Raw genomic sequence first — 132177 nt, 5'->3', positions numbered from 1 at the left:
GCTGGCTCCTCGGGAGACGCAGCCACGGCAGCTGGACACAGAGGACAGGCGTGCGAGTCGGGCCGGGCGGACACGGCTCGCTCTGTTCTTCCCCAGCGGGCTGGACGCGCTCGCAGAACCCCCGAGGTCGCCGCCCTTTGATGCTTTAGACCTTTTACGTTGCAGTGATTTTAAATGTCCCATCATGTTTGACTGGTTAAATTGTATGCGGATCGCACTTGGGGGTCTGCTGTGGAGGAGGAAACGTTACCTGGGCTTCTGGAGCCGCAGCTTGACCACCTCGCGCTGTCTGGAACAGGGTCGCTGGGTTGCTGGGCTGCTCCGGCCACTGCCCCCACCCCGTGCCCCCCGCTGGCCAGTGGCAGAACTGTACTGAGCTGATGCATGTCAGACTGACAAGACTGCTACCACTTTTCCCGAGTTCATTAAGTGAAAAGCAAATAGATTTTCTTTTGGAAACTATTTATTGAACGGCAGTTATTTTAAGGAGTCTCTGTGGTTTCCTGCGCCCGTGCTTGGTTTTGTTATATGTACACCACAAACACTGTTCATTTTGTCTCCCACAAGGGAAGGAACACAGATGTTCCCCTTTTCCCTGAGGTTCTGGATAAGAGTCTATATCCTCACCCCAGGGGGCACCGATGAAACACACTAGTCCTCCTCTGGCACCAGCAGTGGGAAGTGTTTTTTTATACCACAGTATTAAGAACCGGAACCCTCTTGCTAAGTTACTAAGTTATTGCTGGTCATTGATTTATCTTGTTGCCAAGAAGAAAAGTTATATTTCTTACCATGCCTTTCTTAAGTTCAGCAAATGTGAATATTTTTAAAGACAAAAAAGAGGCTTTATTCTGAGATTTGTGTGCTCTTCATCATTTTAGGAGTTGTCAACTGCTTAAACAGCTGCTGGAGTGTATTTTTCTACCCAAGTCTATACTTTTGTCATTTTCTTCTTTAAAAGAACAAAACCAAAATATGTCATATCACATATTAAAGTTTTCTTGGTTTTATATATTAAAGGAATAAAAACTTTTGCTTACAATAATTGCTTTACTTGTGTTCTCATATAAAGAGTGCCTAGCTGCTATGCAGAGCCTTCTGCTCCTCATTGAGCCCCTGTGGGCTATGCTACTTAGGCCTACACACTTCCCAGGGGTTCAGGGTCATTCCTGTCTGATGGCTACTGACTGACACATTTTAGGCCTACTCATTGTAGAGGTATTTCCATAGGAGCACTCAGGCTTTTCTCATGCACACAACATGAGGTGTGTGCCTGGGTGCACTATGCACCCCAAGCCAGTCCACAATCTGGCTTAAAGCTATTCCTCACTGCTCCTTGGGTTCTTAAGGCATCTCCAGGTGCTGGCAGAGAGCAACACTGAGCAAAGGAGTGCTTTACAGACATGAACTGCCTCAGCCCCCCACCCCATACATCCCTGCATGCCAGGATACCAGCCCATCCATGGAACCATGCTGGGCACACTGGCCACCCTAATAGAACCCCTCAGTGTCATTACCCTCATTACACCAACTGAGCAATGTCCTGAAACCACAGCTTTCTCCACTTCAAGGCACCAAGCCCTTACAATAAGGACGATCCAATGACATACTCAGCATATCTGCATGTCTTCACATATGCTCCTTGGTCATGCTGGGCCCTGGATCCTGCATGCTCTGGTTCCGTCAACCATCACCAAACAGCAAATCAGGCCTAAGAAGACACTCCCAAACACCACTGCAAGAGACTTAGGAGCATTCACCACTGCCCCCTCAACTGTCCTCCATTCACCGCTGCCCCCTCAATCGTCTCCTCCACCTGAACCTACCCTTCATCTGACCCTCTCTGTCCCCTCCAGCTGAATCGTCACCCCTGCACCCACTATTGGGCCCTGGCATCACTGCATCAGTGATGAGGATGTGGAGGATGTGGCAAGAGCCAGGTAGGTCTGAGCCAAGCAGGTCTCAGCCTCATGCCCTCAGGGTAACTTTAGTGAAAATAATCCCTACTGATCAGTCAGAAGCACCTTCCTAGAGTCTTTCTAACACTGTCCTTCTCCCCACCACTGCCTCATTCTCAAACATTAATCCTCATGCTGAAACTGTTCATTATGTCCTAAGACTTAACCTCATAAAAACAAATTATCTTAACAAACCTATAAAAACTCGCAAAATAGCCATATATTTTCCAACTACTATGCACCCCACATACTCCTTCATCAGCCTTCAACAATATTACTGTTACTAATTAAACTAGAAAATGTTTTTGCAAAATCTGATTTCCAAGTCTAGATAAAAATCTCCATGCTAATTTCTGACCAAAAAAGATGCAATGAAGTTCCCTCTAACTACATTCAACTTCAGCCTACCTGCATCAAACTCCACACGCCGCCATGACCAGTCACTCTGAGCATGACCTCTTGAGTGTGGCCACCCTGGATCACCCAAGCCCTCCAGCCCATTCAACCTCAATGCAGGCTTCAGTTCCTTTTCCCTTCAGCCACATGAAACCACTATGACCTGAAAGGACGCCAGGTTCTGTTTCTTAAGGAGACTAAAGAGGGAATGTCAGTACTTAACCCCTGGCAGTGGTGACCAGCACCCTGGCTCACAAACTCTGTTTGCCATTATGGGAAGATTCACTCATGCTGCTTCTTCCTTCCACATCACAAACTCTTCTCGGCCTGAAGAAAAACCCACTTTATTGTGTGTGAGGGTGCAGGAATGCCCCAGGCTCTGGGGTTCCCAGCTGTGCCACCATGGGACATCTGTCTCAACAGCAGCAAACATAGCTTTCACAGTTAGATAGCATCTGCACCCAAATGAGGCATATCAGTGTCCCTCATCTCCAGGGGCTCTCCGGGTTTCCCCACAGCATCCCATGTTCAAAGAGCCTGACAACAGCCTCATGGAAGGGGAGAAACTGAGCCTCCTCACAATGGTTCTGGCTACCTGTTGTATAGTCCTGTATCTTCAAGGGAGATGGGAGAAAAGCATGGCACTGCCTTAAATAAATTATAGGTCAAACTTTCACTTTTTGGAAGGCATACATAGCCAATCAGACTTAAAGGCTACGTCACTTGTATTTTCATTACTGTATGTTGATAATCGTGTTCTTAGTTTTCAGACCTCTATGTCATTATATTAGCATCTAACATAACTCATACAAGCACCAGAAGTGGGAGGAAATCGAACAGTTCTACTTCTATTACCCAAATTTTCATTTCTCCCACACAATTAATTTTTAATAGGCAAAATAATCCTTCTCAGGGAACTGAAAGGTAGTTCTATGGATTGAACACGTGCTTTGCATGCAGAAAGTCCCAGGTTTGATCTCTAGCACTATACATTCCCCTGAGCACTTGTCAGGAGCAACACGCACGAAGCTGGAACTAGCATCTTGCTAGGTATGGCCAAACATAAACAGAAATAATATAGGCCAGATGTTATCTGTTATTTGTACAGAGATTAAGGCAGTTGCCTTATACACAACTGAGTTTTGACCCTGGCATCCCATATGGTCCCTTGAGCAACAGGACTCATTCCTGACCACAGAACATCCTGAGCATCGCTAGGTGTGGCAGCCAAACTTGTTCCCCCCCAAGAATTAATCATCCTTCTCTAACCATAAAAGTTATCAGCCATTGGGCCTGGGAGATGACTCAATGGCTACAGTGTATTATTTCTGTATCCCTAGTACCATATAGGCCACAAATACTATGTGAGCACTGCACCAGGAGTCACCTCAGTACTGCTGGGTCTGGCCAAAAAATCATCAATGCCACTGAAGCAATGGATAAACAGAAGCACAAGCCTTTGGGGCTTGAGAGGGAGTACAACATTGGCCTTGCATGTGGCCAGCCCGTGTATAATCCCCAGCATCCCATATGTGCCCCGAACCTCACCAGAAGTGATCCCTGAGTACAGGGCCAGGGCTAAGGCCTGAGCACTGCCAAGTATGGCCCAAAAACAAACAACAACAAACAACAAAAGTCACACTAGCTGTCAGTGTCCATTCCTATATACTTCTGACAACAGACCAAAAGCCTTAACTATTAAGCAGCTAACAATGGAGCTACTGGACCTATAGAAATAACTACCTCAATATTCATTTCATCTAGAGACTTGATACACTTAGAAGATATTCCCTCTCAAGACTTAAAACATCTTCTGAGCCAGAAAGAGTAAAAGGCTAAGATTTGCCTAGCATGATTTGAATCCTAGCACCACAAATGTTCCCCTGGAGCACTGCCAGTGTGACCATTGAGCACAGAGCCAGGTACAGACTTTTTTTTTCAAAAACAGACAGTTATTCCACGCAGGGGATCTGGAGCCAAGGGGTATGGCGCAAGAGATAAAGCACATAATATGGACTGTGGTTGGGGTGACCCTAGCACCACCAAGTGTGACCCCTATGATTGATAGAGAAATAGACGGGCAGATAGAGGGATAGAAATTAGACAATACAGATGAATGAATAAATGATATCGATAGACAGAGACATGGATGGGTGGGATGGATAGATGGAATGATGGTGGGTGGGTGGATGGCAGACAACGAGTAGACAGCACTACTGCATGACCCCTAATAGATGATATAGGTTCTCAGGGGGCCTTGTGGTGCCAGGGATTGAACCCAGGGTTGCTGCATGCAGGGCATGTGGCCCAACCCTTTGTGTTCATCTCCCCAACCCAACGCATGCACATTTAGAATGGGAATCTAGTGTCAGAAATTATTTGCTCAGAGTCCTAAGGAGTCAGCAGCATCATTCTCTGAAGATGCTGAAAAAAGTGTTCAAGTTCTCCAGGCTATGCCACAACAGGACACAATGACAGAGCTGTTGTCCATATTTCAAATCTTCAACCCTGGGACAAAAGTGAGTGCCAAAATTCCACAACTTGATATAGAGGGGCAGGACTTCTTTTCTAACTCTAAGGTTTTCAGCACAATGCAAAGTTTCAATTCTCTTAGTAGAAAAAAGAAGATTCTTCCAATTGAAAAAATTAGAGTGGAATGAATAGACCTATTACAGGATTCTAGGACAAAGAATGTCCTTTTGGGGAGGTGGAGTTTGGCCAGGGGGATCATGTGATGCTGGAGTTGGGCCCAGGCCTCCCAGAGGAAACCATGCTCTTGGGCCCCAAGGGATGACCTCTTTTTGAAACATCCCCAAAGTCTCTAGGAGACAAGAGAGTTGTATAAAATTTGTTTTCTGTTTTGCTTGGGGGCCATACCCAGAGGTGCTCAGGCTCACTCCTGGCTCTGCACTCACCAGGATCATTCCTGGTAGGCTCAGGGAATCACATTGGTGTGCCAGGGATCAAATCCAGGCTGGTACATGCAAGACAAGTGCCCTACTCACCGTACTATCTCTCTGGCCCCAGATAGCTTAATTTGCTTTCTCACCTAATTATAATAGTAACTAATCCTAACTCTGGAATTATTTTAAATGACAAGTGCAGCGCCAGGGAGATGGCACTGGAGTCACATGTCTGCATGCACAGAAGCCAGTTTGTCTCAGATGCAGAGACCCCCTACTCTGACCTCAAGGTGTGGCCCTGGTAGTTCCCAGTATCGTCACAGTGACTGAGCAGTGCCTCATCCTTGGGCCCTATCAAGCCATCCTACTCAACTAGCCCGATACACCAGGAGTAATCCCTGGGCTTGCTGAGTACTGCTAAGGTGGTCCCACCTAAGGGGCAGGGGTGGGAATACACGTGTATAAAGAAAAACATCACGATGATCCCACTAAATACCCCTTTAGAAGTCAGCAGATATGGGCCAGAGAAACACTTAGGCAGCTGATCTGAGTTTTATCCCAGGTACCACATAGAGTCCCCTGAAACCCACCTGGTGTGACTCCTGAGCACTAACCTGATATGGCCATAAAGCCAAAGAAAAAGTCAGGTAATGTGAGAGGTACGTAAAGTTATTGCCATTATGCTTTTCACTCGTCATTTAACAACCTCCACAGGCAACAAGGGCTGGAGTGATAGCACAGCGGTAGGGCGTTTGCCTTGCACGCAGCCAACATGGCCGACCCGAGTTCGATTCCTCCGCCCCTCTCGGAGAGCCCGGCAAGCTACCGAGAGTATTCGAGATGCCAGACACAGTAACAACAAAGTCTCCAATGGAGACGTTACTGGGCCCGCTCGAGCAAATCGACGATCAACGGGAGGGCCTTTACCTTTACCTTTACCACAGGCAACAAAACTTCCCAAACAGTATTTTTGATAGCTGTAGAGATGTACATAAATTGTTTGCTATTTTCCTTCTGATAGGGTTTTTACAGGATTATATTACAAAAAGTACCAAAGCTTTATAAAGTGTATCTTGGCTTAGATTTCTGGTTATTTCCAATAGCAACTAAATCAAAGGGCATCAACATTTTTTAAGTTCCTTTCTCTTCTGAAACAATATTGCGAAAAAGTCAGGAGGGCTGGGGCATTCGGTGGCTCCTCCCTGCCAGCCGCTCCCAACCCTCCTTTCCCCAGCCACTGACTGCTCAGCAGCCCCTCAGTCTCTACCCAAGAGAACAACTGCTCAGCATCATTCCTGGACATCTCGTGCCCCGGACACGCCTGCAGGTCAGCTATCTGGGACCGACATGCAAACACTGACCACACATTCAGACATACAGAACACGCACATGTTCTGTATGAGGGAGGCATGGCTTTGAGCCCCAGCCCCACCAGAAGGAACCCCGAGAAACAAGCTGGGAGCAGGTAGCCTCAGCATTGACTGGGTCTGGCCCAGGAAACAATGGCAGGCCCTGGTCAGCACTACTCAGCAACTCAGAACCTTAGCTGGTTTTCCAGGAAGGCCATGCCAGCTCTTTCCATGTGCAAGAGCCCCATCATCTTTGGCACACGCCTGCTCTCTCACCCAAGGTCTGGACCAGAGCAATCCATTTTAAGGCCGTGTTAAAACAGGTCTCAAGGGCACTCATGACCATATCCGCATCTCCACCAGGATCAGAAATTTCTGGACGTGGTACCAGACATGCTGAGTTCTGAGAATCCCGAAGAGCTAGTAAAGAGCTAGTTTAGGGGCTGCTGGGTCACGTTGGGACGGTGGGGTGCTGAAGTCTAAGATCAGACATGCAGAGAAATGCAGTGTCTGCTTCCAACTGAGGAGCAGGCCCACCTCCCAGCAAGGCCAGGGCTGCCAGGTATCCAGAACAGACTCACTGGCGAGGGCTCAGCTGGACATCAGAATTTACCGTGGCAGAGCAACCAGGGTCTTGCACCCCCCAGGTTGGTGCCATGCTCACTCAAGGCAGGGAGGGGGAGGGATATACGGCTCGCTGTGGCTCTGCAGGCCACTGCTCCCAGCTGCCCACTGTGCAGATGGTCCTGTTGGCACAGGGTTAGGGTTAGCTTCTGCCTTCCCAACTGCAGTCTGCACCAGCAGAGTGGTGGGGCTGGGAGACCACCGGCTCTGGGGCATGACTCCCAACCTTCAATGTCAAACCCTCTCACAGCCAGCACACGTGCAAGGACCACAATGAAAGGAGCGCAAACTGAGCAAACAGGAAAAGCCTCACCAGTCCATCTGCATCTGCCTGGCCCTGCCATCCCACTTGTCTGGATGGAATCCAGGTGCTATTGCTCAGCACCTACCAGTGTCTGCCACTCCCTCGCAGCCGGGCCCCTGCAGCCACCTCCCATCTCAAGGGGGCCACTGTTACCATGTGCTTTATTAGGTCATTACGGCAATGGCTCCCACTGAGATCTGTTCTACCAACTAACATGCCATGGGCCTGAGGCCTCTCCCTGGTGAGAAGACACTCTGCTTCCTCCAGTGCCAGACCCCGGTTGAGAGGACCAGGAACTAGACAAAAGAGATCTGGTTGCAACATGATAAAGGGCACAACCATTTCTCCCCAGAACTTGCTTGCATGCTTCCCAGGGCTGAAACACATTGTGACATGTGGGGTCCTAACTCGATTGCTGGCACCGAGAGCCCCCTCGTGGGCACCATCAGAGGACCCCAGGGATCCCTGAGCACTGCTTGGGAGGCCCCAAACACCAAACCAAAAACTCATTTACCACCAAACACCTTCTGATGTGTAAGTAGAAGATATGCTCCTCCCACCCCCATCGTGAAGTCACCAAAGAGAGGAAGACAGGAAGCAAAGTCTCTCACCTAGGAGGCAGGAAGACAACTGGGAAGCATCCCGAGCTCAGTGTGTGTGCCCGTGGGCTGCCAGCACCGGGCAGATGAACACGCGAATGAAGAGGCAGGAAGGCTGGGTCCTCTACATGGGCCCCCAGCCACGTGGCAAGCCCTGTGCTGTTGGCTGCAACACAGGCGCCCAAGCACAGTGTTCCAGTGTGCCACCACTCCTGTCAGGCCTGCAGTGATGTTAATGGCAGTAGCAAACTAGAGAGGGGTCTGTCCAAATGAACAAATGCCTACAAAATTTAAAATGCATTATCCCTACAGCAAAATACTAATGAAGGAATAGTCACACAAACAGATGAATAGTACTCTGGGAAGAACAAAAATTATCAAGTATAGGTAGCTGCTTAATTTTTAAAGCACACTTTCAGTCCAGAGAGAAAGGGTCCCTAGTGGCAATGCCCCTCAGCCTCTCATGCGCACCCCTCACACCACAGGCACAGGGACTCCACACTGAGGGTTCAGAAAGGTGTAAGACTTTTAGTTTAAGGGATCTGGATTGTGGTCACGTCTAAATTAGAGGCAGATAAGCTTCTGTTACCTTGGGAACAGGACACGCTGACACTTAACCTGCCCGTCTGACCTTTGCAGCCAAGACAGCCCAGTGGGAGATGAAGTGACACCTTCTAATTATGACCTCTCCAGAAGCAGCAAAGACCACTCTCTGTGTCACTGCATGTAAACACGACATCCAGTCACACGGAGACCAGCTCTTGTGAAATCTCAGGAACCGCCAGGTCACTGTTATGTGAATGGGAAGTTGGGAGCTAGGGGAGGCAATGACCAGGTCTTGGATCTCAAATGTCCTAGCACTGTGACTGTAGCATTGTCTTCCTGTTGTTCATCGATTTGCTTGAGCGGGCACCAGTAAAGTCTCCATTGTGAGACTTGTTGTTACTGTTTTTGGCATATCGAATATGCCACAGGGAGCTTGCCAGGCTTTGCCGTGTGGGCAGATACTCTTGGTAGCTTGCCGGGCTCTCCAGAGGGACGGAGGAATCAAACCCGGGTCGGCCACCTGCAAGGCAAACCCACTGTGCTATCGCTCCAGCCCTAAATGTCCTAGGAAGAGGTGAAAATAGTTCCTATTCAGAACCTCAGATCTATGAAATTAGAGGCTACTGTCTAACATATACCAAGTCTCTCAAACATCAATAGGAAGTGATTGACCCCAGAAAAAAGATACTTCCTCTGGACAAGGTGCAGCTCTTAAATATTTACATACAGATTTATTTCTAAGTGGGACTCCAGCAGGTAAGTATTCCTACAGGGCAGGAAATGTGTCTGAGAAGGTTGGGGTACACACCTCTGATGAGATGTGTAGACCCAAGAGCCATACCAGCTGGCCAAGGCAGAGGCCCTTCAGGTGCACACAGCCAGGCAGTACCACCAGGAGTGGGCCCAAGAGCCATAAGAACAGCCTGGGAGCATCCTCTGACGTAAAATGAACTTAAAGAAATCTTCCTGGATAATCCTCTACTGAAAAGATCTCATACTGGATATACTAAATTTTAGTTTCTTTAGCACTGTCTCATTGCCATGTTAAGCATTTCAGTAACAAGACATCAGGAGACTTAAAAAAAAATATTTATTTTGGGGTTTCTGGCCATACATGCAGTGCTCAGGAGCTACTCCTGGCTCCATGCTTGGGGGTCAACCCTGGAAGTGCTCAAATATTCAGTGATAGAGATCAAACCTGGGCATCTTGCAAACAAGGCATATGCTTCAGCCCACTGAGCTCACTCATCAGAACCCACACGTTTTTAGTGTGTTGACTCTTACCTTCAATTAGCATAGATAGAATGACCCCAAACTGACAACATCAATAATGAGAATACAGAACTTTTTTAGTCCAGGTGCGACAAGCAGTACTTTTGCTTCCAATTAATAACCAACTGGACAGATGGTCACTAGTACACCTGGGAATAAAAGCAGTCAACAGTGAAACAGATGGTCCCACAGAAGGAGCACACAGCAGGAGGCTGGAGGAGCTGACTCCCCTAGGAAGCTGAGAGGAGAGCAACTGAACGAACCTGAAGGCCCGTGTCCTGCGCGCTGGGTCACTGCCAAGGAGGCAGTGGAGACAGCTGAGGCGGCTTCCCCAGGGCCTCTGGGAACCCAGCAGCAATCACTACATGCTCCTTTGGTATCACTGCCTCACTCATGTACATACTCACTGTTTAGCTACTTGAAAGCACATAAGAAAATGTAGACAAAATTAGCTTTTAAAAGCAACAAAAATTACCTTCCTATTAAACGTGTCATTTCTTTAAGGGTTTGGAGAGTACAGCTGGTAAGGTGCTTGTCTTGCATGCAGCTGACCCAGGTTTGGTCCCCGGCATTCCACACAGAATCCCCAAAACCCTCCAGGAGTAATCTCTGAGCACAGGTACTAGAAAATACTTCGTGTTCACAGGTTGGAATAATTAATGTTGTAAAAAGGACCGTCCTAGCTAAAGCAGAGTTTCAATGTAATCCATAAAAAAATTCTGATGACACTCTTCAAGGACTTAGAACAAACTACTAAAATTTGTATGGGATCATAAAATTCCCCAAATAGCCTAAACAATTTTGGGGGGAAAATGGAAGGTATTACATCTCCTGACTTTAAATTATACTATAATTTATAGCAAAAACCATATGGTACCAAAATAAAGACAAACTCTCAGACCAAAGGAACAGAATTAAGCCAGAAATCCTCAGATTTATGCACAGTTAAACTATGACAAAGAAACTGGATGCATGATGTAGAGTAAGGAGAGCAGCTTCAACAAAAGGTGGTAGGAAAACTGTAGAGCCAAGAAAATGGAACTTCTCACACCAGTCCGAAAAGTTCGTTTCAAGTGCATTAAACATCTCGAGATTAGACCAGAAACCATAAAATCATTGAGGAATACATAGGCAGAACTCTCCAAGATAGAGACTTCAAAGGTATCATCAATGACTGAACTTCAGTGGCAAAGATAACAAAAATAAACAAATGGGACTACATCAAAATTTTTTCATGACAAAAGAAACCCAATGGGGAAAAAATATTTGCACACAGTACGTCAGATAAAGGGCTCGTATGCAAGATATGTAAAGCACTCACAAAAGGTCAACAACAATAAGTAACAATCCACCAAAACCAAAAATGGGAAGAGGGCCAGAAAGATAGTACAGTGGGTGCTTGCCTGGCACATGACCAACCAGGGTTTCACTCCTGGTACCACATATGATCCGCTACAGCACTTCCACGCGTGGGAGTAAGCCCCGAGTACCTCCAAAAATACCCAAAACCCACAAACTACAACACTATTGTAACCATGTTGCCTAAACTATAATGTTTAAGTTCCACAGTCACAGTTTTGAGTGGCCTAAGTGGTTAAGAACTGCTCAGTAAGACCAGCTACTAGTCACTAGCATATCCACTATGACCGACATTCTTTGTTTTTGGCCTGTCAGCCTGAGTAGACTGAAGAGTCAAGATAGAACATCTGGTTGTAATCTGCAATATAAGAAGGTGTACACACACACTTTGGTTTGTTTTCAGGCAGATAATCATAGGAAATCATGGTGATGCCTCACAGCTCACCCCACCTTCATTAGGGTGACTTTTGTACTAAACCCAGATCATTAAAAAAAAAAAAAAAGAGCGATGTACTCCCCAGGGACAACGTGGTTTTTCCTCTTTTTGCATTTTCAGCCTTGGGAGCTTGGATGAACAGCATGGACAGACCATTCTCTCTGCCTTGGTTTTCATCTTTTTTCTTAAAAGATTACCAGGAATTCAGATGAGGCTGAAATCAGATTTTTCAGGCCACATGTATGAAGTCCTGGGTTCAGTCTACACACAGGGGAGGAAAAAATTTCCCCCCTTCCCACTCCCACTCCCCTTCACCCCCGAAACGTAATTAGACTTGGTAAGATCTGAAGGTACAGTTGTTGGGGTTTTTCTGTTCCACACCCAACTGTGCTCAGGAATCAATCCTGGCAAGACTTAACACTCGGGGGACCATACGGGATTCCTGGGATAAAACCAGGTCAGCCACAAGCAAGTGCCCTCCTCACTGTTGTTTATGGTTCTGGCCCCTGAAGGCATAGTTGCTATGAAAGCAGCAAGCTGAGGAGATAACAGATCAATAGAAAACCTTAACTCAAGTGACTGGGAAAGATGCTTTGTTATTTTGTGAATGAAAAAGCTTCCCAGGTCCTTTAGAATTATGAAGTGATTTTCATTTACTAATCATCTTTTATTACACTTGTAAGTATTCCCATATGTATTTTGTGAAACTCAGTTTGTATCGCATTTTATTCTGTAAGCCTAAAAACACGTTTTTTAAATAACCAGTAACTATCACAAAACATGCAGCATCAAAAACTGAACTAGTGTTTTGACTAGGCTAGGGGTGGAAGGTGGAGCAGGTGCCTTGAATGTATGACACCCCAAGTGCCATCCCTGGCACTGCACAGCTGCAAGTACCAGCAGGTGTAGTCCTGGTGGTACTCAGCAAGGCCAGATCCAGGCAGCACAAATCCTGGGACTGAGTATCACTCCAAGTGGCCCAGGGGTCCTAAACACTAAACTATAGCTAGAACAATACGAAATCTGAATTCTGAACCTATACACAAACTGGACTACTGAAAATACTATAAGCAAAATGGAAAAATTCCTGTAAACAAAGCCTTACCAGGGACCTATCACAAATCCACAATCAAAATAAGACTGAATCAATAATCACAGATTAGTCAACAGAGAAAGCCCAGGATCAGATGGTCACACCTTCAAGAATGGGTTATCCTTCTAAAACTCCTCCCAAAAATGTGAGGAGGGAACTCCCCAGGCTTATTTTACAGAGGCAGCATTATCCAGAAAAGACACTGTAAGAGGACTACAGAGACTTTGCATGTGGAAGGTCTGGCCTCGATCCCCAGGGCCTCCAGACACCACCAGGAGCAACCCCCCAACACAGCACCAGGAGGATCTCCTGTGTACCAAACAAATCTATAGCTCAGAGTTCCTGCTGAAAAGAGACATGAAAGATCTCAAAGTTCTAGTAAATGGAATTTAATAGAACGTTAAAAGGATGCCTTACCACAACCAGGAGATTTACCTCTGGGATGAGAAGAAGGTTCAACATATGCCAAACAGTGTCATATATCACATTAACAGATAGGCACAAATTACATGATCATCTACACACAGAAAGCACTTTCTAAAAAAATCCACATCCATTTATGATTTTTAAGAAGTCTCTTGAAAAGGTAGGAATAAACAGAACATGCTTAACTCAATAAAGACCATGTCTGACAAGCCCGTGGCTAATGTCACATCAGCCATGAATGGTTGAAACCTCTTTAAGATGAGGGACAAGACAAAGAAGGATGCCAGCTATCACCATCTGCAGTCAATACTGTACTGGAAGTCCTTACCAAAGCAATCAGACAAGAGGAAAAATAGTAAATGGTATTGGAAAGTAAAATTGTCTATTTGTAGACAAGCTCTCTTTATAGTTAAAATTCCTAAAGAATCAACAAAATACTTATTCAATTCAGTAAAGCTGCATAATATGAAGTCAACAAATGATCCCATTTACAATAACATTAAATACTTGGGGGAAAATTAATTAAGGAGGTCAAGTCCTCTATTCTGAAAACTGCAAACACTGATGAAACTCAAGCTGATTCAAATAAATGGAAAACTATGTTCAACGATTAGAAGAGTAATGCTAAAACACCAGTATAACCACAGACCGTCTAGAGACGCAATGCAATCCCTACTAAAACTCCACGTTTTTTAGAGTCGAAAAAATAGTCCTGAAACTTAAATGAAACCACAACAGTAAAAAAATCCTGAGATAAAAGAAAGCTAATGGCATCATAATGATTTCAAGCTACGCTACAGTGATGAAAACGACATAGTACTGGCAAAACAAACACACACACACACACACACACACACACACACACACACACACACACAAAGAGTTCAGACAGAAAGCCAAGCATATTTACTTAATACCGAATACAGGTGACAGGAATACTTAACGGTGCTAGATTAGCCACATGTAAGAGAATAGAACTGGACCTTATCTGACTCCACTCTCACACACAAATAATCACCTTGAAATGGATCAAGACAATGACTGGTTAAAGAAACTTTGGTACATCTACACAATGGAGTACTATGTAGCTGTTAGAAAAGATTAAGTCATGAAATTTACATACAAGTGGCACTACATGGAAAGTATCATGCTAAGCGGAAACGAGTCAGAAAGAGAGGAATAGACATAAAAAGATTGCATTCATCTGGGGGACATAAAGTAACAAAATAGGAGATTAATACCCAAGAATAGCCGAGATCAGTACCAGGAGGTTTACCCCATGGCTTAGAGGCCAGCCGGGCATTCTAGGGGAAAGGGCAGCTCAGATAGACAAGGAAGCACCAAATAAAGGGTGTTCGGAGGATCCTCCCAGGATGGGAGATGCATGTTGAAAGTAGACTATGGACCGAACAGGATTGCAACTCAATGCCTCTTTTGCAGACCACAACACCCAAAAGGAGAGAGAGAACAAAAGGGAATGCAGGGTGGGATGGGGGGGATGGGGGTGGGAGGGATACTGGGATCCATGGTGGTAGAGGGTGGGCACTGGTGGAGCGATGGGTATTTGATCACTGTATAATCAAAACCCAAGTGCAAAGATTTGTAAGTCTACAACTGTACCTCATGGTGTTTCACTAATAAAAACTAATAAAAAAAAAAAGAAAAAAAGAAAAAAGAAATGGATCAAGACAGAGAAGACAGAAAACTCCACGATGAGGAATAAATCTTGTTAACACCTGTCTTCAAGATTTCTGGGTGATACCAAAAGCACAAGCAACAACAACAACCACCCTACTGGCTACCTGGAAAGTTTCTGCTCAGCAAAAACAAACAAGCAAAATATAAATACATAAAACAATGTGAAAAGAAAACCAACTGGAAGGGAAAATATTTACAAGCCATCAATCTGGTAAAATTAACATTCAAAACCCAAAGAACTCATACAATTCATTGAGGAATAAGACAGTAATAATTAGGAAAAGGATGTGAATACGTTTCTCGATAAACAAAGGACAAGTACATAAAGAGAAGCTCAACATCACTCCCCATCAGGGAAATGCCTATTACTGGGCCTGAGAGATGACACAAAGGACTAGTTCACATGTTTTGCACACCGAAGCTCCAGGTTTGATCTCCAGCACCTCATTATCCCCGAAGTACTGCTTGGAGTGATCCCTGAGTCAGAAAGAAGCCAGCACTGATAGGTATGGCCCCCAAACTAAAAAAAGTGTCCCCCCGCCTCCCAAATAAAGTCACCAGGAAAATAGGTGGTTGGCAGGAAGTAGAAAGGAAACCTGAGATACCATTGGCAGGAGGGAAACCCTGGACGGTCACTATGGACACCAGTATGAAGCCTCCCCACACCTCACACAGGGAAGGAACTGCGCTTTGACCCAGCACTTCCTACAGGAAACAAAACCACCAACTCCAAAGTCTCAGCCTCCTGTTCAGTGCAGCACCCTATACAGAGAGACTTGGAGCAGCCTCAGTGTCTGCGGGTGGAACCGAGAAAGCAGTGGAGGCACCTACAGGCTCGGGAATGGAAGCCAACAGGGAATCCTGCCACTTGCCATCTGGGACTCACTGGGACCCTGAAGGCATTGTGCTGAGTAAGTGGACAGGTGAGATGACAAGACAATCCAGACCACCTCACATATTTGGGGATCTAAATTCATGAAAAAGAAACCAGACTTCAGGTCAGCAGAAGGGATTGGGGGCCCAGAAGAAGGTGGTCAAAAGAAAGGTGGTACCAGGTAGTACCAGAAAAGTAACAGGATAAATAAGGAATTGGCTTTCAAGGTATAACCTGATTGCTACAGCTAATGTCACTGTAAAGTTAACTGTAAATGACAGCAAAGTTAACTGAGCAGGACCAATGCTTCAGACATCAGAAAGTAGATGCCTCCATGATGCCATTCTTGCAACTGACGGTACCCATGGCAGGATTCCGGCAAGCTACCATGCCTTGAGGCTGTCTGAATCTATTACACTTGAATATCAATCAAGAAATGTTGGAGTCCAGCCAGGAATAGTCCCTTCAGAAACTGAGTAGCCTGAGGACTACAAAGCTACAATTTGGAATCTTTCTCAAAGCAATGCCAAGAGTCAAAAGTATAGGTTCCAACAAGCACTGACAGGGGAAGAGCAGAACCTCACCACGATGGGTGTTGCTGAAATACTGATGACCTGGTGCAGAATCTTGGGACTTTCCTCCATTAACCTATGAGCAGTTCAGAACTCTGAGGATACAAGTATCAATTAGCATCTACTCTTTAAAGAAATATGTGGTTGTCTCCAGAAGAATGAAGGGATCAAGGCTGTGGGTCCATGGTGGAGTACTTGCCTTTCATGTGCAAGGCCTACTTTCAAACACCACGCACTGCCAGAGGGATAGCGCAAGGGTCTAGAAAGTGTATGCTCTGAAGACAGGAGAGTCATGACCCACCAGGCATGGCCGAAACAAAGTCAATCCTGGGTCGGAGTGATAATACAGGAGATAGGGCACTTGCCCTACACATGGCCAACCAACACGCAGTCCCCAGCACCGAATACAGTGCCCTGAGCACTACCAAGAACGATCTGTGAGGACACAGGATTAAGACCCTAACACTTCCAGGTGAGGTTCCGAAACAAAATAAAAACAAAAAAGTCAATCTTGAGAATTCTCATCACAGGAAGAACAATTTTTTGCATTTATGGGAGAAAATAGATGCTAGATTATGGTGATTTCACAATATATTAAATCAGACCATCATACAGAAGAGATGTGTCAATAATTTCTCGTGTTCAACAAAGATTTCCTTTCTCGTGGGATGATCCGCCTCCTCCCACCCCACCTCTTCCCCATACACCCACACAAACGCACGCACACACACGTCACCTCCCCAATCCTTGGTATTTCTGATTGTCACACTGAGAAGGGGAGGGGTCGAGGTACACCTGAACTGGAACAGGCATAAGTGAGGGATGCAGAGATGCTGTCCCACTCCTCCCAGGGACAAGAAGTCATCTCAGAAAGGAGTCACCAAGCTGCTTGCAAGTGCCAAATAAAGCCAACCCCTTTTTATAGACTAGAGAAAAGTGAGTTCTGCCACAGCAGTGCACACTGTCCCTCACCAGCACCTCCACACCTGGCCTCAGCACAAGCCAAGCACTGCACCACCAAGTTCCCTACACTCCCCTTGGCACCCTGGCGGACATCAGTGCAGTTACACATCTCTAGGCAGAATACAACAGGTTGGGGCCTTGCACAGGACTGGCCCAGAATGGATCCCTGGCACCCCATATGATCACACGAGCCCCTCCAGGAGAGATCCCCGAGTACAGAGCCAGGAATAAGTTCTGAGCACCACCAACTGTGCCCAGAGACAGCAACAAAAAAGAATCTCTAAGCCACCTCTATCTTGTGATCCTAGTAATTAATTAGCCCTTTGGGGTGATGCAAATTCACTTTTTACAATGACAACATTTCTTAGAAAATATATGTGGCATCTATTTCAACCCTATGACTCATTCTAACATTTAACTGTTGAAATAATTAAACAATCCTATTTGCAGTGTTATAACAAATTTAATTCAAAATAGACACTCTGAAAACAATAGGTAAAAAAAAAATAAAACTTCAACAAGCTCTTTTTTTACAACAGAGTACACCAACATCACTGAACAGTTTCACAACTGCTTCGAAAATGCACAGGAGAGCAATGACATGCAAATAGGATCTTTTTAAAACTCTGACAGTAACATTCCATTTCCCAGAGCCTGTCACATCATTTGGTGTGTCAAGACAGGTGCCTCTGCTTGTACCACAACTCCAGGACTAATGGTCTATACTGGAAGGTCCCTAACAGATTCAGATCTTTAAGTCCTTTTATATTGTGTGGAAAAAACAAGCTTTAACTAACCAAGGGACAGGGATATGGCAGAGGTTTTTGCAACGTCCTGTCCACTTAATGCTGAAAACTGGGCTATACAAATTCTCATCTCCTCAAAAAAAAACACATTATGTGTAGGAAACTTTGCCAAAGATTTAACACAAATGTGGAGACTTTGCTCTGGGTCTCTTTTCTTCACCCTGTCCCCTGCAAACTTAGGTTCAAACTTCAGTTAGCATCTAGACTCAGGGATAAAATTTTGTTCCTGAGTAATATGGTCCTTTTCTTTCACCTAGTTTATGAGCAGTTAGGTTAGGAGATTTTGTGTCTTTTCAGTGTTTATTCTGAAGGCACTAAAAGATGTAATTTCCTTCCTTTGAATGAATAAATGACCATATCAAAAAGTGGGGAGCATGTATGCTGAAATGTTATTTTTGCAGCTATGGAAATACTTTTATTTGCAAAATAACTTGATTTATGAAGTTTCAGGTTCAGATTATTTTTAACAAACGAAACACCTGGCTTTCTGAGTTATAATCAATAATAACCAGGGGGGAAAGGAAAATTATAAACTAATAAGCAAATATCTCGTATCAGCATAAGTTAATGAGTGCGCCCTTAAGGGACCAGATACATAATGGAGTTTGTACTCACATCTCTAAACATTACTGTATGTTATCAGCTGCTACATATGAAGCTAACTGAGAGAGATCAATGCTTTACTCCTCAAGTATTCTGACACAAGCTGAAATTTCCTTAAAATGAAAGAAAAAGTAGGTTTCAGTTTTTTAATCGTACAATACTGACACTACTGGGAAAACAAGGCGTGCATAAAATATCAAAAGATTTAATTTACACAACAGAAAAAAAACTAAAAATTGTTACAAAATCAAACTGCATAAAACAATAAATTTGAAGGAACTAGTCACTTCTCATACAGAAGTCTTTCTGAGCACCTGAAATAAATCTAAAGAGCAGCATAAAGACCACTGAAATTGATTAGTTCAACATACAGTGAAGAAAATAACATTTTTAAAATCTCAATTGAAAATAACTAAATTATCTAGACTTTAGAGTTCCTAATTTCTTTTCATGAGTTCTGCGGTTCATACTCAAATTTCAATCTGTGTTTGACATTTTTCAGTTCAGACATATCAAAGCCCAACAGTACAGAAGGCTTCTGATTTTTTATTGCTTTCATGCAAATATATCTTCTTTTTCCAAAAAAGGAAGCCACGTCGATTTTCCACACCCACAAGAGTGAGGATAGTAGTTCTATTTCCTTTTTACTTGGGTATGGTCTCTTGTGGAAATAATCTCTAAGAAACTGCTTTTTATCTTCGTAAGTACGGTCTTCATACTTCTTAGGGTTTAATGCTAGAATCTGAAGAGGGTCGTCACCGCCGAGGGAACCCTCTGTCCTGCTCTCGTTCCTCTGCCTCTTACAAGGCACTGCACCCCCCAGCTTCTCCAGCACAGGAAAGGCCTCGGTGTTCACGGAGAGAGGTCGCTCCTCCCCAGATGCCTGGCCATCGGGTAGCTTTCTCTTCGCGGACAGGCTGGGGTCCTGGACCACTTCACCGTTGACTAAAAGCAGCTCACTGTTGTCAATGAAGCTGGGCTGAATCTGTAGGTCTGAGCTGCTATCCTTCGGGGCGCTCCTGCAGCGCACCAGGTGTATGGCAATGGCGGCCAAGGTCATGTTGCCAGTGTAGACTCCACAGCAGTGGATGCACTTGAAAGCTGGAGACTTCAAAATTGTGTGGACTGTGGGGGTGATATGGTGCCTCTCCTTCAAATGTAGCTCATAGGCCTCCGAGGTCACAAAGGTGCCAAAACAAAATGGGCAGGTCAGCGCTTGCTTGCTGGGGACCCCAGACGCACCCTCAGCCTGGGGCCTTACTTTAATATACACAGGCACAAGTGACTTGGAGTGGATCCCAGCCAACACTGCCAAGTATACTTCCCGGTCCCCCAGAGCTTCCTTGGGCAATATGGTGATGAAGTCGAGATGGGGAAACAGCAGGTTGCCATTGGCATCGATGTCCAACTGAAACCCTTTATTACTATAATTCACAGGCAACTTCTTCTTCCCCAAGTGCATAGTCCGACTATGCTCAGAAAGACCTTTAATATCATGGAAAGTGCAGGGACAGAACAAGCACCCCAGGCCGTGCATCAGCAGGTGATGGATCAGCTCTTCCTCAGACACCAAGCATTTACAAGACAGACAGCGAACAGTCTTCTCTCTCATCCACTTCAGGAAGGGGGCGCATGCTGCCAACTTCTCAGGCTCCAGCTTCTCGGCACATTTGGATTCACTGTGCTTATGAGCCACCTCCATGTGGACCTGGTAGACATTGGAAGGGAAGAGTTCATTGCAAACAGGGCACGTTTTCCATTGCTTTGCCTGTTTGAGCACCTGATTTGCCTCTGTCACAGAGGAAGAGGTCTGCGGGAAGAGATTCTGGGTGGCATTCACCACCAGAGGAGAAGGCATGCCCACCACTGGACTGGCCATCTGGGCAGTTGCACCAGAGTGCAGGAGCTGGATGGGCATCTGGGGAGGAGCAACAGTCGCAACACCTCCAGCTGGCACAGGCAGTGTGACAGACACCGGGGCCAGTGTGTAGGTGGGAATGCCATTCACCTGCTTCCCAGTCGGTATCAGCTGTCTGAGGATAGAGCCTGACGTGAGGAAAGTGGTGTTCTGTGAAGCACCAGGCCGCACTGGCTGATTTGCGGGCAGAATGTTGGTATTCACAGACTGACTGAGTTGCAGGACTCCAGGTCTCACCGGCTGGCCCACAGGAAGAACTCCTGATACAACAGGCTGACTAAGCTGAAGAACTCCAGAAGTCAGACCCTGGTTCACAGGAAGAACACCTGACGACACTGCCTGGTTGGGAGGAAGGAGTCCAGACGGTACCACCTGGCCAGGGGGGAGGACCCTCAGTGGAACTGTCTGGCCAGGGGGGAGTACTCGTGTTGGGACAGTCAGCCCGCCGGGGAGAACCCCTGAAGGGGCAGTCTGGCCAATGGGCAGAACCCCTGACTGAACCATCTGGCCAGCAGGGAGAACCCCAGAAGTTGCTGTCTGTCCTGAGGGGATAACCCCAGCAGGAGTCATCTGACCTGTAGGAAGGACCCCAGATGGGACAGTCCGGCTCACTGAAATCACCCCTGGAGAGACTGCCTGAAGAACCCCAGGGGTGACGGAGGGGCTGACAGGAAGGACACGAGACCCAACCGGTCTGTTTACTGAGAGAACTCCAGGACCCACAGGCTGGTTGAGGGGTAAATTCCCTGGGCGAATGGTCTGATTTATGGGGAGGACACCAGGGCCAACAGACTTATTTACTGGGCCAACTGGCTGATTCAAGGGCAACACAGGCGGATTTGCTGATGGATTCAGTGGGACTCCATGAGAGAGAAAGACTGGCTGAGGAGCAGAAGGCTGCAGAGTGAGGCTGCTCTGGCCCACTGGCAGAGGATTGGAGACCAGAGTGACCCGGGGCGGGGCAATGGCAGGCGGAGAGTGCGTGAGGCTTCCAGAGGCACCAGAGGCCACAGTCACTGGCTGAACTGAGCCCTGAACGGGTTGCACCACAGTCTGGTTTTGAGTATTCTGTGGCACCGCAAGATGAAAGCAAGGAGATGTGGCCGGCAGGCCCGGGGCACTGCTGTTGGCAGAGACGGCTGAATGTGCAGCTGGTTTTGGAGCAATGTTCATTTGCTTCAAAATTCCAGTCTTCTTAATATGTTCTGAAATCACAGACCTAAGCTTGTTCTCCAAATCCCTGTGTATATCTGATGTCAAAATATGATACATCAAAGCATCCTGGCTGCTGGCACTGGCATTACATTTTTTACAGTAATACTTGTCAGACGGTGGTTGCTTCTCGGTGGAACAGGAATCTTCAGGTTTTGGCTGCTCAGCCATCTCCTCAGTTCGCAGGCCAAAGTAGGAGTTAATTAAGTAATGAAAATGGGCTACGAGCACATGCTTCTTCATACTATAGTACAAAGTATTGGAGAAGTTACATTTTAAACATGTAAAACTTATAACATCACTCCTCGATGACTTAGTTTCACCTAAAATATTCACTGTGTAGTTCTGGACCTTCCGAATAGGTGCATGGAACATTCTAAAGTGCTTTCCCACAACTTTGGGTTGAGAGGAAAATACACAGTTTGGGCAAGGAATCACCAGCTCCTGGTCAATTTCATCTTCATGGTATCGATGCAAATGATTTTTGAATGAAGTAAGCACTTTTGTAGAGTATTTACAGAGGCTGCAACAGTATGGCTTTGTTCGGTATCTCTGTTAAAAGAAAGTGAAGCACAGTTTAATGAAAGAATCTGATGGTACGCCTTCTATATCCACAAGCATATGACTCGTTTTCTTCTAACGTGCTCTATAATCTGACATGTCACTCCTCTGGTAAGAGTGTTTTTTCTAAGCCAAAATAAGTGTTTTCTAAGACAGAAGAATATAGATAATTTAGACTCACTGGGTAGCAATAACACAGCCTCCAGGGCAACTGCTCAGCGTGCCCACAAAAGCACACAAAGGTAAGATATGAGTCTTTGGGCACAGCCTTGTCAAAAAGAACTTGATTTACAGACACTGATTAAAATTTTCTATAATTTTCAAATCATAAAACAGTACTATTCAGGGTCAGTGATAGTATAGTAAGTAGGGTGTTTGCCTTGCATGTGGCCAAGTCAAGTTTAATCAAATCCCAGGCACTAAATATGGTCCCTCAAGCCTGCCAGGAGTGATACCTGAGCACAGAGCCAGCAATTCCTGAGCTCGGAGCACCATCAGGTTGACCCCCACAAAAAAAAAAAAAAAAAAAAACTTCAATTTTTTTCTTCCTTCAAAACATTTAAAAATATACCACAGGGTCCAGAGACAAAGTATAGCAGGTAAACTGTGCACAGCCAATCTGTGCTCTATCCAGGTACTATTCCAGGCACCACATAAGGTCCCATGAGCACCACCAGACATGATCCTTGAGCACAAAGCCAGGAATAAACCCTGAGCATAACTGGGTGTGTCACCCTCACTATAAAAGAAATCTCACTACAGTATAACCTGAAGTTCAGAATTTTATACTATGTGGTGGAGTAAATAAGGTACTCAGTCAAATACTGGCATCCTAACCCTTCTTCCCTACACTTAACAAGACTAGAATGGGAGACAAGAGACCCTATGGTATATATAGGGGGTGAAGTCACTCCAAGGCACTATCTTGGTGACCTGTCTCAACCTTGCTGACAAGGACAGGAGTCACTATACTGGGTCTCTCTTTCCACAGTAACAGATCTGGAGGGCAAATCCTCAAAAGCTCCATGCACCCCTGGGAAAGTGTGGAGTTAGCTAGGGGCAGAAACAGGATTGTTTTATCAGGACTGCTAATGCCTATCAGACAGACACATCCAGCCCCTGCCAGTCAGTATCTGATGCCAGCAAGCAAGCAGTCCCATTATAGGTAGAAATCACCCCACAGACATCCCAAGGTGTGGATCGTTACCAAAGGTGGCCTAAAGCATAGCCAAGTGTGGCCCAAACAAACAAAATAACAATAAATTATCATTTTATATGAAAGTTTTAATATCAATGCATAAAAACAAAAGTTGGTATTTTACTGATCAGAGAGTTTATCATATACTGCTATTCATTAAACAATTTTATCAACTGCCTTTTCATCATCTAGCCAGATATTCATTGTTTAATGCCAATTTAAAAAAATTCTGACAGTCAATAACACATTGTAAAAAATGTAACCAAGGGCCAGAGTGACAGTACAGTGGAGAGGGTGTTTGCTTTACACATGGCCAACCAGGTTTAATTCCCAGCACTCCATATGGTCCCCTGTACAGAGCCAAGAGAGATTCCTGAGCGCAGAGCCAGGAGTGAGAAGCCCTGAGTGTCATCAGGTGTGACCAAAAACAAAAACAAAAAAATTAAAGATAAAAATGTATCCAGATGGGGCTGGAGCAATAGCACAGCGGGTAGGGCGTTTGCCTTGCACACGGCCGACCCGGGTTCGATTCCCAGCATCCCTGAGCACCCCCAGGAGTAATTCCTGAGCGCAGAGCCAGGAGTGACCCCTGTGCATTGCCGGGTGTGACCCAAAAAGGCAAAAAAAAATGTATACAGATACCAAATAAGTAAAGGAAAAGATGCTCAACACCATTAGGACATAGCATCATTATGAAAGTACAAATCAAAGATGCTGTCACACCCTTAGCAAGATGATAAAAATGAACTCAGTATAAATGGATTGGCATGGAGAATATCATGCTGAGGAAAATGAGTCAGAGGGGGAGGGACAGACATAACATGACTGGACTCATCTGCAGGGAAAAAAAAAAACATAGTATGAGACTAATACTCAAGGACAGCAGAAACAAGGCCCGGGAGAACTGGTCCACAGTTGGAAGCCTCTCACATGTGGTGAGGCTGGAGGGCAGTTAGGACAGTTAGGATAGAGAAGGAATCACTATGACAAAGATAGCTGGAAATGATCACTCTGACCAAGAATTGAGTGTTGAAAGTAAAGGGACAAACATAACCTTTCAGTACCTGTACTGCAAGCCATAATACCCAAAGGAGAGAGAAAGAGAGCAAGAGAGAGAGAAAGAAGAAAATGCCTGCCATAGACAGGCTGGGGCCAGAGGTGGTAAGGGTAGGGGACAGGGGCGGAGGACAGGGGCAGAGCAGGGTGGTGGGGAGGGAAACTGGGGCACTGGTGGTGGGAAATGTACACTGAAGGGATGGGTATTGAACACTGTATGACTGAACCCTAATCATGAACAACTTTGTAACTATGTAATCCACAGTGACTCCATAAAAAAAATAAATAAAAATAAATGCAAAAAAAATAAAATGAGGACCTCAGGTCAAATCATTGAGACAAAAGCATAGCATGCAGCCATGGTGGAAATCAGCCGCAGTTTGTGAGGAAAAGACTTGTCACTGACAATGCAGAAATTCCACCCCAATATCCAAGAGAAATGAGTGCATGGGCTCCCACGAAGCCTGTACTTCCCTGTATCAGGACAGTGGCCAATTAGAAACAGCCCAAGTCTGCCACCTGAGGTGAGAGGAAGAAAACCACTATGGAGAGCAGCAGGAAAGGTGTGGTGCCTTCAGGAGCTCTGGGTGCAGGGAGAGCGCCTGCCCTGGAACAGCCTGCCTTCTCCCAGCCTTCTCCCGTGGTCTGCAGCTGCTTCCTGAATCCCACAGTGGCTAAGCCCCCCACAGGAGACAAGTCTCTAACAATCTCTTTTCTTAGTCACTAAAGGTCTCACACACTATGAGCCACAAAATGGAAATGACATTGCAACAGTGTCTAGTCATAAACCCTTTTCCTCAGAGACATATGAAAGCAGGAGGACTTCCTTCAGAATGAAAAGCAAAATACTGAAACAAGCAAACAACTTAGCCTCCAGACCACCAAGTAACAATGGGGTTTCTTCTGGATATGGTTTCTACTGTCTCAGATTAACACTATGTCTTTCTGTTCATTAAACACTTCAACTTCTTCAGGAAAAGAACCCTAACTCTTGCCTCAGGCACTCACAAGTGTTTGGCCTGCTCTGTAGCAGATATTCAATGTTTCTTGATTATATATGTGACATGATAGGTTATTTTACAAATTCAAAGATGTGCCAAGTCTTCAAAAATAAATAAATAAAAGGTTGTTAACTTAAAGTCTTCAAAGTATGGCATAAAAATACTGGAGCTTTTACAAGAATAAGCAAATCAAAGCAGTTTCAAGGGATCCTGTGTCTGGCAGTGAAGAGGGAACAGTAGATCAAGGAAAACAAATAACCAAAAGGTGAAACAAAGGCAGGAAAGTGGAGCTCAAGAAGACTGACAATAAAAGTGTTTTTAAAGGAAATGTCTACCGTGACTGGCTAGTTAATGAATTTTAAGCAGATTCAAGTTCCCAAGTCCAACAGAACTTAAAGACCCTACAGTGGAGGCAAATCAGTGGAATCTCTGACATGCTGAGTGAGTGTTGATCAAAGCACCAACTGGAAGACTGGGTGGTGGGAAAGACTTTCCAGAAGAAAACACTTTAATAAGGAAAACAGCAGCATGACACACATTTTAGCCTGAACCTGCTTATATTTGAGGCTTTAAATTATTGTAAATTTGTTTCCTGATTCAAAGATCCACATTTTAGTTTCTAAAACTAGTGTGTACCTAACAGTGCAGCCTTTCTTTTTACTTAGAACATCACAAATCAAACACCCATATTTCATAAGCAGTATCTTATAATCAAGGACAAGAAACAGTTTCACTTCATCAACCTAACTACAAAAACTCAAAATGTCAATAACAACGTATTAAAAAATTTTACACTGCTCTTTCTTTACCAATGAATATGCATACTACACCTTCATACCACTCCATTCATTCATCTCAACCATAAACATGTGCTAGTTCTAATACTTACCACCTACTTTTATTTTAAGCAAGAATGAAATTCAAGCACAAAAATACATACCACTTTCTTTGCAGAAGGTTCCCAGAGAGAAATATCGCCCCATGATGTGTTATAGAAATACGTCTCTCCTGGATCAAAGCCCTTAAGGTCCTTTTAAAAAGGAAAAAAAATAAATAAAAGAGATTACGCAATCTAAAAATATAGAGAAATATTTCATTAGAATCCAACAGGATTACTTGCCACCTACATGAAGCTTTCCAAAAGGTAAATAAAAATGTGGCCCATTCGGGCCAGAACAATAGTGCAGCAGGTAGTGCTTGCCTTGCATGCAGCTGACCCAGGATTAAATCCCCAGCACCACATATGGCTCACTGAGCCCTGCCCGGAGTGACCTCTCAATACCACCAGTGTGGCCCAAAAATAACCAAAACATGGCCCATCAAAGCACTGTGACCAAGTGCATATTCAACACACAAACTGAGGAAAATGTTGAATGAACCAGTTACAATCACAATTTTACAGGAACTAAACAGATGAGATTTCCCAACAACTTCTAAAAAGAGAGAAATTACATGAGTGGTGAAAACTACTGAAAGAATTTCAGAGTGGAGGGAGTTTGAAGGGGGTTCCAAAGGTGGTGCTTGACCAGGAAGCCTTAGAGGAGACACCTGGGACGGGGACGGTGTGAGCATGAGGTTGAGGCTGCCACAACAAAGGTTAAAAAAAAGGTACAGACACAATCTGGCAACCAAGTCAAAGAAGTCCAGATGGAACCCCGACGCAGACAAGCCAGGAAACTGGGAATGAAAAACACTTGAGGGAATGGAAAAGACCTAGATATGGACTGTGTATTAGATAAGAGGAATATTTAATGATACCGAAAGATGAAAATAACTGAAAAAAGTGAAAAGGCATGACCAGGAGCTCACTGTGACAACACACACACACATATTTAAACATACACAAAAGCTAAACCATCGGATTTTGAGTGGTTACTATCTCTAAAGGGTAAATACGTGACATTTCGTATTTGCCAAAGAAATGATTAGCTGGGTCCTAGGAGAATCCAATGTTGTGCAAACATCAGGCCAAACATAGAGCAAACCCCTACGGTTGCCCAGGATCACAACTGGTGCTCAGGTCCCCAGGTGCTGTCACAAGTGCAAGCTCTCCAGCCTACCAGTCAGGGATGTGCAAGCACTTTTTAAATAAGAGTGTACGGCCCCCAACAAGCACAACTAGTGTGGACAACACCCAGACATCACAACAGAAAAGGTAATTAGGGGTGGGGAAGGAGAAGGAAACCTATATCTTGCAACTTTCAGTTTATATTATTATTTGTTTGGGGCTGGGTTTGTTTCGTTTTTGTTTTTTGCAGGGTGGGTGTGCAGAGCCACACCCAGCCGTGATCAGAACTTACCACTCTGTGTTCAGGGATCACTCTTGGTAGGCTCAGGAGAGACCATCTGAGTTGCCAGGGATTGAACCCAGATTGGCCACATGCAAGGCAAGTGCCCTGCCTGTTAACATATCACTCCAACCCCAGTTTATTACTGTTTTTATAATGAAGGTTTGAGAGCTTTTTCCCTTTGGGGTAGTAGCTGAGATGGTGAAAAGGTGGTACCCTTGCTTTGCAAGCTTGCTGGGGTTGACACTTGGTTGTGATGCACTGAAATCCCACTGTTAGATTGCAGTGATCAAGAACAGCAACACCATCAGCAGGACAGCACCCAGCTTGTGGTTCAGACTCACGGTCTCATGCTATCCCCAGCAAGGGCATATAGTCCAGCCACTGAGCTAGACTTGCGCCCCTTAAAGATTATCTCTAACATGAAGAACATTCATTAGGGCTGCAGAGTGAGTACAAATTAAGATGATGTACATAGCCTACCCCAGATAGATCCCCGGCACTGCATAGGATCCCCTGAGTACCACTAAGCATAGAGCCAGAACTAAGCCCTGCCAAGTGTGGCCCCAAGACAAAAAACTATCAATTTATTAGGAACTTAGTATTATGTACATTCCTCCTGATGGGGAAATTCCTCTTCTGCCCTTCAACAGAACTGTGTGTAGTGTGTGTGTGTGTGTGTGTGTGTGTGCATATGTGTGTGTGCGCACGCGTGCGCACGCACGCGACACCACACCTGGAGTGCACAGAGCTTACTCCTGGTTCTGCACTCCTGGCAGGGCACAGGGGACCATAAGTGGTGTCAGGGATAGAACATGGGTCAGGTACATGCAAGGCAAGCAGTTGTAGTACTGCTCCAGTCCCAAACTTTTATGTTTCTTTAAAAGAAAATTAGCGCAAAGAATAATGGCTAATATAGTAACAATCTTCATGTAGACCAAGGTTAATAGGCTGCTTAACAAGTCAACTCAGAACTAGAGAAAAGTCCAAATTATCACAAGGACTGAAGCTTTAAAAAATGTATGGTGAGACTCATAAAATATGCTGAAATAAAATGCTTAATAACAGTATCACAAGGGCTGGAAAGAGAAATGAATATATACCATTGAAATATTCTTATTCTATTATGTGAAGGCATTTCATAGAAGATATTCAAATAAATGGAGCTTTTAGCCAAAGAACACCTTTTAAATATATTCACATGAAAAGTAAAAAAAAAAAAAAGATTTGAAAGGAGTAACAGATGAGACAAGTTTCTAGAAGAGAAAAAAAAAGAAACAAACAGTTAAGGCGGGAGATTTAAACCTAACCATATCCTAATCACATGAAACTAAGTTGGTTGGTACCATTTTCCTAGAAAGGGTCAGACAGAAACAGTGCAGGCCTTCATGGTCATGCAATCTTAACAAACTACTAACTGCCACCACTATGCAAAAAGACAGCCTTGAACAACAGGCACACACTAAGGAGAGCATAACTGTGTCCTCAGAAAGGTTACATATGGAAGTTTACATATAAAACCAAATGACAAGCTGAATTTGGTCCACAGGCCATGGCTTGCTACTCACTGGCCTAATTACTCCAACTATATGGCAGACTGTCAGACTAGGTCACACAGCAGTATCTGGCTCCAGAAACAGTAAAGGGCAAGAGGCTGACCTTGTTTCCATTCCTTGCCCCACACTGTCCCACTGGCACCTCAGAAGTGATCCCCACGCACAGAGCTGCTGCGAATGGCCCTGACCTCCCCCCAAAACAGGAACACACGAGGGTAAGGTAAACAGCTCATAGGGAGGGCACGTTTTGCAGACAGGAACTCAAGGTTTGAACCCTAGCAGCTCTTGGTGTCCCAAGGAAAGACCAGAATACTGTCAAACATGGTCCCTCTGAGCCCCACCCCCACCCCCAACCTCAACTGCCTATACTATGTGTACAAAATTTTGCTTTTACTAGAACCAACAGGGGCTGGAGCGATAGCACAGCGGGTAGGGCATTTGCCTTGCACGCGGCGGACCCGGGTTCGATTCCCAGCATCCCATATGGTCTCCTGAGCACCGCCAGGGGTAATTCCTGAGCGCAGAGCCAGGAGTAGCCCCTGTGCACAACAGGGGCTGGAGTGATAGCACAGCGGGTAGGGCGTTTGCCTTGCACACGGTTGTCCCAGGTTCGATTCCCAGCATCCCATAGGGTCCCCTGAGCACCGCCAGGGGTAATTCCTGAGCGCAGAGGCAGGAGTAGCCCCTGTGCACAACAGGGGCTGGAGTGATAGCACAGCGGGTAGGGCATTTGCCTTGCACGCGGCAGACCCGGGTTCGATTCCCAGCATCCCATATGGTCTCCTGAGCACCGCCAGGAGTAATTCCTGAGCGCAGAGCCAGGAATAGCCCCTGTGCACAACAGGGGCTGGAGTGATAGCACAGCGGGTAGGGCGTTTGCCTTGCACACGGTCGACCCAGGTTCGATTCCCAGCATCCCATATGGTCCCCTGAGCACCGCCAGGGGTAATTCCTGAGCGCAGAGGCAGGAGTAGCCCCTGTGCACAACAGGGGCTGGAGTGATAGCACAGCGGGTAGGGCATTTGCCTTGCACGCGGCAGACCCGGGTTCGATTCCCAGCATCCCATATGGTCTCCTGAGCACCGCCAGGAGTAATTCCTGAGCGCAGAGCCAGGAATAGCCCCTGTGCACAACAGGGGCTGGAGTGATAGCACAGCGGGTAGGGCGTTTGCCTTGCACACGGTCGACCCAGGTTCGATTCCCAGCATCCCATATGGTCCCCTGAGCACCGCCAGGGGTAATTCCTGAGCGCAGAGGCAGGAGTAGCCCCTGTGCACAACAGGGGCTGGAGTGATAGCACAGCGGGTAGGGCATTTGCCTTGCACGCGGCAGACCCGGGTTCGATTCCCAGCATCCCATATGGTCTCCTGAGCACCGCCAGGAGTAATTCCTGAGCGCAGAGCCAGGAGTAGTCCCTGTGCATCGCCAGGTGTGACCCAAAAAGAAAAAAAAAAAAAAAGAACCAACAGGGGCTGGAGTGATAGCACAGCGGTAGGGCGTTTGCCTTGCACACGGTCGACCCAGGTTCGATTCCCAGCATCCCATATGGTCCCCTGAGCCCCACCAGGAGTAATTCCTGAGTGCAGAGTCAGGAGTAACCCCTGTGCATCGCTGGGTGTGACCCAAAAAGCAAAAAATAAATAAATGGACGCAACATATACCTGCAGCTCAATCACACACATCTTTGTAACTTTGTAATTCACAGTGATCAATAAAAATACATTTAAATAAATAAATAGACAAAAGAGCCAGGAATGTACTCAGTTGCAGAGCAATTGTCTTGCATGTGCGAAGCCGAGTCTGATTCCTGGCAGGAAAAATAAAAAATAAAATTAAGTAAGGGCCAGAGTTATAGTACAGCGGGCAGGGTGCTTGACTTCCAAGCTGCTGACCAGGTTCAATCCCCAGTACCTCATGTGGTTCCCAAGTATGCCACAAGTGATCCCATAGCCAGGTGTGACCCAAAAACAAAAAATAAAAATAAAGTAATTATGTCCAAAGACAGATAAAAAGGTAAAAAGATGAAAAAAGATATACAACACTACCACTAATCAAAATAAAGCAAACCAGTTATAATATCAAGAAAAGCAAACTGCTGAAGGCTATCAACACAAAAACTATTTCATAATAATAACAGGGTCATCTCATTAGCAGGACAGCACATTTCTAAGTGTATCTACTCTTCAAAGAGAGTTTCAATGAGCAGGGAAGATAGTGAGTAGTCAGGAGCACACAATTTGCATGTGGCAGGACCTGAGTTCAAACCACAAGGTTCCCTGAGCACCAATGAGGATAGCCTAGAAAGCACCTGGGCACCCTGAGGTGACCCAATGGTTGTGAGAATTAGAGCTGGAGCAACTCCACAATTCTAGGCCCCAACTTTGAGCCATCCTGCCAACTAGTCAAAGATGACTGGGAGTATACCCTAGTCTAAGCACACAAACCCCAAATCTACACATACAAAGAGCTCAAGGTACTTTGGGGGACCAAAAAAAAAACTGAAAAGAGAATACAAGAAAATAATTACAGGTCTTGGGCTGGTACTGAGAGTAGGTTGTTTGCCTTGCACGTGGCTAACCTGGGCTCAATCCCTGACATCCCAAATGGTCCCGAAAACCCACCAGGAGTGATTCCTGAGTAGAGAGCCAGGAATAATTCCTAAGCACTGTCGGGTGCGACTCCAAAAAATAAAATAAAATGTTAGAGATCTGGACATTAACATCACCTCTTTCAACAAATGACAGAGCAAATCTACAAAAATCAGGACGTACAGAGAGGACTTGACCCCTTCAACCAACCTGAACCTAATTCGCAGTTCCAGAACTTGCTCAATCACAGCAAAAATACACACTATTATTCCTGCACATGAAACAAGTCTGATCTGACATTGACTATGCCACTGAGGCCAGAGGCTGGAACATGAGCCCAAGCTGGGTTTTCCCTCCAGCATTCCCAGGACAGATTCTGTCCCGACCCTCTGTACCCCACTGATCACCCCAATGTCCCACTCAGTCCTTAACCTGAAGCACACCAAGACTCTTAGCCCAACACCTATGGCAATAACCAAGTCACCATATTGGGCCACATTCCGTCATTGCCCGTGTTGGGAGCCAGGCAGACTTGGGAATAGGAGGGCCACGGTGGCAATCAGGCTTGTCCTAGCCTTGGCGAGGCCAGTCTGCCATGTGTATGAAAAACAACTCAACAGGGTCCAGGAGGCCACCCCAGACCCAAGTACCCTGGCACCAAGATGGCTTGCCCTACAGAGCTTCCTTCTGCTCCAGGTTGAGAGCAGGCCTTGGAGTTTTAGCCAAGGCCCCACATTTCCATTTTGTACAGAGCCCAACAAATTACACAGCCAGAACTTAATTTAACTGATCAAAAACGAACTTAAAAAAACAGGGGGTCAGAGCAACAGTACAATGGTAGGGTGCTTGCCTTGCATGTGGCCATTCTGGGTTCAATCCCCAGTACCCCATACAGTTTCCCGAGCTCCGCCAGGAGTGGTCCCTGAGAGCAAAGCCAGGAGTAAACCCTGAACACAGCCAGGTGTGGCCCCAAAACAAATAAAACACTCAGGAGGGGTTGAGGGAATCAGAGGGGTGGGGAGTAGAAAATCAATTGGATTGAGTTGAATGGTGATGGGTGTGGTATGACATAAACAAATGCTAATGGTGGGCATGGTATGACATAAATAAATGTGGAGGTGTGGGGCAGCATTTTCAAGACGTAACAGAACCAAGGACAAGGAAACCATCTATATTTTTTAAAACATGAAGAATGCTCCTCAGGAGGCTGTGCCTGGGAGCAAAGTTCAGCTCTGCTTCTAGAGAGAAAAATTAAGGTTCTGGATGACTATAGACTCTGGAAAGTGACCGGGCTATAAAGCACACACCATTGGCACTAATCCCTAAAATGAAAAAGGCCCTTAGGGTATATATAGAAGTTCTATAAAGAAGCCCCTTCTACAAGATCATTGTCTGTGACTTTAATGCCAAGATAGGACCGAAAAGATCAGCCAAAGAACTCCACATTGGGACCCATGGCCTAGAATGGAACGAAACAGGTTGAGAGACTGTCAGAGTTCATCATGTCGACCAAGACCATCCATGGTAACTCACAGTTCCAGAAGGCCAAATCTAAACGTTGGACATGGGAGTCTCCCAGTGGACGATTCCACAATGAAACTGGCCACATCATATTCAATCGATGGTTTTGCCTGACCAATGTCGCTGCTGTCCCAAAATTCCAAACAGGATCTGACCACCGTCTCCTTTGTGCAAAATTCTACTTCACAGAGCGGGGAGAAAGGACTGCATGCAAAGTTTAAGAAGAGAACTCCCAGAACAACCACCAACTGGGAGCTCTTTGGCACTATTGCTGCAACATGGGAATAGTGACAACATTGACAAGAAATATGATCGACTGGTTCAGCACCTACATGATTGTGTGAGGAATGCCATGAGAGAGCCACAAAAAAACCGCCTGTCTTCGAAAACTCTTGAGCTTATTCGCCAATATGGCTTGGCGCATACCTCAGGCAACCACAAGCAAACGTCCTAGCTCACAAAGCAGTGCAGAGATGCGATAAAGGAAGACCTCAGAGAGAAGAGCAGCAGTGCTGGTAGATGCAGCAGAAGGCGGGAAAAGCATTCGTAACGCCCGCCTGTCCTTCACCAACTACAAGACCAAGATGACTGCCCTCCAACGTCCTGATGGGTCTATCACATCTTCCAGAAGGACAATGGAGAAGATTATCCATGACTTCTACTCAGATCTCTGATAGCCACATCCACCTGCCACATACCAAATTCCACGGGATGGATGTGTCGTTCCCAATGTTCTCCCTTCCGAAATCCGACACGCCATTTTGTCGGTAAACAAACGAACAGAACCCGGCCCAGACAAGGTCAGACCTGAACACCTGAAGAACCTGCGATCAGTACTCATCAATATACTGGCTTGGCTCTTCACACGCTACCTGTCTGAATGCAAGGATCCATCCCAATGGAAAACCAGCAGGACTGTACTACTGCACAAGAAGGGAGACATCCACGACATTGGCAACTATCGCCAGATCTGCCTATTGTCTGTCATCTACAAGCTGTTCACTTGAGTCATACTGAATAGGATTGGCAGAATACTAGATGAAGGACAACCATCTTTACTACCAGGATCTCACCATTCTACAAAGTGATCATCGATGTCAAGAGAGGGGTTCGGCAAGGTGATACCATTTCACCAAAACTCATCAGTGCCACCCTCGAGAACGTCATGCGACGATTGGAGTGGGAAGGAATGGGAGTGAAGATAGACGGTCGGCAACTACACCACCTCCACACTTTGCTGAAGACATCATTCTAACAACACCAAACAATCAGCCAAGCAGCACAAATGATAGCCGACTCTGACCGTGAGTGTGGAAAGGTCAGACTCTGGCTGAATCTCACGAAGACAATGTTCATGAGAAACGGTCTCGTTCCTGACACTCCATTCGCTCTCAACGAAACAACCATCTCCGAATGCAACAGTTATGTGCACCAAGGTCGAGAAGTCAACATGACAAATGACCTGGCACCTGAGCTGCGCAGGAGGAAGAGAGCGGCTTGGAACGCCTTCAAGAACATAGAAGAAATAGCTAAGAGGACGAAGAACCTCCGGCCCCGGGCACATCTCTTTGATTCCACTGTTCTTCCTGCATTAACATATGCCTCGGAGACCTAGGCCCTACGAAAACAGGATGAGAACGCTATCGGGTCTCCCAAAGAGGAATCGAAAGAGCTATGCTTGGAATATCACGTTTCACTCAAATGAGAGAAAGAATTCGGAGTTTCGACCTCCATCGACAGTCAAGAATCAGGGATGCTGTCTCGTTTGCCAAGGTGTCGAAAATCAGATGGGCTGGACACATAATAAGATTTGGAGACAACCGCTGGACTAGAGCCATTACTGACTAGATTCCACAGGACGTCAAAAGACTGCGTGGCCGCCCACCTGTGAGATGGTCAGACTTCTTCATCAAGACCCTGAATGATCGGTTTGAGGCCCTTCATGTTCCTAGAACGAACAGACGCCATTGGGCTATTCTAGCATGCAAAAGGGACGAATGGAGACATTAATGGCTCCCGCTTGAGCAAATCGATGAGTAACAGAAAGTCAAGTGATATATATATATATGTGTGTGTACATATGTGTATATATATGTGTATATATGTGTGTTTATATATGTGTGTGTGTATATATATATGTATTTTTTTTTTGCTTTGGATTGGATGCTTTACTGTGACAGTTGAGGTGCTGGTGAGGGTGCAGAGAGACCACAACAGGTTTTATGGCTTCTTCAGTTTCTAGCACTGACTCTATGAGTCCCTCACCAACTTCAAATAAATTCTTCTTGGTCAGAATTGGTTTCTATTCCATGAAACCAAGACACTCTAAATAGTGTGGCAGACTAAGAAAAAACTGCAACTGATACAGAAATAGTCTTTTTTTGGAGAAAGGCCATATAAAACATGTATGTGCTCCAGCCTTCTCAGGTCTCCTGACCCCTGTTTTGTTTTCTTCTCTCCAGCCACACCCTGCAGTACTCAGGAGTTACCCCTGGCTTAGTGTTCAAAGTACCAATCCCAAGTCCCCTGCATACAGAGCCTGTGCTCCAGCCCTTAAGAGTTACCTCACAGCCCCAAAAAACTGTCAAAATGAGATTCAATGAAGACTAAACACATCCACTGGAGAATACTACCCTTTTCCATTTCTAGGCCACATCAGCAGTCTCAGGACTTACTACTGGCTCTGCACTCAGGGGTAGGGATCACTCCTGGAGAGGCTTGAGGGACCATATGCAGTGTCAGGGAGGATCAAACCAGGTCAGTCATATGCAAAGCAAGCACATTACCAGCCATGTTATCTCTCTGTCTCCCAGAATACTATCAATTTTTTAAGAGCAAATCATAATCAAATTCTTTCATGTTGGAGTACACAGAGCTTAGGTTTATCAGGTTACACCCATCACAGTGCTCCCGAGTCATTCCCATTACTTTGTCTGTCTGTAACTACTTCTATGCTCTCTTGCCCAACCAATTCGTAAGGTCTCATCCTTCTTAGACACTGAAGCTGTACTGTAAGCTAATACTGCCTTTCTCCTCTCCTTATGTCTTTTGAGCAGTTTACTTTAATGCAATGTCCTTTTGTATAGATACAGGAAGACAATTAATTAATATGCTCCGTAACTTAGGAATTGATTGGCTTTGAATATTATTCACTCCTGGGCATCTGCCTTCTCAACTTAAGCCTCAGTTGCTCTCACTTCCTAGCACCCCAAGGGCAGAGTCGATGTGGGACTGGATGGAACCAGGGCAAGCCGATAAGTTATGTGCTACCCTGGCATCGCGATGGGCCAGGCCAAGGTGCCACGATTCTTAACTATAAGTTAAGAGGCTGATCATAGGCAAATGATGTCATGATCCAAAAGTAACGACGAGACTAGGGCCCTGCTGCTAGAAATAGGAAAGATATCTGGCCTGAGCACTGCAGTCTGAGATCGAGATGGCCCTAGGAGAGCAATTCTATAAGCTCAAAGTATTTCTTACTGTGTCCATACAAAATGATTAATATTATGTATGCTTATATGTTGGTTGGACAAGGAGAGGAGAAACACGTCCTAGAAGCAGTTTTCCTTTGTGTCCTGACTAGCTTGGATGAGACTGAACTTTCTCCCCTTCAAACTGCCTTCAGTAAATGATTTCAGTATATTGAGGTAAGTAAGTAAGTAAAGGCCCGCCCATTTGCTCCAGCAGGCCAGTAACGTCTCCATTGGAGACTTTGTTGTTACTGTGTCTGGCATATCGAATACTCTCGGTAGCTTGCCGGGCTCTCCGAGAGGGGCGGAGGAATCGAACTCGGGTCGGCCATGCTGGCTGCGTGCAAGGCAAACGCCCCTAGCCGCTGTGCTAGTTTCTCTTATCTCACAGGAACCTAGCTGGCCTTGGGTATACAGATCCCAGGTGCTAAGCCAGGCCTGATCTTTGGGATGTAGATGCCTGGCTCCAGGCTGGCTGATTTTGGAGATGTAGATTCCAGGCTCTAGCAGACTGGTCTTTGTTATGCTAATCTAAGTGTTTGTAGCTTGTAGAAAGGTGAGGCCAGGATTACTGCGGATGTAAAGAAACTATGTATGTTTTGCCTCAGTGTTCTTTCTGTAACTCCTTTTGATGACATCACTATATTGCGCCCTTTAGAGGTACTATGATCTATATAAGGGAGATTTCAGGGCTCTCTGGGGGGACACGTGCATCAGAGAACCTGGGAAGATGGGGCTGAGGACAGAAGCTGAGAGAACAAAGGTGCACGTGCTTGAGGATTCCTGAGGCCTCCATGACATACATCTCTTCCATGTAATAAACGGCTGCTAAGACCAACCAGCTTGGCCTCGTTTCCTTCCTTTGCCTGACCATCGCCATCGACCTCCGTGGAGTGGGGAAACGGCCTGACCGCCGGCCTTTTTATTTTTTGTGTGTTTACACACTTTCATACTGGCTAAGTCCTCCCAGCTAGTAGTACTCCTTTACTACAGTGAAGATGACAGGAAGGTGACAACGGGAAATGACTCAAGTTGGGCCACAACTTTTACCTGTCAGCTAGACTGACAGCACATTTCCAGTTTTTACTGAAAGTATTACTAGCTCTCAGAGCTCATTTCTGAGCACCCACCATGTGCCAGGGACCACTTCACAGGATTTCCTATAAAACATGACCTAAAAAATTCCCTCTGTATACACACATTCTTAGCTGGTCATTCTGTATTCCCTACAATCATTAAAACTCACAGCTGGGGCTGGAGTGATAGCACAGCGGGAAGGGCGTTTGCCTTGCACGTAGCCGACCCGGGTTCAATTCCCAGCATCCCATAGGGTCCCCTGAGCACCACCAGGGATAATTCCTGAGTGCAGAGCCAGGAGTGACCCCTGTGCATCGCCGGATGTGACCCAAAAAGCAAAATAAAAAACCAAAAAACTCACATCTTCTCAATCTTGACTGCAAATAATGAGAAGTCAACTTTGTTATGTATAAACTATCACTTGTAGACAGATACAAACAATGTGGAGATCTTTCTTATTATAACTCTACCTAAGCAGTATCATCTACCTAAATAAAGAGATTCCACTTTGGTACTTCCTCTTCCTTACACTTCTACACCTCTCCAAATGAACTTTTCACAATCTGTTGTAACTATTCATGAGCTATTTCTCTCTTTGGGTTTTACTTTCTTTTTTTTTTTTTTTTGAGGGGGACCACACCCAGTGATGCTCAGGGGTTATTCCTGGCTCTGAACTCAGGAATTACTCCTGGTGGGCACAGGATACCATATGGAGTACCAGGAACTGAACCCAGGTCAGCCACTTGCAAGGCAAATACCCTACCCACTGTACTACTACTCCAGCCTCTCATTCTCTTAAAAAAAAGTTTTGGGCTGGGATAATAATTCAATAGGGCTAAACACTGAGTGCATGGCTTGCATATGAGAATCCCAGGTTCAGTCCCCAGCACACCAGGAACAGATCCCAAACAATGTGGTAGGGAGAAGTCCCCGAGAAACAACAGGTGTACCTCCCCCCCACCAAAAAAAAAAAAAAACCACACACACATATATACTGTGTGTATATATATATGTGTGTGTGTACATATATATACACACACTATGTGTATATATACACATATATACTCTTAGAAAATATATGTGTGCCAACAAGATAGTATAGAGACCAAGGTGCATGCCTTGTATCTCTCAGACCCTGGGTTGAATCCTAGATACCACATATGGTCCCCCAAGCATCACCAGAGCACAGAGCCAGGTAAAACTCCTGAGCACCACCAGGTATGACCCCCCCCCAAAAAAAAAGACAAGAAAGCACATATATATACATGTATATGAATATGGACATATATACAGATAGTATCTATGCAGCAGACACAATTCTGACCACAGTGAATTCTTACATTAGGATTAGGGAGACAATGAATCTTATCAGGTACTATGAGAGCTTCATAAAAAAGTCCAGATTTTAGAAGAACAGAGTAGGAGGACCCCATTTCTGAGGTAAGCTCTCTCTGGTAATGTTTAATCAGAGATCTGGGGCCTTCAGAATTAAGTATCTACATGAGAGCAAAACTTAATTCTGACCATTACTGAGAATTCTGGTAACTATAGGTTATTCACTATCAGCTACCTTTTTTATGAAAGTCTGATGAAAGTCTGAGATTTGAGAATTAAGAAACTGAACTCTTCCCAAAACAATTAACAATTCACAAGTTTAATATTTTCAAAGTAGTCATTGTGCCTATTTCAGTGAAATATGCATTGGGTAATCAATGACTATAGTATACATAGTACTGTAGCACCGTCCTTCTGTTGTTCATCGTTTTGCTCAAGCGGGCCGAGTAACGTCTCCATTGTGAGACTTGTTGTTACTGTGTTTGGCATATTGAATATGTCACGGGGAGCTTGCCAGGCTCTCTGAGAGGGGCGGAGGAATTGATCCTGGGTCGCCGGGCCGGACGTGTGCAAGGCAAATGCCCTACCGCTGTGCTATCGCTCCAGCCCCTTTCAATATACTAAAATTATTTACTGAAGGCAGTTTGAAGGGGAAAAGATGTTCAACCTCATCTAAACCAGTCAGGACACACGAGAAATCTCACCCATTTTCATGGGTCCCTATGTTTCTGCCCACTGTACGGCACAGTCTACATGGGCTCACCCTGATGGCTCAGTTCAGCCCCAACATCTCCCCCTTTTTGTTTATGACAGATCTTAGCGGGTAGGGCGTTTGCCTTGCACGCAGCCAACATGGCCGACCCGAGTTCGATTCCTCCGCCCCTCTCGGAGAGCCCGGCAAGCTACCGAGAGTATTCGATATGCCAGACACAGTAACAACAAAGTCTCCAATGGAGACGTTACTGGGCCCGCTCGAGCAAATCGACGATCAACGGGAGGGCCTTTACCTTTACCTTTACCTTAACCATCATAACAATTTAAACTGCCTTCCCTTATTGGGTTTTAACTCTGAATCCCTTAACCTTAAAATAAAATGCTAGGCACAAAATGGCCAATAGCAAGAGCAGAACACCTATTCTCACAGATCTTCCCAGCAGTCCCTTAAATTAAAAGAATTTAAATCACCAGAAAGGCTTTGCCATATTTCTGAAAACCCAATTCCAGAAAGAGTTATTACAGGTACCATGAATTTACAAATCCAGTATTCTAGCTATTACTACCTTACGCATTAAGAGATGTTTTTTAACCTCGTTCCATGAAAATTCAGTCACATTATATAGCACAGATGTTATACAGAATAAAGCAGTATTCCAATCATATTTTAAAGACATCTGACAGCGGAGACTCGATGACTATTCACCAAGCAAAGTAACAGTTCAAGCAACATCAGCCAATAGACTATAGAATATAGAAGCAATAATTTTACTATGTATGCATCAGCCATATATTCTTGTAAGAGAAAGTTATACAAGAACATAGTATCAATAAAGTAAGAAGCCCGAGAGACAGTATAGGCCGTGTCTTACACATGGCCAACCAGGTTCGATGCCCAGCACTCATATGGTCTCCCAAACCATGCCAGGAGTAATCCCTGAGCACAGAGCCAGAAGTCAGCCTTGAGCACCACTGGGTGTGGCCCAAAAACCAAAAACAATTAAAAAAAATCAATAAACGATATTGCTTTTTACTTCTTAAACTTTGCTAAGACTGCATGTATTAAATGTACAAGTCAGGGAAAATAAACTATTGTATCATAGCATTTTCATTTGATTAACAATATTGGGAAATAAAACTATAATATTCTTCTTGCTAAAACATTAGTTCAACATACTCATCTGAAATATCAAAAGCAAAGACACTTCATAACTAACAGCTACAAAATTCCCCTTCTAAAAGTAACTAAAAATCTGAGAGGTTTGGGACCAAGCAGTAGTACAGCAGGTAGGGAACCTGCCTTGCATGTGGCTGACCCAGATTTGATCCCTGCAACCCCATCTGGCCACCCACACCTTGCCAGGTACAATCCCTGAGCACAGAACCAGGAGTAAACTCTGAGAACTGCAAGGTATAGCAAAAAAAATTAAAAATAAAAATAAAATCACTCACTTGTCAAAAAAATATAAGAACTAATGATGTCATAACATACAGCTGTGCATGAGGCATCTTCCCCATTCTACGAAACCTTTCAGTTCAGATTTCCCCTTCAAAGTCCCTCCTGGCATCTTAATGTCACTGTCTTCTGTTCTCTGTCCCATATGTTCTTACCTTCAGCAGGTCCTTGCAGCTGTCAAACCCAATGTCCACAAGAATGCTTTTCACCTTTTTCCGTACCTTCCTGATGTTGTCAAGATTTTCCACAGGAATTTGAAACATTTTTGAAATTTTCCTTCAAAGAGAGTAAGACAAAGCTCTAATAAGTATGTATATTTTTAAAAAGATTATTTTGGAAGGGTGGAGAGATATATGGGGGAGCCGGGTCCAACCCTCAGCACTGCAGGGTCCCCAACCCCCAGCAATGAACCTGCAACAGTGCCAAGTGTGGTCAAAAAAAAAAAAAACCTCCGAAACAAAATACAAAAAATATCGGATTGCTAAAACAGTATGAGTGATTTTTTTTTCTTTTTGGGTCACACCCAGCGATGCTCAGAGGTTACTCCTGGCTCTTCATTCAGGAATCACTCCTGGCGGTGCTGGGGGACCATATGGGATGCTGGGGATAGAACCTGGTTGGCCACATGCAAGGCAAATGCCCTACCCACTGTGCTATCGCTCTGGCCCCACTATGAGTAATTTTCAACAAACTATGCTGACAAATAGATAGCCAGAGGCATTAAAATTAGTTGATTTCTTTCCTTAAGTAAAGGTAAAGGTAAAGGCCCTCCCGTTGATCGTCGATTTGCTCGAGCGGGCCCAGTAACGTCTCCATTGGAGACTTTGTTGTTACTGTGTCTGGCATATCGAATACTCTCGGTAGCTTGCCGGGCTCTCCGAGAGGGTTCCTTGTATTCCTTAAGTAATGTATATAAAATTAATCCTAAATGCAAATATATTTTCAGTAAGAGTTAAAACTTTAAAACTCCCTTAGAAGAGCCTACAGACATAAATAAACATGGATTCTTATATAACACTCCCAAAAGCTTCAGAAACAACAAAAAGTACTAAGTTCAACCTACAAAATCAGCTGGTAAATGTGGTCTAGCCTTAGGGTATCTGGCATTAAATGGAAGAAGTACTAAAAGAGGCCATAATGTGGAGAACCATGGGGAACATTCTGTTAAGAGAAAGAACCAACACACCGAGGACCATAAACTGTATGATTCTACTTATATGAAGAGTCAGAAGGGATAAATCTAGAGAGTAAAACAGTAGTGTAGCTGCCTGGGTGAACTGGCATGTATTAGCTAAGGGAAAAGGATCTTCTTTTAGGAATAATAAAAATGCTAAAAAATCTAAAAGATGATATGTACACAACACCGTGGCAGGGCCAGAGCCATAGTATAGCGGGTAGGGCATTCACCATGCACGTGGCAACCCAGGTTTAATTCCTGGCATCCCACAAGTGGTACCCCCAGCACCACAAGGAATAACTCCTGAGCAACTCCAGATGTGGCCTAAAAACAAACCCTCAAAAAAAGTGTATGCAACTCTGAAATCATTCAGTTGTAGATTTTAAGTATGTTTTATGATATATAAATCACATTTTGGGGAGAGCCACACCTGGCAGTGGCAAAGCACAGGGGACCTTATGGGGTGCCAGGAATCAAATCCAGGTCAGCTGTATGCAAGGCAAATAGCTTACCTGCTCTACTATCACTCTAGCCCCTCACATCTTTTTTTGTTTGTGTTTTGGGGGGTCACACCTAGTTGTTGCTCAGAAACCATTCGTGGTGAGGCCTAATAACCATATGCAGTGCTGGAAAATTGAACCTGGTGAGCTGTGTCCAAAACAAGCATCTTATCCACTACACTCTCTCTCTGGTCCAAGTAAATTACATCTTAATAAAATTCTTAAATTAACTGAAAAGAGGGGTTGGAACGATAGCACAGTGGGTCAGTGGGTAGAGCTTTTGCTTTGCACGCAGCCAACCAAAGTTTGATTCCCAGCATCCCATATGGTCCCCCAAGCACCGCCAGGAGTAATTCCTGAGTGCCGAGCCAGGAGTAACCCCTGCGCATCGCCAGGTGTGACCCAAAAAGCAAATAAATAAATAAATAACTGGAAAGAGGGACTGGAGAGATAGCACTCCCAGGTTTTATCCCTGGCACCCCACATGATCCTCCAAGCACTGCCAGGAGTCATTCCTGAATACAGAGCCAGGAGTAACCCCTGAGCACTGCTAGGTGTGGCACAAAAACAGAAAATAAAACAAGCAAAAAACCCTAAAAGGCATAGGATTAAAATAAACCCTATGGCATCTGACTGGAGTAAAAGAAAGAGGTGACTATTTTTAATATACAGCAAAATAAAGCTATATGCTGCAACTGAGTACATAAAAACCAACACATACTGTAAACATAGGGACTTAGGTATAATAACCTTAAATTTTTTTTTAATATTGTAAATATCCCCTAAAAACCAGTTAGCAGTAACATACCCTATAAAGCCCAACTTTCATTTTCTAAATACCATCTCCCATTAAAGGGAACCAGGTTTCTTTGGACAAATGACTGATTATAGGTCTGGGCCATAGACAAAATGAAAACAAGATAAGACTAAAACATCTCATGCCAGAAAGTAAGTTGCTCAAAGAACAGTGAGACATGCCAAAAGGCATAATAGTTTGTCAACTTCAACAAGGTCCCACAGCCAAAACTGTAATAATTTGGGCATTAAATACTAGTACTATCAAATTATAACCTGTAACAAATGAAATTTTCCATAGATAATGCACTAACTCCCATTCCATACTCTTAAAGATAGCCTTGAGAGCCAGAATGATAGTACAGCAAGTGGGAAGGACACTTGCCTTGCCCTCAACCAACCCAGGTTTGATCCTTGGCACCCCATAAGGTCCCCCACACCACACCAGGAATGATCCCTGAGCACAGAGTGAAGACTAGATCTGAGCACTGCCAGGTGTGCCCCCCCCCAAAAAAAATAAAACCTGATACTCTTCCCACAAAAGATGGGGGAAACCTAGTGAAATAAATGCCAAGTGCTGCCAAGATTAGACCACAAAAAGGCCACTCTCATCAGCCTGCTCTGTGGACCAGTTCTCTTGAACCTGACGCCCCAGGGTGAGGAAGTTCACTGGGACACAGAGAGGCGCCACAAAGATCCCACATCATCCACCAGTCAGAATTATAAAGAACTCCTCAGGCCCTGAGCTGTCAAGCACCTGCTGCCTTCCACTCTCCTCAGATGAGCTCCAAGATACTGCCCAACAGAAACAAGTCTCTCCCTGCTCCCACCTGAATCCTGACGGAAAAAGACCTGTACGTGGACTGTTTCCTTTCACAAGGTTCTGGGGTAGGTCTGGCGTCTGGCAATAACATCCTGGGGCCAGAGCCATAGTGAGCAGGTAGCGCATTTGCCTTGCACGCAGACCACCCAGGAGTAACCCCTGAGCACTGCCAGGAAGCAAAATAATAACACAATGTATAACCCACCAGAACATAAACTTAAGTCATAGTAACATAGCTTACTTAAAAAATTGAAAGCTGGTGAGGAGCGAGGTATTTATGTTTTTTTATCAATCTCCCCCAATTCCTAATAACCAGGGAGAAAAAAAAAAAGTAATTTCACAGAACTCCAGCAGGTATGAACAAAGACACCATTCAAAAAAATTAACCAAAAATACTAGTGTCCAGATAGTACAAAATATCACTGGTAACAGCCAAAACACGAAATATCATTACTTGGTGACTGAATAACAAAGGATAGTGTATCCACATTAGAATACTGCTTGGTGACATTAAAAAAAAAAAAAAGTAGGTATTCATGCAATCTGCAATAAGAATCCCAAATACACTATGCTAAGTGAAAAAAAGCTGTCATCATACTGATTCCATTTACATGAAATGTTCAGGAAAGACAAATGTACAGAAACAGGAGGAATATTGGTTAGTGGTGGAAGCCACGATGGGCAGATTTTGGGGTGGGGGGGGATGCAAGAACTGTTCCACTGGACAATGCTGTAGATTAACTTAAAATCAATTGTGGCTGGAGGACAGATCAAAGGGCTGAATCACATTCATGAACAAGGCCACGAGTTTTATCCCTGTCAAAGCCTGCCCCATCCCAGCACAGTCGGTTACGGTGCCAGTGTTCCCCAGCCCTGTTTGTGAGCCCCCCAAAAAACTTAATGTGTACCATACACTTGAAAGGAAAAAAGGCCATGAAAGGAAAAAATTTAATGGTGCTCCAGACATAAAGAGACTGAAGGATATACAAAATTCCAGGCTATGCTTTTACCATGAATGTTATTATTGAAAATGGCAACACTGCATTTCCTAACTTTGATGGTTATGTTCTAGATATGTAGAAAAAATGTTAAATGTAGGATACAGACAATATATAAGGTAACAACACAGCATCTTTTTTCTTTTTTTGGCTTTTTGGGTCATACCCGGCGATGCACAGGGGTTACTTCTGGCTTTGCACTCAAGAATTACTCCTAGCGGTGCTCAGGGGACCCTACAGGATGCTGAGAATTGAACCCAGGTCGGCCATGTGCAAGGCAAACGCCCTACCCACTGTACTATCACTCCAGCCCTGGTAATGTAGCATCTTACTCGGCAATTTTCAAATGATTCAGAAAAAAAGTTCTTTGTACTATACTTGCAAAATCTCTAATAAATCTGAAACTCTTTCAGAGAGAAAATTTCATTTTAAATTTTTGGGATTTTAGGGGTCACACCTGGTAGAGATGGGAAGAAAAATTTTCAGGCAGTGTTGAGGGCTGGGGAGGACTGAACCCAGAGTTTTTACAGGCAAACCATTGTGTTCTAGTCCTTTAAACTATCTCCCTTTTTTCCCAAGGGAAAATTCTAATGGTCTAAGCTAGAAAATCTAAAATCAAGTAAGGAGTCAAAAAGATAGTACAGCCGGGAAGGTGTTTGCCTTACACATGGCCAACCTGGGTTCAATTCCCAACCCTGCAAGGAATGATCCCTGAGCACAGAACCAGGAGAAAGCCCTAAGTATTGCAAAGTGTGGCCTAAAATTTAAAAAGAAAGGAAAACTAAAAACAATGATACTCAAACTAAAGAAAAATGAGGAAAAAATGGATGACAACTGACCCAAGAAACATTTACAACTGATAACCACTACTAGTGGGGTAATTAGAAAAAACATTAATTTGAACATGTTTAAAGGGAAATTTGGAAATATCTTCCAAGATTTTTGTGATTATTTTAAGAGCCAGATATTGTACCTCTACTATGCCCTCCCCCAAGGATAAATGTTTTCCCTCCTAGAATCCTGTGGTGATTAGGGTCAGTGTCTGTCACTGCACTCATCTCACCACACTGCAACCACCTATTTCTATGTCTGCCCATGGAACTGAACTTTCTTAGGGCAGGAGGTATGATTTACTTGAATGTCAAGACCAATCACAGTGCATAATACATAGCAAACATTCATACAATGAACAGAAGAAATAAAAGAATCATGGGGCATGTAAAAAATGCTATAAAGTCTGTCACTGTCCAGTCACTGTCCTCCCGTTGTTCATCGATTTGCTCGAGCGGGCCCAGTAACGTCTCTATTGTGAGACTTCTTGTTACTGTGTTTGGCATACTGAATACTCTCGGTAGCTTGCCAAGCTCTCCAAGAGGAGTGGAGGAATCGAACCCGGCTCGGCCAGCTGGCTGCACATAAGGCAAACGCCCTACCGCTGTGCTACTGGATGTGAGGGCATGTAAAAAATGCTATAAAGTCAAAAGGAAAAATTATCAAAGACTGAAGGACGGAGTTCAAAACAACTCATATGATCAGTATCATAAATGACAGAGTCTAAAGGGAAAGTAAGTGAAACAGGGAGACAGAATCACAAAGTGAGGTAATAAATTATGGGAGGGTAGGAAGGACATAAATCTTTTAGAAGCTGATCGGAAACAAGTTTTCAGGGAAGTTGCCTATATGAAAAGCCTATCTTTGGATGGGGGGGGGGAATCATCTAGCACTATCAGACGGGGGAAGTAGAAAAATCATAAGCACTGTCCTCCCGTTCTTCATGGATTTGCTGGAGCGGGCAGCAGTAATGTCTCCATTGTGAGACTTCTTGTCACTGTTTTTGACATACCGAGTACACCACGGGGCGCTTGCCAGGCTCTGCCGAGCGGTCATGATACTCTCGGTAGCTTGCTGGCCTCTCCGAGAAGGATGGAGGAATCCAATCTGGGCTGGCCGCATGCAAGGCAAACACCCTACCCACTGTGCTATCCGTCCGGTCCAGACACAAATACAAAAAAATATAGCTGACTACATCTTCATGATAATGGTGCCGACTGTACAAAATATACTTATGAAAAGTTAAAACAAAAAATCGTAAGAAATAAAGTAAAAGAATAAATCAAAAACCAAATGTGGTGGGCTGGCTTCTCGCCTTCAAAGGCAGGCTCAAACTGGGGAGCTGTCAAGAATCTCATGACGCATTTCCAAAAACTAAACGCAAGGTCATCTTCAAGCCCAGGCTGGCTTCGGTGGCCAGCGCAAGCCTCAACAGAACCGCGGTGCCTGAGTTCCACTAACAGGCCTGCTTTTATTTCCTCCTCAAGTCCCACTGGCATCTCCCTCCTTGGAGCTCTTCTTTCCCCAACACCGCCCCTGAACAGACCGGGCAGGGGGAACCGTCATTCGCAGGTGAGCGACAAGGAAGCGCAGCTCACTGCCTGCGAGGAGCATCAGGCCTTGCCCAGCAGGCGCTGACCTCCAGGGTCTGAGGAGCAGGCGTGCAGGGCCGCGGGCGTGCCCGGCGAAGCGGCAACACTGACAGCCGTTCGGCTGACGGGAACTCACTTCGGCCACGGTCGTCCACTCCAGGACGCAAGACCCACACCGGCATCCGAGGGCTGACGAGGACAGAGACTGTTCGGTGTTCCGCGTTCGGGAGTCCTTTACTGGGGTTATTTGTCACCTGTTCTTAGAACTCCATTAAGACTGTCCCCAGGGCTGGGCGTTTGCCTCGCACGAGGCCGACCCGGGTTCGAATCCCGGCATCCCAGAGGGTCCCCTGAGCACCAACAGGAGTGATTCCTGAGTGCAGAGCCAGGAGCAGCCCCTGTGCATCGCGGACGTGACCCAAAAAGAAAAAAAAAACTGGACCCCTGCCACTCCGAAAAGGCACGCTGCCACCAACACGCTACCTATCGCCCTCAGTCCACACGGGATCGCCTTGACGGGGGACGACCACGCTCCACTCGTGCACAAGGACCCGTTTCCCGAGCGCTCGGAAGGGGTCTTCGGCCCCTCTTCCGAACCACCGCCATCGAGGGTCCCGTCAGGGAAAAGCCCCGCTCCAGGGGCTGGTCCACTCGGGCCTCGGACACGGGCCGCCCTGGGGCACAGGCCTGGGGCGCCGCCGCCCGGTCACCGCCCTCTCGGGGCTCAGTTCGGCCCCGCTGCCCCCCGCGGGCTGCGAGGGAGGGAGGCCGAGTCCGGTGCCGCACCCGAGCCTCCGCGGCCGCCGGGGCGCGGGCCGGCACGGACCCCCCTCCCCGGCGGCAGCGACGCGCCGAGGCTCCGGCGGGAAGGGCGCTCGCGGGTTCGACCCCGGCGCGCCCGGGCGCACCCGGCCCGAGACGCCCGGGCGGGCCCCGAGCCCCCGCGCGCTCGACGGCAGCGCCGACAGGTGCGAGGCGGCCGGGCCGCGCCGCGCCGCGCCCACCCACGCCCCGCACGCCGCGGCCCGCGCCTCGCCCCCGGCGCGCTGCCCGGGCCCCGCGCCGCCCCCGCGCCGCCCCGCGGCCGCACAAAGGCCCGCGCCGCGCGGCACCTGCGCGCCCGGACTCGGCGGGCGCGGCGGGAAGTTCGGCCCGGCGCGGCCCCGCGGCTCCCGGGCCGCCCCGCCCGCGCCCGCGCCCACCGCACACGTGACCCGCCCGACGGCGCCCGGCGGGCCGCGAACCCGGCGCTCGAAGGTCGCGGCGCGGGCGGGGGCGGGGCGCGCGGGGCGGGGCCGCGGGCCGCGCGGGCCGGGGTCGGCCGGGCCGGGGGCGTCGCCGCGGGCGCCGAGCGCTTACCTGCCGCGCGCCCGAGGCGCCGCCGCGTCGCCGCCGCCTCTCGCCGCCCACCGGCCGCGGCCACGCTCCGCCCGCCGGCGAGACCCCCGCGTCGGCGCGCCCACCGCGCGACCCCAGCCCTCCTCCCAGCGAGACCAGAAAGAGAAAATGGCGCTCGGTGGGCCTCCGGAAGTGACGACGCCCTCATTTGCATGCCAGTGCAGTCAGCCAATGAGGGCAGAGTGTGCAAGGGCCCCCTAGGCACCGCCCCCTGGCCCCTGGGGCCCTGGCCTCCGGCGGGCCTGGGAACCCCGTGGTGAGAGGCCCCTCCCAGAGCCCCCTAGCCCCCAATAGACTGGCCCTCGAGCCTCTCTCCAACCCCTCCAAACTCTCGTGAGAGTTTGAGCTGTGGTGACGTCATTAAGGAGGCGGGGAGAGGGCGCCCAGCCACGTGACCATCACGTGGGCTTCAGACAGCTTTGCCTTCATTTGCATGAGGCAGGGGCGGAGCTACTGGCAGCTGCAGGATCACTGGCCCCGCCCCCGGCCTACAGCCAATAGGAAGCCAGCTGTGAAGAGAATCCTGCCCTGCCATTGGGAAGAAGGACTGGGCCTACCAGGACTTGGACGAGGGTGCCCTTGATTGACACCTCTTGGTTGGACGGTCTGGGTAGGGTCTCCTGCTGCCTAGTTCTTTCCTGAGAAGACCACACCTTTCCTTGAGGATTCTGGTTCCTAAATGAGAGCCAACCGTGTGTTGCATGGGAGTGAGTGAAGTGCACACGTTTGTAAGACTCTCCACCACCTTGCAAGTTCGCTTTTCCCCCACTTGTTTTCATTGTGAAGCCACCCTACGACGCTCCTCACCGTGAATGAGCACATGGCAGAGGAGCCTTCAAAATGGCAGGCTCCTCTGTCCACCCGGGCCTGCCTGGAGGCCGAGGCCTGTGCGCCGTGTCGTCTGTGGGCCTGCCCGCCCCCCAGCGACCCGCCTCCAGGCCCCTGCCCTGGTTGCACTGGCCCTCGCGCCCAGGACCCTGGGCCTTCCCCTTGCACTCTCCGCACCGCCGGCTCCCTTGATTCGGGTCAGTGGTGACAAACAGGACAGACAGGAAATGAACGCTTGAGTTGGTTCTAAGTCGGTGCCCAAAGACAGGTAGACGCGAGCTGGCCACGAGGGCCTTGCACTGCAAGAAGCCAAGGTGCAACTGAAGGCCCTCGGCCCTGGTGGGGAACAGGGCGGGCGGGCTCCACGGCGGGAGGGCGTGCAGGGCAGCCGGTCCAGACGAGGCTCGCGGAAGCCAGGGCCGTCCTCCTGCTCACTGGCCCCAGCCCCGCCCCTCTGCCCCCATACCGTGTCCTTCGTGGAATTCCTTCCATGGTCTCTGTTCGAGGGTCCTCTATGGCAGGTCTCTGCTGGCCTCTGTAGCAGACCCCACCATGAGCACACTCAGGCACACCAGGAGGGTGTGTCCGTGCTCTTGGTCTTTCCAGACCTCTGTGTGTGTGTGTGTGTGTGTGTGTGTACACGCCAAGTTCTGCTGTGGTCTGCTACTGAGCCTCAGTGAGTGCTCTGCCCAGAGACACCATGTCTCATCATCATTGCATCCCTCATGCCTAGGCTACTTTAGTAGAAATACTTTCAATGGATGTGATAAACCGTAGAAGAACTGAGTTAAGTTTTTCCCCAACAAATTTGGAAACATTTCTAATAATTAAACACCATCATTTTAGTCTTAGCATTATCACTTCCTTAATTTGATTTGTCCTCTAGTTATACAATTACTCATCCCTTGGTCCATCAAAAAATCAGACATATGAGTACACCACAGCCCTAAACACTTCAACATGTATATCCTGACAGTGACGGTTAACAACACAATCAACAGCTTGAACGTGAGCAGAAGTGTCCACAGAAGGAGCAGCATGACCCAGTGGACTCAGGGCCCGCATTTTCAAAGACTCTACAAAGTGCAAGACAATGGTGGTCACTGAACATCAAAAACTGGACAGTAGGACTTTCTGCTGGGCAAGTCACAGCACAAACACTTAATTCTGCTTCTCAGCCAACTTGGGCATGGGTACAATGACAGATACTTTCATTCTAAAGTTAAAATGTTTGCTGAACTTACCCCAGCTTCTCGTCTACCATCCCCTATAATCAGACTCAGCATTTGAGAGTAAAGAGTGTAATGTAGGTTGCCAAAGAACAAAAAAAAATATCTTAAACTGGCCCCATAGCCCTACGTATCTGCCCACAAGCACCTTTGTACACATTGGGAAAGTGGGAAGCCCTCCAAATCCTGAGTGCTCCAGTTCCCTGATGAAAGTACCTCTGTTCAGTACTCCTGAGAGAAAAAGAGTCCTTTCTCTGGGCATGCCCCACCCCAGCACCAGGACACTGATTTGGTGAGCAGATGAGGCTAGATTCTGCTTCTGTCTCTAGTATGCATGACTAGTTCATGTATGTATGAGTAGTCTGACTAGTTGACACACAAAGAGACAATTGTGCATGCCCATCTACAATAAATCAATTGCCAAGATTAATTTAAAACTTCTGTTGAACAAGGAAATGGTTCCTTGTTCCTTTGTGAATAACTCACATGTAACCTAGTTCTTCTTGATTTTGTTCAATATATGTTTTGTATGAGTACTAAATAACAAGGAGATGGTGATGAACAGAAAGCAAGCAGAAACAGTCCTACCTTGAGATTAGATTTCAATGTGGGAATAACATCTTTAGTGAAATAACTGCACAATGAAATTTTAGCTGGAGAAGGAGGTAAAGGCTTCTGAAGTGAAATTCTCCAAGGTTCTATATATACTTGTCCAAAATGGCAGTCTTGAGAGACAAGTAGTCAGACAAAAGTAGTTAGAGGCAGTCAATATGAATCCAGCCAGCAGAATGGCCTCTGCAAAGGCTGTCCTGGAGGAGTGGTGTGGCTGAAATGACCAGGAAACCAGAATGGCTGGTGTACAGGGTCAGAAAGAACAATATTTTGAGGGAACACCAGGGACCACAGAATAACATCATCTGTGTCTTCTTAAGGCTGATCGGAAGCTAATGAACTAATTTCAGTGCGTGTGTGTGTTGATAGAATCAAACATGATTTGGAAAGTACAGGGGCAGAAATACAGATGAGTAGGGTGGTGCCTACTCAGATTCAATGGTCAACTCACATTCGATCCCAGCCCCACATATGGTCTCCTCAGCCAGGAGTGGTCCCTGTGCACAGAGCCAGGAGTAAGCTCTGAGCACCTCTGGGGAAAAGGAAGAAAGGAAGAAACAGAAAGAAAGAAAGAAAGAAAGAAAGAAAGAAAGAAAGAAAGAAAGAAAGAGAGAGAGGAAGGAAGGAGGGAGGAGGGAAGGAGGGAGGGAGGGAGGGAGAAGGTGAGAGGGAAGAAAAAGGGAGAGAAGGTGGGAAGGAAAGGGAGGGAAGGAAGGAGGGAGGAAGGGATAAAAGGAGGATGGAAGGAAGGACAGAAGGAAAGAGTAGTGACTATATCATGAAATAAGAAATGATGATGGAGGAAGGGTGGGTGTAAGAATATGGAATTATCAGAGTGGTCCAGGTAGAATATGATGGTGATCTAAAACTGCGGTAGGAATTGTACCACTGACAAGCATTGGAAGCAGACAGTTTTTAGATTTATTTGGGTAAGCTAGAAGACTTTATACTACCTTGGACATGGTTGTGAACAAGCTATAGAGATAGTGAGACTGACCATGGACAGTGGAGGCACCAAGGATAATGGGGCCAGTGCTAGTAAAGCTCTGATTTGGAATAGAATTGAGACCACAAAAATAAACTTTCAGTCAATTGCTGAGGATCAAATTCAGGGCCTCATGCATACAGAACTAGTGTTTTACCACCGAGTCACATCCCTAGCCCTATTAAGGGTGCCAGGACCGGAGAGAGGAGGGGCTAAGGCAGTGGTCTTGCATGTAGCTGGTGCTGGTTAGGTCCCAGAGCCTCTTTAAGATCCCTCAGCACAGAGCCCAAAGTAAGACCTGAACACCGTTGGTGTGACCCCCCCAAACAAAACAAAAACAAGATAGGAGGAAATATGGGTCTGGGTCTAAAAGAGAGACTGGGGTAGAAATATAAAGTTTCAAAATACGGATGATAACTCAGGCCATGAACAAGGATGAGAGTATAGAGTGAAATAAGCATCAAACATTTTTTAACAGAATCCTCTGCTCCATGAGTCTATTGTTTTAATATGATGATGAAGTTAAAATGCAAATTACTTTTAGACAAATACTTTCCTATATTTATCATTACAAATAAAATGATGGAAACTTATAAATTGCACAATTAGCTCATTTTATGGAATAATTTGGGATGGAGCTATAGCACAGTGGGTAGGGCGTTTGCCTTGTACAGGGCCGACTCGGGTTCGATTCATCTGTCCCTCTCGAAGAGCCCAGCAATCTACCGAGAGTATCCCGCCCACACGGCAGAGCCTGACAAGCTCCCCATGGAGTATTCTATATGCCAAAAATAGTAACAAGTCTCACCATGGAGACCTTACTGGTGCCCACTCGAGCAAATCAATAAACAACGCGAGGACAGTGCAGTACTACAGTGCTATGGAATAATTAGCAAGCAATAGATCCCAGACAGAATATAATTCTAGAAGTACTTTCCTTAGAAGAAACTGATCCAATTAATTTAGGTGATCCTAATGAGGAATTGCAAAATTATTGGGAGAGTAAATCTTGGCATACTGCAGTACCAGTATAATTCATCACACAGTTTAATGGTAAATAGAACCAAACAATAGGAGAAATAATAATCAGTAGGCTAGTAAGTAGTTTACAGTGATACCAATTTGAGGGGTGACCAATCCAGGCAAGCCTGGTCAGAAAAGTGACATCTTTGCTAAAATCTGATGGGCAGAATGTCAGAAGCAAAAGAGAGAAGTGGGAGACATATAACAGAAAATGAAATAAGCCAAATATAATTACTAGTATAAGAAAGAGGCAGCTGGAAATCTGGAAAATGAACCGGGGATAGATTATGCTCTGTTACAAAGAATGCATTTGTTCTGACCGACAATGGCGCCCTGGAAAGGTCTAGAACAAAGGGGTAATATTAATAGGTGTATGCTTTGGGATTGGGTGGGGTGGGGAGGGTGGTGTGCATGTTCCTGATCCCAGTGGCAGAATGCTCACAGAAACATGCAGAAATAATTCTGACCTAGGTGCTCAGTTACTGGCTAAGCTAACACATAGAATTTACCACAACAGGACCTAGACAAGAACCAAAGACACGTTGAATACATTCAGGTGGAGATTATCTGCCTCCCCCTTTCCATAGGACTTGAAAATGTTTTAATACAACGGCTATTTTCATAATGGTTTTCAGAATTTCCTAGCAAAAATCTATAACCCTTACCCTGACTGTAGTTGCTGAAAAGATGTGATTTTCTTCCATACTCGGGGCATCCTCACTCAAAAAAGTACACAGCTGTTGCAACCCACAATATTCTGGAATACTGAAAGTTACCAAAGGGTCCTTAAATTAACACTAGCAAACTTTCTAGAACCTGGTAGAGCAGAAGTACTCTGTGAATTCACGTGGTCACACATTCCCCTCAAGAACCCAACCAGTGGTGGGAAGGCCCATCCACGTGGGGATTTCTGCTCAGGGGACTCTACCCTGTTGCACACACACACAGTGGCTCTCAGGGACTCTGCTATCCTATCATGGCAGGTGAAGGCCAACTTCCCAGAGTGCCCTAAGCATGTACATGTTCTTTAACCCAAAGACGATTGAGAAAAGGGCTCTTCAGCTTTGCTGGGAAGCCTCTTCCCTTTCCCTATGACAACAAATGCAGCAGTGAAACTCCAGAGCTGTGAGTTCAATGAGTGTGTTTTCAGTGGCAAATTGCTCCCTTCCCGGCCTCCCCAGCAAGGGAACAAAGAGACGGAGACTCACGGATAAATGGTGAAAAAATGGCCTGTTTGATGCAGAGTTGTTAGCATACTTATAGAACATCTGAAAGGAGTTGAGGTATAGGATTGCATGTAGGTGTGATCATTTACACCTAAAATATTTCAGTAGAGGCAATTCTCTTGGGGTGATTAACTCAAGGAGACACTCTGTCTCCTAGGGACATCTATATTGCTTTTCTCCTTCCCTTTAGTTGTACATATTAAACAATTAAGTTTACTTATTAATAACTTGCAGTTATTTGGATAAAGACAGTAAGAGATATAGATCCCAAAACTTAGTTCTCTGAGAGAAAGCAAATCTTTTACCATAAATCCCAGACTAAGTCCTCGGGCCAGATTAACTTGTCCTTCTCCATGAAGGTCCTATCTCTTAAGTCGTAACAGCTTGCATCAAGACCATGCTTTTATGCTTTCTAGACTGTCCCATGTTGATGCCAGGGTAGCTTTGCCACTTGCCCTGCGTCCATCCCAGTCCTACGGCAGGACCTCCCTTTGTGGGGTGTTAGAAACTATGGCAACTGAAGCCTGAATCAAGTAATTATGACAGATGCCCAGGAGTAGATATATTGCAGAGTCAACCAACTTCCAAATATAGGAGCATAGAGCATATATGAGCATAGGGGCACAGGAGCATAACAGTCTTGCTGTGTTTAAGCAAAGAACATTGTTCTGTAGTAAAATATGAAAAGGTTATAGGGGAAATAGAAAAGCAAGTAATTCACTTCAAATACAAAGTCCAGAGTCACCGGAAGTTTTGACTTATAAGGAACCAAGACTGGTTTGGGGAATGTAACAGTGAGAAGTAAAGCACAAGGGAAAGGTTAAGGACAAACGCAGGGGGATGGGGTGCTTGCAAGAGCACTGTAAACTTCTCTTGGAGGAGGAAAAGGGGCGATTCACTGATGAAGCCTAAAACAGGGTTGATTTCCAACACAGAGCCACATTCACGACTGAATCCCAGGGCACAATTGAAGAAACATTTGGAATCACGGGAGAAAGAAGGGACCTCAGGCCTAAGGGATCCCAGTGGGGCCTACCCTTAGAGATATGCTTGTGACCAAAATGCCATGGCCACTGACACCCAGAGAACACACTTTGTCCACAACTCTGCGAAGTGGGTGCTGCTGTTTCCCAGGGGCATACCCAGTGCTCCTCCCCAGAGACGTGGGAATCCTGAGGATGGGGAGCCTAAGGGAAGCTGATGAGGAGGACCTGGGCAACTCAAGGAAAGCTACCCCCATCGTCTGCACTGCCCGGTCAATCCTGGCAATCTCCTGAGCACTGAGCACTGGCCTGGGATGGTTTGGATTTCATCTTCTTTCACTGGATGCCGAAGTCCTCACTTGCAGGTATATAAGGGGCAAGTCCCTTGCTGTTTAGCTTGCTGGCCCCAAATTTATTTCACAGCCGTTTCATCTTGTGCTAAGGGACTTTTTAAATGTCTGCAGTGAGGATTCTGGAAAGGGCCCTCTCTCCCTGTTGGGGCTCATGCTATGCGCTAGATGAGGCACAACAGCAGCTTCTCCGGCCTGGCGGAGTCACATTCTAGTCTGGCCTTGGCTCCAGCACCTTCTTCTTTGTGAGTTGCATGATGAATTATGGTTCCACCAATTTGTGTAGATGTTTTGGACATCACTTTTAGCAGACTTCAGACTTCTGGCCTTTCTGACCCTCATGTTTCCATGGGTCCTTATGCAGGTCAATCAGATCAGCTATAAGAAAAGAAATTTTTCAATTCACTACGACCTGGAAAGAATTGGAGGTATCATGTCAAATGAAGTAAGACAGAAAGAAAAGGACAACTGTCAGATTATCTCAATCATCTGGGATACAGAGATAAAGAAAATCAGGGAATGAGAGTATTGACCTTGGATTACAAAACTGAGATTAGCACACAGGGATGTGTGGTAGGGGAAGGAAGAGGTAGACTAGATTTGACAAACACTGGAAGAGGTCCTTGGGTAGCATGGAGGTGCAATAACATTGTACATCAAAACTATGCATGTTGCATTGTTTAAAAAAATTATGCTGGGACTGGAGCAATAGTACACTGCATAGGGTACTTACCTTGCACACAGCTGATGTGGGTTTAATCCCTGGCATCCCATTTAGTCCCTGAACATAATTTTTGAGTGAAGAGCCAGGAGTAAGCCCTGAACATCACCAGGCCCTAAGACAAAATAAAACAAACACAAATTATGCTATCATGTTATATATATGCTCCTAAATATGACACATATCATTAGAGCATCTATAAAACAAATGAATAGTGGTGAAAGAGTATTAAAACATGTCAAGAGACCTTGACATATATCAATGCAATAGTTGGTTCACTGTCACTGTCCTCCTGTTGTTCATCGATTTTCTTGAGTGTGCCCAGTAACGTCTCCAGTGTGAGACTTTGTTTTTACTGTGTTTGGCATATCAAATACATCACGGGTAGCTTGCCAGGCTTTGCCGTGCAATGTTTGGTTAGGGCTGAAAAATATTAGAGAAAAGATAAACCTTAAATTAAAATAATTATATGACAACAGTAGGGAAGCTATCGATGGCCAATTTTGTTGTAAAATTTATGCAGCCACATTATATTTTTATTTTATGATCTATTCCATGGGCTGGAGCGATAGCACAGTGGGTAAGGCGTTTGCCTTGCAATCAGCTCACCCACACGGCAAAGCCTGGCAAGCTCCCCGTGACGTATTCAATATGCCAAACACAGTGACAAGAAGTCTCACGATGGAGATGTTACTGGGCCCGCTAGAGCAAATCGATGAATAACAGGAGGATCGTGACCATGATATATTCCATAACTAACAATTTTACAGTGCTGTCAATTATAGGGTTTCAAGTATACAACATTCCGGAACCACATCCCCATCAGTGTCTATTCCCTCCACCATTGTCTCAGGTTTTCTCCTCCACCTCAATCCCCTCGAAAACCCTTGCTCCTGCCATGTCTTATTGCCATGTAAAGTTCTGTTCTATTGACCAGTTCTTAGATTCTATTGCTTTGGCCCTTTACTGTTCCCTTATTATGTTTCTTTATATCCCACATATAAGAGAGATAATTCTGTATCGCTCTTTAAATTCTTCCTCTGACTAATTTCACTCAGCATTTTATCCAGATCCATCCATGGAAGCAGGAATTTATATTATTTCATTTTTTTCCGACAGCCAACTAGTACTCCATCATATATATATATATATATATATATATATATATATATATATGTTGTTGTTAGGTTTTACCAGTACTATATATATATATATATATATATATATATATATCTTGGAAATTAACCTTTTGTCAGATGTGTATTTGGCAAACATTTTTCTTGCAGTCTGATGATTGTCATTTTATTATAGTAATTATAACATGATTTCTTATTATGCTCTCACAACATAATCTTGGTGCCAACCCAGGACCTCACACATGCAAGGCAAAAGTTCTACTGCTTGGGGTATGGTGCCACCAGCAGGGCAATCTATACCTGTGAGGCGAGTGCATCAGCAGCCTGATGGCGCCTTCAGACTTCCAGATACCCCCAAATTGCTGCTGTAACTTTGGCCAGACCCCAAAAACTTGGGACAAAGTTTACCAAGAAAGTAAACGGCCAAAAGTTAGGTATGTGGGAGACACACCCACAAACCACCTCCAGCTCAGCTATATAATTGGAGGCATGACCTCTCTGGTTCCTGATTGAACTGCTTAATGGCCATGATCCCAGAGACTCGGAAATCTTGAAACCCAGCAGTTTTTGGCAGAAATGCATCTGGTCTCCTGCAGTAGGTTACTGGCGCTGGGCCAATCCAGGTGGGAATAGTTTTCATGCCTTGGCCTGTTCCCCTTGCCGGCCCAGTGGCCACCATCCTCCAGAGGCCACTGGACAGTCAGGTTTGGGCCCGCAGTGATGAGACACGCAGGGTCTCATGAGATGGGGGTGGAGCCGGCCCTTTCCTTCCCACCCCAACAAGACCCTGAGTCGCCGCCCACAAATGGCCTCTCTGGCTCCTAATCAAACTACTTAATGGCCATGATCCCAGAGACTCAGAAACAAATCTCGAAACCCAGTGGCTTTTGGCAGAAATGCGTCCGGACCCCACAATAGGCTACTGTCGCCAGGCCACCCCAGGGGGGAAGGGGTGCTATCCCTCCGCCTGCTCCCCCTTGGCGGCTCGGTGGCTGCCATCCACTAGAGGCCATTGGACAGTCAGGTTTGGGCCTTCAGTGACGAGTCACACGGGGCCTCATGGGATGGGGGTGGAGCCGGCCCTTTCCTCCCCATCCCAACGAGACCCTGAGTCACCGCCTATGAATGGCCTCTCTGGCTCCTGATCAAGCCATTTAATGTCCATGATCCCAGAGACTCAGGAACAAATCTCTAAACCCAGCAGCTTTTTGCAGAAATGCGTCTGGTCCCCTGCAGTAGGTTACCGGCGCTGGGCCAACCCAGGTGGAAATAGGTTTCATGCCTTGGCCTGTTCCCCCTGGCAGCCCGGTGGCCACCATCCTCCAGAGGCCATTGGACAGTCAGGTTTGGGCCCTCAATGACGAGACATGTGGGGCCTCATAGGATGGGGGTGGAGCCGGCCCTGTCCTCCCCACCACAATGAGACCCCAAGTCGCTGGCAATGAACAGTCTCTCTGGCTCCTGATCAAGCTGCTTAATGACCATTATCCAAGAGACTCAGAAACAAATCTCGGAACCCAGTGGCTTTTGGCAGAAATGCATCCGGACCCCGCAGTAGGTTACTGTTGCCAAGCCACCCCACGGGGGAAAGGGTGTTGTCCCTCCGCCTGGTCCCCCTAGGCGACTCGGTGGCCGCCATCCTCCAGAGTCCACTGGACAGTCTGGGCCCACAGTGATGAGACATGTGGAGCCTCACAGGATGGGGGTGGATCTGGCCCTTTCCTCCCCACCCCAACGAGACCCTGAGTCGCCGCCCACAAACGGCCTCTCTGGCTCCTCATCAAGCTACTTAATGGGCATGATCCCAGAGACTCAGAAACAAATCTTGGAACCCAGTGGCTTTTGGCAGAAATGCGTAGGACCCGCAGTAGGTTACTGTCGCCGGGCCACCCCAGGGGGGAAAGGGTGTTGTCCCTCCACCTGCTCCCCTTTAGCGGCTCGGTGGCCATCATCCTCCAGAGGGCACTGGACAGTCAGGTTTGCACCCTCAGTGATGAGACACATGGGGTCTCGCGGGATGGGGGTGGAGCCAACCCTTTCCTCCCCGTCCCAACGAGACCCCGAGTCGCTGTTCATGAACGGCTTCTCTGGCTCCTGATCAAGCTGCTTAATGGCCATGATCCCAGAGACTCAGGAACAAATCTCAGAATCCAGCAATTTGAGCAGAAATCCCTCCAGATTTAATTGTTAAAATTTCAGAATTTCAAAATCGCACAGCCACTGCTGCAGCCACGCGACATCAGATGTTATTCTTAACCAGCATTAGAAAACAAATTGTCTTCTGTTGACTTTTAAGCAGATCTGAGTGTTGGGATAAAATCCCAAAAAATAATGGTGGGTCTGGTGTCAAAATATTGAATGTGATCAAAGTAGAGAGAGAGTAATGGGGAAATCATCTGCCCCATATGTAGGGGGAGGGTGTGGGATGGGGGTCTACTGGGGTTTTTGGTGGTGGAGAATGGGCACTGGTGAAGGGACGGGTGTTTCATTGTATGAGCGAGACTTAAACCCGAAAACTTTGTAACTGCTCTCACGGTGATTCAATAAATAAAATTATAAAAAATGGGAAAAAAGTAAGGTTGAGTTTATGTCCAATTCAATTAGCTACTCAGTGGCTGAATAAATAGCAGTGCTCCTACATAAAAAAGTTCTACTGCTGAGTTGCATCCCTATGCCCACGCGTTAAAGCATAGCATCCCCAGAACATTGCAGAACTCTCATGCACTTCTAATTCCCCAGCCCCATCTCCTTTATTTGCCTGTGCTGAACACTTTACATAAAAAGAATTATACCAGATTCACATATTTTGTCTGTGACTAATTACAATGCATAATGTTTTGACATTCATACAGAATACAGCAGCTATAAAAATTTATTTTAATGGATAAATAATAGCCTGTTTTATTATAAGCCACATTTTTAATACAGTCATCCATTTGTGAACATTTGAGTTGCTTCCACAATTGGGTTATTATGAACAATGTTTGTTATAGAAATTTGTATGCAAATTTCTGAGGATATTCATCTTCTCATATCATTTGGTTGTAGATGTAGGAGTGAAATTTCTGAGTCATATGGTAAATGGTTAAACTTTTTGAAAAAATGACTAGGGCCAGAGCAATAGTACTGTGGGTAGGGCACTTGATTTTCCATAGAGACTGCACAATTTTGCAGCAATATGTTAGAAGAGTTCCAATTTATTCACAAAACTTGGTATTTTTCATTAGTTTATTATTACCACCATCCTACAAGCAACATCACCAATCTAAGGAGAACATTCAGAGCATATGATACTCAGAGTGACCACATAAAACTACTCAAAATGTTTAGTTACCAGCAAAAGTTTACTAATATTTTATACTAATAGAAAACATCACCCTTTGACGGGGAGAAAAGCAATTTCCACTAAACATCCCTAAGAAAGCCAAATTATTGAATTTATAGGACAAAAGCCTTTTAAATACAGTACCTTCAAACACAGATTGGGAGAATTAAGATTGTCAAAATAGCAATACTCCCCAAAGTATTACATAGATTCAACATAATTCATGTAAGGATACCCATGATGGGGCCTGAGAGATATTACAAGGGGTAGAGCACTTGCCTTGCACGTGGCCAACCCCAGTGCAATCTCTTGTATCCCCTATGGTCTCCTAAGCACCACCAGGAATAATTCCTAAGTACAGACAGGAGTAACATCTCCATTGTGAGACTTCTTGTTACTGTGTTTGGCATATTGAATACTCTGGGTAGCTTGCCAGGCTCTCCAAGAGGGGCAGAGGAATCAAACCCGGCTCGGCCAGGCTGGCTGCGCACAAGGCAAACGCCCTACCACTGTAGGGTGTTTACCTTGCAAGCAGCTAACATGGCCAACCCGAGTTTGATTCCTCCGCCCCTCTTGGAGAGCCTGGCAAGCTACCAAGAGAATCTCGCCCGCACGGCAAAGCCTGGCAAGCTCCCCGTGACGTATTCGATATGCCAAACACAGTAACAACAAGTCTCACGATGGAGATGCTACTGGGCCCGCTCGAGCAAATCGATGAACAATGGGAGGACCGTGACCGTGACCGTGACAGACAGGAGTATCACTGGGTATGCCTCCACCCCCGCCTGAAAAAAAATGAATACCCATGACATTTTTCAAAGAAATAAATCAAACACTCCTGAAATTCAAGAAACATTTTCCCCCACACATACACTGCCAATAGCCAAAGCAATCCTCAGGAAAATAAGATGAAAGGCATTACTTTCCTCAATTTCAAACTGTTCTCCAAAGCAGTAGGAATTTTTTAAAAATACGGTATTGAAATAAGAACAAACTCTCAGATCAGTGGAACAGAATTGAAAATCCAGCGGAATACCATCAGATATATGGTCAGTTAATTTTTATAAAGGATTTAAAACTATGAGTGGAGAAGGAAAACATTTTTAATAAGTGGTGCTGGAATACTGGTCATCCACAGGCAAAAAAAAAAGTGGACTCAGACCTTTCTTATGCCATGCACAAAAGTCAAATCAAAATGGATTAAAGACCTTGATATGAGATCTGAATCTACAAGGTGCATAGAGGCAGAACTCCCCATGACATTGGAACTAGAGGTATCCAAAAATGAAACCCCACTGGGACTGGAGTGATAGTACAGTGGATAAGGCCGTGGCCAACCAGGATCCAATTCTTGGCATTCCATAAGGAGCCCCGAGAGGCACCCGGAGTGATTCCTGAGTGCAGAACCAGGACTAATCCCTGAGCATCGCCAAGTGTGACCCAACCCCCTCCCTCCACACACACACACAAAGATGAAACGCCACTGACCAAGTAAGTGGAAGCAAAGATAAACAAATGGGACTACATTAAATATTAAAAGTTTCTGGGGCTGGAGAGATAGCACAGCGGATAGGGTGTTTGCCTTGCACGCGGCCGACCCGGGTTCAATTCCCAGCATCCCATACGGTCCCCTGAGCACCGCCAGGAGTAACTCCTGAGTGCAGAGCCAGGAGGAACACCTGTACATCGCCGGGTGTGACCCAAAAAGCAAAAAAAAAAAAAAAAAAAAAAGTTTCTGAACCTCAAGGAAACTATGACCAGAATAAAAGATAACCTGAAAATTGGGAGAAATTATTTGCCCACTACTTGTCTGATAAAGGGTTAATATCCAAGATACAGAAAGTATTGGTATAAATCTAAAAAAAAGCAAAAATGATTCAACCCTATCAAAAACTGGGGAGAAGATATGAACAGAGACTTACTCAAAGAAGAAATACAAGTGGTCAAAGACATATGAAGAATGCTCTATATCACTAAACATCAGGAGAATGCTAATAAAAAATATGAGATATCACCTCATATCACAGAGACCGGCACAAAAGCAATCAGTGTTGGCGAAGACGTGGGGAACAAGAACCCTCATTCACTGCTGGTGGGAATGTCTACTGGTCCAGTCTTTTTGGAAAACAACACGAATCACGAATCACGATCATCCCGTTATTCGTCGATTGCCTCGAGCAGGCCCCAGTTACGTCTCCTTCATCCTAGCCCTGAGATTTTTAAGAAAGTGCTATATTCAAGGCTCTTTAGGAGAATGAGACCCATCATTGTTACTGGTATTTGGCATATTGGGTACGCCACGGGGAGTTTGCCAGACTCTGCCGTGTGGGCAGGTTACATTCGGTAGCCTGCCAGTTTGTCCAAAATAGGAATGAGATAATAAGACAACATAATAAGATGTCGCGCGACCGCGCGGTTCCGGGAGCTGGGTTTTATAGTCTCTGAGTCTTGGCCGTTGATGGGATTACACGGGATTACATGTTGGAAAACAACATTCCTCAAAAAATAGGAATTGAACTTCCATATGACTCAGCAATTCCACTCCTTGGAATATACCTCCAAAAGCTCAAAAGCACAAGGCAGGAAAGATATCTGCACTCCTATGTACCTCTCAGCACTATATAAGATAAAGGTAAAGGCCCTCCCGCTGATCATCGATTTGCTCGAGCGGGCCCAGTAACGTCTCCATTGGAGACTTTGTTGTTACTGTGTTTGGCATATCGAATACGTCACGGGTAGCTTGCCAGGCTCTGCCCTGCGGGCGAGATACTCTCGGTAGCTTGCCGGGCTACAGCCAAAATCTGGAAACAACACAAGTGCCCAAAAACAGATGACTGGATAAAGAAGCTGTGGTACACATACACAGTGGAACACTAATCGGCAGTAAGAAGAGATGAAGTCATGCAACTTGCTGACTCAAACTGGAGGTGACTCGAACAACTCATGCGCATGATTTACATTTGGGAGCCCCAGTTTTGATACCCAGCACTACCAGAAATGACCACTCACCTCTGAGCTAGGACTAACCCCTGAGCATCACTTAAGTATGCTAACAAAACAACAAAAAAACAAAAAGAAGAGTTAGAGGACAGTGGAGGGAAGGGGACACAGACACTAAGAGGACACTAAGAGGACAGTTCGAGGACACTAAGACCACCGTGGAGGGAAGTGGTCACTCTGGAGGAGGAAGGGGTGCTGTCAGATGGTAAAGTGATATGCATGATACCCTGTCAGTAAAAGTACTGTAAACCACAGAGTCTAATGGGGGCGGCGGGTGTGTGGGGAGAAGCGCTGCCACAGAGGCAGGGATGGGTGGGAGGGAAGCTGGGGACATCGGTGGAGGGAAGTAGACATCGGGGAAGGACTGGTGTTGAAACACTGGATTCCTGAGACATAATCATGAGTAACTTTGTAATCTCACAATGACTAAAATTTTAAAGATTAAAAATACTCATAAGGAATTTTTTAAATAGGGGTCAGCACGTGCACAGGTGGAGAAGGATCCCATCTGACCACATACACTGCATGCAACTGCAAACATGGCACACTCCCTGTCTTTTTTTTAATTTTATTGAATCACCATGAGATAATTACAAGCTTTAATGTTTGGGTTACAATCACACAATGGTCAAACACCCATCCCTCCACCAGTGCACATTCCCCACCACCAATATCCCCGGTATACCCCCCTTCCCACCCTCCCCCTGCCTCCATGGCAGACATGATTCACCATAATTTCTCTCTACTTTTGGGCATTATGGTTTGCAATTCGACACTGAGAGGTTATCATGTTTGGTCCTTTACTTTCTGCACACATCTCCCATCCAGACCAATTCCTCCAGCCATCATTTTCTTAGTGATCCCTTCTCTATTCCAGATGCCTTCTCCCCTTTGCTCATGAGGAAGGCTTCCAGCTATGGAGCAATCAACCTGTCTCGTGTATCTACTATCCTTAGGTGTCTTCCGAAGTTCAGCTGTATCTCAAAACGTCCATCATTCTCTATGGCTGTGAGCAGAAAAGCTTTGCCACCTTGTGGTCACAAACGGAATAATCACTTGCTCTCCAGGGACCAAGGAGGGGGCCTGGTCTTGAGCCATGAGAACTGCTGGAGTCCACATACACTGAGTAAACATAACTGCTTTCCTTTAGTTACATCCCAGTAAGACCACTCAGAGCCATGACACACAGTCCTAAAGCTCTCTGAGCAGGCCGTGGGCTCCTGAGCACCTTGTGTGGTCTGAGCACCACAGGCAGAGATGCTCTCCACGTTCATCACAGGATTATTCCAACACAGGGAGCCTCAGATGCCTCCATGGGGGCAGGGCCGAAACTTGTTGTATGGAACAGCAACACCAGGAAGTAGTGGTGAGCTGTGGTCAACACATGAATTCTTGGGGCCTCTTGTGACTGGGGTAACTTCAGTCTGGGGGATGCAGGGAGGCCCTGAGATCCTGCAATGAGAAAGGCAACAACACACCACCATGGACAAGGAAGCATGCTCCAGACACCCCAAAATACCTCCTCAGGACACACCCTCCACAAACCCTACAATCCCTGAGACATCCCCAGACACCCCCTCTGGCACCACCATGTACCCACAGCCCCACCCTTGAGCACTCACACCTGTTCCCCCACACACCCAGCTCCACACTTGCAATTCCACACCCTCACCTCCACACCTGTGCCCCCATACCCAGAGTCCCACAGTTGCACCCAAAACCCACATCTGCACCCCCCATGCACCCACAGTCCCACACTTGCACCAACACACTTCCACACCCACAGACCTGTCCATCCACACCTGAACCTCCACCCCTCCATACAGGACGAGCCCCTGTCCCGGCAGGGAGTATCAATCCTGGCTAACAATCTGTCCAGAGGAGCATTGCATGGAACACCGGAAAAGCAAACTCCCCAGGGATCCAGGAGAAGAGTCAGAGAGACCCTGGAGAGATCCAAGTGAAGATACTCAGGCCCCACAGAGTTCCCAAGAAGAATGGAGCCCCTCCCACTTTGTCACAGAGCTCTGGGGGTAAGACAGGATGAAGAGGGTGGAGCATATCTGAGGACTCTGTTCCATGGTGTGTCCCAGACCTAGCTGAAGCACAGGGAAAGCTCCTGGGTGCTGTGGGGAAAGACTGCCCAGTTGAGAGTTGTTTCTTTCCATTACAAGAAGACAATTTTCTAAGAATCAGAATCATGAATAAACTTTCCAAAACAAGTAAGCTGTGGCCTGTCAGCCCTACCTAAGTCTCCTGGGAGAATCCAGGAAAGGGGAAACTCTGCTTTCTTTCCACGATAGATGTTTCTCCTAGATACTTACCTGCATGGCTGAGGTGGGGTATCAAAAGTAAACTGTGTGTGTGCATGTGTGCACATGAACATGTGTGTGCAGGCATGTGTGTGTATGTAGTGTTGGGGATGGAACCTGAGGTCTCACTTTTGCAAGGCAAGTGCTCTACCACTGAGCTATAGCCCTAGACCTCTGAAGAGTGAAACTGTAAGGACCAAGTCAATAGATCCCTTCAGAGAACACACCCTAGACTTCACTTTGCTTCACGTGAGGCCAGGGGTCCTGAGGTCTTGGAACAAGACTGCTCAGGAGAGATGAATCCAATTGGTCTTCTTAGGAAAATAAAAAACTAAAGTCAACACAGATGCCGTCATTCTCCCAAACTAGAACAAGTCAGGTGAGGTTCTGAGTAGCCCCATTTCTATCATTCCCAGAGAGAGCAACTGGAGCGGGTCAACAAAAACCCAGATCAAGTGAATCAGTACTGCTCAAGAGGTAGAAGAAACAGGCCTCATGAGAAGAGGGAGCCCGTGTCAGAATGGGGTTCACCAAGTGTTCCCCCAACTAGTTCTCAGCTGTGTCACTCTATATCTGTTAGAGGATGCACATAATAAAAGTGCTGAGATGGTGCTGCAGCTGTTCACAACCGTCAGTATTCCAGCCATCAGTATTCCGTCTCCTTTGCTGCGGGTTGCCTGAGTCAGCTTGAGGCTACCAGAGACTGACTACTGCAGCAGAGTAGGCAAAGGGTGGTAGGGGAGAGGGAGGTAAGAGGAGCAGAAAGAAAGCACTAACATCTTACAAATACCAGGCAGTCGGCAGAAAGAAATGAAACACTTGTGGAGGCCAGATGACACCGCAAAGACAGATATGACTGAGGCCCAGAAGCAGGAGCTGCTTGCCTGAACCAATGTGGATGCAGAAGGCCTCGGCAAACACCTTCCCCTTCGTTAAAGGAATGCCCTGTTATCTTCAGGGTGACCAAGCCCCTATTCCAAGCTGCAAAACAGCTCAGAAAGCCCAAAGTTCTTAAGTGGGCTCCATGAGAAGAAGCCTGTTATTTACCCAGTCCTGGGTTGGCACACTTTGTGCTGCAGACACTGTACCAAGTTTGATACTGATCTGTGAGTGCCATGCACCTGGGCAGTGAACAATCTGCTGTCAAGGTCTCAAGGACTCACCCTCCCTATTGCTCCACAAGCCACACAGACAGGATCAGCCCTTTCTGGCACCCGGAGGCTCCAAAGCCACGGACCGACTCGCAGGGCAGCGAGCCATGGGCAGTTACAGTCAGGTTGACAGTCATGGTCACAGCAGGCCCTTGTCGGCCCAGGAATGCCAAGAAGAGGAGGAATGTCAATAGGTTCTTATTCTGTAGTAGCCCACCTCTGGGAGCAGCTTCCATACCAAGGCCAGTGACCTCACAGCATACTCAAACCAGCCACCAGAGATGACTTTGCACCATGCAGGGGCCACATGCTTGAGCACTCATCTCAGAATTTCAGAAGACATGACAGAACTGAAAGAAATGCAGAGTGCTCACCTGGCAATCAAATACCAGGAAATACCAGGTAAAGAAACCCATTCTTCCATGCCAACCTGGAACACGGCCTCACACACACAGTGTGTGCTCCAGCACTTTGAGCCATCTCCTGTCCCACAAGACAAATTCTTTTTTGGGGTGGGTCAGGGGCACACCCGGTGTGTCAGGGCTTACCTCTGGCTCTGTACTAAGGGATAACTTCTGGTGGGGCTCAGGGGACAATATTGGCGTGTCAGTAATCTAACCCAGGTCATCAGGGTGCAGGGCAAGAATCACACCCGCTGTACTGTTGCTCTGGCCCTACAAGGCAAATCCTTTTTTTTTTTTAAACAAGGCAAATTCTTAACTGTAGGACACAGCCCAAGCTGACCACTTCCCCTCCTCATTCACTCACTGCCTATAAGAACCAGGCTGTTACTCACTGCCTCGATCTTGCAGCAAGCCCTGGGTGCCCCCCACAGGCCAGAATCCGGCCTCATCTCCCATTAGACAGAGTTAAAGGGCTTCTAGGTCACCAACAGGGCAATCCAGGCCTGGCAAAACATAGAGGACACCGTCTCCATGTACTCCCTGACTACCACAGAGCATCTGGGGACAGGGTAGGGAGAGCCCCACAAGTCGGTGGGACGCTGGCTTTCTCCAGAATACTGAGGTTGTGAGGGACCGGGCCTTCCAGCTGCAGCTGGGCTGCATTGGGGTGTGGTGGGGCCCCGCAGGCGCACCAGCCATGGAGAGGCAAAGAGACTTTCTCAAACACGTGGGGCCCTGGGCGCAGTCCAGTGCGTGGTGAGGGGGAATAGAGGTCAGCTTGGCTGTGTCCTTCTAAGATTAAGAATTTGCCTTGAGGGGCCGGAGTGATCGTACAGCGTTTGCCTGGCAAGTGGCGACCCGGGTTCCATCCCAGCGTCCCACACGGTCCCCAGCACCGCCAGGAGTGATTCCTGCGGGCAGAGCCGGGAGGAAGCCCTGAGCATCGCGGGTGGGACCCAAAACAAGCAAAACTCTGCCACGTGGGGCCAGAGCGACGGCCCTGCGCGGAGCCCACCTGCCGCCCACAGCCGGGGAGCTGGGTGTGGCCTCGAGACCCCCTAGCCGCGCTGTGGGGAGCCAGACCCCGCCCCCGCCCGCCCCCAACCCCTCCCAGACCCCCGCCCAGTGCGACCCCGCACAAACTGCAGGGTGACGGGCGGCACCAGAGACCCGGTGACCGGGCCGGAGAGGGTCTCCCGGCTGCGCCCACCCCCGGCTCACACACACCCTGGCTCCCGGGCCGTGGACATGGAACTGCCTCTTCCGGGGCTGGGCTGGGCGGGCCGGGCGGGAGACACAGGGGAGGTGCGGGAAGAGAGGGGATTCGGGAGATGGGGGGGTCCGGAAGACCCGGGGCTGAGGGTAGTGGGGAGGGGGAGGGGAGACCCGGGGCTGAGGGTAGTGGGGAGGGGGAGGGGAGACCCGGGGCTGAGGGTAGTGGGGAGGGGGAGGGGAGACCCGGGGCTGAGGGTAGTGGGGAGGGGGAGGGGAGACCCGGAGCTGAGGGAGATGGGGGGTCCGGAAGACCCCGGGGCTGAGGGAGTGGGGGGGGTCCGGGAAACCCAGACCTGAGGAGGGGGGGCGTGTCCCGGAGACCCGGAGTGGAAGGAAGTGGTGGGGCCCAGGAGACCTGGAGCTGAGGTGGGGGGGGGTCCGGGAGACCTGGAGCTGAGAGAGGTGGGGGGGGGTTGGGAGAGCCGGAGCTGAGGGAGATGGGGGGGGGTGTTCGGGAGACCCGGAGCTGAGGGAGGTGGGGGGGGTCCAGGAGACCCAGAGGTGAGGGAGGTAGGGGGTGTCCGGGAGACCCTGAGCTGAGGGAGGTGGGGGCGTCAGGGAGACCGGGAACTGAGAGAGGTGGGGGGTGTTCGGGAGACCTGGAGCTGAGGGAGATGGGAGGGGTCCAGGAGACCCGAAGCTGAGGGAGGTAAGGGGTGTCCAGGAGACCTGGAGCTGAGAGAGGTTGGGGGGCGGGGCCTGGGAGACCCAGAGCTGAAAGAGGTGGGGGGGTGTCAGGGAGAGCGGGACTGAGAGAGATTGGGGGGAGGTCTGGAAGACTAGGGAGCTGAGGGAAGGGGGGCGGTTGGGAAGACTCAGGTGCGGGAAGAGGTGGGGACCCTCCACTCGTCCTGGCAGAAAAGGAAGCTGCTCGTCCCCACACTTGAGGGAAAGGACCCACAGTTTTCCTGGGGTCCTGGTCCCGTGTATACTGCAGTTTAATGTGAGCTTTGAGTGAGCACCCCCCCTCCCCCCGTCTGAGGCCTGGGCCCTGCCCAGACCCTCCCCTTTTAGATGTTGTAGAATTAATGGGGTTCACTGGAATTCTCCCATTTTAGAAAGAATAAAGAGCTGTCAGCCTGCTGTCCTCCCAGCTTAAATTTACTGGGAGCTCTTTGGCACTATTGTGGCAACATGGGAAGATGCTGGTGTTGACAACACTGAGAGGAATATGATCAACTGGTTCAGTACCTCCATGATTGTGCGAGGAACACCGAGAGATAGCCACAAAAAGACGCCTGTGTTCGAAAACTCTTGAGCTCATTCACCAATGTGGCTTGGCGTAAGCCTCAGGCAACAGCAAGTGAACGTCCAAGCTTGCAAAGCAGTGCAGAGAAGAGACAAAGGAAGACCTCAAAGAGAGAAGAGCAGCAGCGCTGACAGATGCGGCAGAAGCTGGGAAAACCATTTGCAACGCCCGCCTGTCCTTCGCCAACTACAAGACCAAGATGTCTTCCCTCCGACGTCCTGATGGATTTAGCACATCTTCCAGAAGGGCAATGAAGATTATCCATGACTTCTACTTGGATCTCTTTGATAGCCACATCCACCTGCCCACGTACCAAATTCTGCAGGATAGATATGTCGTTCCCAATGTTCTCCCTTCCAAAATCTGACACGCCATTTCGTCAGTAAAGAAACAAACAGCACCCGGCCCAGACAAGGTCAGACCTGAACACCTGAAGAACCTGCCGTCAGTACTCATCAATACACTGGCTCGACTCTTCACTCGCTGTCTGAATGCAAGGTTCCGTCCCAATGGAAAACCAGCAGGACTGTACTACTGCACAAGAAGGGAGACATCCACGACATTGGCAACTATCGCCCGATCTGCCTGTTGTCTATCGTCTACAAGCTGTTCACTCAAGTCATCCTGAATAGGATTGGCAGAACACTAGATGAAGGACAACCATGTGAGCAAGCTGGGTTCCGAAAAGGATTCAGCACAATCGACCATATCCACATGGTAACCAAGTTCATTGAGATTTCTTGGGAGTTCAAGATGCTGCTCTAACGTTCATTGATTTAAAGAAGACCTTTAATTCTGTTGAGACTGAGACAGTCATCGAAGCCCTAGCCAAACAGGGCATTCACAGTCTCATGGGAAGGGGGGCAGTACCGGCTCGTCCTCCACTCCCTACCTTGGTCACAAGTTGCCCCCCCACAAGCGGCTCTCCGGCATAGCCATGGCTCCAGAGGCAAAAGGACTTTATCCAGAGCCCAGAAGCTTGCGGCAGAAAAGTGAATGGACCATGTGTTAAACTCCGGCGCCATGCCTCCCCAGGAGGGAAAGGCAGCAAGGTGGCCTCCACCTCAGAGCTTGTAAGAAAGCCAGGTATGAGCCAGTGGTGACAGGGCAACTGCAGTCTCATGGGGAGGGGGGCAGTACCGGCTCGTCCTTCACGCCTTACCGAGGTCACGAGTTGTCCCCCACGAGCGGCTCTCTGGTACAGCCATAACACCAGACGTACAGAAACCAATCTCGTAATTATCTGGCTCTTTGCAGAAATCCAAAATCATTATATGATTCTCATAACCAGCTATAGAAAACAAAGTATTTCATAATGCCTTTTTAGCAATTCTGATTGTTGGGGGGAAAATTCTAAACAATAATGGTGCATCTTTTTTCGAAATAATGAGTGTAATCAATGTTGAGAAGAGTTAAGTGGAAATCATCTGCCTCACAGGCATTGGGAGGGGTGGGAGGGGGGTATATTGGGGTTCTTGGTGGTGAAAAATGAGTACTGGTGAAGGGAGAGGTGTTTGATCATTGTATGACCAAGACTTAAACCTCAAAGCTTAGTAACTTTACCCACAGTGATTCAATAAATAAGAAAAATAAATAAAACTATGAAAAAAGAAAAAAAGTAAGGTGGAGTTCATGCCCAAATCAATCAGCTAATCAGTGGCTGAATAAATAGCAGTACTCCTAGATTAAAAAAACAAAAAAACGGGGCATTCAAACTCAGGATCCTCCGTGAGTCGTATTACGAATTCGCTACCAGGATCTCACCGTTCTACAGGGAAGTGATCATTGACGTCAAGAGAGGGGTTCGGCAGGGTGATACCATTTCACCGAAACTCTTCAGTGCCACCCTCGAGAATGTCATGTGACGACTGGAATGGGAAGGAATGGGAGTGAAGATAGACGGTCGGCAACTACACCACCTCTGCTTTGCTGATGACATCGGTCTGGTAACACCAAACATTAGCCAAGCAGCACAAATGCTGGTCAACTTCGACTGTGAGTGTGGAAAGGTCGGACTCCAGCTGAATCTCACGAAGGCAATGTTTATGAGAAACGGTCTTGTTCCTGATGTTCCACTTTCTCTCAATGGAACGAACATCTCCAAATGCAGCAGTTATGTGTACCTAGGTCGAGAAGTCAACATGACGAATGACCTGGCACCTGAGTTGCACAGGAGGAAGAGAGCGGCTTGGAATGCCTTCAAGAGCATCGAAGAAATAGCTAAGAGGATGAAGAATCTCTGGTTCCGGGCACTTCTCTTCGATTCCACTGTTCTTCTTCAGTAACATACGCCTCAGAGACCTGGGCCCTACGAAAACAGGATAAGAACACTATCCGGGTCTCCCAAAAAAGAATCCAAAGAGCTATGCTTGGAGTATCACACTTCACTTAAGTCAGAGAAAGAATCCGGAGTTCCAACCTCCGTCAACAATCAAGAATCAGGGACGCTGTCTTGTTTGCCAAAAATCAGATGGTCTGGACACGTAATGAGATTTAGAGATGACCGCTGGACTAGAGCCGTTACCGACTGGATTCCACGGGACGTCAAAAGACTGCGTGGCCGCCCACCTATGAGATGGTCAGATTTGTCAAGACCCTGAACGATAGGTTTGAGGCTCTTCGTGTTCCTAGAATGAGCAGACACCATTTGGCTACACTAGCACACGACAGGGACGAATGAAGACGTGACTGGCGCCCCCTCGAGCAAATCGGTGAGTAATGGGATGTCAAGAGATCAAGTGAACCCAGCTTAAAGACAGGAAAGATTTGATAGTTCACAGGTAAGATTCTGTCTAGAGGAAACACGGGGGCCCTGGGAGCAGCACTCCTACGAGGGGTGTCCCTGAGCCCAATGCACCCAGGCAGGGTCTTGACGCCCAGTGAGGCTACTGCTCAAGGCCTCAGGGGGATGAACTTGGCTGTGCTCTGGGCACCCGGGGATATCACACTCCACTAGGCAAGGGGCTGCAGTATGGTGGCTGTTGCCCGTGTCACACTGTGGGAAACCCGGGGACAATGCCCCCATTGTACTGTAGGGACCGTGGGTCGATGCCTGGTACCCACATCGCGCTGTGTGGACAACATTGTCCTCAGGGGTTACTCCCAGCTCGGTGTTCACTCTGGTGGTACTAAGGGGGTTCTTCTGGTTTCCAAGTTCTTGTACCTAAGGGCCTTCCCACATAAGCATCATGTGTGATGAATGAGAAAGTCTTCCTGTTCCCACCCTTCCGATTCCACAGGGAACGTTGACCTGCGCAGATTTTTCAGAAGCATTTTGGTTTGCTTTTAGTCTATACTTGACCATGTTGTGAGGTACTTTCAGTCCCATCTTCAGGTTCACTCATGGTGCTGGGTGAACCCAGTGGTGCAGGGGATGGAATCTGGTACCCTTGTGTACAAAGTTGGTGCTTCAGCCCTCTCTAGCCCCGTATTTTTTTTTATCCTTCCTGAGTCTCTGAATGAGAACTCTAGGTACACTTTTCCTCTCTTGCAGTAACATACACAATACAGTTACCAACTTTGCTCTTTTTCAGTATACAGTTCAGTGTAAAATACCCAAAATTCAATATTGTGCAGTCAGCTCCAGAACACCTGAAAACTCTCCCCATCACCCATCTCTGCCCCTAGCAACCACTATAACTAGTTTGTATTACTCTGCATAACTCTTAATAATGGGTTCATACACTATTGCTGAATCATCAATTTGCTTCACGTTGTGTCGCAGATGTTAGCCTACTGGAAATTTCCTTTCCCATTAGGACTGAATGCTCCATTTAGAGATATTTTGCATAGCCACTGGTCTACGGATACCTGGTACCCTCTACATTTTACTTACTGTGAGTAGTGTTTCTATGACTTTCACATCTTTGGGGTACATGCCCAGATGTGGAATTGCTGCCCCAATGGCACCCATCAGATAACACTTTGAGGATTCTTCAGTTTTCCACACTGGCTGCACCATTTTACATTCCCTACACATACAGAAAAAGCTACTGCTTCTTGACACCCTCATTCACACTTACTTCCTTATTTAAAATAAAGGTTATTAAACTTGTCTGAGAACTACTGAAACTTTCTGCCTTTGAACTGGGTTAAATTTTTGTTTTGTTGAGGCATTATTTGTATATTCTGAATATATCACTTATTAGATAGTGATAACATATTTTCTTGGGCAGGACATAATACTGGGGCTCATTTCTTGGACAGGAGAGGTAATACTGGGGTTAAAGGTGCAAGCCTTATCAGTCCACCCCTTGCACCACATGTGATCCTCAAGCACTGCCAGGAGTGATTCTGAGGATTGCCAGATATGGCCCAATTTCCTCCTCCTCCTCAGCCCCACTCCCACTTCTTGTGTGTTATTACTCTACTTATATCTTTGCACAAAACACTGAAATGTTAAATTTGGCTTATTTTTTTGTCGCCTACATCTCTGATGTCATTATTTAAAAATCATTGCCAAATACAACGTGCTAAAGCTTTTGTACCATTTTCCTGAAAGAGTTTTTAATGGTTTTGGCCTTCTAATTGGGGATTTTGTCCATTCTGTTCATGGTGGAAGGTGACATAAACTGACGGAAGGTGTAAGGTCTGGGACAGGCATGGAGCTATGTCCCCTTTCCCTGGGACCACACCTCCAGTTCTCACCCACCTGAACTACATTTGAACCAAAACTGAGTCCTGTTAACAAAAGCACAGGAACAACTGATATGCAGTCTTTATATGAAAACTTCCGTTTATCTTCTTCTCACACCTAGTTTAAAATAATCGTTAAGTTCACACTTGCTCACCTGCCTACATCCTGCCTGAGCTCCGTAGCACAGGCCTGGCCCATGTGCTCTGCTCCTACCAGCCCTGCTGCAGCCCCAGGTGTGCCTGCCTGGTGAGGTGTGGTGGCTCTTAGGAGTGTGAGAACTCACCTCACCTCAGTAGGAGGTATGTCCATGTCCTGTCTCACTGGCCTGAGAGGGAGAACCCTGCACTTGTCTCTAGCTCTGCCTCCCTGTGCATACGCGGCTATGTGGGCCCAGGGGGGGCGCTACACAGCCCTCCTGGGCAGGCAAGACCAGGCTCAGCAGTCACTTGTGTCCCTGAAACTGGCATTTCCTGAGGGGCCTTTCTGCACACTACTTTCCTTCTGAGGCAGCAGATCTCAGCTATCTGAACTTGGAGAATAACAATTTTCAGATTGATGGTACCTGGGTGAAAGAAATGTGTCAGGCCTTCTACTCATTTTATTTTCTTCAGCAGCACTGACAAGCCTGAATGAGGCTCATCTAACCCAAGCATTTTTTTCTGAGGCTCATAGCCTTCCTGCTCTGAGAAAACAAACCAGCAATTCAGCGCAAGCATGGAACAGTTTTCCAACAGTGGTATCACAATCAAAAGGCACAAAAATGTGGACCAAACCTTCTTCTCAGTACCCAGGACTGACATGGTTAGAGAAGTGCAGTGAGGGAAGGGCACAGTTGCACAGAACAGCTGGCTGGGTGCTGCCAATCCAGGAGAGGGGACAGGCTTTCTCAGGCATCTCTTCTCAGCAGAGGCAGTGCTGGCACACAAGAGGGACAGTGAGTTCAAAGATGCCCTGTATCAAGGGTTCCTGTGAAGCCTCCGTGTGCTGTCCCTTGGCCTGTGAAATGGGTCCCCTTCAGTCACTTCCACCCTTCTGACCTTTTCTTTCAGCCTCTGGCTCTGCTTCTGGGCCTTCCCATTCGTACCCCAGGGAGTATTCCTCTGGGGCACCACCACCAGCATCCAAGTAATGTTCATCTGCAGGTCTCCACAAAGGACCCCTGGGGGAACCGTCCAGGTCGACACGGGACCTAGCCTTCTTCTTCCTCTTGTGCAACTGCCCAGTCTGTTCAGCTGTGTGTGGTGGCCCCAGCAGGCATCCACTGCCACGCCCTTGTCCCTTCTCCTTTCTCCGCTTGTACTCCATGATCTGCTTGTTCAGTGTCTCATGGTCAATCCCATACAGGCTTGAGTATGCAGGAGGAGCCTGGGGGGCACACCGTGATGGAGCCTCAGTGTCTCTGCAGGGGAGAGAGAAGCCTTCACATGGAGCAGACACAGCATCCACACCATTGTGGGTTCACAGGCTAGCACCTCCCTTCCAACACCCCAAAAGCAATCCTGAGGCAAACTGGGGTTCCCTTATCCTGGGCGATAGGCCATCAGCACTACTATAAAGCGCCTTTAGCTTTAACGTGGCTACATGGTTCAGGTCATACGACAACCAAAGGACCATCTACTCACAGTAGTAAAGCCTAAGCAGCAATTCCAGAACACAAGAATGGCTATCAGGCCTCTACCCTCTGTCCCCACAAGCTGCTTTCTTGCTGATCTGAGACACATGAGCCCACGGTGGACCCTGGAATTAGCTCAGTGCTCCCCCAAACTACACATCACTGGGGGTGATGACAATACCCAGCCCTGACTGAGCCTGGGTGATGTTCCTTTGAGTATGAGGCGTAAAAGCTGTAGCTGCCCTTCACATGCTCTGTCCCTCTGCACATACCCTGGAATCTCTAGGTCCAGCCCGTACCCTTAGGCCGAGACACACCACTTTCTCGGAGGCCCACCTGACCACCTGGTGGTCAGTGCTGCCTGAGCATGCAATAGCCTACGAGATGCCCCTTCTCCCAACTGTCTGTGATGCTCCCTGTTTCCTGCTGGCCTTCCCCAGGAATTACACGCACAAGTTTCACCTGAAGTTACTCTGTGCAAAGTCTTCCTTCTCTTCTGGGGGTCCAAAATCAGCGGCAGCCAGTAGCTTGTCCACCTGGAAAGCAGCAGAGCAAGTGTAAAGCAGCAGCAGCTACTCAGATGCTGCAAACCCTCCCTGCGTCTCTGTGTGGGCTCATTCCCGGCCTCTGCCCCAGCCTCCTGTGACACAGCCTTGTGTCAAACATCTTTTGTGTTGAGATCATACCCAGTGGTGCTCAGTGCTCACATCCAGGCATCCTGCATGCTAAGCACCCACCTGGCCAGCTCCCTGCCCCCACACTTCTACCAGTGTTTAATAAAGTGAGGCTCTTTGACAACTAAATTTGAACTCTGAAAGTCAAATACATAAAAAGCCAAGTAAGTAGCTACCAGTCATTAGTTTCTAATGTGGTCTTGTAAGGTACTTCTCACACTGGGCAGTGCTCAGGGGAACCATGTGTTATGCTGTCCAGCTCTAGGCTCCTGTAGGTAAAGCATGTGCTAAGAACCTCTGACCATCTCCAGGGCCCCTTCAGTTCTGCTACAGAGGCTGCATATGTGGCATATGTGGTGGGCTTGAAGAACCTGTCAGCATTTCCCCAGAAAGGGGCTGAGACAGCTGAGCCACGACCCCTCGAGAGTTAACTTTTTTTATTTTGCCTTTTAAGTCACACCTGGCGATGCACAGGGGTTACTCCTGGCACTGCACTCAGGAGTTACTCCTGGCAGTGCTCAGGGGACCATATGGGATGCCGCGAATCGAACCCGGGTCGGCCGCGTGCAAGGCAAATGCCTTACCCGCTGTGCTATCTCTCCAGCCCCAAGAGTTAACTTTTAACCCTCAGCACTATCTAGTCATGTTCTAACGTTAATTCAAATTCAGCATTTCATTCATATAAAAGCTCACCTCTGCAAGTGCAGCATTTCCTTTGTCCTGAACAAATACTATAGGAGGTATGTTCCTCAGGGTCTGAAGAGACAACAAAAGACGCCTGGAGAGAGAGATGAGCACAGCTGGAGGACATAGTCCATGGAGGGGACTATGCAGCTGTGCTCTCGGTTTTCGGATGACCTATATGCAAACACAAGGCTAGGAAAGAGGTCCAGGAGCTGAGCATCCTGTGAGAAAGATTCAATCCCTGGCTCTGCATGGTCTCCTAAGCATGCTGGGAGAGATTCCCAGAGCACAGTCAGGAGTAGCAACTAAGAAACAGGGTGGTCCGAAAGCCCTCCCCGCAAAAACAGAAAAGTAAAAGCAGACAACAGAACTGGCTGGGAAAGGAGCTCCAGTAGTGAGCACCTGGCCAGCTCATGGCCTCACCTCATGTGTGCCGCGCTTCTCTGCAGGACAGCCTGAGTGTGTGTGTTCTGCTCAGCAGACAGTGTGCTCTTCCAGTATACGCGGCACGCGGAGAAGTCTGAAGTCAGAGAGACCTGGATTCCATCCGCCCAGGAGTAAGTGATTCAGCCCACACGGGTTTCCCAAAGACAACCAACTCTCAGGAAACAAAAGTGTGCTGACTGAGGCTGTGCTCCTGGCATGCCCCACAGCTCCATCCCCTCCCACAAGCTGAAGCAGAGCTCGGCCCCGGGGCCCCGTCTCAGTTGCCTGATCTACCGCCTCATCCCACTCCTTCCTTTGGCTGCCTCATCCCCCTCCTCCCCTCTGCTGCCTCATCCCACTCATTCCCTCAGTGCCTCATCAGTCTCACCCCTTTCCTTGTCTGTGCTGTCCCTTGGCACGGAGATGGCATAAGTCACCTCTTCCATATACACAGGAAGTAAAGGGGACTCCTGCCCTCCCCTCAGCTTACCTGGCATTGACACCCACCCCAAGCACATGTGTTGCCTACCCCCACACATGAAGACCCCACAAAGAGCCACAGACATGCACGCGCGCGCGCACACACACACACACACATACACACACACCTGCATCTCCGTCTTTAGAACTAAAAGATCACACTTGGCCACGCTTCTTTAACCCAAACTAAAGCCCTCGGAAGAGAAGTGGTGCCTGGTCTTTAACTGTTGGCAAGTGTGGCTTGCGCCCACGGTCCCCATCGTCTACCTTGGAGAGCTCCACGTTCAGATCATAGACTTCCTGGCTCACTTCGGGGGTGCACAGCAGATCAGTCAAGGCTTTGTAGAGAAGGCCATTCAGTGCCTTCTGGCGAATGTGGTCTTCCTTCTTGGTCTTCTTCGAACTACTCTTGGTTAGGAATTCTGGCTGGGATGGCTTCTGAGTCTCCATTAGGAAGAAGAGACAACATTACAACTGCACAGAACACGTGCTGACTGACACAGCAGGTAGGGCACAGGATACACTGTTATCTTTGCTCTCATAAAACTGAAGCTTGCAAGACAAGGCAGCTGACCCAGGTCCGCAGTACCCTTCAAGATCCCTGTGGCGGGGCTGGAGCAATAGCACAGCGGGCAGGGCATTTGTCTTGCACACGGCCGACCCAGGTTCGATTCCCAGAATCCCATATGGTCCCCTGAGCACCGCCAGGGGTAATTCCTGAGTGCAGAGCTAGGAGTGACCCCTGTGCATTGCCGGGTATGACCCAAAAAGTAAAGAAAAAAAAAAAAGATCCCTGTGGGGGACAAGAGTGATCCCTGAGTGCAGAGTGAGAACATTTGAGGAGTGCCAGGTATGGCCCCCAAACCAGTAATAATAATAAAGCTTATTAACTTGAGGTTGCAGAGCTGGGCCACACCCGGCAACGCTCCAGTGACATTCCTGGTTGATACTCAGGGGAGCATATGCTGTTCCGACGTAGAACCAGGGTCAGTTTCTATGCAAGGCAAGTGCTAACCCCTGTACTTTCTTTCTGATCCTGAAAATAATGCACATTTTACAGACTTATACCCTTCAAGACCTAGCATCACTGCAAGACCAAAAATACTGTCAGAAGTCTGGAGATATAGGTCAAAGGGCTGGGGATGATGCTTGGCAGACAGGAAGTCTTGGGTTTGATTCCTGATATCACATGGTCCTCTGAGCACAGCCTGAAAGAAAACTGGAGCACTGAGTTGGGAGTAGTCCATGAGCACTGCCATCAAGATTCTAAAGTGACCAGGGAGATGGTTTACAATGAGCTTTGTATAAGGGAAGTCTCAGTTCCTTTCTCTAAACAATACAAGTGGTTACAGCCAGGGCTGGAGAGATGGCACAGATAGCTGACAGATGGCACAGAGGGCTGGAGAGAGGGCACAGAGGGCTGACAGATGGTGCAGAGGGCTGCAGAGAGGGCACAGATGGCACAGAGGGTTAGAGAAAGGGCACAGAGGACTGACAGGTGGCATAGAGGGCTGGAGAGAGGGCACAGAGGGCTGACAGATGGTGCAGAGAGCTGGAGAAAGTGCATATGTGGCGAAAAAAGGGCTGGAGAGAGGGCACAGATGGCACAGAGGGCTGACAAATGGTGCAGAGGGCTGGAGAGATGGCACAGAGGGCTGGCAGAAGGTGGATAGAGCTGGAATATGCACATTTGCATGTGGTCCCCCAAGAATCTAAAGTTTGTGTCTCCAGTGCACTTTGTTACTTACCAAGTGGGAGCCCAAGGAAGGACCTTCATACCAAAACTTTTTTCTAAGAAAGAAAATAAAAAGCTAAGCTGGATATTGGCTGCAAAGTAAAGAATAAATTACAGGAGCTCACACCACAGCTCCTTCCTGACCTTCCGTTTGCTGTTCCACCATTCCAGGTGAGGCTTGCCTCTGACCGTTATTACTGGGTCTATTCCAAATGGGAGGCAGAGTTCCAACAGGAGGTAGAGCCCTTCCCTCCCTGGTGGGTGCCAGCAGCCTCCACACATGATCTGCACCATACTAAGGGCCCACACCAGCTCCTGAAGCACGTGACATAGCTACTCAACAAATTACATGCTGCTCACAATTCTTCCTATCATTCTGTGAGGATGTGTGAAGACAGAGAGCAACCTTCTAGCTTAATCCCTCAGCATTTTCCAGGAAGGTTTACTACAAAGACACACCCTCAGGACAGCAAGAACACTAGAAAACCAATGCGGAAAACACATAGAAACCCACCAACCTCAAGAAGCAAAAAAAAAAAAAAAAAAAAAATCACTGAAGACTGTAGCACTGTCCTCCCATTGTTCATCGATTTGCTCGAGCAAGCCCAGTAACAACTCCATTGTGAGACTCATTACTGTGTTTGGAGCGACGGCACAGCAGTAGGGCATTTGCCAGGTTCAATTCCTCCTCGATTCCTCCGCCCCTCTCGGAGAGCCAGGCCAGCTACCGAGAGTATCTCACCCGCACGGCAAACCCTGGCAAGCTACCCGTGAAGTATTCGATATGCCAAACAATGAAGACATGAACACTAATAAATGTTCAGATCGTGTCTTTAGTGATACTATGATGAAGATATTCCACAAGTTCAAAGAAACAATAGTAGTCAGAAAAGTACAAAAAGTGTGAGTCAAAACAAAAAAAAAAATGCTAAACAGAAATGAAGAACATAGTAGGTGGTATTTTAAAAAAGCCAATACTGCATTCATTTGTGGGTTACAGTAGTATGAGGTTAATATCCAAGCTGAGGGGCCAATAAACAGGTCAATGGTTGGAAGCTTTACACAGAGTGTGTGTGGGGTGAAGGGCACAGGTAAAGGGATATACCTGATAACCTTTCATTATCTGTATTGCAAACCATAAAGCCCAAATGGAAAGGGGCGGGGGAGGTTTGGCTGGGAGAGAGAAAAAAAGTGGTGGCTATAGTGGCAGGAGGTAGGACAATGGTGGGGGTGGGGTGGAGCAGGAGGGATACTGGGACCATTGGTAGTAGGAAAAGTACACTGGGCGTTGGAACACTGTGTGACTGAAATCCAATCATGAACAAGTTTGTAAATGTGTATATCACTGATTCAATTAAGAATAAATCACAAAAAAATCAAAAAATTTAAAAAGCTTAAAAAATTTAAAAGCCAATAGAAGCTCTAAACAGCATGATAACAGAAGCTGAGCAAAAGACTGAGGAGCTCCAAGATAAGGAGGGAACCACTAGGAAACAGAAGTGGAATATAGTCTGAAGAGAAATGAACAGCATATCAGAGAAATATGGGACAAGTTCAAGAGGAACAATGTAAGAATCACTGGAGTCCCTGAAGAACAGGAAGGAAAATATGATGAAGAAATAATAGTTAAAGAAATCACAGATAAGTATTTCCCAGAGTTGAGGATTTCGGGCACCTAGAGATCCAAGAGGCCCAATGGGTCCAAGTGAAATAGACTCAATTAGGAAATCTCCAAGAACATACACCAAGTGACAAAATCCAAAGAGAGAATACTGAAAGCAGCAAGATCAAAAAAGGAACTTAGATATAAAGGAAAAACCCAAAAAATGTACAGATCTATCAAATGAGACCCCCGCAAGCCAGAAATATATGGAAGAACATAGTACAAAATCTCAACGAAATGAACACCAAGAAAACACTATTGAATTCCTTTAAAGGACAGGAGAAACTCCCCATCACAGCACTGAGTATGGCTCTCACTAATGGTGCATACAGGTTGTCCTTTACTAGATTAAATTAAAACCAAATAGCAATTAATCATGACAAACTAACTTCCATTTATTTTCTGGTAATTTTATTTGCCATTCTTTTAAAGCTTTTTTTAGACTAAGTAATATGAAATAAGTCTGTTATATGCCTGCCACAAAGACAGGCTGGCAGGTAACCTGGGGACACCGGTGGATTGAAGGGGACACTGGTGGTGGGGCTGATGCTGGAACACTGTATGCCTCTAACTACTCTTGGTATGAAGAACTTTGTAAATCAGTACCAAAATAAAATTTTTAGAAATAATTGTTAAAAAGAAGAAATTACACCAGCTAATTTGAGATCATGCTATCAGTGACCAGCTTGAAAGGCCGAGTTTGAACCAGTGTAACTCAGATCTGAAAGTTTAGATAGCTAACAACGGGAGTCGTGTGTGAGACTCAGTTTTAACTCAGCCTCCTAATTTTTACTATGTACTACTTTCTGGAGCTGGAGCGATAGCACAGCGGGTAGGGCGTTCGCCTTACAAGCGGCCAACATGGCCGACCCGAGTTCGATTCCTCCGCCCCTCTCGGAGAGCCCGGCAAGCTACCGAGAGTATTCGATATGCCAGACACAGTAACAACAAAGTCTCCAATGGAGACGTTACTGGGCCCGCTCGAGCAAATCGACGATCAACGGGAGGGCCTTTACCTTTACCTTTACCTTTACCTTTACTACTTTCTAGTCCTAAAGGTAAAGAAAAATCTTAAAACATGTCTACTAAATGAGGTAATTCAAGGGTGGACCATCTGCCCTGCACGTACCGGCCCTCAAGTTCTATCCTTAGCTCCCTATGCACTACCAGGCCCAAGTTTGCGCCATCAGGCCTGCACCCCTAGGCGTGCCCCCAGCTCCCTGAGCACCACTGGGAGTGGCCCAAGTATACATACATACACACGTCCATGGATACATATGATACATATGCACAATCCGTGGATATACACACATAGTCCCCATAGAGTCCCTCTACACACACATAGCATATATATGTATAGTCTTGTGTATATACATAGTCCATGTATACACACAATGTATACATACACAGCACATGTAGATGCACATGTAGATGTAGATCCACAGTCTATGTATTTATACAGTCCATGCATAATCCATGTACCTACATAAACCTCACATGCATATATACACACACTCCATGTAGAGTCCCTGTATATACAGTGTACACATAATCCATATACATAGTCCATTATACACAGTCCATGTGCAAAGTTCATGTATATACAGTCCCTTTATATACACAGTGCATTATACACAATCCAGCATATAGTTGCAGCGGGTAGGGCGTTTGCCTTGCACGCGGCCGACCCGGGTTTGATTCCTCTGTCCCTCTCAGAGAGCCCGGCAAGCTATTGAGAGTATCCTGCCCATACAGCAGAGCCTGGCAAGCTACCCATGGTGTATTCGATATGCCAAGAACAGTAACGAGTCTCACAATGGAGACAATACTGGTGCCCACTGGAGCAAATTGATGAACAACAGGACAGTGCTACAGTGCTATACATACACATCTACACACTTACTCATATATATACAGCCCATTATAAATTCCATGACACATGATCCACACATATACACAGCTCTTGTGTATACAGCTTACGTACATATACATATCTGTCCATGACCAAGCTCTTAACTTAGAGTTAAGCATTATGGCACTTTGGGCAAGCCCATCTCGATGCCAGGGTAGTACATAGCTTACCACTTGCCCTGGTTCCATCCAGTCCCTCATCGGGACCCTGCTTTTGGGGGCGCCAGGAAGTAAAGGCAGCTGAGGCTTAGGTGAGAGAACAGATGCCCAGGCGGGAAAAATCACTGAGAGTCACATTACAAAAGCATGTCTTCTTGTGTCCATACAAAAAGGACATTGCTCTGAATAAACTATGCAAAGGACTTAGGGAGAAGAGAAAGACAATATTTACAAGTCAACAAAGAAAGAAGTTACAAATAAACACAGACAAATGGGAACACTGTGATGGGAGCAACCCAATAAACCTAAACTTCCTGAGGCTATGCAGGAAGGACAGAACAGTGTTCTCCTACACATATCTACCTATATACCTACATATGTGTATACATACAGCCCACGTATATCTACATGGCTTAAGTAAACATACAGGGGCATCTGTGTCTTCACACAGTGCACGCATGCATGCATCACAGTCCAGTCCATGCATACACATGTCCACTTGCTCATATACACCCCTAACCTTAGCTGAGCACCTAGTTCCGTGGTTTCAAACCCTTCCACGGCTACGGAGAGGATCTGTTCCGCAGCCCTGGCCAGCAAGGCTACTCTCCGGGATGAGGGGTCAAGGACCCTGAGCCCACGCGGCGCACAGACTGGCGTGCACAGCAAGCTGCGTGGTCCCCGTGCACTGGGCGCTCCCCCAGCGGAGCCTGCGGCAGCAGCGCGGAGGGGCATCGGGATAAAGGGGAAACAGACGGGACCGAGAACCGCCTCGGCCCAGCGCAGACGCGGGCGCAACGCCGTTCCAGCAGCAAGAGCCCCAGTCTCCCGTCCCGCGGCAACGGAACCAGAGCTCCTGGGGAGGGGGGCTGCGCGCGGAAGGCCGCCCCCCCACGCACGCCAGGGCCCGGCCGCGCGCCGCCTCGGCGCACTGGAGACCAGCGCCGGGGGTCGCGCGGGGGCTGCGGCGGGCAAGCGCAGGGACACTCGGGGCGCGGGACCCGCGGGAGCAGGCGCCGGACGCGCTCGGGGCGAGGGTCGCGCGGCTCAGCTCCGGGCCGCCCTCCCGCCCGCGCCTCCGCGGTACCTGGTTCTGGACGCGAACTTCTTGAGCAGGTTCTTGCCACACGCGGCCGGCGAGCCGTGAAGGGCCCGCGGCTGCAGCCCCCAGAGCCCGCAGCCCAGCCACGCCCCCAAGCCCGGACGGGACGCCCACGGGCCCCGCGCCGCAGCCCACATGACTCCGAGTCCGAGCCCCCGGCCGCGGACCCGGCGCCGAGCACGCGGGCGGGGCAAATGCAGGGGCGGGGCGACGCTGCGGGCGGGGCGACGCGGTGGGCGGGGCGACTGCGAGGCGTGACGGGTGTGGGCGGGGCGCCGCGCGGTGGGCGGGGCGGCGGGGCGGGGCGGGGCGACTGCGACGGCGAAGAGTGCGAGCGCGGTGGCCCGCGAGGTGGTAGGACGGCGTGTGGGCGGGGCGCCGCGCGGTGGGCGGGGCGACTGCGAGGGGCGACGTGAGGTGGGCGGGGCGACGTGAGGTGGGCGGAGCGACTGCGACGGGCGTGTGGAGGCGCGTGCGAGCGGCGGTGGCCCGCGCGGTGGGAGGGCGGCGTGTGGGCGGGCGCCGCGCGGTGGGCGGGGCGACTGCGAGGGGCGACGTGAGGTGGGCGGGGCGACGTGAGGTGGGCGGAGCGACTGCGACGGGCGTGTGGAGGCGCGTGCGAGCGGCGGTGGCCCGCGCGGTGGGAGGGCGGCGTGTGGGCGGGGCGACCGCGGGGGCCGGGGAGGCGCGTGTGCGCGGAGACGTGCGCGTCCGGGAGACGCCTGCGCGGAGGCCACGGGCGTGTGGACGGGCCGCCGGCCGGCGGGGCCGGCTGTGGAGGCGGCTGCGTGCGGGCCAAGGCATGTGGGCCGGAAGCCAGCGTGCGTGGGGACGTGGGGTCACCGTGCGCGGACGCAGGGCGGGCGGCGTGGAGCACGCGATAAGCACTACGCGTGTGGGGAGACGCCGGGGAGCGTGCGTGGGGGGGCCGGGAGGGCCGGGGCGGGGCTGTAGGGACCCTCCGGGCCCTGGGGGCCACAGGGCCCTCGCGCCTCCCACGGCAGTCGGAGTCTGAGCAGCCGTCGGTGCGTGGGGCCCGCGCGCCTCCCGGGAGTGGAGCGAGGCGGTCTGCAGCGCAGCTTCCTTGCCTCAGGAAAGAGGCTGAGAGGGAAGGTGAGGCTCCTGCGCTAGTGAGTGACCCGGAGACCACCGGACTACTTAGGGCAGCGCTCGGTTCCTCAGCTCGGATCTTTGGAGTGCCTGCCGGGCGGAATGAGTGACTGGAGTAGCACTCCAGTGGTGTGACTCACTGATAAACTCGGAACTGAACGGGACCGAAAGCAGGCAGAGATGGTGCAGCAGGTACGGTGCTTGCCTTGCACACGGCCGGCCTGGGTTCAGTCCCCACCACTCCATGAAGTCCCCAGAGCACTGACGGGTGTGGCCCAAAAATTACGAACTGGGCAGAGAGACAGCAACTGGTGCTTCACATAGCTGGCCCAGTGGGCCTGGCCTAGTGTGCTTGCTCAATTCAAAAATCTTCTAAGCCACTTGCCAGATGGAAGAGATGCAGAGGGGGCAATTTGGTGCAGATACCCACGCTTCCACAGCGGGTGGGGCGTTTGCCTTACACGCTGCTGACCCAGCCGACCCGGGTTCGATTTCTCCGCCCCTCTCGGAGAGCCCGGCAAGCTACCAAGAGTATCCTGCCCGCATGGCAGAGCCTGGCAAGCTACCCGTGGCGTATTCGATATGCCAGAATCAGGCACAATAAGCCTCACCATGGAGACGTTACTGGTGCCTGCTCCAGCGAATCGATGAACAAAGAGAGGACTGTGCTACCCATGCTTCCAAGCAGAGCTCTCTGAATCCTATAGTCCTCAACAACAACTGGGTGTCCTTAGAAAGTCCCTCTTCTCTGGTTTTATTACAAAATCATGTAGACCTTGAGCATGACTGTGGCTGGGTTCCGGAGGTCTTGGGCTGCCAGGGCTCTACTTGGGGTAGGGAGGGAAACTCAGCCCACCCCCTCCAAGGGGCCCCAGTGAAGCCTGGCAAGCTCCCCATGGTGTATTCGATGGATAAGCCAAAAACAGTAACAGTAATGGGTCTCATTCCCTTGACCCTGAAAGAGCCTCCAATGCAGCACCATTGGGAAGGACAAGTAAAGAGAAGCTGCTAAAATATCAGGGCTAGGACAAATGGAGACGTTACTGGTGCCCACTCAAGCAAATCGATGAATAACAGGATGACAGTGATACAGTGATACATGTAGACCTTGAACATGAGCTCCAGCACCTCTCCCCAGTGGCAAATCCTATCTTCTATTCTGCGTTGGTTCTCTAGGAAACCAGCCCCAGCCTTAATTGTTTTCCAAAAGTCACATCAAAATCCCAAGGGTTCTAGAAGCTGTGAGCCAGGAACAGAGGTGAAAACCAAATGTATATGAATAGGTATCTGAATGACCAAATACATTTTTTTCTTATAATTCTCACTAACTCAGTAAAGCATTTAGGGGCCAGAGCGATGAAGTACAGCAGGCAGAGGGCTTGCCTTGCATGCAGGAAGACCCAGTTCAATCCCAGACATCCCATATGGTCCCCTAAGCCCCACCAAGAATGATTACTGAGTGTGGAGTGGAGGATTAACCCTTGAACACACCAGATTTCTGACTAAAAAAAAAATAAAAATTAAAGAACTCAAGAAACATTAGCTATATTGTCATTCTTAAAGTTTTTCAGTCAAAATATTATTGATCTATATCATGAACTCTCAACATTTCAAATGCATAGTGCTCATAAATGCCCACTTATTCCTTGTGCTCTGGTCTCACTGCATTCTCAGTCACATGCATCACTTGAGCAGTACTTCATTAGGGATGGGATGGCCCCTGAGAGCAGCCTGGATGCTTTCCACCATCTCTTCCATCATCTGCCATCTGTCCTGATGCGTTGCACTTCCTATGTGTGGTGTCAGAATGACGTTGTCCAGCCTCAGCAGAGGGTGATCTCTGAAATGACATTAGTTGTAGAGAACAGTGCAAACTTGCGAGTCCTCTTTAGCTTCTTGTTCTGGTTCAAGGGTTGCCTGAGAGGGGGAAGTCTGTAGGAGCCTGATGGCCTCACATTAAGTCACTGAGGTGTCACTCATCAAACCCCTAGTGAGGAGCTCCCAGACTGCATCTACAATGGCATGGCACCTCAGATCAAATTGAATGTGCCTTCAATGACAGTATTGAGAAGGCCAAAGAGAGAAAAGATTTGTTGGTCACAACGAGCAAGACAGGTGATTTCTTTGGCATAAAGAACACAGAGGTTGGCAGACCGCCTGGGAGGAGAGTAAGGTCTGGTGAAGTGATTCAGGCAAACTCGAACATGTTGATAGGCTGTACAAGAACTTGGCACTAGGAAGGGCTGGCCTACCACCCAACAGGCTCTCTTGGCTATTTATTTATTTAATTTGCTTTTTGGGTCACGCCCAGTGATGCACAGGGGTTACTCCTGGCTCTGCACTATGGAATTATCCCTGGCGATGCTCAGAGGATCATATGGGATGCTGAAAATTGAACCCGGGTTGGCCACATGCAAGGCAAATGCCCTACCCGCTGTGCTATTGCTCCAGCCCCCTCTCTTGGCTATTTAAATATGGATGAGCCAATATGACTGCGCAGCCGCTGAGGCAACTCTGAAAATCCTCTGCAGCGGGACACGCCAAAATGTAGAGCCTCTCCCAGGGGGTTTCCAGTACTGAAAAACCAACTCAGAGGACTCCATGAGATTGACATGGAAGTTGTCCTTGGTAGTTGTATGGGAGCTGGCCAGTCTCCCAGTATGAACTTGAAAAAGGGTTCTGTATCGAACAACATATATCCCCAGCTACTTTCAATCTCATATACTCCAAAGCTCCCTCGGGACACTTGTCATTAATTGTCTGAACACACTCTGCCTGTACTCACTCAGGACCCAAGAAAGTAGGGCACACCCCATGGCACTCTCACCAGAAATTAAGCTCTTCTGAAAATGTTCTTGTCCTCATTTAGGAAGGGAAAGGGGCTGCCACCAGACGGCACCAGTCTCAGGGCAAGGCTCTGTGTTGAGACAGTGACTGGCTTGTCCCACAGACTTTGTGCTACAATAACTGAATCCTACATAACTGAATTGTGGTCAATGAGAACACCATGGGTCCTCAGTAAATCTGTGGTATAAAGGATCCATTCTATTGAAAAGGCACAGCAAGCCCCTCTGTAATATGAGACTGACGTGCATGACCCACATGGCACATGCTGTCACATCAACACTGAAAGTCACCTGATATACCAGTGTGGAAGTCAGTCTCTGGAACGTTAAGTAAAAGCCTCCTCAGACTGTAATCCCAATGGAAACGATGTCTAGCTAATATCACATAATCTGTGTACCAGGAGAGCTGAGACAGTCGAGTGAAAGCAAGTACTCAAACTGAAAGGAAACAAAAGAAGGGCTCAAGAGAAGGCTAATTGCTTCTTTATATTCATCCCACCCATTGGCTCCAACTGACAATCCCTTACTGCTGATCAATCACATCAGTGCTCTAATAAACCCATGTCATAGTCAGCCTTGGCCAACATGAACTATGGCTAGTATGATGAAGGGCTGACTTTCAGGCATTTAGCACTTAGAGCCACACATGATAAGCATAGCCATTGTCAAGCCACTGGTACCACTAAGCCTTGCATATGCCTGATGAGTACTTGCTTGTGTACAGGCTTTAAGCAAAACCAGACCATTCATGGAATAAATGGTTCAATATGCTCAACTGTTTTGTTCCTGCCACCATGGGCCACTTTGTATCAGGATGTACTCCAGGGGCATGGACGCTTGCCTTGGCTAACCTGAGCACCCCCTCCCACCCCCCCCCACCCCCCGCCCAGTAGTCTGGCTGAACTTGATGCTCATCTGGGCTAAATCCCTGGTTACAGACATGCCCAGACATGCTATACTCTTACTGGAATGACTTGCAGGTTACTATAGCAGATGACAACTACCTAAAATGCTCATGCTTCATAATTTATATTTGTTAGGTCCCTAGGAACCCTGAGGGAGATTCCAGAGTTAAAACTCTATAAATTAGTAACTCTCCCTTTCCTGCCCCCTCCCTAGCAGAGCTTTAGAGTGAAACTCTTCGCTGTTGGAATGTAAATTCGGGAACCATTTGTTGGGCCCTCCTTATCTGTTACCTCCCTTAGGAACTCTTCCCTTATCCACCTCCGGAATGCAGGGCTGAGAATCAAAGGAAGCCAGGTGATAACCAAATGTCCCAGTTACCAGATGCCCACTAGCCACAATGCCTATGTACGTACATGCTGATCTTTGGATCTATAGGAGTGATGTACTTTTAAATGGATTGGTTAAGAAAGTATATGTTGTTACAAATCTATTGGCTATGAAATGTGCGGGCTTTGCTGTAACGGCCAGTGAAGGCCTATATAAGATCCCCTTTGAAGAAGTTCGGGGTCTTGCCTCACCTAACTGACCTGCGTGTCTGTGTAGGCGGCTTGACCCTGGCTAGCCAGTCTTACAATAAACCTTGCTTGCTGTTTGCAGTCTCTGGAGTCTCTTTGTCGTTAAAGGGAGATCACGATTCGCACCCTAACATGTTATTACTTTATTTAGACTGGTGGTTCTCAAAATTTTGGTCTCATGACCTCCCGACAAATAGAAATTGAGAACTACAACATTTGTCTATATGGATTATATCTATCAAAGCAACACTGTTAGAAATTAAAATAGGGGTTGGAGCAATTGTCTTGCATGCTGCTGACCTAGATTTGATCCCCAGCACCCCATATGGTCCCCTGAGCCCCACCAGGAGTGATCTCTGAGTGCAGAGCTAGGAGTAAGCCCTGAGCACCATGAGATGTGGCCCCCCAAACAAGACAGAATTATGTTTAGAGCCATATAGTAATGCAACATATAGTAATGCAACAATACAGAAACCCAACGGCAAAATGAAGAACTCATCACACTGTTAGCTTCATGGGTGAGAAAACATGAGTGTCAACTCACATCTTCTAGGGGCTTCACAGGCTACAGAAAGGGTCTCCAGATAACATTCTGAAAACCCTTGCTCTAGATAATTTGTTTTCCTAAAAAAATTGTAATTCTATAGTCAATTTGATAAAGTTAAATATTAAAATTGGTTTTAACATCAAACATTCAGCTGAAAACACTGCTTACCAGCTAGATCAGAGCAAGGAGACCAAATACCAAAAATACCAAGCGATAGTACAATGGGTTGGGAGCTTGCCTTGCACATGGCCAATCTGGGATCAATCCCTGGCATTCCATATGGTCCCTTGTGCACTGCCAGGAGTAATTCCTGAGTCCAGAGCCTAAAATAACCCTTAAGCATCACCAGGTGTGGTCCAAAAAACAAACCAAAAACAAAAAGAAGTTTAGTGAATAATAGGGTGGGCTCTAATTTTGAAAGTGGCTCAAATCATAACAACAAGCAAATGAAGTTAAATAAAAACTAGTGCATAGCTCCACAGATGCTTCAAGAGAGCTGAGGGAGTAGCAATTTCAGTTGGACTAAAAATTTGGTCATTAGGGCACAGGAACCTCAAGAGCCACACTGCCAACATTGCCTGGTTCCCTGCAGAGGGTAGCCTCAAAGAACAATGTCCCAAAGAACGGCGTCCAGTTTCCAAGTCTATTCATAGGACAGTGTAGGATAACATTGGTTTGTTCTTTCTCCCTTGCTGCAGGGAGCTTAGGTTTATAGGGTTACACCCATCACAGTGCTCCCCTCACTCCCATTTCTTTGTTTATCTATAACCTTTTCTCTGTGCTCTCCTCCCCAACCAATTAATCCCCCTCCCCACACCCAGAATCAGATTGTTGACTTGTAAGGTCAGATCCTTCTAAGGACACTGAACTTGTATTGTAAGTTTTTTAAATATTGCCTTTCTTCTTCTCTATGTCTTTTACATAGTTTACTCTAAAGCAGGGCTGGAGCCATAGCACAGCAGGTAGGGTGTTTGCCTTGCACACTGCTGACTGGCAGACCCAGGCTCAATTCCACCACCCCTCTTGGAGAGCCTGGCAAGCAACCGAGAGTATTTTGCCCACACGGCAAAGCCTGGCAAACTACCCATGATGTCTTCGATATGGCAAACATAGTAACAAGTCATAATGGAGACGTTACTGGGCCCACTCGAGCAAATTGATGAACAATGGGAGGACATTGACAATGACAGTGACTTTAAAGCAATGTCCTTTTTTATGGACACAGGAAGACAGTTAACATTATGCTTTTGTAACTTGGGAGTTAATTGACTCAAAATAATTTTCACTCCCGGGCATCTGCTTTCTTGACTTAAGCCTCAGTTGCCCTTAGTTCCTAGTACCCAAAATCAGGGTCCTGAAGAGGGACTGAAAGGACCCAGGGCAAGCTCTGAGCTACCCTGGCATCGAAATGGGCCAGGCCAAGCGCCATAACACTTGACTATAAGTTAAGAGCACTGTCATGGACAAACTCTGTCGTGACCCAAAAGAGGTAACTGAATTAGGACCATGCTAGGGTTAGGAAGACTAACTACCTGGCCTGAGGACTGTGGTCTAGAATATATAGTGAGATGTCCTCAGGAAGAACAAATTTGAAGCTTGATATATCTCTTACTGTGCTCATACAAAATAACATTGCTAGAAATATTAGAATATACTACAACTATTTAAGTATATTACTAGCTGAAGAAAGACGAAAGCAACACACCCTGGATGGAATCCTGTTCTCCTAGTAATCTGGAGTAATTTCCTTAGATGAGTTTTTGTCCTTGAGTTAATCTCCTGGAGGAGTGGCCTTACCTCTCTTTGTTGATTTGTTAATGTTCAACCCCACTTTTGTACTCCATCCCTACGTGATTTCTATAGGCTAGAAGACTGGGCGAGGATCCAGAAAGAGAGAGAAGCAGAAGGAGAATCAGAGAATGGAGAGGAGATTGGAATAAACTGCAACTGACACCAACCAGCCTGGCCCTCATTCCCTCCTTCATCCACCCATCGCCATAGGCCTCCCTGGGGATGGGGGAAGTGGTGCGAGACCACCCAATGCAGGCAGAGAGGGAGAGAGAGAGAGAGAGAGAGAGAGAGAGAGAGAGAGAGAGAGAGCCACCACAAGGCCCTTTAGTAATTTATTTTTGAATACACAGGACAGCAATACCAAAGTGCTAAATGGGAGGAAGCCAGTAACAATGCAAAGTTCTGAAAAATGTCTCCACTCAGCCAAATGGAAGGATGCAATTATCTGAGAATCAACCACCTGGGATAGTGAGGAACACCCCATGTGAAAGATGGTGAGAGGACCACATATGAGAGATTGAATGATACAGCAATATAGGGACAGGAGGAAAATAGAGTAAGATTACAAAGATAATGACCTTAAACTCCCTCTATGAAAATGCAGAAGAATGGGCCCAGCATGCGCACCAGGATATGCAGAAGACCACCCTCTCAAACGCTGCCTTCCCCAATCCCTTGCCTTACTGTCTTGCATGCCTTGAAGCCATGAAAAATCTCACCCCAAGTTAAGAAAGTACAAAAGAAGGTTCTTCATCTTTCGTGGGTACCCGTAGGATAACATTAATTTTTCCTTTCTTCCTTGCCACAGGAGCTTAGATTTATCAGGTTATACCCATCATAGTGTTCCTGATGCACCTCCATTCCATTGCGTTTATCTGTAAACTCTTCTCTATGTTCTCCTCCCTAAACAGTTAATCAGCTTTCTCCCCTAATCAGACTCTGTTAACTTGTAAGGTCAGATTCCTCAGAAATCTATGATTTTATATGTATGAGTGAAATATTGCCTTTCTCCTCTCCTTATGTCTTTTGAATAGTTTACTTTAAAGCAATGTCCTTTTTGTATGGACACAGGAAGACAGTTAATATTATGCTTTTGTAACTTGGGATTTAATTGGCTTCGAATATTATTCACTCCCAGGCATCTGCTTCCTTGACTTAAGCCTCAGTTGCCCTTAGTTCCTAGCACCCCAAAAGCAGGGTCCTGGTGAGGGACTGAATGGACCCAAGCCAGGGCAAGCTGTGAGCTGCCCTGGCATCAAAATGGGCCAGGCCAAAGCGCCACGATTCTTAACTATAAGTCAAGAGCTTTATCATGGACAAATGCTGTCATGATCCAAAAGTAATGATGAGACTAGGGCCCTGCTAGGGATAGGAAAGACTAATCTGGCCTGAGCACTGTAGTCTGAGATCGAGATGACTCCAGGAGAGCAATTCTATAAGCTTAATGTATCTCTTACTGTGTCCATACAAAATGATTAATATTATGAATGCTTATATGTTTGTTGGACAAGGAGAGAAGAAACACACCCATGGGATTCCTCTCTTGGGCAGGCCGTCCTGCTGAATGGGTATCTGTTCTAGAAGAAGGATCCTCTGAGGGAAAAAACTTTACCCCTATTGATTGTGACCACACCTATGTGTAAACCCAAACCCCTCATGCTTTGGGATTAATTAGGCAGTAAGAAGGGGCTGGGGGATCAAGATCCAGTTCCAGAGCGAGGAGAAAGAAGGGGGATTGAGAAGGAGAATGATTTAGCATGGGGGAGGCAGAAGCAGAAGAATCAGAGGAGAATGGAGATGGGAATGGAATAAACTGCAACTGAGACCAACCAGCCTGGCCCTCGTTTCCTTCCTTCTCCTGCCCATCGCCATCGACCTCCCGGGGTAGGGGAAGCAATGTGAGACTACTGACTGTGGGCAGCGGGATAGATAGAGCACCGCTGCAGCCCCTTTTGAGTTTACACAGGTAACCCGAACACTAGCTGCCCTGTCTTTCCTCAAAGTCTCTTCTGCATTTGGTCATCTTGTCTCAGGTCCTCTCTTTCAGTCTTGACCACCTGAAGACAGGCCCCTAAGCACACTGTGTCATGAGGACACCCTACCTCTGTGAGGTTGTTTGAGGTCCACTCTGCACATATGAGAAATGTGGCTTCATCTGATTTACTCACCTGGGTAGGGGCTCTGGGTGTGTCACATCCAATGCAGCTGCTTTAATAACCCCAGTCTGAAGAGCTTCCACTAGGGCCTCTTGATCAATTAGCAGACCTAGGTTGGAAGACAATCCTGATGTAGAATCATCTCTAGTACCTTGTAATACAAGCCCACTTTCAGCTTGCCAAAGGTTTAACAAAGCGTTGACTTCATTGTCAGTATAAAAGCAGTAGGAAACCTCCATGGGCTCCATACAAGCTTTCCCACGGAGCCTGCCAGTGGCCAGCAAAGTCAACATTCATGTACAGAAGAGGAAATAGAGACATTCCTAAGGTCACTCCACTTTTAACATACCAAGCGGGTGCAAGTCCAGGTGACCCAAACCTGGACTAATATTGCCCCCAGGGTTCAGGCTAAGGATTGTCATTTTAAATATACTGCAGGTGCCTCTGAACACCACAAGAAAAGTCCCTTTCCTTCAAGCAAGGAGCCTGCTGACCAGGGCACCAGCTTCACGCTACATGGTCATGGGTGGCTCCAAAGGGACACAGGTGGCCCTGGCATGCATGAGTCTCTGCAGAAGCCTGGTCCAGGCCCTTCCCCAGGTATTTGTTTCCCAAGAACCTCTTAAGTGCTTCCTAGCCTCACCCATGCACACCTGCAACATATACATATGTATACACACGTATACATACACACCTGCAACACATTGTACATGCACACCTATAACCTGTACACTTGTACATGCGCACCTGCAACACATACATCTGTTCACACATCTGCAACACATACACCTGTACATGAACACCTGCAATACATACATCTGTTCACACATCTGCAACACATACACCTGTACATGCACACCTGCAATACATACATTATATGTGCACACTTGCAACATGTACACCTATTCAGGCACACCTGCAACACAGACATCTGTACATGCACACTTACAATATGTACATATGTACATGCAAACCTGCAACACACATCTGGACATACACACTGGCAACACAGACATATGTACACTCACATGCAGCACATACATCTCTGTGCACACATATGAAACACATCTGCAACATGTACATCTGTAGATACACAGCTGCAATGCATGTATTTATACATGTACACCTGGAATATGTACACCTCTCATACAAGTGCAGTTGTACATGTAAACCTGACATATACACCTGTGTACACACATCTGCAATATAACAGCTGTCACATAAGGCACCTGCACAAGCACGCCTACAACACACACACACACCTGCCACACAAATACATCTGTGTGTATATACCTGCACCATGCACACCTGCATCACACACCTACCACATATACATGCTTTAAAGCACACCTGCTGCATGCACACCTGCAGCATATACACTCATGTGCGCACAGTGGTACCTCTGCCCACATTGATAAGAATGGCCGTGGGCTTCATCAGCCCTAGCTCCCTCTGCCCAATCATCTTCTGGGTCTGTGGTGTTAAGTTCAAGGCTAACATCACAAAGTCTGACTTTTGAAGCAAGTCATCCAACTTTTCACAGTATGTGGCCCCAACAGCTTCCTCCTCCTCCAGTGCCCTGCGAAGAGAATAAGGAAGAAGCACTCACTGCTTGTAGAAACTCACACAGTAGCCCCAAGGAGAACTCTGAGGGAAGTTATGAACTAACTAGGGTGGACACAGGAGGTAGCTGGACCCTGAAACCAGGAAATACTTTGCCTCTGCGGGCATGATGTCTTCAGGTGTATCAGACATCAGTATGTCAGTCTGGTGACTGCAGGACTCACATCAGACTGAGCCCCAGGGCCATGCTATATATGCTCATGTCTGAGTCCAGGTCTAGATGTCTGACCTGTGCCCATGAGTGTGGGTGATTAACAGTCCCCAAGAAACAGATCAAACACAAGAAGGCTAACAGAGGAACCATCCCAGGTCTGGTGCAGAATAGCTGAGAGGATCTGAGGTCTAATCTTGTGTCTTACTCAGAGCACTCCACGCCTGATTCCAACCACTGCCATACACACTTGGAATAAAAATTTTGCAAATTCTGGGCTGCGGTGTTCAGTCAAGCACATGCCTTGTCCATACAAGCCCCATAGTTCTATCCCTGGCACAGCATCACCCTAGAGTACTGATAGGTATGACCACCTCAACAATAGAACATAAATACAAATTCTTGGCATCTTTCCTGAAAGTCTTGGCTGGGACTATCTGGAGGAGGACCAATGGCCCATACCCCTCCTAATGACTACCATCCTGGAGGACCCTGTTTGCTTCAAGACCACTGTAGCTATGAGACTCACCTAAGACTCCCCCATCCCTACTGCAAACATGTTCCCCAGAGAGGGGAACATCCTAGGAGACAGATTCCAGTGCCTTCTGGAGCCTGATTACTAGCTCCCTGACTCTACCTGCAGCAGAGTCTGCACACACTTGAACTGGGGCTGAGTCCCAACACATGTGGACATAGGAGTCTCACCAGAGAGGAAGCGAGTTTTGTCCCTAGAACTGTATGGGCAAGTGTTTAGCTGTCTCAGAGAAACCAGTGGCAGTGCTTGGTGGGTGTGGAATGAATCACTTTAACATCAGGATGTAGCTCAGTGTCAGGGAGTTGGCTTTGCAAATGTGCAACCCAGGCTTCAATCCCAAGCTCACATACACATCAGTTACAAAATTTTAAAAAACACAGTTGTGGGGCTGGAGTGATAGTACAGCGGGTGATTCCCAGCATCCCATGTGGTCCCCCGAGCACTTCCAGGAGTAATTCCTGAGTGCAAAGGAGGAGTAACCCTGGCATCGCTGGGTGTGACCCAAAGGGGGGGAAAAACAGTTGCAGTTGAGTCAAAACCTCTTTTCTTGGAGGCAGGGAAATAGTTCAATTAGGTGGAGCAGCAGTTTGCATGCATGAGACCCGAATTAAGCTCTGGCAAAGTCTGGTTCCCAGCATTGCCCACTGTGGCCCCTGTATCCCGAGGTAGCAAGCCCCAGGACTGTCAGGCCCAGGGTTACCAGGAGTGGCCCCAGCTCCTGAGCATAGGTAGGGAAGCTCCCCAAATTCTTTCTCCTTTCTATTTTCCTTTTCTATTTTCAGTGCCAGGGATCAAACCCTGGGCCTCACACAAGCAAGGAATGTGCACTCCCACTAAACAACATTCCTGACCTAAAATTTAAAGTTAAAGCTGTGCTGGGGAAATAGTACAATGGGCAGGGCGCTTGCCTTGCATGTGACTGACCCAGGTTAGATCCCTGGTACCCCTTATGGTTCCCTGAGTCCACCATGAGTGATCCCTGAGTGTAGAGCCAGGAGTAAGCCCTGAGCACCACCAGGTATGACCCCAAAACAAAACCACAACAAAAAGTTACACTTTTCCTGCGTAATTAACCAAATGAACAACATAATCCTTCTTCTTAAGCATCAGTCCTGTTTGGAGAAAAAGTTGGGGGTGTCTTAGGAAAGCGAAGTGAGAACATATCCATGCCATCTAAGGTGTGGCTCCACCTAGCTGATGGTACCTGCGTCTCCTGTTGTGGTACAGAACCTTCATTTCGAACCCTCTGGCCCTCTGGGCAATCTTGTAGCCAATGGCACCCATGCCAACAATGCCTAGGGTGGCCCCTGTCACTCTTTCACCCAGAATTTCCACAGAGAGTTTCTTGGAATCCGGTGAAATGGCCAGCTGGTGACCTGGAACACAGAGCAGAGCAGTTAGTGACCAGGGGTGCGTGAAGTGGGCTGAACACATGGCATCTCTGACAGCAGACATTAGAGTGAGGGTTACAGTGGTTTTCCCTGCCCATACCAGCTTCCCGGAGGAAGCTGCACACCAGCAAATCCCTTGGTGTTAAGGAAAGATTGCTGGTGACCTGAACATTTGTGTGTGTGTGTGTGTGTGTGTGTGTGTGTGTGTGTGTGTGTCTCTGATTGTGTGATATGTGCATGTATGTAAACCAGCAAGCTGATCCTGTTTCTGCCTTGGTCCCCCTCGGTGACCCCTGGAGAGGACAGAGCCTGCACCTGCCTACTCCCAAGGACACCCAGGCAGCCTAGGCAGTTTGGGGATTGTGGGAGAAGAGCCAAGCCCAGGTAAGCACATGATGCTGGTGCCCCAGAGCAGATCAGGCAGTGTGGCAGGACGGCCTGAGCCCAGGACCGCATGCGGTGCTGGAGCTCCTCCCAGCCACTCAGTCTCCACTGCTGGGTGGCTATGACTTGCTGGGAGAGACAGGGCTGGGGACAGAGCCACCACAGATCCCAGACCTAGAAGGACCCAAGAGGCACGACTGCCCTCACCAAGTTGTGAAATGCCAGATCCCTGCACAGCGGCTATTACCTTCCACCACTCTACGGGCTGCAGCCAGCAGCAAGGCCATTGCCATATCTGCTGTGGGGCTGGAAACAACATGGGGTGTGTTGGCCAACCGCACACCAAAGTTGTTGATGAGGTTCAGATCCAGGTGGTCGAGGCCCACGCCAGCGCTGGCAATGATCTTCAAGGATGGCAAGTCCTGCAGAAGCTCCTGACTGATGACTGGCCTTCCTTTCCAAACATACACAGCTTGGATTTTTTTACCAAACTGCACCTTATTTTCTAGAAATTCCTGCATGGTTATGAGATTAAAGTACTTCCGCAGCTCTCCAGCATAATCCTCATTAATGCCTTGCGATCCTTCAAATTCAGACACCAGCACACTTGGGAGGTCTTGGTCCCCCATGTCCTGTGGAAGACAAACACAATTTCTGCCTCTATACACCAGCCCTTTTTATCTGCCCCCACTCGCACCCCAGAACTGCAAACAAGCGTGGGCACAGAGCATCTTGGGTCCTGTAAATCCTAACAGGCATAGACCCAGTGCTTTTGTAAAGAGGAGACTGAAAGCAAGAAACAAGAAGTTTGGTTTTTTAGTTCATTATTTTAGCTGATTTAACTGTGTCATTCCTTAAGTACACAGAACTTCCCAGAAGGGTCTGAAAGCCCAGCATGGATTGCAAGAGTAACAATGGGCTAGGGTCCTAAAGGGATATGGTTAAAGATGACTGTTTCATGTACTCCCGCTGTAAACACTTTTTCCTCTCTCTGTAGTAAAGCTTGCTTTGCTGCATTTGCATGAACTTACTGGGCACCAGGATGTAAGCCCAGTGAGTGAAATAAATTTTGCAGATGCTTACAAAAGTGCTCAAGCCACCAGGATGAGATTTTTCTTAATAAAAGAGCAATGCGTCTGTTTGAGGCTGCTGCTCTATTTGGGCAGACAGCCCACTAGCTGATATAAAGACTCCTCCAAATTCTTAATTCGACTCTGGTGGTCTATCGATTGTGATCCCACAACACTGATATCTCTATCCAGACCCCTTCCCTATTTTAGTCTTATTTCCGTCCTGCGGCTGTGCTAGCCTCCTCTCTGCAGTTCATCCCAGCATTCCCCTGCATATGCAGTTGATGTCCACCTTTCTTGGTGTTGACAGCAGAGGTGCCCTGGGCAAAGGTTGGCAAGAATGTGTCGGTCAGCAGATCTAGGAGGCCACCTTCAATTCATGAGTCTACTGGGGCCATTCCTGGGCCAGCACCTTGATGAAAGTCTCATGAACCACCATGCAAATCCCTAGGGATTCCTGACACAAGACCTGCAGCATAAACAGTTAATATTTTTCAATTACTACATTTTCAGATGGGCTAGAGCGATAGCACAGTGGGTAGGGCGTTTGCCTTGCACACGGCCAAGTCGACTGACCCAGGTTCGATTCCTCTGCCCCTCTTGGAGAGCTCGGCAAGCTCCCGAGAGTATCTCACCTGCACGACAAAGCCTGGCAAGCTACCCGTGACGTATATGATATGCCAAACACAGTAACAAGCGTCACAATGGAGATGTTACTGGGCCCGCTCGAGCAAATCGTTGAACAACGGGAGGACAGTGACAGTAACAGTGACATTTTCAGATAATTTGTTAAGCAGCAAAAGATAACAAAACTAGATGGGGGGAGGCAGACAAAGTGATAGTACAGAGAGTAGGGTGTTTGCCTTGCATGCAGCCAACAGATTTGATCCCTGGCATCCCATATGATCATCCCCGCATCCCATATGATCATCACCTACATGCAACACCAGCGGTGATTTCTGAGTGCCGAGCCAGGAATAAAGGTAAAAGGTAAAGGCCCTCCCGTTGATCGTCGATTTGCTCGAGCGGGCCCAGTAACGTCTCCATTGGAGACTTTGTTGTTACTGTGTCTGGCATATCGAATACTCTCAGTAGCTTGCCAGGCTCTCCGAGAGGGGCGGAGGAATCGAACTTGGGTTGGCCATGTTGGCCGCATGTAAGGCGAACGCCCTACCCGCTGTGCTATCGCTCCAGCCAGGAATAAACTGAGCTTTTTGGGACAGGTATGCTGCCAAAACCAACCAACCAACCAACCAAACTGGTTTGGAGCGTGATGAATAGCTCAAAGGGCTGGGCACATTCTTTACAAGTGGCCCCAGCAGGCATATCTCTCTACCATCACCATCACCGGGATGGTAAATCACCGGGAACCCACAATCACAAGGACTAAACAAGCTCCTAAGTACCACTGGGTGTGGCAAAACCAGAGCCAAAGATAGAGATGGGGGAGGGGGACTAATGAATGCATTTTTATCTTTGAATCATGTGTTTACTAATCATGTTTAAAATTTGCTCAGAGCCTTGGGGGTGGGAGGATCCATACAGACCTACATGCCTTAGAAGCACGAGGCAGTGAGTTAGGATCTTGGGCTTCCTGGATGTGCTGAGTGCAGAACCAGCAGCTCCAGTGTTTGACCCTCCTGGCACTATCACAGGTGTCCTAGCTCTAGAGCACCACGGCCAACTGCACGAAAGCACAGTGACACATGCAACAGCACAGCCAAGGGTATGTCATCGCAACAGCAGCAGCAAAGGGATTGGAGCGGATGAAACAAAACTTCCACACAGTACATACTCCACATGTTGACCTGCTGGCATTTGAGTAAGCAGTTACAGAGCGTTTTCCAGATCAGATGTGAGCTTAGGGCCGCAGACATAGTATAGAAGTTAAACTCTTGCCTTGCACACAACTGACCCTGGTTTGATCCAGCACTCCATATGGTCAATCCTCACCAAAAGTGAGTTCTGAGCACAGAGCCAGGAGTAAACCCAGAGCACTGCCATGTGTGGCACCAAATCAAAAAAGAAAAGATGTGAATTTAGCTTTGCAGAGGAGGCAAGATCCTATCTGCTGCACTTTGGACATCTCGCTGGCCTGATAAGGAAGATGACCTAGGTCCAGGAGGTGGATCGGGGGTGATTACAGACTTTGCACTGGAAACCCCAGATTCAGTCAAGCTTTTCTGGGTGTGGCTCCTTCTAAAGGGAGAGAGAACAGTAATGACTGTCATCCTTCACACTGTTGCTGTCAGTGGTCGACTGTGGACAATGGATTGCCTCATGATTCAGGCTACGCCAGAGGAAGGAGGACCAGAATCATGATGGGCGTGCAGGAAGCAGCCCCTGGAGGAAGACCCCAAGCTCCCTCCCAACCCAACCCTCCTCTGGTTCCACACTCCCAACTTTATTTCTAGTCACAGGCTGCAGTCCAGCAAAGGGCAGGGACAGAGGTCAGATCCGCCCTCAGCCGTTGCCAGTGAGACACTGAAGATGGGGCACAGGAAGGTTTGCAGGTGGGGTTGGGGCTAAGGCTTTGCATGATCCCCAGGTTCCATCCCCAACACTGCAAACGCCCTCACGTACTGCCAGAACTGACTCCTGAGCACTGCCAGGTTGGCCCCAACTCTCCCCACCAATGAAAGGAATCTTTTCATCACTCTGAACTGAAAATAAATCGTCTGGATGGAGTGACTTAGAGAAACTGCATGCTCTGGTTTTCCACTTGGCCCAAGGAAAACAAAGTGAAGCACACCCCTCCCAGTGCCCAGCAATCGCCTGGACGTGGGACCTCAGGAGTGCAGAAGCCCTACAGTGGCAGAATAAAGGGCCTGGGACAGACTGTAGGAGCGCTGGGGTGGGTTATTTTCCAACCAGCCTTCAGCCTTTCCCCAACAGGTACTAGGGGCATGAAAGAGAAGTAACTGATTATGCGGTAGGACTGGGGGACAGAGCAGGGGTGAAGGTGCGACTGACCAAGCACCACTGCGTCCTGCAGCCGTGCAAGGCACAAGCCTGGACGCCCCCGGCACTTCTGGGGTGGTCTAGGAAGATCCAGCAGCACAGACCCACGCAGCACCACAGCCTCAGACCTTCGAACTGAGAATCCCTGGGAGTGGCAGGGCCCCCTGAACACTCTTTGAGAGCCCCCAACCCCCAAGTGCACAACAGTGAAAGTGCACAAAGAAAGCATTTCTTTTTCAGCCTATCCTCCAAGCAGCACAGCGGGTAGGGCGTTCGCCTTACAAGCGGCCAACATGGCCGACCCGAGTTCGATTCCTCCGCCCCTCTCGGAGAGCCCGGCAAGCTACCGAGAGTATTCGATATGCCAGACACAGTAACAACAAAGTCTCCAGTGGAGACGTTACTGGGCCCGCTCGAGCAAATCGACGATCAACGGGAGGGCCTTTACCTTTTACCTTTACCTCCAAGCACCAAGTCCCTCTGGGAGCAACTACCCTGAGTAATTTCCTGAGCCCCGCACAAGAGCATTCTACGCCTGGGCAGAGCACTTCCTTTGGCGGGGGCAAAAGTGCTCAGGGCTGACTCCAGGCTCGGAGCTCAGTTAGGACGCTCTGCCGCGCCCGGGCCACGCGAGATCAGAGGTCACCATACACCCGCATGAAAGAGCCCCATCCACGACATTCTGGGACACACTCACTTCGGAAGAAGCTCCGGATTCAGTCCTGGAAGCTCCTCTGACAGCTGGCCCGAAAGCACCTGGCCCGGGCCTAGCCGCCGCGGGCACTAGCCGGAACTTCGCCCCGCCCCCGGCCGCCCAGGCCCCGCCCACTCGGTCTCCCTGGCCCCGCCCCGCCCCGCCCCCGACTCCGCCGCGCCGTCGCGGAGCCCGGGAGCCGGGAGGGCCGGTCCGGGCGGCGGGCGCGGCCGCTCCCTGGCAGCCCGGGCCGGGGTGGGCCCTGGCCACGCCCGCCTCTCGCTGGGCTCCCTCGTGGACCCGGAGCCTTGCGTGTCCTGCGCGGCAGAAAGCCAGCGCGTGTCAGGGACACTAGACGCTAGGCAAAATGAAAAGCGGGCGGAAATGAAAGGAGGAACGCTGGCGCAGCCAGGCCTGCCTGGAACGCACGGGCGTCAAGAGGGTTTTGCTGTTTCTCCCGTAGACCGTGAGGAAGCGGCGGCACCGTGCCCTGAGAACCGCCGGGGCCTCGGTCAGCAGGCCCAGCGCAGGGGCTCAGGGCAGCCGCCGCGCAGCCGGATGGCCAGGAGTTCAAACGCCGCGTGGCTCTGCCGGCCGATTAGGTTCAGCAACAAGGATCGCGCGTGGTCAGCAGCCCTTCTGTGCTCCGTTGTGAGAGAGTCTATGACTCTGGAGCCTCCCAGCCGCTTGGGCCTGAGCCGCTGCTGTCTGATCTCTGTGCGCAATCCCGGGACGGGCGCCACGAAAGGGCTGTGAGCCCCCGGAATGCACTAGAACTTAAGATTCATTTGAAGTTTGAATACTTTCCCCATCTCCCTCTTTGGTCATCCGCAGAGGTGCTGGGGGTGCGCTTCTCACAACACAGTGCTCTGGGGACTGATGCCAGTGTTCTCACATGCAGAGCACTCAGGCCAGTCCTCCAGTCCATCTCCTGGGCTCAGGTAGTTAATTCCTACTTACTTCAGGATGCTGACCAGTTATTTATGTTTTTGTTTGGGGGCCACACCCAGCAGTGCTCAGGGCTTTCTCTTAAACTCTGCACTCAGGGATCAATCTTGGCAGGCTCATGGCACCGTATGGGGCGTTGAGGATCAAACCTGCATTGGCCAGGTGCAAGGCAAACACCCTACGCTCTTGAAGGTAGCTTTGGCCTCTGTTGTCCAGTTAAGTTCAGCAACATGAATCCACATACTGGCACATCCCTTCTGTGTTCAGTTGTTAGAATGATATGACTTTGGAGCTTCCCCGTGCTACTTCCTGCTGCTCCAAAGGTAATCTCTACTCTGAATTTATATGTATGTGTATGTGGTATATGTGTATCATTTGTCTACACTGATGGGCATGCTTTTTGCATTATACATTAATAGAACTGTATTTTTATAGTCTTTGGTGACCGGCTCACTTCCAAGGTTATCTCTGTTGAATTATTTTTCACCCTTTATAGCAGATATAGAATCATTTGTCTCTTGTCTAGTGTTGGGCCAGAGATATAGCTCGAAGAGCTGAGTGCGTGCTTGCACTTGGGAGGCCTGAATTTCTTCCCTGGCACCACATGGCTACTTGAGCACAACCAGGAGTGACTCCGACCCAGCGAGAAATAGCCCCTGGGCACTGCTGGGTGTGGCCCCAAATTAAAAATAAACAAAAATAGTGATGTCAATAAATACACCTCAGTCTACTTTTATGCAATTTAATATTTGAATTTCTTTATATAAATGGGTTTAAGCATTGACCATTTCTACAAGGACACTCTGAATTTGAGCATTTCTTACAAGAATTTGCATGAAATGCCGTTAGTGGGTCTGAACAGAGGTTCCTGCTGCTACATTAACAAACAGCCCTAAGTTAAGAGGGCCTTTGCTCTCTGACCCACCAGTGGCAAAAGGTCGAGCATCTACATTACCTCACAATTCCCCCACAACATGGTTCTCATCTCCTAATATCTTTGAGTGGACTGTAAACTTCTTTCCTGTGCAAAATTTGGAGAAAGTTGATCTGGCACTTCTCTTTGGTACAGATAAACAGGGTTTTTTTTTGTTTTGGGGGTACACCCAACGATGCTCAGGGGTTACTCCTGGCTTTGCATTCCAGAATTACTCCTGGTGGAGCTCCAGGGACCATATGCCAGGGATGGAACCCAGGTCAGTAGCATGCAAGGCAATCACCCTACCCACGGTACTACCTCCACAGCCCCAGTGTAAGCATTTTTTTTGGCTTTTTGGGTCACAGCTAGTGATGCGCAAGGGTTACTTCAGGCTCTGCGCTCAGGAATCTCTCCTGGCAGTGCTCGGGATACCATATGGGATGCTGGGAATCGAACCCGAGTCAGCTACATGAAAGGTAAATGCCCTACCCGTTGTGCTATAACTCTAGCCCCACAATGTAAGCATTTTTAAATCACATCTTTTGATGCCACACCCGGCAGTGCTCAGGGTTTACTCCTGACTGGTGCTCAGGGATCACTCCTGGTGGGGCCTGGGAGACCAACCATATCTGGTACTAGGAATCCAACCCAGGCTGGCCACATGCAAGGCAAGCACTCGATCTGCTGTACTTTTGCTAGGGCCGTAAATTAGCTACATTTGAGTCAGAGCATCCTTCCTAAAGAAACTGGTACAGGAGGTAAGATATCTCTCTTTTATGTAGCCAACACTATTTCATTCTTCATCACCACATATGGCCTCTGAAGAACTGCCAGCATGGCCCCAAACCCAAAATCTCTCTCTGTCTCTGTATCTCTCTGTCTCTCTGTCTCTATCTCTCTCTCTCTCACACACACACACACACACACACACACACACACATATACACATACACATACGCACAGATGCAGGTTCACTCTGGAAGAGCTAAAAGGCTGTCCGGTGACTAGTCACTGGTAAAAGGTAAGCTGAGTTGCTTTTTAGTCTCCTCTTCAGGTGAACTTGTGAGGTGCTCTGAAGGAGAGGAGTGGGCACCTGCCTGTGCATGTGCCCTTGCCTGGCTAGGACACTCAGGAGCTCCATCTTAGCCACAGACCTGCTTTGTCCTGCTAGAGAATTCCAGAAAAGGCTGGAATTTAGTGCATATGTTTGATCATGTTTGCCTTGCATGTGGAAGATCCGGGCTCAATCCCCCCCATCCTATATGGCCCCCCGAGCACCGCCAAGAATAATTTCTGAAAGTGCAGAGCTAGGAATAACCTCTGAACATCGCTGGGTACTGTAGGATAACACTGTTTTGTCCTTCCTTCATAGCTTTATAGACGGGCTGGAGCGATAGCACAGCGGTAGGGCGTTTGCCTTGCACGTGGCCCGCCCAGCCGACCTTGGTTCAATTCCTCCACCCCTCTTGGAGAGCCCAGCAAGCTACGGAGAGTATCTTGCCCGCACGGCAAAGCCTGGCAAGCTACCCATGACGTATATTCAATATGCCAAACACAGTAACAAGTCTCACAATGGAGACATTACTGGGCCCGCTTGAGAAAGTCTATGATCAATGGGAGGACAGACAGACAGTGCTTCATAGCCTCAGGTAGTTTAGGTATATTGGGTTGCTCCCATTACAGTGCTCCCATTCCTCTGTATTTATTTGTAACTTCTTTGTGCTCTGTTTGATGTCGGTGGGCCCCACGGGTGACTTATGTGAAGTGGGGAGGAGAAAGACGGTCACTTTCTCCCCACCTGCCTCTGCCACCTGGGACCCAGGGTTACTGGGTTCTTGTCTCGCCTCGCAGAAAGGAATTTCAGGAGTAGACAAGCAGTGAAGTAAATAGATTTTATTTGGAGGATTTCTAGGTGCGGGGGGGTGGGGAGAGAGAGAGCGAGAGAGAGAGAGAGAGAGAGAGAGAGAGAGAGAGAGAGAGAGAGAAAGAGAGAGAGTAATGTTAGGCACGAAAGCATGAAAGTACACATCTCAAGAGGGGAGATGTGGGCAACACATGTGCTCGGGCACCACATGTGCTTGGCCACGTGGGCGCAAGCAGCACATGGGCTCAGGCAGCATATGCGTGCCCTTCCTTTGTTCACGGTGGCCTTTATAGGGTTTTTCCAACCTGCCCCCACGTGGGGGCTTCTTCCCAGGTAAAAGTCCGTTGCTAAGGAGGTTACCAGGGAGGTTGGGAGTGGTGATGGTCTTCTTTGGGCTGGATCGCTGGAGTTAACCGGATTGAAAGGGAGGTTGGAAGATTTTTGGAAAAGAGGAATTTCATGAGGAGGAGGCCCATATCTTCACAGGGTCTGGGGATGGTCTTATCAGGGCTTTGTTTTCTGTATCCGCAAAGTGGGTCATTCCTAGAATTCTTCTTCCATAAAACTTTGTTTCATTGCAAGGGGCCTTTCCCTATCTACCTGCCTACATCATATCGACTTGTAAATATTGTCTTTCTCTTCTCCCTAAGTCCTTTGCATAGTTTATTCAGAGCAATGTCCTTTTTGTATGGACACAAGAAGACATGCTTTTGTAATGTGACTCTCAGTGATATTTCCCTCCTGGGCATCTGTTCTCTCACCTAAGCCTCAGCTGCCTTTACTTCCTGGCACCCCCAAAAGCAGGGTCCCGATGAGGGACTGGATGGAACCAGGGCAAGTGGTAAGCTATGTACTACCCTGGCATCGAGATGGGCTTGCCCAAAGTGCCATAATGCTTAACTCTAAGTTAAGAGATGTAGGATAACACTGTTCTGTTCTTCCTGCATAACCTCAGGAATAGTTGATAGTTTATTGGACTGAGGAAAAGAGAAAAACACCTTAAGAGGTATCTTGCCCTTGAGCAGTCAGGAAGGGCTTTCTTATGTTGATTTGGCTACCTGACTGGGTGGAGTGTCAGCCCAGACTAGAAGGGAGCTGGAGAAGGAGAGAGAGGGGCTGCAGAGGGACCACGGAGAGACTAGCAAGGGGAACGTGTGCTTGAGAGAACCTAGGCCCTTCATAACATAAGGTTCTTCTATAGGATAAACTTCCTTGTAATAAACTGCCACTAAGATCAACCGGCCTGGCCCTCATCTCTTCCTTCGTCTGCCCTTGGCCATCAGCCGTCCAGAGAGCCCGCGAACACACAACCTTCAGCGTGCGTAGTTTTTTACAAGCTTGGTCATGGACAAATGCGGTCATGATCCAAAAAGTAATAACTAGATTTGGACCCTGCTAGGGTTAGGAATGATTAATCTAATCTGGTCTGAGCACTGTAGTCTGAGTCTGTGGCAAGATGTTCCCAGGAGAGCTGCCCTACAAGCCTCAATGGTATCTCCTACTGTGTCCATACAAAAATAACTAGTATTGAGATGTTGATAGTTATTGGACTGAGGAAAGGAGAAAAACAGTTTAGGAGGTGCTTTTCCTGGGGCAGTCAGGAAGGGCTTTCTTATGTTGATTTTGCTACCTGACTGGGTGCAGTGTCAGCCCAGAGTGCTGGGGAGTTGGAGAGACAAGAGAGCTGGAGAGAGAAGAGAGCAGGGTGGCAAGATGGACCGCGGAGAGGCTAACAAGGGAGACAGAGAGAGAAGAATGTAGAAGAATACAGGAGCAGGCACGTGGAGAGAGCCCAAGCTGCGAGATGGAGCGCGGAGAGACAGGAGGAGACGAGAATGAGGAGCAGTGAGACCAGAATAGGAGGCTCAGAGAGACTGGGACAGGCACGTGGGGAGAATGGAATAAACGGCAACTGGTCAATCAACCGGCTTGGCCCTTGTTTCATCCGCTGTCTGCCCGAGGGCCCGGGCCGCTGGAACCTGGGCAGCCAGGGGAAGAGCCATCGGGGCCACCCCCTGGCTGCAGTCGGAGATTTTACAGGGTACGACTCAAAAAGAAAAAAAAAATCCCTGCAAAAAGGGGAGAAGAATCTGGGCTGAAGCGATAGCACAGCAGGGATCCCATACGGTCCCCCGAGCACCACCAGGAGTAATTCCTGATTGCAGAACCAGGAGTAACTCCTGTGTATCGTTGGGGATGACCCCAAAAAGCCAAAAAAAATAAAAATGGGGAGGAGATATGAACAGAAACTTCTTCAAAGAAGAAATACAAATCAGGGCTGGAGTGATAGCACAGTGGGTAGGGGGTTTACCTTGCACGCGGCTGACCCGGGTTCGATTCCCAGCATCCCATTTGGTCCCCTGAGCACCACCAGGGGTGATTCCTGAGTGCAGAGCCAGGACCAACCCCTGTGCATCGCCAGGTGTGACCCAAAAAGCCAGAAAAAAAAAAGGATATATAAATTAAAAAGCATATGAAAAATGCTCTATATCGTTATCAGGGAAATGCAAATCAAAATAACATGAGATATCACCTCACACCACCGAGACTGGCACTCATCAATAAGCACAACAACCAGTGGTGGCGAGAAAAAGGGAAGAGAAAGGGACCCTCACTCACTGCTGGTGTGAATATCAACTGGCCCAGCCTTTTTGGCAGATAATATGGATATTCCTCAAAACACTAGGAATTGAGCTTCCGTATGACCCAGAGATTCCACTCCTGGGAATTTGCCCCACAGGCCCCAAATGTACGAATCAGAACACAAATCAGGAAAGACATCTGCATTCCTATGTTCATTGCAGCAACAGTAGCCAAAACATTGAGACAACCCAAATGCTCAGGAACAGATGAATGGATACAGAAACTACACATTCGCAACAGAGGAATACCCTGCAACCTTAAGAAAAGATGAAGTCGCAACACGGACGGATCTGGAGAGAATCACGTTGCGTGAAATCAGCCAGGAGAGGGACTCAAAACGCTCTCATATGTGGGATACAAAGAGACATCGTGGGGGAGCACCACATGCCCCGTGGTACTAGGTATGGAGAGCAGGGGGACTGGTCTGCAGGAGGAAGCTTGGTTCTTGGGCAGGGTCACGTGAGGGGACAAGTCCGGGAAGGGAGTACTAGGACAGCGGGGGAGGGGAAAACGCCCACCAGAGCCAGACTGGGAGTGGGGGAGACCTGGGGACACCAGCGGAGCACAGTGGGCGCTGGTGAGGGGATTGGTGTTGGAACAATATACATGTTTACCTCGCAATAGTGGACCCGGGTTTCGCAGCGGGCACCCCTTAGGATGCCCCAGCTCAGCATGAGCGACCCCCGAGCCAAGCGCCAGGCGGAAGCCCTGAGCCCTGCCAGGTGTGGCCTCAAAACAAACAAAAAGGGTCGCTTTTGACGAGAACTGGTTCTGCTCCGAAAACGTGATCGCCAAAACGATGACTGGTGGGGAAAATAAATGGGTCCAGGAGTCACCAGGGTAAGACTTGCTCAGGGGTCGCCGCCTACGACTCCAGGGTCCGGCCCAGCACCTCCATCTGCGGCCACGGGGGTCTGCCCCTGACTGGCGCCCTCCTGCCCTCCCCGCGCTCCCTCCTCCCTCCCTGCCCCGCGCTTTCCCCTCCCCCAGGCTCGCCCCTCTCGGGCCCCTCTCGCCCTCCCAGGGGCTGGAGCGCCCGCGGCCGGGGAGCGCGCACGCAGCACGGCTGCCGCCGGGCGGGAGGGCGCCGGGCGGGCACGCGCACTCGGGGCCGCCGCGGGCGCGCGCGCAGGGCTGACGCCGACACGCACCGCGGGCGCGCGCACGCAGGCCGCCGCAGGCACGCACCGCGAGCGCGCACGCAGGGGCGCGGGCGCGCGCACGCGGGTGGCTCCGGGCCGGGAAGCCGCGCGGCGGGAGGCTCGGATGTGGCGGGAGGTGCGTGCGCGCCGGGCTCGGCGTGGGGTCGGGGCGCGATGGAGCCCCTCGGGCTCGGGCTGAGGGCGCCTGTCCGGGGGGGAGGGGGCGACCCTCGGGGCCTGGGGCTCGGGAGCGGCGTGGGGGGGCGGTCTGGAGGCGCCTCGACTCTCCCCGCGGGCGGGCCCCGGCCCGCGTGCGCGCCCGCCCCTCTGCCCCTGCCCCCTGCCCGCCGCCCCGCTGCCCTCTGCCCGCGCGCGGGGCAGCGAGGGGCCCCCGCGGCCCCCGCCCCACCTGTCGCCCGCCTCCCCGCAGACCCCCGACCGGCCCCACCATGTCGTACATGCTCCCGCACCTGCACAACGGCTGGCAGGTGGACCAGGCCATCCTGTCGGAGGAGGACCGGGTGGTCGTCATCCGCTTCGGGCACGACTGGGACCCCACGTGCATGAAGATGGACGAGGTCCTGTACAGCATCGCCGAGAAGGTGGGTCCTGCGGGGCGGGGCCGGACCAGGCCTCTCCTGGGGTCGCGCCGAGCCTGGCGCCCGCCCCTGTCCCTTGGCGGGCTCTCCGGCCCCCGGCGCGTCGCTCGCCGGACCCCGCCTTGGCGGCAGGGCCCGGGGCAGGAGGCAGGGCGCACCCGCACCCGCACCCGCACCCGCGCCCCGGCCCGCCAGCGCCCCGGCTGGTCCCTGGCCAAGCGCTTCATTCCGTTCCCGCGGTTTTTCTCGCTTGGGGTGGCTTTGACTTGGGGTTTTGGCGAGCGAAGCAACGGGCGAAAGGGCGAGCGCGCTGGGGCGTCAACGAGGGAGCGCGCAGACTTTCAGAAGTCGTTGGAGGGAGGAGTTACTCGTTTTGGTTTTGTGCTGGCTCGGGGGCCACACCTGGCAGTGCTTGGGGACTCCTGGCTCCGCACTCGGGAATCGCTGCTGGTGGCGCGGGGACAGCGCTCTGGGGTGAGGGAGGTCGAGCTGTATCGAGCCAGCGGCAGGCAAGGCCAGTGACCTGCCGGCCCTACTCTCAGCGAGATGAGGCTTTTAACCAAAGTCAGAGGAACGTTAGCATGGCCACACCGCTTCCCAGAAGTGGGGGTGTTCTTACCCCGGGCTAGAGCAGAGCCTTTGAGTCAGTGCTCACCGAGGGCGTTGCTTCCTTGTGTCTCAGGAAGAGCACAGGCGTCCTGGTGCACCCTCCTTTCGGGCATGGGGGAGAGGTTGCTGGGCCTTGGGGCCGCCTCCTCGGGACTCCTGGGTTTAGGACCTGAACTGGAACGTCCTGTTTGACTTTGGGTCACCGGAGCTGTTGAGTTTGTAAGTTGAGTAAGGGGGGGAGGATCCGAGCCACTTGCCTTGCACATTGCAGACCTGGGTTCCATCCCCGGCATCCCGTATGGTCCCCTGAGCATTGCCAGGTGATGACATTTGACATCCCTGCCCCTCCCAACCCCTGCCCAAAAAAGACCCCAGGGAATTCTTTCTTTCCTTTTTCTTTTTTGGTCGTTGGGCCACACCCAGTAAGCTCAGGGCTTACTCCTGGCTCTGTGCTCAGGGACGTTATGTGGTGCTGGGGATTGAACCTGGGCTGTGGTGGGCAAGGCAAACGCCTTGCCTACTGTACCATCACTCAGCACTTGGGAGTCTTACGGGGGCGGGCACACTCTGATGCTCGGGGTACCCCCAGCTCTGTGGGAGAGGGACCGTGAGGTGTGGGGGATGGAACTGGGGTTGGCTGTGTCTCCACAGCCCTCTCCGTGCCCTCCAACTTGATTCCTGGGAATTCTGATGGTTTTTAGAAGCCCACCTTGGAGGTTGGGGTCAAAGACGGCTGGTAAGACTCGCTGGGGACTTGGGAGAGCAGCCCCATGCCAGTGCTCAGGGTGAGCCTGGGCAGGCTCTGCCCTCTGGCGCTGGACAGGTCTGGCACTGCTGGAGCTCAGGGTCACCGTCTGCACAGACTGGGAATTACTCAGGGCGCGTGTTCTGGATTCCGCCTTGCTCTGTAAGCTCCAGCCAACTTCCAGATCCCACTGCCCTCGGGAAGGCGGGTGGCTAGAGCTGTGAGGGCCCTTTGGGAAAATTCAGCAAGATCCTCTTGGCTAGGAGACAGATTTTATCTGTTAACGTGAGTCTTGTAAGTCTTTAGGGACTTTGAACGGTTCTTCTCTAACCCTGTGTGTCGCTGTCACTAGTGGGTTTTGTTTGATAGTGAACCTGTTAATAATGGTTGGGCTCACTTCGAATATTTTTCTGTGGCCTTTCAGTCTTTTTGTGCAAAATTTGGAATTCTTTAAAAATTAACTTTTATAGTCGTTCAAAATGTGAGTTTGAAATGACTTATTTTCTTCTTAGTATAAAGTCACGATATGGGGGCTGGGAGGGAAATGGGAGGGAAACTGGGGCCACTAGTGCTGGGAAATGACACTCACTGGTGGGGGGATGGACGTTGGGACATTGTGTGACTGAAACCCAGTCATGAGCAACTTTGTTATGCTCTATCGTGTTGATTTAGTTGGGGGAAAAAAGAACACCAAAAGTCACAATATGTTTTTAGGATTCTGGAAACATTTTTTGGGGGGATGCTCACAGGAGTTTTTCACATTTAGTATGAGGGACAGTTTAACTTTAAAAATCTCTTTCTGCAGAAATGGCAGGTAGTAGGGGGGCGCGCTCATGTCCCAGCGTGGGTCGACTGGCCGTGTTGTAGGGCCTGGCTGTGCTCCTCCCCTGGGACACTGTGAGTCCCACCTGCTCTTTCGCGGTGTCCGCCCTCGTCCTGCTGCCCAGCTCGAGCTGTCTCTTCAGGTTTCACTCTGGCCCCAGGTTGGTGGCGTGATGCCGCCGCCCCTCCCTGGTACCTTAGAAGAGAGGTGGGAACTCCAGGCTGTTTTTCTGTCTTGTTGACAGTTCACTATTGCTGTCATTACACAGCTCGTTATGGGTAAGAATGAGTAGAATGTTTAGTGTTAGTCCTTGTTTTTAAATCAGAGTTTTAGCTTTAGCATTGCTGTTTGACACTTCAGAATTTTAGGCGACTACTCACACCTTCTCAACTCCCCACACGTGCTGTCCAGGGCCAGTGTCCCTGTCAGTTGCCCTGTCCTGCTCTGCCCAGGCCCGGGTCCCCGACAGTCGCCCTCCTCCTCCTCCTCTTGGAGCCACCAGATCAGTCTGAGTCAGGAGTCACGTCTTGTAGTTCTCTTGTGTTGGTTATTTATGTTCCACGCAGGGAAACCATTGGTAGTTGTTTTTACTTCTTTGCGTGTTTCACAGCATAATCACCTCACACTCACCTCACCTCATTTCGTACACGTTTCTGCGAAAGACACGGGTCTATCTTCTTAGGTCCACACGGCCTCCCGTTGAGTCTGCAGTGTGCTCCTGTCAGGGGTGTTTCGTGTGTGTGTGTGTGTGTGTGTGTGTGTGTGTGTGTGTGTGTAGAATTCTGCACAGAGCCAGGAGAGAGCTCAGAGGACTGGGCGCGTGCTCTGCTGCCAAACCGGCTCTTCCTGGGAGCAACTCGAGCACTGATGCAGGTCTAGACCCCCACGGCACTCCCTACCCCTGTGTCTGTCCTGAAGACTGACCCCCAAAGTTCAGAGTTCATAAGAGGCGAAACCTCAGTGGTTTCACTAGGGCTCACATGTGCTGCTAAGATTGTCAGCCTTTCCTTTGTTCTTCTGGCTGTGAGGGAGAGCAGGCTCGGGGGGCTGCGCTCTGCTCCATCCCTGGCCCCAGAAACTGTACAGACCTGATGGGAACGATTTCAGTTTTGATTCTGTTTTATTTGGAGGGACCATGCCCCGTGGCGCCTGAGGGGCTGGGGAACTGGTCTCGGAGCCCAAATTGTTGAACTTGGCCTTCTGTGCTCTGCCACTGGAGCTGCATGCCTGGTCTCAGGGATCGTTCTCCCACAGGCGCTGGAGCGATGGTACAGCAGGGTGGGCACTTGCCTTGCATGTGTCGACCAGGGTTCAGTCCTGCCGTCCCATGTGGTCCCCCGAGCACTGTCAGGAGTGTTTCCTGAGTGCAGAAGCCACTGGAAACCCCTGAGGAGCATTCCCGAGTATGGCCCAAACCCTGGAAGAATAAAGATGTTGGGCCAGTAGCATACATGTGTTCGTGTTTGCTGTGTATTTACGTCTCTGGGTACTGCTGTAGCCGTCAGCATGGGGTCAGGCTTCTTGAGTCGGGCTTGAGTAACTGAGGTACCTGTTGTACAGCCGTGTGAAGGCGAGTCAGCATGAACCCATCCTGATGAAAAGTTCGTTTCATCATAGCGGCGTAGTAGCTGCCATAACTGTTGTCTCAGAAATTCTCAAGTTCTACTTGGGCGTAGAGCTGGTCAAGGCCATTGACAGTTTTAAGAACTGTTTGCCATGCAGTTCTCATGACTTTGAAATGAATTGTCTGAAAATGTAAAAATTAATGTGTCAGAAACACATTTCTGGGCTGGTAAGATAGTCCAGGGGGTTATGTGTTTGCCTGGCCCACGGCTGACCAGATTTGATCCCCGAGCCTGCCAGGGTGATCCCACAGTGCAGAGCAATATGGTAAGCGCTGAGACTGCTGGCATGGCCCCAAGCCCAGAAACGCACAATGCCAGTTGTTTGAGAATGTTTCTGGAAGTGAAGGTGGTTTCATACTCAAGTCGGGGGCAGGTAGCCTGGGCCAGGCCCTGCCGGCTGCTGCTCACACAGGACTGCTGGGCCCCATTGTCAGGACGTGGTAAGAGAGAGGCTGCGAGTTCGAGGCCTAGGCCGGAGGGCTGTTGCAGGTGATTCCAGGTGTGTGTGTGTGTGGGGGGGGGCTGCTGTAGATGGTTGAAAGCAGTTTCCTAAGGGGGTAATACCCACCCCCACCCCGCCCCCTGGAGCTGTCAGGAAGTGCAGTAGTAGCCAGGTGCCGCTAGGGGGCACTTTCCGCTTATGTTTTAAAAAGTCGATTTCCAGGAGGTGTCTTGTGATCCCCATATCCCCCTCGCCAAAAAAAGGGGACAGTGGGTCAGATAAGTCTGGGAACCCCTGGGACCTACAAGGAATGGTATATTGGGGCTAGAGCACTAGTACAGCGGGTAAGGCATCTGCCTTGCATGCAGCTGACTCCGGTTTGATCCCTGGCATCCCCTGTGGTCCTCTGAGCACAGAGCCAGGAGTAACCCTTGAGCATTGCTGGATGTGCCCCAAAACAAAACAGAAGAAAAAATGCATGTATGAGGGGCTGGAGCAATAGCACAGCGGGTAGGGCGTTTGTCTTGCACGCGGCCAACCTGGGTTCGATTTCCAGCATCCCATATGGTCCCCCGAGCACCCTGCCAGGAGTAATTCCTGGGTGCAGAAGCCAGGAGTAACCCCTGTGCATCACCGGGTGTGACCCGAAAAAGCAAAAAAAAAAATGCATGTATGAAAAACAGTGTAATGGGGCTAGAGAGAGAAGAAGAGGAGGAAAAGATTAGAGAAGGGAAAGAAAGGTGAAATTTGTGTAGGTTTCTGATTCTGTTTTTGTCTGGGCCACATCAGTGGTGCTGGGGACCCTGTGGTGCCCCCATGTGAAGCTCCCGCTCCTGCCCTTAACATTCTCTGGCCCTGGTTTTATATAGAAAAAATTCTAATCAGTGTTCATGTATGTTTGCTGCAAGGATAGTAGGTGAACGCTGTTTTAGATAGGAAACTGACACAAGTAAGTTTAAAGCCCACTTTACTTTTTAAATTAATTTTTATTAAAAACACCGTGATCTACAAAGTTGTTCATTATATAGTTGTTCCAAGCATTTAGTGTTCCAACATCACCAGTGTGACCTTCCCTCCACCAATACCCCAGTTTCCCTCCCAATCCCAATCTGTGCCCTTTAGCGCTTAACAAATTTACTTTATATTGCTTATTCCAATAAAGCTTTAAAAACTGGCAAATAGAACGATCGGAAAATAAATCAGTAAAGGCCAATTAGTGATCACTGTATGAGTTTGACCTATAATAATTATTTCTCACCTGTCATTAATAACACTTAAAGCAAATCTGTGGTAATATGTTTTGGAGTTTACATGTGGGTAGGGCGTTTGCCTTGCAAGCGGCCAACATGGCCGACCCGAGTTCGATTCCTCCGCCCCTCTCGGAGAGCCCGGCAAGCTACCGAGAGTATTCGATATGCCAGACACAGTGACAACAAGGTCTCCAATGGAGACGTTACTGGGCCCGCTCGAGGTAAGGCCTAATTATGTAAATTTTCCCCTTACACTTTACATAAACACTGTGGTTTACAAAGTTGTTCATGATGATTTGTTGCAGGCATTCAGTATCCCCACACCAGTCCCACCACCATTATACCTCCGCCATTGTCCCCAGTTTTCCCGAACGCCCCTTAAGCCTGCACCAATAGCAGGCCCTTAGTGACTTATTTTACATTGCTTGTTATCAGTAACTTACTAACAGAATGATCAGAAAATGTTTCCTTAGAAGAAAGTTTGTGAAAATTGTTGTATCATTCCATGGAGCCATTGAGTGTGGTGGTTGTTGCCTGTGGTGATGGGGGCTTAGCCTGAGGTCACCTGTATGTGTGGGGGGTTGTTGGCCTGTGGTGACCGTGTGTGTCTGTGGGGGGGGGTCAGCCTGAGGTGCCCTGTATGTTGGGAGGAGGTAGTATTGGCCAGAGGTGACCTGTATGTGTGGCAGGGGGTGTTAGCCTGTGGTGAACTGTGTGTGTGTGGGGAGAGGGGGGGATCAGCCTGAAGTGACCTGTGTGTATGCGGGGGGTGTCAGCCTGAGGTGCCCTGTGTGTTGGGGGGGGAGGTAGTACTGACTGTGTGTGTGTGTGGGTGTGGGTGTGTGTGTAGGGTGTCAGCTTGAGAGGTGCCCTGTGTGTATGTGGGTGGGGGTTGTCAGCCTGAGGTGCCCAATGTGTTGGGAGGAGGTAGTATTGACCTGAAGTGACCTGTATGTGTGGGGGGGGGTGTTGGCCTGTGGTGACCAGTGTGTGTGTGGGGGGGTCAGCCTGAGGTGTCCTGTGTGTATGCAGGGGGTGTCAGCCTGAGGTACCCTGTGTGTTGGGGAGGAGGTAGTATTGACCTGTTGTGACGTGTGTGTGTGTGTGTGTGTGTGTGTGTGTAGGGTGTCAGCTTGAGAGGTGCCCTGTGTGTATGTGGGTGGGGGTTGTCAGCCTGAGGTGCCCTATGTGTTGGGAGGAGATAGTATTGACCCGAGGTGACCTGTATGTGTGTGTGGGGGGGGTGGCCTGTGGTGACCAGTGTGTGTGTGGGGAGGGTCAGCCTGAGGTGTCCTGTGTGTATGCAGGGGGTGTCAGCCTGAGGTGACCTGTGTGTTGGGTGGAGGTAGTATTGGCCTGAGTTCACTTGACCTGTGTGTGTGTGTGAGAGGGGGTCAGCCAGAGGTGGCCTGTATATGGGGGGAGGAGGGTCAGCTTGTGCAGTGTGGGAGAGGGGAGCAGTGCTGGCTCTTAGTGCATGGAAGTATTTGTTAGGAAGAAGCAACGTGTGACTCCTAGGTGAGTGAGTTCACTGGACTCAAACGTCCCTAGACTGTTGGTTATCATCTGGTGTCCTGGGGGGGCATTTCTCTCCGGGGCCAGCACAGTCAGAGTGAGGTCAGATAGGAGGGTGCTAGGAGCACGGAACTTCCACCCTCCCTGTGTGCTCACTCCCTTCTTCCACGAGGACCCCGGGCAGGTTGGTCTGGGGTTGGCCACGGCCTCTGCGAGGGTCCTGTTTCCCGAGGAAGCTCAGTCTGACTCCTGGCATCACGGCCTCTCTTTTGCGGGGACACAGTTCAGCCAGTTGACACATAAGGTGGCCTGAGTGCTCTGGAACGCGGCGGCCAGCCTGGGAGCCTACAGATGTTGTGTTCTCTGTTATATAGATTGTACTTCAGGAGTTTACCCTTGAGAAGTAATGAAAGAAGTTTGAGCACAGATTTAAGGGTAAGACATAAGTGAATTATTAATGCTAATTGAAAATATGGATTTATGTTTTTAAAAAATAATGAAAAACAGGAGAATAGTATGATAGTTGCATAGACATTTGATGGCTTATTTTGTTACTGTAAAAGTTAGGGGAAATATATGTGAGAAAATGTGCATAATTAAAAGCAGGATGCAATTTTTTTTTTTTTTTTTTTTTGCTTCCTGGGTCACCCCTGGCAGTGCTCAGGGGACCATATGGGATGCTGGGAATTGAACCCGGGTCGGGCACGTGCAAGGCAAACGCCCTACCCGCTGTGCTATCGCTCCAGCCCCAGGATGCAAATTATCATTGTTTCATTAAAGTATGGGGGCAATTTTACATAGTGTAGTATATACAAGGAGAGCCGGCAACAAGTATACTACAGGGGCAGGTTGTGGCTTGAGTGGGAGAGCAGTGACACCGTGGGCTTAACCCTGGCACAGCGGTCTGGGAGTGACCCCTCCCCCCACAAGAGGGGAGGAGTGCCATACGTATCTCTAGCACTGAGTTCTGTTGGGATTAGAAGTGATTTTTTTAAAAAATTTTGAGCCACGCCCAGCATGCTCAGGGGTTGTTACTCCTGGCTTTGTACTCAGAAATTGCTACGGGTGAGGCTCGGGGGACCACACGGAATGCCAGGGTCGGCTGTGTGCAGGCAAGTGCCCTATCTGCTGTACTGTCTCCAGCCCTGTAGAAGTGGTTTCTTTATGGGTTTGCAAGTCTTTGCTGAACTTGAAAATAAAGGGAAAACCAGGAAGTCCAATATTGCCTGTGGTGCTGAGTGAGAACAACTTAATACTTGCTGCCTGTCTTCCAGGGTCAGTGTCCAGAGGGCTGAATCCTGGGTCCTCCTGAGTGATATGCCCGAGTGTTTTCTCCTGGAGGTGCTCGGGGACCATACAGAATGTCAGGGATCAAACCCAGGCCTGCCACATGCAAGCATGTTACCCCCTGTATTATCACTCCGGCCCCTCAGTTGTTTTCTTAGGTTGACTGAAAAATAGTTTGTTGGGGAGTTAAACAATTGTCCTCTTAAACCTGAATTCTTAGTTTCTGTTTTTCAGAAAAACTGACTTTTTCTTTCTTTTTCTCTTTTCAATCTCTTGTACTTTTTAGGTTAAAAATTTTGCAGTTATTTACCTTGTGGACATTACGGAAGTGCCTGACTTCAACAAAATGTATGAGTTGTACGACCCGTGCACAGTTATGTTCTTCTTCAGGTATGTGTTACGGGGTCAGAGCTGGTGTGTGGCTACTGCCCTGGGCCCTGGTCTCTGGCGTAGACCCTTCCTCTGGGGGATGTCAGTTGGCAGCCCCCTCACCGGGTCTGTATTGCCAAGCCGTGACTACAGTGACTGGAGTTCAAAGGACTCCAGCTTTAATGTTGATTATTACTTCTGGGCTTTTGCCACACCAGTGATGCTCAGGGATAACTTCTGGCTTTGCTCAGGGATTACTCCTAGCAGACTTGGGAGACATAGGGGATGCCAGGGATCGAACCCAGGTTGGCTGCGTGCAAGGCAAGTGCCCTACCCACTGTACTCTCTCTCCAGCCCCCAACTTCAGTATTTAATCAGCAACAAATTTTGCAGTCAAAAGGAGAAAGAGATAGAAACCTAGGTGGAGTGGAATTAAATGAAAGACATTTCTTTTGTTTTGTTTTTGGGCCATACCTGGCAGTGCTCAGGGCTCACCCCTGTGCAGCTTGCTGGGGATGAACAAGGTCAGTTTTAGTTCCTGTACTGTCTCTCCGGCCCCCAGGCTCATTTGCTTTTCAAGAGACTAACACTGACTCTTAGTGTCTTTTATGACCCCGAGATAAGCCCTGTACTGTTCCCCTTTTCTTGTACATATGAGATTATTTGATTAGTTTAAAATGCCCGTGTTGGGGCTGAAGCCATAGTACAGTGTACAAGGCACTTATCTGGCATGCAGCCAACCTGGGTGTGGAGGCAGGAGAACCCCCTGAGCATCGCCGGGTTCTGTCCTGGCCCAGACCCTCACCCTGTGCTGCTTCTGTCCTGGCCCAGACCCTCACCCTGTGCTCCTTCTGTCCTGGCATAGGCCTGGTGTCAGGGACTTCCTGTGTACCAGGCCAGGCCAGGTGGATGCATTTCTGCCTTCCCAGTTCTTTACTTGCTGGTAGCAGTGGAGTACTTAGGGACATTCACACTGGCAGAAAGGACAACCAGCTGAGACCCCAGGAGGGCACAGCCCACACAGAACTGTGGATCACAGCCAGGGGCATGATCTTGTACAAGTGTCAGATGAATAAAAGTTCATCCTTAGACCATGAAAAGCAAGTGAACAAAACAGAAAAGGTTGGGGCTTGAGCGACAGTACAGCAGGGTGGGCACTAGCCTTACACATGACTGACCCAGGTTCAATCTCTGGCATCCCATGTGGTTCCCTGAGCACCACCAGGAGTGATCCCTGAGCACCGAGCCAGGAGTAAGCCCGGAGCATCGCCTGGTGTGGCCCCAAACCAAAAAATGAGCAAACCAACCCAGAAAATGCTAATTGTTCATTCTTACAGTGACATGACAGTTTGCTCAAAAGCAAGCCTTGGGCTGTGGACAGCTTCACTCGCAGGGGGCCTGGGTTCAGCCTGTGCTCTCTAGGTCAGAGCTGTAAAGACCTGTCTAGTGCTGGCGTGAGAATTCTGAGTAGCTTCATTTCACGGGTATTGGGCTTGGAACAAACTTTACTGTAGGTGCTCACAAGAGGAGCACCCTGCAACTTGCATGCGCTGTTTGTTTTTGTGTGAGGAATGAGGGTGGTGACTAATTTGATACAACCTCAAGGAAAGTCTGACTTCCTGAGTGGCCAAACTTGTGTCCACTGACCCTTAACTGACCTTCTGGAAATGCGGAAGACAACAGGCGTGTGGGCGGCCTGTTGTGTGTTCTGAGAGGCAGCAGGCGGCTTCCTGTCTGCTTCTGTATCGATTCTGTGAGTCACGAGGGTGTCCAGCAAAGACGGTGTTTCTGAGCACGGCTTTTTATCTGCAGGAACAAGCACATCATGATCGACCTGGGCACTGGCAACAACAACAAGATCAACTGGGCCATGGAGGACAAGCAGGAGATGATCGACATCATTGAGACTGTGTATCGGGGCGCCCGCAAGGGCCGTGGCCTGGTGGTGTCCCCAAAGGACTACTCCACCAAGTACAGATACTGAGGGTGGCTGGCGGGGCCAGGGCCTGCAGCGTGCCTGCTGCTGTGTTTACGTTACCAGTCCTTGTACATACCCAAATGAATAAAATGCTGGTGATGGGAAGACGCTTAAGCGTGTCTGTCTGAGTGAACTTGCTATGGACGTGGCCGATTCTGACAGTCACTCCTACTTCTCTGCTGGCATGAGGTCACTGGGTCTGATGACGCCTGACAGAGTGGGAATCTGGGCCAGCTTCCTGGGTCTCTCTGACAGCACCGTGGCCTGGTCTCAGCCCCTACAGAGTCCGACCCCTTTCTGCAGCCTCAGCTGCCCTCTGGCCTTCGTGGTGGCCCTTGGCCTGTGCTGCTCTCCCGCCTTCCTCTTCACGTGCACACTCCTGTGGGTCCAGAGTGGGCACTAGCCCCACTTTGCACTCCCCTTATTCTCTCGCCTCTGCAGGAAGGTCTGTTCTGAGGTCTGGGACTGGGTGCAGCAGGAAGGTTTGTGTCCCACAAGATTCACTCAGGAAGGAAGTGCCTTACTCCTTTAGATCAAGGGCCAGGGAGGGTCGGCAAGAGCCCTGTCTGGCAGAGAACACATGCCTAGCGTGTGGGGCCCTGGGCTCCAACTCTGGTACTGCAACGACACAAGCACAACAAGCACTAGGGAATCGAGGGCTTTGGACCCTTACTTTTACCACTCAGTGTATGCATAGACACACATGTACTCTCACCTCCGTTTTGTTGCTGCTGCAGTGGTGAGGGGTTCTGTGTTTGGCTGGGTTGGATAAAGGGGATCAGACTTTCAGTCCCTGTCTTACAGGGCAGGTGCTCTGCGCTGAGTTCTCCTGGGCTCTAGAACCTGTTTATATTTGGTTCGGGGCCACAGCCGGCAGTGCTCAGGGCTCACTCCTGGCTCTGTGTGCGGGGGCTGAGCTCATGGGACCACGTGGTGCCAAGGGGGGACCCTGGGGAGTCCGATGCACGACGTGAGCTTCAGCCCAGCATGGCTCTGGCCCCGAGCCTGCCTGCCTTTGTCACGGAACCGCCTGGGACATACTTGAGTGTGTGCTTTGTGGCGTCTAGAGCATACCCTTTGGCCCGTGTGTCGTTTCTTCTCCAGTAGCACTTGGTGGGACGGGCTCTCCTGGCCAGAGCTCAGTGTGGAGACTCCAAGGAAAGGAGCAAGGGTGAATGTGTGTCTCACTGCTGCTCCGGAGTGTCCCTGGCAGGCGTCCCAGAGCTCCAGGGGTGCTTCCTGCCCTCCTGCCATTGGACCTTTGTAGAATGGGAGGAATTCTTGTACTTGTTTGTAACAGTGTGTGCTGGAATGCACCCACAATCCAGGTATGGGGCTCTGGGTGTAGCTCAGGGTAGAGTACATGGTTCTCATGGACAAGACTCTGGGATCGAGTGCCAGCATTAGAAAGAAAGGTGTTGAAATCTCTCAGCCCTTACTTTCCCAATTATTCTTGTATCACTTGTCATCCCATTGCTCATTGATTTGCTCAAGTGGGCACCAGTAATATCTCCATTTGTTCCCATCGCATGCTAGTGTAGCCCAATGGCATCTGCTCACTCCAGGAACACGAAGAGCCTCAAACCGTCCGTTCAGGGTCTTGACGAAGAAGTCTGACCATCTCGTAGGTGGGCGGCCACGCGATCTTTTGACATCCCATGGAATCCAGTCCATAACAGCTCTAGTCGTCTCTGAATCACATTACGTGTCTGGCCCATCTGATTTTTGACACCTTGGCAAACGATACAGCATCCCTGATACTCGATCGTCAATGGAGGTTGGAATTCCAGATTCCTTCTCTCACTTGAGTGAAGCATGATACTCCAAGTATAACTCTTCTGATTCCTCTTTGGGAAACCCCAATACCATTCTTATCCTGTTTTCATGGGGCCCAGGTCTCTGAGGCATATGTTAATACAGGAAGAACAGTGGAGTTGAAGAGATGTAGCCAGAGGTTTTTTGTCCTCTTAGCTATTTCTTCAATGCTCTTGAAGGCGTTCCACACCACTCTCTCCTGTGCAGCTCGGGTCCCAGGTCATTCATCATGTTGAGTTCTCAGCCTTGGTACACATAGCTGCTGCATTCAGAGATGTTCGTTCTGTTGAGAGCAAATGGAATGTCAGGAACTAGTTTGTTTCTCATAAACATTGTCTTCATGAGATTCAGCTGCAGTCCAACCTTTCCACACTCACGGTCAAAGTCGGTCAGCATTTGTGCTGCTTGGCTAATGTTTGGTGTTATTACAACAATGTCATCAGCGAAGCAGAGGTCGTGTAGTTGCCAATTATCTTCATTCCCATTCCTTCTCATTCCAGTCGTCACATGATGTTCTCAAGGGTAGCACTGAAGAATTTCGGTGAAATGGTATTGCCCTGCCGAACCGCTCTCTTTACATCAATGATCACTTGTAGAATGGTGAGGTCCTTCCTGGTGGCAAATCCGTAATACAGCTTGCAGAGGAGTCTGATGTACTGAGTTTAAACGCCCTGTTTGGCTAGGGCTTCAATGACCGCTTCAGTCTCAGCAGAATCAAAGGCCTTCTTTAAATCAGTGAATGTTAGAGCAGCATCTTGAACTCTCACGAAACCTCAATGAGCTTGGTCACCGTGTGGATATGGTTGATCCTGCTGAATCCTTTTCGGAACCCGGCTTGCTCACCTGGTTGTCCTTCATCTAGTGTTCTGATCCTATTCAGGATGACTTGAGTGAACAGCTTGTAGATGACGGACAACAGACAGATTGGGCGATAGTTGCCAATATTGTGGATGTCTCCCTTCTTGTACAGTAGTACAGTCCTGCTGGTTTTCCATTGGGACGGATCCTTGCATTCAGACAGGTAAGTTGTGAAAAGCCGACCCAGTGTATTGACAGGTACTGGCAGCAGATTCTTCAGGTGTTCGGGTCTGACCTTGTCTGGACAGGGTGCTGTATGCTTCTTTACCAACGAAGTGGCATGTCAGATTTCGGAAGGGAGAATGCTGGGAATGACATATCCATCCTGCAGAATTTGGTATGTGGGCAGGTGGACGTGGCTATTGAAGAGATCCAAGTAGAAGTCATGGATAACCTTTTCCATTGCCCTTCTGGAAGATGTGATAGATCCATCAGGACATCAGAGGGCAGTCATCTTGGTCTTGTAGTTGGTGAAGGACAGGCGGGCATTGCCAATACTTTTCCCAGCTTCTGCTCATCAGCCAACATTGCTGCTCTTCTCTCTTTGAGGTCTTCCTTTATCACTTCTCTGCACAGCTTTGCGAGCTCAGACATTAGCTTGTGATTGCCTGAGGCTCCCGTCAAACCACATTGGCGAATGAGCTCAAGAGTTTCTGAAGACAGGCGTCTTTTTGTGGCTTCTCTCAGTGTTCCTCGCACAATCATGAAGGTGCTGAACCAGTTGATCGTATTCCTTGTCGATGTTGTCAACAACAGCATCTCCCCATATTGCTGCAGTAGTGCTGAAGAGCTCCCAATTGGTGGTCGTTCTGGGAGTTCTCTTCTTAAACTTTGCAGCCCTTTATCCCTGCTCCGTGAAGTAGAATTTCACACGAAGGAGATGGTGGCCTGATCCCATTTGGAATTTTGGGACAACAGTGACATCGGTCAGGCAAAACCATCAATTGAGTATGATGTGGTCAACTTCGTTGTGGTGGAACTGTCTACCAGGAGACTCCCACGCCCAATGTTTAGATCCGGCCTTCTGGAACTTCAAGTTACCATGGATGGTCTTGGTCAACATGATGAACTCAGACAGTCTCTCACCCTGTTCATTCCATTGTAGGCTGTAGGTCCCGATGTGGAGTTCTTTGGGCGACCTTCTCAGTAGTCCTATCTTGGCATTAAAATCACCGACAATGACCTTGTAGAAGGTGTGGTCTTCTTTATAGAACTCCTCTAGCTCCATGTAGAACGTCTCAATTTCTTCATCGTAATTGGATGTTGGTGTGTAGATGACGAAGATGGAAACTGCCGGCAATGAGCCAAATCTGTTCTATCAACCGATTCGGGTTGTTAGGCATTTGAACAAATCACTGCTCATGGCCAAGTTCGTGTTGACGAGGACACCGACACCACCAATGCTTCTACTGTCGTATGTTCTGAGGAACAGTTCTTCTCCAGTGTTGAAAACAGTGTGATGTGATCGATGCCTTCTCGTTTCAGTCAATCCAATGACGTTGTACTTGATCTTCTTCACTTGCACCATCAGGTCTTCAATGGATGCTTCTGATGCCAGAGTACGTTTGTTAAAAGTGCAGACAGTCATTTTTGTCCTTCGTTTTGGCAGCCTAGTTCAGCCTTGAGTTTTTAGCAGCCTCTCTTTGCTCATCCTTTTCAACACTGCCATATTGGGGGCACTTCCAGGGTCAGGGGAATGAGGCCCATTTTTGTTACTGTTTTTTTCCATATCGAATATGCAATTACTAGACAATAATTCCCAATTATTAGACAGTATAATTATCTCATGAAGGGTGTTTTGTTTTTATTTGTTTTTTGTTTTTTGGCCTTTGGGCCACACCCAGCAGGTGCTCAGTGCTTACTCTTGGCTCTGCACTCAGGAATCACTCCTGGCAAATTCAGGGACCCTGTGTGGGGTTCAGGGATCAAACCTGAGTCAGTCACGTACAAAGCAAGTGCTCTACCCATTGTACTATCATTCTGGCTCTCTTGTGAAGGATGTGGGAAAAGTCAAGTGCCCTCAAGTGTCTGGTACATCAGCTTCATACTCACTCTGCAATGTAAGACCAGCAGCCTGTGGTCAAAGATGCTCATCTGGAAAATGCAAATCAGGAGGGGCCAGGAGGGATGACTCGACTAGGACTTCAGTTGTCCGTGTTGGTGAGGCTGGGAGACCGATAGGTGAGGCAGCTGCCACATTGGCTCCTCAGAAGTAAAACCGTCAGATAAACATTTTCACTCTTGTAAACCAGTGTTACCTTGATACCAGAAAAAAGTGCAGCAGAAAGCTGTTTGACCCAGTAGTGAATCCCTGGCATGTGGCCAGGAGAGTTGGCCATACGTGTCCACGCAGAGACAAGTGTGTGGACAGTGATGGTGCACGAAAAGTCGCACGGTGGAAAGCTCGAGGTCTGCTGAGCAGGGAGCCTTTTCTGTTGAGAGGAGGGAGGGAGTGCGACTCATGCCCCACCTGGAGATGGAGCGAGGGAGATGACTGCTGAGGCCAGGGCACAGGTAAGGGAAAGGCGGAGGCTTGGGCCCAGTGGGGAGGGTAGCCCAGGGGGGACCCTGTCTCGTGAGCATGAGGCTTTGACTTCAATCCCCAGCACCACAACCTCAATAAAAATACAACCTTGGTCAGCACGCAGGGGAGAGAGAGGGTTGAAAGACTGCTGAGACGGAGGAACGGGGTGACCCATGGGAGACGGAGGTGTCGGCTTCTTGAGATGCGGAAAAGGTTATCAAGTTGGCAGTGGCACCTGTGGGTGAACAACCAGATGACTATTTGCTTTCACTGGGAGAATCGTGTGGCCTGGGGTTCTTTTATTGACAGCTTTAGTACCTGTTTGAAAATATAAATCTGGGGCTGGGGTTTAGCAGGCGCTCACTTGCCTTGGCAGAAGGGCTGGGTTTGATTCTCAGCACCACCAAATAAATGTTTGGCAACAAAACTACAAGCAAAAATAAATGTTTCTTGGTAACAATAGAAACAAGAAATCCACATTTGTAACCTTACTGCCTGTATTATAATTTGTTGTATCTGTAGAATGTTTTAAGTTCTTTCACATTTGACTTTTAGTAACTCACAGTGCTTCGGGGCAACAATGCAGTGGGTTTGTGATCACTTCATTCCACACATCTCACTGGGCAACTGTTGTGCTAGCTGCCGCTCCCTAAGCTCTTCCAGGCTGTTTCTCAGATCCTTACAGCCCCTGCAGGCAGAGTCCAGAGAAGAGACACCACCAGCTGCAGAGGACATCGATTCTGCACCCAGGTGTGCAGTGATGAGTCCTGCTCTCCACGGACCAGGCTGCTGGCCTCAGGCTGGAAGGAGCAGGGACTGGCCAGGCTCTGTCCTGGTCTCTGGGGAGTGGGTGGGGCTCCCCGCCCCCTTCCTGGTGGCCTGAGGCAGAGTCCTGGGTCCAGTCCCAGGGCTGATAGGGCAGAAAAATGAGCTGCAGAGCAGGGCCAGGGCCCGGAGTGACACGCACTCAGGAATAGACACAGCAGACGCAGGAACACAGATGGCAGCACACATTGGAGCAATACGCACTCGGGAACAGATGCAGGAACACACTCATGGCTGGACGCTGGGAACAGCACTGGCCAGGTGGAAGGAAGTCACACGGCAGAGCTGCTCCTGATGAGCCTTTGCTGTGTGTGACTCAGCACACCTGAGAGACAGGTGCAGGACAGATGGTCTGTGCCGCTCACACAGACGTTCTGGGACATTCTAGAGCAGGAAGGCAGGAGCCACCAGCAAGGCCTCTGCCACCCACACCCCCTCTAAGCCTGTGTCCCGCAGGCTCCCAAACCCCACACTCCTGAGCTCGCCTGCTCAGGTAAATGCAGGTGCCTCTCACCTACCAGTTCGGTGCTGGTGGGAGGGAAGAGCCGAGGCTTCAAGCGGTCAGGGAGCACCTGAGTGGACCCCAGCCCCGTTGGTGTCAGTACTGTGGGGACACCCCAGTGACCCGTGACAGTACACACTCTCGGGCTCCGGGGCCAAGGTCACGCGCACCGCTCAGATCCAGCCACAAGAAGCACGTGAAACTGCGAAGGGTTTGGAAACTCATGGAATACATTTATTCAGAACAGAGCTGGCCTGGGTCCTGGCCGGGTGGTGCCAGCACTGGCTCCGTGTGGCTACAGGTTCAGTGCTGGAAGGCTCTTCCTGGTCCCAGCACGGGGCGCTGGAAGGAAACGGAGAGTTAGGCAGTGGCAGACACAGGCTAAGGACGCTCGGGAGAGATCACGCTTCTCGAGCCCATCCTAGGCTCCGTGTTTGCATCATGTTCTCTCGAGCACAAGCTTTAATGACTTTATCAAGTTTGGGGAGTTCCCAAGTGGTCCCAGGGGCCCCTCCGGGCGACTGTTGGTCAGCTAGCCCAGTGAGTTTCTCAGGCAAAGGTGGCAGGTGACTGGGGGCCTCCAGTGCTGCCCCCAGTGAGGCCGGGGGACCACGTGGTGTTGGGGTCAGAGTGGACTCGGCTGCTTCTGTGCATGTTCCTTGACCCCGTCCTCTCTCCCCAGCCCCCGCCCTGGACTTCGTAGAGGTGGGTTCTCTGGCCGCCCTGACGCATTCACAGGTCTTTCACCCTGAAGGTGGTGCCTAATGTTTCCTGGGTTCTAACCAACTACAAAGCAGCCAGCTGAGTCTTGTGAAGGGAAGAGCCACATGCCTCCCTCGGACCGCCTGGGACAGCTGTGGCCTCCTGCTTGGGTGGAGCTCAGCTTCCATGGTCCGGCAGGATGAGGCATGGCGGGGAGGGGCCGTGTGAGTACAACTCTGCGCCTCGTCCATCCTCTGGTTCCCGGGCAGGGGCCTTGGGGGGGCTGACAGACATGCTAGCTCCAGCACAACAGCGTGAGTGGGTGATTTGCCTGTGACTTTGGTAGTAGTGGTAAGGGCAGGATAAACAGGAAACAAAAGCATCTGGCTGGTCCTCCTAAACTCCACTCACACGTTCAGAATGTTGTCCGAGCAGCAGGAGTCTCCAAGTTGTGTCTCGTGTGTCTCAAGGACAGGAACCTGGACGAGACCTGACCTTTGGGCCGAGTCATCTGCACCTTCAGTTCTGAGCGTGGCTCTCCACGGGAGTAGGAATGTTTGCCTCGCAGGGGCCACGGTGGGCAATCGGGAGCCCTCAGTGGTGGGAGGAAGGACTCCACATCTGCATCTACCTGGGTCGTGGGTCATGGCCTCTCACGGAAGCTACTCGATCTGTAGTTTTTGGCAAAGGTCAAACACACGTGACCTCTGTGTGGAGAC

At 48.6% G+C, this 132177-nt stretch overlaps 4 protein-coding genes across 5 annotated transcripts; 1 reads left to right on the top strand and 3 right to left on the bottom strand.

Annotated features, from left to right (window-relative positions):
• Window positions 1-17753: 17753 nt before the first annotated feature.
• On the bottom strand, window positions 17754-49919 carry ADNP2 (ADNP homeobox 2). The gene is made up of 4 exons (XM_056131482.1): window positions 49808-49919; window positions 41888-42008; window positions 26668-26757; window positions 17754-22463 (listed from the first exon to the last, which is right to left on the bottom strand). Exons 2-4 carry the CDS (start codon window positions 41993-41995, stop codon window positions 19230-19232), a joined length of 3432 nt encoding a protein of 1143 aa, XP_055987457.1. The 5' UTR covers window positions 41996-42008; window positions 49808-49919; the 3' UTR covers window positions 17754-19229.
• Window positions 49920-76595: 26676 nt separating this feature from the next.
• On the bottom strand, window positions 76596-86893 carry RBFA (ribosome binding factor A). The gene is made up of 7 exons (XM_056131485.1): window positions 86723-86893; window positions 81916-81958; window positions 80435-80611; window positions 79685-79797; window positions 79271-79355; window positions 78366-78439; window positions 76596-77690 (listed from the first exon to the last, which is right to left on the bottom strand). The coding sequence occupies exons 1-7, from the start codon at window positions 86872-86874 to the stop codon at window positions 77306-77308; spliced, it is 1029 nt and encodes a 342-aa protein (XP_055987460.1). The 5' UTR covers window positions 86875-86893; the 3' UTR covers window positions 76596-77305.
• A 2483-nt stretch (window positions 86894-89376) lies between these two features.
• LOC130039631 (probable 2-ketogluconate reductase) lies at window positions 89377-105568 on the bottom strand. The gene is made up of 6 exons (XM_056131518.1): window positions 105481-105568; window positions 101000-101384; window positions 100182-100353; window positions 98069-98247; window positions 96681-96777; window positions 89377-89687 (listed from the first exon to the last, which is right to left on the bottom strand). Exons 2-6 carry the CDS (start codon window positions 101379-101381, stop codon window positions 89531-89533), a joined length of 987 nt encoding a protein of 328 aa, XP_055987493.1. The 5' UTR covers window positions 101382-101384; window positions 105481-105568; the 3' UTR covers window positions 89377-89530.
• Window positions 105569-113066: 7498 nt separating this feature from the next.
• TXNL4A (thioredoxin like 4A) lies at window positions 113067-124336 on the top strand. Of its 2 annotated transcripts, none has more exons than XM_056131514.1 (4): window positions 113067-113126; window positions 113421-113592; window positions 122172-122275; window positions 124067-124336. In XM_056131514.1, the coding sequence occupies exons 2-4, from the start codon at window positions 113440-113442 to the stop codon at window positions 124236-124238; spliced, it is 429 nt and encodes a 142-aa protein (XP_055987489.1). In that variant the 5' UTR covers window positions 113067-113126; window positions 113421-113439; the 3' UTR covers window positions 124239-124336. The 2 variants fall into 2 exon arrangements, with proteins under 2 accessions (XP_055987489.1, XP_055987490.1); XM_056131515.1 differs by having other exon boundaries at window positions 113078-113126; window positions 113479-113592.
• Window positions 124337-132177: the final 7841 nt, after the last annotated feature.

The sequence above is a fragment of the Sorex fumeus genome, unplaced genomic scaffold, assembly GCF_029834395.1.
Source record: "Sorex fumeus unplaced genomic scaffold, SorFum_2.1 ptg000092l, whole genome shotgun sequence".
NCBI lineage: Eukaryota > Metazoa > Chordata > Mammalia > Eulipotyphla > Soricidae > Sorex > Sorex fumeus.
The sequence above is the reverse complement of the archived record's forward strand: the minus strand, read 5'-3'. Positions and strand labels throughout refer to the sequence as shown.

Coding starts and splice junctions, on each gene's coding strand:
- RBFA (XM_056131485.1), bottom strand. CDS start 86,874: ATGTGGGCTGCGGCGCGGGGCCCGTGGGCGTCCCGTCCGGGCTTGGGG. Junction 81,959..86,722: donor AAGTTCGCGTCCAGAACCAG/GTACCGCGGAGG, acceptor TTTCTTTCTTAG/AAAAAAGTTTTGGTATGAAG. Junction 78,440..79,270: donor GAAATGCTGCACTTGCAGAG/GTGAGCTTTTAT, acceptor GCTGCTTTCCAG/GTGGACAAGCTACTGGCTGC.
- ADNP2 (XM_056131482.1), bottom strand. CDS start 41,995: ATGTTTCAAATTCCTGTGGAAAATCTTGACAACATCAGGAAGGTACGG. Junction 26,758..41,887: donor GCTGCAAGGACCTGCTGAAG/GTAAGAACATAT, acceptor CCTTTTTAAAAG/GACCTTAAGGGCTTTGATCC. Junction 22,464..26,667: donor AACCTTCTGCAAAGAAAGTG/GTATGTATTTTT, acceptor TTCTTTTAACAG/AGATACCGAACAAAGCCATA.
- LOC130039631 (XM_056131518.1), bottom strand. CDS start 101,381: ATGGGGGACCAAGACCTCCCAAGTGTGCTGGTGTCTGAATTTGAAGGA. Junction 100,354..100,999: donor AGCCCGTAGAGTGGTGGAAG/GTAATAGCCGCT, acceptor TCTGTGTTCCAG/GTCACCAGCTGGCCATTTCA. Junction 98,248..100,181: donor TACCACAACAGGAGACGCAG/GTACCATCAGCT, acceptor TTCTCTTCGCAG/GGCACTGGAGGAGGAGGAAG.
- TXNL4A (XM_056131514.1), top strand. CDS start 113,440: ATGTCGTACATGCTCCCGCACCTGCACAACGGCTGGCAGGTGGACCAG. Junction 113,593..122,171: donor TGTACAGCATCGCCGAGAAG/GTGGGTCCTGCG, acceptor TGTACTTTTTAG/GTTAAAAATTTTGCAGTTAT. Junction 122,276..124,066: donor ACAGTTATGTTCTTCTTCAG/GTATGTGTTACG, acceptor TTTTATCTGCAG/GAACAAGCACATCATGATCG.